Here is a 137,500-nt window from a genome sequence, read left to right on the forward strand (position 1 = left end):
TAGTGTTATATTACTGACCAGATAGTATAGTGTTATATTACTGACCAGATAGTATAGTGTTATAATACTGACCAGATAGTATAGTGTTATATTACTGACCAGATAGTATAGTGTTATATTACTGACCAGATAGTATAGTGTTATAATACTGACCAGATAGTATTGTGTTATAATACTGACCAGATAGTATAGTGTTATAATACTGACCAGATAGTATAGTGTTACTGACCAGATAGTATAGTGTTACTGACCAGATAGTATAGTGTTATAATACTGACCAGATAGTATAGTGTTACTGACCAGATAGTGTAGTGTTATATTACTGACCAGATAGTATAGTGTTATATTACTGACCAGATAGTATAGTGTTACTGACCAGATAGTATAGTGTTACTGACCAGATAGTATAGTGTTATAATACTGACCAGATAGTATAGTGTTACTGACCAGATAGTATAGTGTTATATTACTGACCAGATAGTATAGTGTTACTGACCAGATAGTATAGTGTTATAATACTGACCAGATAGTATAGTGTTATATTACTGACCAGATAGTATAGTGTTATAATACTGACCAGATAGTATAGTGTTATAATACTGACCAGATAGTATAGTGTTATAATACTGACCAGATAGTATAGTGTTATATTACTGACCAGATAGTATAGTGTTATATTATAATACTGACCAGATAGTATAGTGTTATATTACTGACCAGATAGTATAGTGTTACTGACCAGATAGTATAGTGTTAGATAGTTACTGACCAGATAGTATAGTGTTATATTACTGACCAGATAGTATAGTGTTATATTACTGACCAGATAGTATAGTGTTACTGACCAGATAGTATAGTGTTATATTACTGACCAGATAGTATAGTGTTATATTACTGACCAGATAGTATAGTGTTACTGACCAGATAGTATAGTGTTATATTACTGACCAGATAGTATAGTGTTACTGACCAGATAGTATAGTGTTATAATACTGACCAGATAGTATAGTGTTATAATACTGACCAGATAGTATAGTGTTATAATACTGACCAGATAGTATAGTGTTATATTACTGACCAGATAGTATAGTGTTATAATACTGACCAGATAGTATAGTGTTATATTACTGACCAGATAGTATAGTGTTATAATACTGACCAGATAGTATAGTGTTATAATACTGACCAGATAGTATAGTGTTACTGACCAGATAGTATAGTGTTATAATACTGACCAGATAGTATAGTGTTATATTACTGACCAGATAGTACCCAGATAGTATAGTGTTACTGACCAGATAGTATAGTGTTATATTACTGACCAGATAGTATAGTGTTTATATTACTGACCAGATAGTATAGTGTTATATTACTGACCAGATAGTATACTGACCAGATAGTATAGTGTTATATTACTGACCAGATAGTATAGTGTTATATTACTGACCAGATAGTATAGTGTTATAATACTGACCAGATAGTATAGTGTTATATTACTGACCAGATAGTATAGTGTTACTGACCAGATAGTATAGTGTTATATTACTGACCAGATAGTATAGTGTTACTGACCAGATAGTATAGTGTTATATTATAGTGTTATATTACTGACCAGATAGTATAGTGTTACTGACCAGATAGTATAGTGTTATATTACTGACCAGATAGTATAGTGTTACTGACCAGATAGTATAGTGTTATATTACTGACCAGATAGTATAGTGTTATAATACTGACCAGATAGTATAGTGTTATAATACTGACCAGATAGTATAGTGTTATAATACTGACCAGATAGTATAGTGTTATAATACTGACCAGATAGTATAGTGTTATATTACTGACCAGATAGTATAGTGTTATAATACTGACCAGATAGTATAGTGTTACTGACCAGATAGTATAGTGTTATAATACTGACCAGATAGTATAGTGTTATAATACTGACCAGATAGTATAGTGTTATATTACTGACCAGATAGTATAGTGTTATAATACTGACCAGATAGTATAGTGTTACTGACCAGATAGTATAGTGTTATATTACTGAGATAGTATAGTGTTATATTACCAGATAGTATAGTGTTACTGACCAGATAGTATAGTGTTACTGACCAGATACTGACCAGATAGTATAGTGTTATAATACTGACCAGATAGTATAGTGTTACTGACCAGATAGTATAGTGTTACTGACCAGATAGTATAGTGTTACTGACCAGATAGTATAGTGTTATAATACTGACCAGATAGTATAGTGTTATATTACTGACCAGATAGTATAGTGTTATATTACTGACCAGATAGTATAGTGTTATAATACTGACCAGATAGTATAGTGTTATATTACTGACCAGATAGTATAGTGTTATAATACTGACCAGATAGTATAGTGTTACTGACCAGATAGTATACTGACCAGATAGTATAGTGTTATATTACTGACCAGATAGTATAGTGTTATAATACTGACCAGATAGTATAGTGTTATATTACTGACCAGATAGTATAGACCAGATAGTATAGTGTTATATTACTGACCAGATAGTATAGTGTTATATTACTGACCAGATAGTATAGTGTTATATTACTGACCAGATAGTATAGTGTTATATTACTGACCAGATAGTATAGTGTTATATTACTGACCCAGATAGTATAGTGTTATATTACTGACCAGATAGTATAGTGTTATATTACTGACCAGATAGTATAGTGTTATATTACTGACCAGATAGTATAGTGTTATATTACTGACCAGATAGTATAGTGTTATATTACTGACCAGATAGTATAGTGTTATATTACTGACCAGATAGTATAGTGTTATATTACTGACCAGATAGTATAGTGTTATATTACTGACCAGATAGTATAGTGTTACTGACCATATAGTATAGTGTTATATTACTGACCAGATAGTATAGTGTTATAATACTGACCAGATAGTATAGTGTTACTGACCAGATAGTATAGTGTTATAATACTGACCAGATAGTATAGTGTTACTGACCAGATAGTATAGTGTTATATTACTGACCAGATAGTATAGTGTTATAATACTGACCAGATAGTATAGTGTTATATTACTGACCAGATAGTATAGTGTTATAATACTGACCAGATAGTATAGTGTTATATTACTGACCAGATAGTATAGTGTTATATTACTGACCAGATAGTATAGTGTTACTGACCAGATAGTATAGTGTTATATTACTGACCAGATAGTATAGTGTTATATTACTGACCAGATAGTATAGTGTTATATTACTGACCAGATAGTATAGTGTTACTGTTATAGTGTTACTGACCAGATAGTATAGTGTTATATTACTGACCAGATAGTATAGTGTTACTGACCAGATAGTATAGTGTTATATTACTGACCAGATAGTATAGTGTTACTGACCAGATAGTATAGTGTTATATTACTGACCAGATAGTATAGTGTTACTGACCAGATAGTATAGTGTTATATTACTGACCAGATAGTATAGTGTTATATTACTGACCAGATAGTATAGTGTTACTGACCAGATAGGATAGTGTTATATTACTGACCAGATAGTATAGTGTTATATTACTGACCAGATAGTATAGTGTTACTGACCAGATAGTATAGTGTTATAATACTGACCAGATAGTATAGTGTTACTGACCAGATAGTATAGTGTTATATTACTGACCAGATAGTATAGTGTTATAATACTGACCAGATAGTATAGTGTTATAATACTGACCAGATAGTATAGTGTTATAATACTGACCAGATAGTATAGTGTTATAATACTGACCAGATAGTATAGTGTTATAATACTGACCAGATAGTATGACCAGTGTTATAATACTGACCAGATAGTATAGTGTTATATTACTGACCAGATAGTATAGTGTTATATTACTGACCAGATAGTATAGTGTTACTGACCAGATTACTGACCAGATAGTATAGTGTTATAATACTGACCAGATAGTATAGTGTTACTGACCAGATAGTATAGTGTTATATTACTGACCAGATAGTATAGTGTTATATTACTGACCAGATAGTATAGTGTTATATTACTGACCAGATAGTATAGTGTTATATTACTGACCAGATAGTATAGTGTTATATTACTGACCAGATAGTATAGTGTTATATTACTGACCAGATAGTATAGTGTTATATTACTGACCAGATAGTATAGTGTTACTGACCAGATAGTATAGTGTTATATTACTGACCAGATAGTATAGTGTTATAATACTGACCAGATAGTATAGTGTTAGTGTTATAATACTGACCAGATAGTATAGTGTTACTGACCAGATAGTATAGTGTTATATTACTGACCAGATAGTATAGTGTTATAATACTGACCAGATAGTATAGTGTTATATTACTGACCAGATAGTATAGTGTTATAATACTGACCAGATAGTATAGTGTTATATTACTGACCAGATAGTATAGTGTTATATTACTGACCAGATAGTATAGTGTTACTGACCAGATAGTATAGTGTTATATTACTGACCAGATAGTATAGTGTTATATTACTGACCAGATAGTATAGTGTTATATTACTGACCAGATAGTATAGTGTTACTGACCAGATAGTATAGTGTTACTGACCAGATAGTATAGTGTTATATTACTGACCAGATAGTATAGTGTTACTGACCAGATAGTATAGTGTTACTGACCAGATAGTATAGTGTTATATTACTGACCAGATAGTATAGTGTTATATTACTGACCAGATAGTATAGTGTTACTGACCAGATAGTATAGTGTTATATTACTGACCAGATAGTATAGTGTTATATTACTGACCAGATAGTATAGTGTTACTGACCAGATAGGATAGTGTTATATTACTGACCAGATAGTATAGTGTTATATTACTGACCAGATAGTATAGTGTTACTGACCAGATAGTATAGTGTTATAATACTGACCAGATAGTATAGTGTTACTGACCAGATAGTATAGTGTTATATTACTGACCAGATAGTATAGTGTTATAATACTGACCAGATAGTATAGTGTTATAATACTGACCAGATAGTATAGTGTTATAATACTGACCAGATAGTATAGTGTTACTGACCAGATAGTATAGTGTTATAATACTGACCAGATAGTATAGTGTTATATTACTGACCAGATAGTATAGTGTTATATTACTGACCAGATAGTATAGTGTTATATTACTGACCAGATAGTATAGTGTTATAATACTGACCAGATAGTATAGTGTTACTGACCAGATAGTATAGTGTTATAATACTGACCAGATAGTATAGTGTTATAATACTGACCAGATAGTATAGTGTTACTGACCAGATAGTATAGTGTTATATTACTGACCAGATAGTATAGTGTTATAATACTGACCAGATAGTATAGTGTTACTGACCAGATAGTATAGTGTTACTGACCAGATAGTATAGTGTTATATTACTGACCAGATAGTATAGTGTTATATTACTGACCAGATAGTATAGTGTTATATTACTGACCAGATAGTATAGTGTTATATTACTGACCAGATAGTATAGTGTTATATTACTGACCAGATAGTATAGTGTTATAATACTGACCAGATAGTATAGTGTTATATTACTGACCAGATAGTATAGTGTTATAATACTGACCAGATAGTATAGTGTTATATTACTGACCAGATAGTATAGTGTTATATTACTGTAGTTATATATACTGACCAGATAGTATAGTGTTATAATACTGACCAGATATTACTGACCAGATAGTATAGTGTTATAATACTGACCAGATAGTATAGTGTTATATTACTGACCAGATAGTATAGTGTTATAATACTGACCAGATAGTATAGTGTTATAATACTGACCAGATAGTATAGTGTTATACCAGATAGTGTTACTGACCAGATAGTATAGTGTTATAATACTGACCAGATAGTATAGTGTTATAATACTGACCAGATAGTATAGTGTTATATTACTGACCAGATAGTATAGTGTTATAATACTGACCAGATAGTATAGTGTTATATTACTGACCAGATAGTATAGTGTTACTGACCAGATAGTATAGTGTTACTGACCAGATAGTATAGTGTTATATTACTGACCAGATAGTATAGTGTTATATTACTGACCAGATAGTATAGTGTTATAATACTGACCAGATAGTATAGTGTTACTGACCAGATAGTATAGTGTTATAATACTGACCAGATAGTATAGTGTTATATTACTGACCAGATAGTATAGTGTTATATTACTGACCAGATATAGTATAGTGTTATATATTACTGACCAGATAGTATAGTGTTACTGACCAGATAGTATAGTGTTATATTACTGACCAGATAGTATAGTGTTATAATACTGACCAGATAGTATAGTGTTATATTACTGACCAGATAGTATAGTGTTATATTACTGACCAGATAGTATAGTGTTATAATACTGACCAGATAGTATAGTGTTATACTGACCAGATAGTATAGTGTTACTGACCAGATAGTATAGTGTTATAATACTGACCAGATAGTATAGTGTTACTGACCAGATAGTATAGTGTTATATTACTGACCAGATAGTATAGTGTTATAATACTGACCAGATAGTATAGTGTTATAATACTGACCAGATAGTATAGTGTTATAATACTGACCAGATAGTATAGTGTTATATTACTGACCAGATAGTATAGTGTTACTGACCAGATAGTATAGTGTTATATTACTGACCAGATAGTATAGTGTTACTGACCAGATAGTATAGTGTTACTGACCAGATAGTATAGTGTTATATTACTGACCAGATAGTATAGTGTTATATTACTGACCAGATAGTATAGTGTTATAATACTGACCAGATAGTATAGTGTTACTGACCAGATAGTATAGTGTTACTGACCAGATAGTATAGTGTTATATTACTGACCAGATAGTATAGTGTTATATTACTGACCAGATATTATAGTGTTATATTACTGACCAGATAGTATAGTGTTACTGACCAGATAGTATAGTGTTATATTACTGACCAGATAGTATAGTGTTATAATACTGACCAGATAGTATAGTGTTATAATACTGACCAGATAGTATAGTGTTATATTACTGACCAGATAGTATAGTGTTATAATACTGACCAGATAGTATAGTGTTATAATACTGACCAGATAGTATAGTGTTACTGACCAGATAGTATAGTGTTACTGACCAGATAGTATAGTGTTATATTACTGACCAGATAGTATAGTGTTATATTACTGACCAGATAGTATAGTGTTATAATACTGACCAGATAGTATAGTGTTATATTACTGACCAGATAGTATAGTGTTATAATACTGACCAGATAGTATAGTGTTATAATACTGACCAGATAGTATAGTGTTACTGACCAGATAGTATAGTGTATCGTTGCCAAGCACACAGACATAGGCTGTATTAAATATCCTACCTGCAGCTGAAAATTTAAATTTAAATTAAGAGCGATGTGCGGCGTGTTAATTAAGCTACTGTACCGCTGCTGTGCGTAAATGCGCATTGCTCTTAATTAAAAGACGCACTTCCAAACTTTCCATACGCATTTTTTCATAACACAGCAGAAAAACTCACCATTTCAGTGGGAACAGTGTTTATCCCTCGGATAAAAATTAGGAGCTGAGCAGTGTCTTTTATGTCGTTACTTTCATCCAGTGCTAGTGAATATAACTTAAAGGACTCCGCCTTTTTGTTCAACTCGCTGACTATATCTTCGTCAATCAGTTCCACGCAGCGAGTCACTGTCCTGCGTGCTAAACTGATTTTTTCAAACTTGGCTTTGCTCTCCGGACACAAGAGACCTGCTGTCTCTACCATGCACTCAAACTCGCCATTCGGAGAAAGGTTTGCTAGCCTTTGCTAATTTGAATGCCAGCAAATAACTTTAATAACCTTGGTACTTGACTCTTGAATTGCAGTTTGTCGGTGAAAAAAGTTCTGTTGACTCTGTAAATTAGCTGCCAACCTCTGAGCAGTAGCCGCCCGTTCTTGTGTTGACTGCTTGCTAGCATAGTTTGCATGCTTCGTGGCAAAGTGACGGCTGATATTGTACTCTTTGAAAACCGCAACAGCTTCTTGGCATATCAGACATACAGCCGTTGATCGGACTTCAGTGAAGAAGTATTTTGTTGTCCACTCCTTATTAAACACTCGGCATTCGCTGTCCACTTTCCTTCTCTTTGGTCCGCTCATTTTCACAGAAGGGCTTAATGGTGACGTGAAACGAAGTGAAAATTAAAGTGAAATAAAGAGAAATACGCGCCACTCCAACAACGGTCAATGTGTTTTGAGTGCGCCATCTATTGGGGAAACGTGGGCATTGCAGGGAAAGGGGAAAAAAGGAGGTTTTTACTATAATTTGGACAAGTTCGGCGGGCCGGATTAAAAAGCCTAACGGGCCGTAGTTTGCCCATGTCTGGTCTAGCCTATGTTCAGTTTCAGAAGGAGAACTTTGATAGCTTTCTACTACTTGAATTGATTTGATTAAAAACAATATGTTTCTTGCCCATGATGTCTTTCTCAGAGTTATTAACCTCACAATAAGCCAGATTCAAGTAACTTATATTGTGGTGCTGAAACAGAGTAGCGGCATGTGCTCTGTAGAGGGTCTATCACCTGCATGTGCTCTGTAGAGGGTCTATCACCTGCATATGCTCTGTAGAGGGTCTATCACCTGCATGTGCTCTGTAGAGGGTCTATCACCTGCATGTGCTCTGTAGAGGGTCTATCACCTGCATGTGCTCTGTAGAGGGTCTATCACCTGCATGTGCTCTGTAGAGGGTCTATCACCTGCATGTGCTCTGTAGAGGGTCTATCACCTGCATGTGCTCTGTAGAGGGTCTATCACCTGCATGTGCTCTGTAGAGGGTCTATCACTTGCATGTGCTCTGTAGAGGGTCTATCAGCAACGCAGATAGACTAGAAAAGGCCAGTATCGGCCTGACTTATCGGCTCGGCCGTTCGTTAGTACATGGTGCAAATGTAGTATAGTGCAGTTATATATTTTGCAAGTCAATGATACATGTAACTGCCAAAATAAAGGAAACGCCAACACCAAGTATGTTTAATGCACTTTGGCATAGATTCTACAAGTGTTCTGGAACTCTGGTGTAGATTCTACAAGTGTTCTGGAACTCTGGCGTAGATTCTACAAGTGTTCTGGAACTCTGGCGTAGATTCTACAAGTGTTCTGGAACTCTGGCGTAGATTCTACAAGTGTTCTGGAACTCTGACGTAGATTCTACAAGTGTTCTGGAACTCTGGCGTAGATTCCACAAGTGTTCTGGAACTCTGGCGTCGCATTCCTCCTATATTCTTCCATGAGAAATGACATCATTTGGTGTTTTGTTGATGGTGGAAAACACAGTCTCAGGCGCCGCTCCAGAATCTCCCATAAGCGTTCAATTGGGTTGATATCTGGAGTCTGAGACGGCTCATCAAACCATTCAGTGACCACTGGTGCCCTGTGGATGGGGGACATTGTCATTCTATGAGGGCATAGCCATGGTAGCTGAAATAATGGCCTGCACAGCATTTTTATACATGACCCTAAGCATGATGGGATGTTAATTGCTTAATGAACTCACCTGTGTGGAAGCATCTGCTTTTAATACTCTGTGTATCCCTCATTTGTGTTTCCTTTTTTCGGGGATAGTTACCTGTATATGATCCTTTCTTTGATAAGCCACTTTTCATAACTACTAGGGTAGAGGACGCTGTGTGTCAGGGTAGAGGACGCTCTGTGTCAGGGTAGAGGACGCTGTGTGTCAGGGTAGAGGACGCTGTGTGTCAGGGTAGAGGACGCTGTGTGTCAGGGTAGAGGACGCTGTGTGTCAGGGTAGAGGACGCTGTGTGTCAGGGTAGAGGACGCTGTGTGTCAGGGTAGAGGACGTTGCGTGTCAGGGTAGAGGTAGAGGACGCTGCGTGTCAGGGTAGAGGTAGAGGACGCTGCGTGTCAGGGTAGAGGTAGAGGACGCTGCGTGTCAGGGTAGAGGTAGAGGACGCTGCGTGTCAGGGTAGAGGACGCTGCGTGTCAGGGTAGAGGACGCTGTGTGTCAGGGTAGAGGTAGAGGACGTTGTGTGTCAGGGTAGAGGTAGAGGACGCTGCGTGTCAGGGTAGAGGTAGAGGACGTGTGTCAGGGTAGAGGTAGAGGACGCTGCGTGTCAGGGTAGAGGTAGAGGACGCTGCGTGTCAGGGTAGAGGTAGAGGACGCTGCGTGTCAGGGTAGAGGTAGAGGACGCTGCGTGTCAGGGTAGAGGTAGAGGACGCTGCGTGTCAGGGTAGAGGTAGAGGACGCTGCGTGTCAGGGTAGAGGTAGAGGACGCTGCGTGTCAGGGTAGAGGACGCTGCGTGTCAGGGTAGAGGACGCTGCGTGTCAGGGTAGAGGACGCTGCGTGTCAGGGTAGAGGACGCTGTGTGTCAGGGTAGAGGACGCTGTGTGTCAGGGTAGAGGACGCTGTGTGTCAGGGTAGAGGACGCTGTGTGTCAGGGTAGAGGACGCTGTGTGTCAGGGTAGAGGACGCTGTGTGTCAGGGTAGAGGACGCTGTGTGTCAGGGTAGAGGACGCTGTGTGTCAGGGTAGAGGACGCTGCGTGTCAGGGTAGAGGTAGAGGACGCTGCGTGTCAGGGTAGAGGTAGAGGACGCTGCGTGTCAGGGTAGAGGTAGAGGACGCTGCGTGTCAGGGTAGAGGTAGAGGACGCTGCGTGTCAGGGTAGAGGTAGAGGACGCTGCGTGTCAGGGTAGAGGTAGAGGACGCTGCGTGTCAGGGTAGAGGTAGAGGACGCTGCGTGTCAGGGTAGAGGACGCTGTGTGTCAGGGTAGAGGTAGAGGACGTTGCGTGTCAGGGTAGAGGTAGAGGACGCTGCGTGTCAGGGTAGAGGTAGAGGACGTTGCGTGTCAGGGTAGAGGTAGAGGACGCTGCGTGTCAGGGTAGAGGTAGAGGACGCTGCGTGTCAGGGTAGAGGTAGAGGACGCTGCGTGTCAGGGTAGAGGTAGAGGACGCTGCGTGTCAGGGTAGAGGTAGAGGACGCTGCGTGTCAGGGTAGAGGTAGAGGACGCTGCGTGTCAGGGTGTCAGGGGTAGAGGTAGAGGACGCTGCGTGTCAGGGTAGAGGACGCTGTGTGTCAGGGTAGAGGTAGAGGACGTTGCGTGTCAGGGTAGAGGTAGAGGAGACGCTGCGTGTCAGGGTAGAGGTAGAGGACGTTGGGTGTCAGGGTAGAGGTAGAGGACGCTGTGTGTCAGGGTGTGTGTCAGGTAGAGGACGCTGTGTGTCAGGGTAGAGGACGCTGTGTGTCAGGGTAGGGGACGCTGTGTGTCAGGGTAGAGGACGCTGTGTGTCAGGGTAGAGGACGCTGTGTGTCAGGGTAGAGGACGCTGTGTGTCAGGGTAGAGGACGCTGTGTGTCAGGGTAGAGGACGCTGTGTGTCAGGGTAGAGGACAGGGTAGAGGACTGTGTGTCAGGGTAGAGGACGCTGTGTGTCAGGGTAGAGGACGCTGTGTGTCAGGGTAGAGGACTCTGTGTGTCAGGGTAGAGGACTCTGTGTGTCAGGGTAGAGGACGCTGTGTGTCAGGGTAGAGGACGCTGTGTGTCAGGGTAGAGGACGCTGTGTGTCAGGGTAGAGGACGCTGTGTGTCAGGGTAGAGGACGCTGTGTGTCAGGGTAGAGGACGCTGTGTGTCAGGGTAGAGGACGCTGTGTGTCAGGGTAGGGTAGAGGACTCTGTGTGTCAGGGTAGAGGACTCTGTGTGTCAGGGTAGAGGACTCTGTGTGTCAGGGTAGAGGACTCTGTGTGTCAGGGTAGAGGACTCTGTGTGTCAGGGTAGAGGACTCTGTGTGTCAGGGTAGAGGACTCTGTGTGTCAGGGTAGAGGTAGAGGACGCTGTGTGTCAGGGTAGAGGACGCTGTGTGTCAGGGTAGAGGACGCTGTGTGTCAGGGTAGAGGACGCTGTGTGTCAGGGTAGAGGTGTGTGTCAGGGTAGGGACGCTGTGTGTCAGGGTGTGAGGTAGAGGACGCTGTGTGTCAGGGTAGAGGACGCTGTGTGTCAGGGTAGAGGACGCTGTGTGTCAGGGTAGAGGACGCTGTGTGTCAGGGTAGAGGACGCTGTGTGTCAGGGTAGAGGACGCTGTGTGTCAGTGTAGAGGACGCTGTGTGTCAGTGTAGAGGACGCTGTGTGTCAGTGTAGAGGACGCTGCGTGTCAGTGTAGAGGACGCTGCGTGTCAGTGTAGAGGACTATGCGTGTCAGTGTAGAAGACGCTGCGTGTCAGGGTAGAGGTAGAGGACGCTGCGTGTCAGGGTAGAGGACGTTGCGTGTCAGGGTAGAGGTAGAGGACGCTGCGTGTCAGGGTAGAGGTAGAGGACGCTGCGTGTCAGGGTAGAGGACGCTGCGTGTCAGGGTAGAGGTAGAGGACGCTGCGTGTCAGGGTAGAGGTAGAGGACGCTGTGTGTCAGGGTAGAGGTAGAGGACGCTGCGTGTCAGGGTAGAGGACGCTGCGTGTCAGGGTAGAGGTAGAGGACGCTGTGTGTCAGGGTAGAGGACGCTGTGTGTCAGGGTAGAGGACTCTATGTGTGTCAGGGTAGAGGACGCTGTGTGTCAGGGTAGAGGACGCTGTGTGTCAGTGTAGAGGACGCTGCGTGTCAGGGTAGAGGACGCTGCGTGTCAGGGTAGAGGACGCTGCGTGTCAGGGTAGAGGACGCTGCGTGTCAGGGTAGAGGACGCTGCGTGTCAGGGTAGAGGACGCTGCGTGTCAGGGTAGAGGACGCTGCGTGTCAGGGTAGAGGACGCTGCGTGTCAGGGTAGAGGACGCTGCGTGTCAGGGTAGAGGACGCTGCGTGTCAGGGTAGAGGTAGAGGACGCTGCGTGTCAGGGTAGAGGACGCTGCGTGTCAGGGTAGAGGTAGAGGACGCTGCGTGTCAGGGTAGAGGTAGAGGACGCTGTGTGTCAGGGTAGAGGACGCTGTGTGTCAGGGTAGAGGACGCTGCGTGTCAGGGTAGAGGACGCTGTGTGTCAGTGTAGAGGACGCTGCGTGTCAGGGTAGAGGACGCTGCGTGTCAGGGTAGAGGACGCTGCGTGTCAGGGTAGAGGACGCTGCGTGTCAGGGTAGAGGACGCTGCGTGTCAGGGTAGAGGACGCTGCGTGTCAGGGTAGAGGACGCTGCGTGTCAGGGTAGAGGACGCTGCGTGTCAGGGTAGAGGACGCTGCGTGTCAGGGTAGAGGACGCTGCGTGTCAGGGTAGAGGACGCTGCGTGTCAGGGTAGAGGACGCTGCGTGTCAGGGTAGAGGACGCTGTGTGTCAGGGTAGAGGACGCTGTGTGTCAGGGTAGAGGACGCTGTGTGTCAGGGTAGAGGTAGAGGACGCTGTGTGTCAGGGTAGAGGACGCTGTGTGTCAGGGTAGAGGACGCTGTGTGTCAGGGTAGAGGACGCTGTGTGTCAGGGTAGAGGACGCTGTGTGTCAGGGTAGAGGTAGAGGACGCTGTGTGTCAGGGTAGAGGACGCTGTGTGTCAGGGTAGAGGTAGAGGACGCTGTGTGTCAGGGTAGAGGTAGAGGACGCTGTGTGTCAGGGTAGAGGACGCTGTGTGTCAGGGTAGAGGACGCTGTGTGTCAGGGTAGAGGACGCTGTGTGTCAGGGTAGAGGACGCTGTGTGTCAGGGTAGAGGACGCTGTGTGTCAGGGTAGAGGACGCTGTGTGTCAGGGTAGAGGACGCTGTGTGTCAGGGTAGAGGTAGAGGACGCTGTGTGTCAGGGTAGAGGTAGAGGACGCTGTGTGTCAGGGTAGAGGTAGAGGACGCTGTGTGTCAGGGTAGAGGACGCTGTGTGTCAGGGTAGAGGTAGAGGACGCTGTGTGTCAGGGTAGAGGTAGAGGACGCTGTGTGTCAGGGTAGAGGACGCTGCGTGTCAGGGTAGAGGACGCTGTGTGTCAGGGTAGAGGTAGAGGACGCTGTGTGTCAGGGTAGAGGTAGAGGACGCTGTGTGTCAGGGTAGAGGTAGAGGACGCTGTGTGTCAGGGTAGAGGACGCTGTGTGTCAGGGTAGAGGACGCTGTGTGTCAGGGTAGAGGTAGAGGACGCTGTGTGTCAGGGTAGAGGTAGAGGACGCTGTGTGTCAGGGTAGAGGACGCTGTGTGTCAGGGTAGAGGACGCTGTGTGTCAGGGTAGAGGACGCTGTGTGTCAGGGTAGAGGACGCTGTGTGTCAGGGTAGAGGTAGAGGACGCTGTGTGTCAGGGTAGAGGTAGAGGACGCTGTGTGTCAGGGTAGAGGACGCTGTGTGTCAGGGTAGAGGTAGAGGACGCTGTGTGTCAGGGTAGAGGTAGAGGACGCTGTGTGTCAGGGTAGAGGACGCTGCGTGTCAGGGTAGAGGACGCTGTGTGTCAGGGTAGAGGTAGAGGACGCTGTGTGTCAGGGTAGAGGTAGAGGACGCTGTGTGTCAGGGTAGAGGTAGAGGACGCTGTGTGTCAGGGTAGAGGTAGAGGACGCTGTGTGTCAGGGTAGAGGATGCTGTGTGTCAGGGTAGAGGACGCTGTGTGTCAGGGTAGAGGTAGAGGACGCTGTGTGTCAGGGTAGAGGTAGAGGACGCTGTGTGTCAGGGTAGAGGTAGAGGACGCTGTGTGTCAGGGTAGAGGACGCTGTGTGTCAGGGTAGAGGACGCTGTGTGTCAGGGTAGAGGTAGAGGTAGAGGACGCTGTGTGTCAGGGTAGAGGTAGAGGACGCTGTGTGTCAGGGTAGAGGTAGAGGACGCTGTGTGTCAGGGTAGAGGACGCTGTGTGTCAGGGTAGAGGTAGAGGACGCTGTGTGTCAGGGTAGAGGTAGAGGACGCTGTGTGTCAGGGTAGAGGTAGAGGACGCTGCGTGTCAGGGTAGAGGTAGAGGACGCTGTGTGTCAGGGTAGAGGTAGAGGACGCTGTGTGTCAGGGTAGAGGTAGAGGACGCTGTGTGTCAGGGTAGAGGTAGAGGACGCTGTGTGTCAGGGTAGAGGTAGAGGACGCTGTGTGTCAGGGTAGAGGACGCTGTGTGTCAGGGTAGAGGACGCTGTGTGTCAGGGTAGAGGTAGAGGACGCTGTGTGTCAAGGTAGAGGTAGAGGACGCTGTGTGTCAGGGTAGAGGTAGAGGACGCTGTGTGTCAGGGTAGAGGTAGAGGACGCTGCGTGTCAGGGTAGAGGTAGAGGACGCTGTGTGTCAGGGTAGAGGTAGAGGACGCTGTGTGTCAGGGTAGAGGTAGAGGACGCTGTGTGTCAGGGTAGAGGTAGAGGACGCTGTGTGTCAGGGTAGAGGTAGAGGACGCTGTGTGTCAGGGTAGAGGACGCTGTGTGTCAGGGTAGAGGTAGAGGACGCTGTGTGTCAGGGTAGAGGTAGAGGACGCTGTGTGTCAGGGTAGAGGACGCTGTGTGTCAGGGTAGAGGACGCTGTGTGTCAGGGTAGAGGTAGAGGACGCTGTGTGTCAGGGTAGAGGTAGAGGACGCTGCGTGTCAGGGTAGAGGTAGAGGACGCTGCGTGTCAGGGTAGAGGTAGAGGACGCTGCGTGTCAGGGTAGAGGTAGAGGACGCTGTGTGTCAGGGTAGAGGTAGAGGACGCTGTGTGTCAGGGTAGAGGTAGAGGACGCTGTGTGTCAGGGTAGAGGTAGAGGACGCTGTGTGTCAGGGTAGAGGACGCTGTGTGTCAGGGTAGAGGTAGAGGACGCTGCGTGTCAGGGTAGAGGTAGAGGACGCTGTGTGTCAGGGTAGAGGACGCTGTGTGTCAGGGTAGGGTTTTGGTTTTTGCCCCTCTAACACTACACAGCTGATTCAAAAAATCAACTCATCGTTAAGCTTTGATCATTTGAATCAGCTGTGTAGTGTTAAACCAAAATGGGCAAAACCCAAAATGTGCACCCGTTGTGGTCCCAAGGACTGCCAATGTAAACCACAATCAAATCCGTTTTGAAATGATGCATTTAGTCAGATTTCAATGAAACATGGATAGGAGTATTACACTACTGTCCACAAGGGGGCAGTGTACTGAAGCAGAAACAAGTTTATGCACCCCCACTGTCTGTCAATGTGTTGTTGGATACAACTGTCCCTCAGGGAAGAGGTACAGGATACATCTCAATGGCCTTTACCAGTCCAGAGCCTGCTGGTTCTCTGTTCTACCTGATCATTAATATCACCCACCTGGTGTCCCAGGTCTAAATCAGTCCCTGATTAGAGGGGAATCACCCATCTGGTGTCCCAGGTCTAAATCAGTCCCTGATTAGAGGGGAATCACCCACCTGGTGTCCCAGGTCTAAACCAGACCCTGATTAGAGGGGAATCACCCACCTGGTGTCCCAGGTCTAAACCAGACCCTGATTAGAGGGGAATCACCCACCTGTTGTCCCAGGTCTAAACCAGTCCCTGATTAGAGGAGAATCACCCACCTGGTGTCCCAGGTCTAGACCCTGATTAGAGGGGAATCACCCACCTGGTGTCCCAGGTCTAACTCAGTCCCTGATTAGAGGGGAATCACCCACCTGGTGTCCCAGGTCTAGACCCTGATTAGAGGGGAATCACCCACCTGGTGTCCCAGGTCTAGACCCTGATTAGAGGGAACAATGACAAAATGCAGTGGAACTGGCTGGGAGGTCCAGAGTTGAGTCTGAGTGGCCTGGGGGAATCGTCTCCTATTCTTTACCTTCTAAATGATCTATGGAAATATTGGCTTTTCCTTTACACGTTTGCTTTGTTTACAAATTTACCAGTTTAACTTAACATGTTTTAGTTTGTGCCTGGTAAGTAAAATGTCTTATGCAACTCAATGAGATACTGCTGTTCGTCCATGTGATGACTGATGTGATGCGTTTTCTTCTACTGTAGCACAGAGATACTCCTGAAAACAACCCAGACACTCCCTTTGAGTTCACAGTGGAGAACCTGAAGGTGAGTCGACGAGAACACGACCACCAGAGAAATACCTGCACGTCAGACTCAACTTTGAAAACCATCACTTTTATCACATCTTTATAAATCGTTTTGAACAGGAAGCTTTTATTTTAAAAAAAAGGTCACATTCTCTGTTCTTGTGGACATCATATAGCCTCAGAGGGCCACAAACAGGCCGCCACCATCCCTGTGTTGGACCTGGCTCAGAGACAGCATGGATGGCTCCCCAGCTCAGCCATGAACAAGGGCATTCATCAATCGATCAATCAATATCCTGAAGCATCGGTCTGTTTTTAGAATAGAGTATGTTCATTTTGTTGTTGTTGTTGCTGTTTGACAACGATTTGTAGAACAATAGAATTCGACAGAACCTGTGTAGACTTGGGGCGTGTTCAGTACTCCATCCATTATTAGATTAACGCTCCTCCTGTCCACGAGCCTTCATTTTTCAGAATTGTTTCCCTCGCTCTCTCTCTCTCTCTCTCTTCTCCCAGGTGGCCGAGGTGCTTGAGGTCCCTCCGATGAGGATCTATGAGGTAGCGACGTTCAACACCATGTTCCTGAGGCAGCCGGTGGGCAAGTACCACATCCAGATCTGCACTACAACTCCCTGCATGCTTTGCGACTCCGACAGCATCCTGGAGGCCCTCCAGAACAAACTGGGTAAGAGATCGACTGTCCCGTTTGGTGCACAGACGGACCTAGAATGAAGGGGATTCAAGTGGAGATGGAAAACAGATGTCTGATGAACAACATCGAAGTAGATGTTCTGCAAATATAAACATCAGGGAAAAACATTTTATAGAAACGCAACAATTTCAAAGATTTTTACGGAGTTACAGTTCATATGAGGAAATCAGTCAATTGAAATAAATTCATTAGGCCCTAATCTATGGATTTCACATGACTGGGAATACAGATATGCTTTTGTCGGGCACCTTAAATTAAAAAGTAAGGGGCGTGGATCAGAAAACCAGCCAGTATCTGGTGAGACAAACCATTTGCCTCATGCAGCACGACACATTTCCTTCGCGTAGAGTTGATCAGACTGTTGACTGTGGCATGTTGGGCCTCAGGATCTCGTCATTCAAAAGTGCATTCAAACTGCCATCGATACAATGCAATTGTGTTTGTTGTCCGTAACTTATGCCTGCCCCATACCATAACCGCACCACCAACATGGGGCACTCTGTTCACAACGTTGAAGTCAGCAAACCGATCGCTCACACAACGCCATACACGTGGTCTGTGAATGTGAGGCCGGTTGGACATACTGCCAAATTCTCTAAAACGACGGCTTCTAGTAGAGAAATGAACATTCAATTCTCTGGCAACAGTTCTGGTCGACAGTCCTGCAGTCAGCACGCCAATTGCACGCTTCCTCAAAACTTGAGACATCTGTGGCATTGTGTTGTGTAACAAAACTTTGCCCCCAGCACAAGGTGCACCTGTGTAATAATCATGTTGTTTCATCAGTTTCTTGATATGCCACACCTGTCAGGTGGATGGATTATCTTGACAAAAGGAGAAATGCTCACTAACAGGGATGTAAACAAATTTGTTTCACAACATTTTAGAGAAAATAAGTCTCGAATCTTTTATTTCAGCACATGAAACATAGGACCAACACTTGACCTGTTGTGTTTATATTGTTGTTCTGTGTAGATGTGTTCACAGAAGCTTTAAGCTGTGGAGGAAAACCATTACTATGTTATATATATTGGAATCATTGTTCTATTATTTAACCATGATAGGTAGACATAGCTTTCATTGTTCTATTATTTAACCATGATAGGTAGACACTGCTTTCATTGTTCTATTTCCATGATAGGTAGACACAGCTTTCATTGTTCTATTTCCATGATAGGTAGACACTGCTTTCATTGTTCTATTTCCATGATAGGTAGACACAGCTTTCATTGTTCTATTTCCATGATAGGTAGACACAGCTTTCATTGTTCTATTATTTAATCATGATAGGTAGACACAGCTTTCATTGTTCTATTATTTAATCATGATAGGTAGACACAGCTTTCATTGTTCTATTATTTAATCATGATAGGTAGACACAGCTTTCATTGTTCTATTTCCATGATAGGTAGACACAGCTTTCATTGTTCTATTTCCATGATAGGTAGACACAGTTTTCATTGTTCTATTTCCATGATAGGTAGACAGTTTTCATTGTTCTATTTCCATGATAGGTAGACACAGTTTTCATTGTTCTATTATTTAATCATGATAGGTAGACACAGCTTTCATTGTTCTATTTCCATGATAGGTAGACACAGCTTTCATTGTTCTATTTCCATGATAGGTAGACACAGCTTTCATTGTTCTATTATTTAATCATGATAGGTAGACACTGCTTTCATTGTTCTATGAATTAATCATGATAGGTAGACACAGCTTTCATTGTTCTATGAATTAATCATGATAGGTAGACACAGCTTTCATTGTTCTATTTCCATGATAGGTAGACACAGTTTTCATTGTTCTATTTCCATGATAGGTAGACAGTTTTCATTGTTCTATTTCCATGATAGGTAGACACAGTTTTCATTGTTCTATTTCCATGATAGGTAGACACTGCTTTCATTGTTCTATTTCCATGATAGGTAGACACAGTTTTCATTGTTCTATTTCCATGATAGGTAGACACAGCTTTCATTGTTCTATTATTTAATCATGATAGGTAGACACTGCTTTCATTGTTCTATTAATTAACCATGATAGGTAGACACTGCTTTCATTGTTCTATTATTTAATCATGATAGGTAGACACAGCTTTCATTGTTCTATTTCCATGATAGGTAGACACAGCTTTCATTGTTCTATTTCCATGATAGGTAGACACAGCTTTCATTGTTCTATTATTTAATCATGATAGGTAGACACAGCTTTCATTGTTCTATTATTTAATCATGATAGGTAGACACAGCTTTCATTGTTCTATTTCCATGATAGGTAGACACAGCTTTCATTGTTCTATTTCCATGATAGGTAGACACAGCTTTCATTGTTCTATTTCCATGATAGGTAGACACAGCTTTCATTGTTCTATGAATTAATCATGATAGGTAGACACAGTTTTCATTGTTCTATTTCCATGATAGGTAGACACAGCTTTCATTGTTCTATTTCCATGATAGGTAGACACAGCTTTCATTGTTCTATTTCCATGATAGGTAGACACAGCTTTCATTGTTCTATTATTTAATCATGATAGGTAGACACTGCTTTCATTGTTCTATTTCCATGATAGGTAGACACAGCTTTCATTGTTCTATTTCCATGATAGGTAGACACAGCTTTCATTGTTCTATTTCCATGATAGGTAGACACTGCTTTCATTGTTCTATTATTTAATCATGATAGGTAGACACTGCTTTCATTGTTCTATTATTTAATCATGATAGGTAGACACAGCTTTCATTGTTCTATTATTTAACCATGATAGGTAGACACAGCTTTCATTGTTCTTTTTCCATGATAGGTAGACACAGCTTTCATTGTTCTTTTTCCATGATAGGTAGACACTGCTTTCATTGTTCTTTTTCCATGATAGGTAGACACAGCTTTCATTGTTATATTATTTAACCATGATAGGTAGACACAGCTTTCATTGTTCTATTATTTAATCATGATAGGTAGACACAGCTTTCATTGTTCTATTATTTAACCATGATAGGTAGACACAGCTTTCATTGTTCTATTATTTAACCATGATAGGTAGACACAGCTTTCATTGTTCTATTATTTAACCATGATAGGTAGACACTGCTTTCATTGTTCTATTATTTAACCATGATAGGTAGACACTGCTTTCATTGTTCTATTTCCATGATAGGTAGACACTGCTTTCATTGTTCTATTATTTAACCATGATAGGTAGACACAGCTTTCATTGTTCTATTTCCATGATAGGTAGACACAGCTTTCATTGTTCTATTAATTAACCATGATAGGTAGACACTGCTTTCATTGTTCTATTAATTAACCATGATAGGTAAACACTGCTTTCATTGTTCTATTTCCATGATAGGTAGACACAGCTTTCATTGTTCTTTTTCCATGATAGGTAGACACAGTTTTCATTGTTCTATTTCCATGATAGGTAGACACAGCTTTCATTGTTCTATTTCCATGATAGGTAGACACAGCTTTCATTGTTCTATTTCCATGATAGGTAGACATATTATTAGGCAATATTTGAAGTTTGTTCTGGTCTCTTTAATATAGCCTGGGAGTCAGTCCGTTTCTGATCTCTTTAATATAGCCTGGGTGCCTGTCTGTTTCTGGTCTCTTTAATATAGCCTGGGTGCCTGTCCGTTTCTGGTCTGTTGCCAGCTCCTTATGGAATGGATTAGGTAACAATACCAACCGATCTGAGACCCGGCTATCAAGATCCCAGTTCACCAATTCTTCCATCAGATCAGTGTAATTTTTACTATGTTAAAGGCCCAGTGTAATCAAAAACATGATTGTTTTGTGTTTTTCTATATATTTATCTCCACACAGAGTTTGGAATAATACTGTGAAAATGATGATAATGCCCCATTTAGTGTCAGACCTGTTTGAAAAGACCACCTGCCATTTCAACCTGTTTTAGTGGGATGGAGTTTTTGGCCTACATGGTGACATCACCAGGCAGTAAATGAGTTAATAGACCAATAAGAAAGAGTTCCAAACCTCTCTGCCAATAACAGCAAATTTTCACTTTTCCCCCTCCCCACTCAGACCACTCCCAAACTGTCTTAGCTAAATTCTTGCTTAAGAAATGTATTTTTGCTAAGAAACTATTTATTTATTTTCTATATTTTTTAAAAACATTTTCAATGAAAACAATCAGTGATGATAACAGTTACCCAGAAAACATTTTGATATTGAGATTTTTAAAAAATGGCTACATTTGACCTTTTAAAAAAATATATGTTTTTTCCCCTCAGGCATCAAGGTAGGAGGAATGACGTCAGACAAGATGTTCTCTCTAATAGAGGTGGAGTGTCTGTGTTAACGCTCCCATGGTCCAGATCAACGACAACTACAACGTGAGTTATTCTCTGCTTCACACAAAAAAACACACAACGATATACACGGAGTGGACAAAACATTAGGAACACTTTCCTAATATCGAGTTGCACCCTGTTTTGCCCTCAGAACAGTCTAAATTAGTAAGGGCATGGGACACTACAAGGTGTGAAGCGCTGGCCCATGTTGACTCCAATGCTTTCCACAGTTGTGTTAATTTGACTGGATGTCTTTTTGGGTGGTGAACCATTCTTGATACACACGGGAAACTGTTGTGTAGGAAAACCCAGCAGCGTTTCTGTTGTTGACACCCTCAAACTGGTGCTCCTGGCACCTACTACCATAGCCTGTTCAAAGTAGAGGTCGACTGATTAATTAGGGCCGATTTCAAGTTTTCATAACAATCAGAAATAGGTATTTTTTGGGCGCCGATTTGCAGATTAAAAATAAAATAATAATAATATATATATATATATTTTTTTAGACCTTTATTTAACTAGGCAAGTCAGATAAACTTATCTTATAAAAAACAATCAATCACCAGCGACTCCTGTGGCGGGCCGGGCGCAGTGCGCGCTAACCAAGGTTGCCAGGTGCACGGTGTTTCCTCCGACACATTGGTGCGGCTGGCTTCCGGGTTGGGATGCGCGCTGTGTTAAGAAGCAGTGCGGCTTGGTTGGGTTGTGTATTGGAGGACGCATGACTTTCAACCTTCGTCTCTCCCGAGCCCGTACGGGAGTTGTAGCGATGAGACAAGATAGTAGCTACTAAAAACAAACTATTGGACACCACGAAATTGGGGAGAAAACGGGGTAAAAAAAAAAATAATTAAAATAAATAAAAATAAAATAAAGTTATGAAAATCACCATTTCACTAATGTTTTTATTCATTTATTTATTTCTTATATTGTTGTCGTCCCCCCCGAAAATATCTCCTATCTGTTGTGACCGAATTGATATGTCCTCTCCTTCAGTTTAGTAGCCTTATCGAACGTTATGCCTGTAACTGCGTTGTAATAGGCTACATGAGGAGTCGGCAACCTTTTCTCATGCCAATTTGTCTGACCACTTCCACGGTTATGATATTCACATTTTTTTGTGAAACAGTTTCACTTCATTTATAATAATGTCTTCATATCTCAATCAAAATGATATGACAAATCTAAATGAAAAAATGATAATCCTAAAAAAAAGTTATTTCTATTGCGAATGCCAATATGTAAAAAAAAAAAAATCTACATAAAGCCAACAAATAAAAACATTGCAGACTGCCAGTAGAAAATATCCTGATAAAAAAAAAAAAAAAATCAATATCCTAGAAATCACATTTGCTACATGGCCTGTCTGCAATGAATTTGAAACATTGTGTCAACTAACTTGGGTCAGCTTGCCAAGTGAACTTGCAACAATGTATAAAATATTCAGGGCCGCTCAGTTTCCACAGCTGTAGGCTATTTGCGTACAGGATAAGAAGCAGTGCTTGACCTTGGCAGGAGCTCACCGGAGCGGAGTACCGGCGCCTCACATTTTCTACTGCTTGAGCTCCTGTTCCTCTTTATAGAATATTATCTAAAACAGTATTGTGGAGTTCCTGGTTCCTCTTTATAGAATATTATCTAAAACAGTATTGTGGAGTTCCTGGTTCCTCTTTATAGAATATTATCTAAAACAGTATTGTGGAGTTCCTGGTTCCTCTTTATAGAATATTATCTAAAACAGTATTGTGGAGTTCCTGGTTCCTCTTTATAGAATATTATCTAAAACAGTATTGTGGAGTTCCTGGTTCCTCTTTATAGAATATTATCTAAAACAGTATTGTGGAGTTCCTGTTCCTCTTTATAGAATATTATCTAAAACAGTATTGTGGAGTTCCTGTTCCTCTTTATAGAATATTATCTAAAACAGTATTGTGGAGTTCCTGGTTCCTCTTTATAGAATATTATCTAAAACAGTATTGCGGAGTTCCTGTTCCTCTTTATAGAATATTATCTAAAACAGTATTGTGGAGTTCCTGGTTCCTCTTTATAGAATATTATCTAAAACAGTATTGTGGAGTTCCTGGTTCCTCTTTATAGAATATTATCTAAAACAGTATTGCGGAGTTCCTGTTCCTCTTTATAGAATATTATCTAAAACAGTATTGTGGAGTTCCTGTTCCTCTTTATAGAATATTATCTAAAACAGTATTGTGGAGTTCCTGGTTCCTCTTTATAGAATATTATCTAAAACAGTATTGTGGAGTTCCTGGTTCCTCTTTATAGAATATTATCTAAAACAGTATTGTGGAGTTCCTGGTTCCTCTTTATAGAATATTATCTAAAACAGTATTGCGGAGTTCCTGGTTCCTCTTTATAGAATATTATCTAAAACAGTATTGTGGAGTTCCTGGTTCCTCTTTATAGAATATTATCTAAAACAGTATTGTGGCGTTCCTGTTCCTCTTTATAGAATATTATCTAAAACAGTATTGTGGAGTTCCTGGTTCCTCTTTATAGAATATGATCTAAAACAGTATTGTGGAGTTCCTGTTCCTCTTTATAGAATATTATCTAAAACAGTATTGTGGAGTTCCTGGTTCCTCTTTATAGAATATTATCTAAAACAGTATTGTGGAGTTCCTGTTCCTCTTTATAGAATATTATCTAAAACAGTATTGTGGAGTTCCTGGTTCCTCTTTATAGAATATTATCTAAAACAGTATTGTGGAGTTCCTGTTCCTCTTTATAGAATATTATCTAAAACAGTATTGTGGAGTTCCTGGTTCCTCTTTATAGAATATTATCTAAAACAGTATTGTGGAGTTCCTGTTCCTCTTTATAGAATATTATCTAAAACAGTATTGTGGAACTCCTAAATATAATACAGTACCAGCATTCAAAATGAAACCGGAACCTATTTCCAGTTGTTTTTGGGGTATCTTTACATTTACTTCACCATTCCTAAAGAAAATATTGTACTTTTTTAACTCTCATACATTTTCCCTGACGAGCCAAATGACTCGTTACATTTTGAATGCTTAGCAGGACAGGGAAATTGACCCACGTATCAAGAGAACATCCCTACTTCCTCTGGTCTGGCGGACTTCACTAAACAGAGAACATCCCTACTTCCTCTGGTCTGGCGGACTCACTAAACAGAACATCCCTGGCCATTCCTACTTCCTCTGGTCTGGCGGACTCACTAAACAGAACATCCCTGGCCATTCCTACTTCCTCTGGTCTGGCGGACTTCACTAAACAGAGAACATCCCTACTTCCTCTGGTCTGGCGGACTCACTAAACAGAACATCCCTGGCCATTCCTACTTCCTCTGGTCTGGCGGACTCATTAAACAGAACATCCCTGGCCATTCCTACTTCCTCTGGTCTGGCGGACTCATTAAACAGAACATCCCTGGCCATTCCTACTTCCTCTGGTCTGGCGGACTCATTAAACAGAACATCCCTGGCCATTCCTACTTCCTCTGGTCTGGCGGACTCACTAAACACAAATGCATATTTTGTAAATAACGTTGGGGTGTGCCCCTGGCTATCTGTACATTTTAAAAACAAGAAAATTATGCCGCCTTGTTTGCTTAATATAAGGAATAAGAAATTATTTATACTTTAATTTATACTTTTGATACTTAAGTATATTTTAGCAATTACATTTACTTTTTGATACTTAAGTATATTTAAAACCAAATACTTTGACTTTACTCAAGTACTATTTTACTGGGTGACTTGAGTAACTTTCTATTAGGGTATCTATACATTTACAATTGGGTACTTCTTCCACCACTGCAAATTTCAGTCCAAGTCGAGCACTGATAAGAAGTAATCAGGTAGGACTATTTGTATGGATCAGAGCACTGATAAGAAGTAATCAGGTAGGACTATTTGTATGGTGTTTCCACTGGATCAGAGCACTGATAAGAAGTAATCAGGTAGGACTATTTGTATGGTGTTTCCATTGGATCAGAGCACTGATAAGAAGTAATCAGGTAGGACTATTTGTATGGTGTTTCCACTGGATCAGAGCACTGATAAGAAGTAATCAGGTAGGACTATTTGCATGGTGTTTCCACTGGATCAGAGCACTGATAAGAAGTAATCAGGTAGGACTATTTGTATGGTGTTTCCACTGGATCAGAGCATGACATTGTTCCCTTTCACGCTGAGTGGTTATCGAAAGGGAGAGAGCTGGAAAGATCTTTCAAATACATTGAGGAACTATTGACATTCTCAATGGATGGAAAAACCGACTTTGTTCACTATCTGTTTGAGGTGAAGAAAACATTACTTTGAGAAGCTCCACAGCTCATTGGTGGTGGGGCGTTAACCAATCAGAAACACTATCAGATCCCCAAATGGGCACATTATTATGCCTCTGTTTTCACGCAGGCCAGGTAGCCTGTAGGTCTACTTCTATGTGTAATCAGGCCAGGTAGTCTATAGGTCTACTTCCATGTGTAATCAGGTAGTCTATAGGTCTACTTCTATGTGTAATCAGGCCAGGTAGTCTATAGGTCTACTTCTATGTGTAATCAGGCCAGGTAGTCTATAGGTCTACTTCTATGTGTAATCAGGCCAGGTAGTCTATAGGTCTACTTCTATGTGTCATCAGGTAGCCTGTAGGTCTACTTCTATGTGTCATCAGGTAGTCTATAGGTCTACTTCTATGTGTAATCAGGCCAGGTAGTCTATAGGTCTACTTCCATGTGTAATCAGGTAGTCTATAGGTCTACTTCTATGTGTAATCAGGTAGTCTATAGGTCTACTTCTATGTGTCATCAGGTAGTCTATAGGTCTACTTCTATGTGTCATCAGGTAGTCTATAGGTCTACTTCTATGTGTCATCAGGTAGTCTATAGGTCTACTTCTATGTGTCATCAGGTAGTCTATAGGTCTACTTCTATGTGTAATCAGGTAGTCTATAGGTCTACTTCTATGTGTTATCAGGCCAGGTAGTCTATAGGTCTACTTCTATGTGTTATCAGGCCAGGTAGTCTATAGGTCTACTTCTATGTGTCATCAGGTAGTCTATAGGTCTACTTCTACGTGTAATCAGGTAGTCTATAGGTCTACTTCTGTGTGTAATCAGGTAGTCTATAGGTCTACTTCTATGTGTAATCAGGCCAGGTAGTCTATAGGTCTACTTCTATGTGTCATCAGGTCAGGTAGTCTATAGGTCTACTTCTATGTGTCATCAGGTAGTCTATAGACCTACTTCTATGTGTCATCAGGTAGTCTATAGACCTACTTCTATGTGTCATCAGGTAGTCTATAGGTCTACTTCTATGTGTCATCAGGTAGTCTATAGGTCTACTTCTATGTGTCATCAGGTAGTCTATAGGTCTACTTCTATGTGTCATCAGGTAGTCTATAGGTCTACTTCTATGTGTCATCAGGTAGTCTATAGGTCTACTTCTATGTGTAATCAGGGCCAGGTAGTCTATAGGTCTACTTCTACGTGTAATCAGGTAGTCTATAGGTCTACTTCTATGTGTCATCAGGTAGTCTATAGACCTACTTCTATGTGTACTCAGGTAGTCTATAGGTCTACTTCTACGTGTCATCAGGTAGTCTATAGGTCTACTTCTATGTGTCATCAGGTTGTCTATAGGTCTACTTCTACGTGTAATCAGGTAGTCTATAGGTCTACTTCTACGTGTGCTCGTTCTTACTCAACATTCACAGGAGAGCTCCAAACAGAAGACAATAAATAAATTGACAGAATTGACGTGTTTCTCACAAGTGTATCATAAGTTGTGCGCTGTGCAAACAATGTGTCCACTCCGACCAGGAAGACTGGAACAAGAATATAGAAAGCATGAAGAGAAATGACTGTAACCAAAGTAACAAACACTGTAGATTATGAATTAATGGTAGACGTAGTACTGGGGACACATGTCATGGGGGGGGCATTGATAGACACTTAAACAATAAAACACAAACAATTCACACAATGAAGTTGTGAAACAATGCTATGTCTTCCAATGGTGCGACTGCTGGTCGGCATCCAAAGATGAATAAACGCTTGGAGGTAAAGAATGACAGCAGTGGTGTCGTCTACGGCGATACGGATATATCACTTATTATTGATATCTACTTAGCTCATTGATGTGAATCACACCGCTGCTCTGTCTTTTAGCTTTTTGCGCCGTACGGATTGTGCTCGTTGTGGACGGCTGTTCACAAATCTAAAATGTGTATTTGAACCCAATAATGATTTTGAATTCAAGAAGTTTAACCTGCCGATCAATCATTGTTTTTGAAACCCGGTCGACGGCCAGTGAAAAATGTGCCCTTGCAACAACTGAATAGTGTGGATTCCAGCCTATAGAATAACAGCTGTATAGTGCAGATCCCACCCTATAGAATAACAGCTGCATAGTGAGGATCCCAGCCTATAGAATAACAGCTGTATAGTGCAGATCCCAGCCTATAGAATAACAGCTGTATAGTGCAGATCCCAGCCTATAGAATAACAGCTGCATAGTGTGGATCCCAGCCTATAGAATAACAGCTGCATAGTGTGGATCCCAGCCTATAGAATAACAGCTGCATAGTGAGGATCCCAGCCTATAGAATAACAGCTGCATAGTGTGGATCCCAGCCTATAGAATAACAGCTGTATAGTGTGGATCCCAGCCTATAGAATAACAGCTGTATAGTGAGGATCCCAGCCTATAGAATAACAGCTGCATAGTGTGGATCCCAGCCTATAGAATAACAGCTGTATAGTGTGGATCCCAGCCTATAGAATAACAGCTGTATAGTGAGGATCCCAGCCTATAGAATAACAGCTGCATAGTGTGGATCCCAGCCTATAGAATAACAGCTGTATAGTGTGGATCCCAGCCTATAGAATAACAGCTGCATAGTGAGGATCCCAGCCTATAGAATAACAGCTGTATAGTGTGGATCCCAGCCTATAGAATAACAGCTGTATAGTGAGGATCCCAGCTTATAGAATAACGGCTGTGTAGTGCAGATCCCAGCCTATAGAATAACAGCTGCATAGTGAGGATCCCAGCTTATAGAATAACGGCTGTGTAGTGCAGATCCCAGCCTATAGAATAACAGCTGTATAGTGAGGATCCCAGCCTATAGAATAACAGTGTGGATCCCAGCCTATAGAACAACAGCTGCATAGTGAGGATCCCAGCTTATAGAATAACGGCTGTGTAGTGCAGATCCCAGCCTATAGAATAAAAGTGGGGCTTTTATTGATCCGTCTAATTCACAATAAGATAAATACATCCATAGGCCTAATAGACATGTGCTCAAACTGGAAACACATTTGATAGACTTAAAGGAGCAATCTGTAGTTGCTACATAGATATAGATATCTACATAAATATATCGATTCTTGAAGAATGTAACTTATAAATGCCTCATGAGTTCAGTTCAATCAGAACCCAAAATAGAAGCTTGTTCTCCTCCAATGTTTGTAAACATTGTATATGTAAACAAACACAGGTTATAGCTATAATGTTGATGGATGGTCAGTCCTGTATAGCCTCATAACATGGTTATAACTATAATGTTGGTATCATGGATGGTCAGTCCTGTATAGCCTCATAACATGGTTATAACTATGTTGATATCATGGATGGTCAGTCCTGTATAGCCTCATAACATGGTTATAACTATAATGTTGATGGATGGTCAGTCCTGTATAGTCTCATAACATGGTTATAACTATAATGTTGATATCATGGATGGTCAGTCCTGTATAGCCTCGTAACATGGTTATAACTATAATGTTGGTATCATGGATGGTCAGGCTGATATCATGGATGGTCAGGCCTTGTGTCCATTTCTCCGTCTATTAATCTGAGACTGGTTACATTTCTCCAGGCCCTTCCCTCAGCTTTTTACCAAAACAGCTGCATATGATCAAGATATCAAAGTGTCACCAACTAAAAGGTAAACAATACATTCCTGTCGTAAATGCAGAATATGGTATTGATTTATCCCATGGAAATAGTCCTTTTCAGTGGTGCTCAAAGCAGGCCATTCCACGAGCTCAGCGTTCATTTTCAACTGGAATCAAAAAAAATTTTTTTTTTTTTTTTTTAACCTTTATTTAACCAGGCAAGTCAGTTAAAGAACAAATTCTTATTTTCAATGACGGCCTAGGAACAGTGGGTTAACTGCCTGTTCAGGGGCAGAATGACAGATTTGTACCTTGTCAGCTCGGGGATTCGAACTTGCAACCTTTCGATTACTAGTCCAACGCTCTAACCACTAGGCTACCCTGCCGCCCCAAATGAGCCCAATCAGTCCTCCATGACAACACAATCAGTCCTCCATGACAACACAATCATAAACAACAATCAGTCCTCCATGACAACACAATCAGTCCTCCATGACAACACAATCATAAACAACAATCAGTCCTCCATGACAACACAATCAAACAACAATCAGTCCTCCATGACAACACAATCATAAACAACAATCAGTCCTCCATGACAACACAATCATAAACAACAATCAGTCCTCCATGACAACACAATCATAAACAACAATCAGTCCTCCATGACAACACAATCATAAACCATAATCAGTCCTCCATGACAACACAATCAAACAACAATCAGTCCTCCATGACAACACAATCATAAACAACAATCAGTCCTCCATGACAACACAATCATAAACAACAATCAGTCCTCCATGACAACACAATCATAAACAACAATCAGTCCTCCATGACAACACAATCATAAACAACAAATAGTCCTCCATGACAACACAATCATAAACCACAATCAGTCCTCCATGACAACACAATCATAAACCACAATCAGTCCTCCATGACAACACAATCATAAACCACAATCAGTCCTCCATCCATGACAACACAATCATAAACCACAATCAGTCCTCCATGACAACACAATCATAAACCACAATCAGTCCTCCATGACAACACAATCATAAACCACAATCAGTCCTCCATGACAACACAATCATAAACAACAATCAGTCCTCCATGACAACACAATCATAAACCACAATCAGTCCTCCATGACAACACAATCATAAACAACAATCTGTCCTCCATGACAACACAATCATAAACAACAATCAGTCCTCCATGACAACACAATCATAAACAACAATCAGTCCTCCATGACAACACAATCATAAACAACAAATAGTCCTCCATGACAACACAATCATAAACCACAATCAGTCCTCCATGACAACACAATCATAAACCACAATCAGTCCTCCATGACAACACAATCATAAACCACAATCAGTCCTCCATGACAACACAATCATAAACCACAATCAGTCCTCCATGACAACACAATCATAAACCACAATCAGTCCTCCATGACAACACAATCATAAACAACAATCAGTCCTCCATGACAACACAATCATAAACCACAATCAGTCCTCCATGACAACACAATCATAAACCACAATCAGTCCTCCATGACAACACAATCATAAACAACAATCTGTCCTCCATGACAACACAATCATAAACAACAATCAGTCCTCCATGACAACACAATCATAAACAACAATCAGTCCTCCATGACAACACAATCATAAACAACAGAGCAGAATAATAAGTCCTTAGTTTTGGGGTCATGCTCAGGTAAAACTATATAGATAATCTATACTTCCATATTTCCAGGTCCTGTTCTTGAAGATCAAGGGGTATAACATTTATTGTAATGACTGGAAATCTGATAGACTTTGGATTTTTAATTGTAAAGATATAATTTAAATGTATTATTATGTTGTAGAAAGCGATGAGTTAGAAGAAGCCTACATAACCAACCCATAATGTAAAATTTAACATCCATATATATGGCCAGTTATCTCAACTTCAGCATTGACTTATTCTGCAATAGATGGCATTCAATTGGTAACATACATTTAGGCCTTCTTCTAATGCCTCTTCAGGGGAAAGTAATCTAAAAGTAACTGAATGTAATCAGACTACGTTACTGAGTTTTGGCGGTAATCAAAAAAAAGTTACGTTACTGATTTACAACTGGACAGGGTAACTAGTAACTATCGGATCACATTTAGAGAGTATTGACTTATTCACCTACAGCATTCACCTACTCACCTACAGCATTCACCTACTCACCTACAGCATTCACCTACTCACCTACAGCATTCACCTACTCAGCCCATAGAGAACACACAGCGAGTAGCAGCAGTATAGAAACCAAAGGGGTGTCAGTAGTGTCGGTGGTGTCAGCGGTTCCGGTGGTGTCGGTGGTTCCGGTGGTGTCAGGTAGTGTTAGCAGTGTCAGTGGTGTCAGGTGGTGTTAGCGGTGTCGGTGGTGTCGGTGGTGTCAGCAGTTCCGGTGGTGTCTGTGGTGTCAGCGGTGTCAGCTGTGTCAGGTGGTGTCGGTGGTGTCAGTAGTGTCGGTGGTGTCAGTAGTGTCGGTGGTGTCAGGTGGTGTCAGTGGTGTCAGCGGTGTCAGGTGGTGTCGGTGGTGTCAGCGGTGTCAGTAGTGTCGGTGGTGTCAGTGCAATCCAAGAGGCCATTTCATTCATTGTTCTGCTAAGTGCTGGACGAAAACAAACTCGACCAGTCGACTAAATGGGTTCAGCCCTAAAGTTAACGTTCCTGTATCGTAACAGAGCCCATGTGTGTGTATAGGTGTGTATAGGTGTGTGTGTGTATAGGTGTGTATGTATAGGTGTGTATGTGTAGGTGTGTATGTATGGGTGTGTATGTGTGGGTGTGTATGTATAGGTGTGTGTGTGTGTATGTATAGATGTGTGTGTGTGTATGTATAGATGTGTGTGTGTGTATGTATAGATGTGTGTGTGTGTATGTATAGATGTGTGTGTGTGTATGTATAGATGTGTGTGTGTGTATGTATAGATGTGTGTGTGTGTATGTATAGATGTGTGTGTATGTATAGATGTGTGTGTATGTATAGATGTGTGTGTATGTATAGGTGTGTGTGTATGTATAGGTGTGTGTATGTATAGGTGTGTGTGTATGTATAGGTGTGTGTATGTATAGGTGTGTGTATGTATAGGTGTGTGTATGTATAGGTGTGTGTATGTATAGGTGTGTGTATGTATAGGTGTGTGTATGTATAGGTGTGTATGTATAGGTGTGTATGTATAGGTGTGTATGTATGTATAGGTGTGTGTGTATGTATTGGTGTGTGTGTATGTATAGGTGTGTGTGTATGTATAGATGTGTGTATGTATAGGTGTGTGTGTATGTATAGATGTGTGTATGTATAGGTGTGTGTGTATGTATAGATGTGTGTATGTATAGGTGTGTGTATGTATAGATGTGTGTATGTATAGATGTGTATATAGATGCGTATTGAATGGCGTAGTGTCCAGAGCATGGAGGCGCTACCAGGAGACAGGCCAGTACATAAGGAGACGTGGAGGAGGCCGTAGGAGGGCATTAACCCAGCAGCAGGACCGCTACCTCCGCCTTTGTGCAAGGAGGAGCACTGCCAGTGTGTGTATAGGTGTGTATGTATAGGTGTGTATGTGTGGGTGTGTATGTATGTATAGGTGTGTAGGTGTGTATAGATGTGTGTGTGTATGTATAGATGTGTGTGTGTGTGTGTGTATAGATGTGTGTGTGTGTGTGTATAGATGTGTGTGTGTGTGTGTGTGTATAGATGTGTGTGTGTGTATGTATAGATGTGTGTGTGTGTATAGATGTGTGTGTGTGTATGTATAGGTGTGTGTGTATGTATAGGTGTGTGTATGTATAGGTGTGTGTATGTATAGGTGTGTGTATGTATAGGTGTGTGTGTATGTATAGGTGTGTGTATGTATAGGTGTGTGTGTATGTATAGGTGTGTGTGTATGTATAGGTGTGTGTGTATGTATAGATGTGTGTGTATGTATAGATGTGTGTATGTATAGATGTGTGTATGTATAGATGTGTGTATGTATAGATGTGTGTATGTATAGATGTGTATATAGATGCGTATTGAATGGTTCATGAAAGGAGAGATGCACGTCCCTATAAAATGTTAGACAATCACTAATTAAAACATTCTAGGCTTTGGAGCTCAGGCTGCAATATAATGATGTGGTTTATCAGTGAATTAAATGACTAATGATACACTTGACCAGGGTTTGATTATTTCATCTAGAATGAAATATACTGTGTATAGACTCACATTCTATATATATTATATATATATATTTTTTTATCTTCCAGGAACGGGCGTTTCTCCTGCGAGCCAGCAGGAGGACTGACGAGTCTGTCTGAGCCTCCCCCTGGACCTGGTTTCGGTGTCAGAGCTGATCTATAGAGACCTACAGTGTATTTCAACAACTCCCTAGCCCAGGGGTGTCAAACATACGGCCCGCGGGCCGGAACCGGCCCCCAAGGAGGTTCGATCAGGCCCGCAGGATAATTTGAAAGTGGAAAAAATGCATAAAAGACATGGAATTAATATTTTTAATTTGCTGCAATTCATGGATTATCCGCTAAGGGGCGCACTCTTTCCATCAGAGTAGAAGACAAGCCGCATCACTGAGACAGACTGAAAACAGCAGACGGTATCAATGCGCCATCTGCTGCTTGTTACGACGTTGTTAATACCTTGGTCTCTACCTCTCCGCTACACCCTCATTAGCCAAAATGTCGTTATCCAAACGGAGAAAAGTAGATAAGGAGTGTAGAATTTTCAAAGAAAAATGGACCACGTCCTATTTATTTACAGAGATGCACGGAAAACCTTCGTGCTTGGTGTGTTTGCAACAAGTTTCGGTATTGAAGGAATATAATATTCGACGCCACTACGAGACTCATCACAGCGAAAAATATGACGGCTTGCAAGGACAACTGAGAAGAGATAAGATTAACGAATTGCTGGCGGGTCTGAGGAAACAGCAGTCAACTTTCATCCAGAGCCGAGAAGTCAGTGAAGCAGCGGTAAAAGCCAGCTACCTAATTGCTAGCGAAATAGCATTAGCATCGAAGCCGTATTCCGACGGTGACTTTGTTAAACGATGCATGATGAAGGCGGCTGAACTTGTATGTCCCGAGAAGCGACAAGCTTTTGCCAATATTAGCCTGACGAGGAATACTATAGCAGAGAGGATTTCGGAACTATCGGCAGATTTAGACAGTCAATTGAAACAGAGAGTCAAGTCATTTATTGCATTTTCCGTGGCAATTGACGAGAGCACTGACATCACAGACGTGGCCCAACTGGCCATATTTATTCGAGGAGTTGATGAGACATTGACTGTTACTGAAGAGTTTCTTGAGTTGGTGCCAATGATGGACACCACAACAGCCGAGGACATTTTCGGCTCTGTCGTTGCTGCATTGGACAGAGTTGGAGTGGACTGGTTCCGCTGTCAGCCTGGCTACAGACGGTGCGCCATCCATGGTCGGAAAGAAAGCAGGTGTCGCGACAAAGTTCAAAGACAAAGTACAAGCCCTTAATGGAGGAGATCGTTTCTGGACATTTCACTGTATTTTGCACCAGGAGGCATTGTGTTGCAAGTCGCTGAAAATGGACCACGTCATGGAGGTGGTTGTTCGCACTGTAAATTTCATCCGGTCCAGAGGTCTGAACCATCGTCAGTTTGACAAACTTCTCAGCGACAGCAACATTACCCACAGCCTGCCATACCACACTGAAGTGAGATGGTTAAGCCGAGGCGCTGTGCTGAGGCATTTCTTTGATCTACGAGAGGAAATCGGACAGTTCATGGAGAAAAAAGGAAAACCGGTGTTGGAATTACAATCTCAGGAATGGCTACGGGACCTTGCATTCTTGGTTGATATTACTGAACACTTGAACAATCTGAACAAAATGTTGCAAGGCCGCAAAAAGTTGTCACACAGTTTTCTGACAACATACATGCATTTAAGTTGAAGCTGACTTTGTGGGAGATGCAACTGGCAAATGGCAACCCTGCTCATTTCCCCTGTCTGAGAGATGTGTGTGTGACCAGACCTGATGCGGACATGAAACGGTACAAAGACAAAATTGCAGGACTACTGCGGGAGTTTGAGAAACGTTTTCAGGTATTTGGTGAACTTGAGACAGAATTTTCAGTTTTTCGCTCACCTTTCACAGTTAAAGCTTCTGATCTGCCGGTCGAAATTCAGCTAGAGATAATTGATTTGCAGTGTGATGCAGATTTGAAGGGCAAATTTGCCTCTGTAGGTCTGGACAGATTTTATCAGTATCTACTACCAGGGTACCCCAAATTAACAGCCCTGGCTGCTAAAATTTTGTGCATGTTTGGGACAACCTACCTTTGTGAACAAATTTTCTCAGTGATGAATATCAATAAAACAAAAATGCGTTCAAGGCTCACAAACAAGCACTTAAATGACATTCTGAAAGTGACAGCTAGTCAGGACATGACACCTGGTGTTGATGCACTTGTACAGGCCAAAAGATGCCAAGTTTCAGGAACAAATACAAGTCCAGACTAGACTAACACCTTTAAAATGCTGCCTTAGATACTGTTTGCATTGAAAGAATACAGCTCTGTGAAGATGAATCCTTACTGTGGTGATTTAAAAAATGTGCACTTTAATGTTAGTCAGCAGCTTCAAAACAAAAGTTGTGTGATGGAATTCTACTGTTCATACAACTCCATACATTTTCAATTTCGTGGAGCAGTGTAGCAGAGTATGGTATAATTTTAATGGTCCGGCCCACTTGACATCTCCCTAGGCCGTATGTGGCCCACGATGCGAAATGAGTTTGACACCCCTGCCCTAGCCCCTATATAGTGCACTACCGAAGCCCATAGGGCGCCAGTTCAAAGTAGTGTATTTAAAAAAATATATATATATATAATATAAAAATATAATATATATATATATATATATATAAAAATATAATATATAAAAATATAATATATATAAAAATATAATATATATAAAAAATATAATATATATATAAAAAATATAATATAAATATAAAAATATAATATAAAAATATAATATATATATAAAAATATAATATAAAAATATAATATATATATAAAAATATAATATAAAAATATAATATATATATATAAAAATATAATATAAAAATATAATATATATATATATATATCATATAAAAATATAATATATATATATCATATAAAAATATAATATATATATATCATATAAAAATATCATATAAAAATATATATATCATATAATATATATATATCATATAAAAATATAATATATATATATACTGTATAAGAACCGTCCTGTTCAGGGGAAATAATGTAATATTGTAAATAAAATGTCAATGTGCTCATGGGGCCGTGCTTTTACACCTGCATTGTTTGCTGTTTGGGGTTTTAGGCTGGGTTTCTGTACAGCACTTTGAGATATCAGCTGATGTACGAAGGGCTATATAAATAAATTTGATTTGATTTGATTTGATGGGGCGTCAGACTGTCTCTCTGTGTGTCAATTTAGATAAGACACTAATTATCTGTCTCAAAGAGAAATCTAGGTCGACACCGATTTGATACAGTATTTCTATTAGAAAACGTTTCCTACACCACACTGTCAACGACAAGCAGATCAAGAAACTATGAATCATTTAAAAGTCAGAAAAGAAAACTGCCGGAAAGAATAGGCACTCAAGTTGCCACAAGCCTCGCACAGAAATGTATTCTTATTGAGAGCATCAATTGATGGGGTAAAATGCGTACAGTACCAGTCAAAAAAAGTGGACACACCTAGTCATTCCAGGGTTTTAATTTATTTTAATATTTTCTACATTGTAGAATAGAAGAAACCATGAAATAACACAAGGAATCAAAAGTATTACATCAAAATATTTTTGAGATTTTTCAAAGTAGCCACCTTATGGCTTAATGACAACTTTGCACACTCTTGGCATTCTCTCAACCAGCTTCACGAGGTAGTCACCTGGAATGCATTTCAATTAACAGGTGTGCCTTGTTTGAGCCAATCAGTTATGCTGTGACAAGGTAGGGGTGGTATACAGAAAGATATCCCTATTTGGTAAGACCAAAGCTGTGTTTGAATACTCATACTAACTTCCCTAACGCTTCTATTTGTGAAGTGAATTGAGTATATAGTATACTTATTGGTCATAGTTTAGTATGCCAAAAGCTCCGGGATGACGTACCAAATTCACCAAAATACTAAGTATACGTGCAGTGGACACTATTTCCGTGCATATAGGACCCATAATGCAATTATTCAGAAAATGGGCGTGGCTTCGCGTTTTTAGATTAGATAAAAAATTGTGGAAAATATGCAGCCAAAGTCAGACAAATTCATTGCTCATAAACATATGTTAAGAAAATTGAAATATGTAATAAAGTAATGCTTTTCAAATACGTTACATGTTATGTTGGCTGACAATTTGTTAGCTATGCTATCCTTATGAACCGCATTAGCATTACAGCAGTATGTTAGCTATGCTATCCTTATGAACCGCATTAGCATTACAGCAGTATGTTAGCTACTATATCCTTATGAACCGCATTAGCATTACAGCAGTATGTTAGCTACGCTATCCTTATGAACCGCATTAGCATTACAGCAGTATGTTAGCTACTCTATCCTTATGAACCGCATTAGCATTACAGCAGTATGTTAGCTACTATATCCTTATGAACCGCATTAGCATTACAGCAGTATGTTAGCTACTATATCCTTATGAACCGCATTAGCATTACAGCAGTATGTTAGCTACTATATCCTTATGAACCGCATTAGCATTACAGCAGTATGTTAGCTATGCTATCCTTATGAGCCGCATTAGCATTACAGCAGTATGTTAGCTATGCTATCCTTATGAACCGCATTAGCATTACAGCAGTATGTTAGCTACTATATCCTTATGAACCGCATTAGCATTACAGCAGTATGTTAGCTATGCTATCCTTATGAACCGCATTAGCATTACAGCAGTATGTTAGCTACTATATCCTTATGAACCGCATTAGCATTACAGCAGTATGTTAGCTATGCTATCCTTATGACAGAATAACTGATGAATTTACGAACATACCTACCAATACCTGTTGAATATGTCTGGTGTGTGCAAAAAAAAAAAAAAAAAAAAGCTTAATTAAATTGTTGCTAAGCAGCACATTTAGTCACCAACGCTCTGGATAACACAAACAACCTAACCAGCTCTGCTAGGGGGGAGTAAAATGGTCAGAGTGAGGTGTTCTCTCATGATGTGTCTGGAAGTAGCTAGCCAGTTAACATTAGCCAGTTAGCTTTGGTGCTTGACTGCCGGTTGAACCCTCGGATCAACCGTAGCTCCTCCGCCAGAGCGTCCGGTGTGCGCTCTGAACGCTCCGAGAGTCTGAATTTACGAACAAACCCGAAATCGTAAAATGTTTAGCTAGTAATTTGTTAAAATAACAAGCGGTTGCATAGCGAAAGCATCAACTTTCCGGTAGACAGGCGTAGCTCAACTGAAAGGATACCATTCGTTTCCAGTATACTAAAATGAACTAATAGTATGTAGTATGTACTCATTAAATATGTAGTATACACTATGTTAGAATGGGTATTCGAACACAGCTCAAGTCTACATTATGGCAAGAAGAGCTCAAATAAGCAAAGAGATACGACAATCCATAAGACATGAAGGTCAGTCAATCTGGAAAATTTCAATAACTTTTTATAGGTTTCTTCAAGTGCAGTCGCAAAAAACGTCAAGCGCTATGAAAGGAAGACCCAGAGTTACCTCTGCTGCAGAGGATAAGTTCATTAGACATACCTGGCTCTCATGAGGACCACCACAGGAAAGGAAGACCCAGAGTTACTTCTGCTGCAGAGGATAAGTTCATTAGAGATACCAGCCTCGCAGTTCAAATTATTTGTCATAATTTGGCCGTCTGTTTATATCCTAAAATATATTTCCTCATATTAGTGCATCGCAGTTGCTAGCTGTGCCACAAGAGTTCCTAGTTCGAGTCCAGGCTCTGTCGCAGCCGACCGCGACCGGGAGACCCATGGGGCGGCACACAATTGGCCCAGCGTCGTCCAGGTTAGGGGAGGGTTTTGGCCCGCAGGGATGTCCTTGTCCCATCATGCTCTAGCGGGCCAGGTGCATGCACGCTGACACATTCGCCAGGTGTACGGTGTTTCCTCTGACACAGTGGAGTGGCTGGCTTCCAGATTAAGCAGCAATCCGGCTTGTATGGCTCTCGACCTTTGCCTCTCCCGATTCCGTATAGGAGTTGCAGCGATGAGACAAGACTGTAACTACCAATTGGATACCACGAAATTGGGGAGAAAAAGGTCAAAGTAAAAAAAAAAAATACAAATCTGAATTCAAGGCACACTTAAGCAGCATGGCTACCGCAGCGATAGCCCATCTGGTTTGCTCTTAGTGGGACTATCGTTTGTTTTTCAACAAGAAAATGACCCAACACACCTCCAGGCTGTGTAAAGGCTATTTGACAAGGAGAGTGATGGAGTGCTGCATCAGATGACCTGGCCTCCACAATCACCCAGCCTCAACCCAATTGAGATGGTTTGGGTTGAATTGGACTGCAGAGAGAAGGAAATGCAGCCAACAAGTGCTCAGCATATGTGGGAACTCATTCAAGACTGTTGGAAAAGCATTCCAGGTGAAGTTGGTTGAGAGAATGCCAAGAGTGCGCAAAGCTATCATTTTGGCAAAGGGTTGCTCCTTTGAAGAACATCCAATTTAAAATATATTTTGAAATGTTAAACACAGTTTTTGGTTAGTACATGATTCCTTGTGTGTTATTTCATCGTTTTGATGTCGTCACTATTATTCTACAATGTAGAAAAGAGTAAAAAAAAAGAAGAAAACCCCTTGAATGAGTAGATGTGTCCAAACTTTTGACTGGTTCTGTGTGTAAACAAATACTCCTGCAATGGAACTGCAGAAACTGCGAATGATCCTTTGCTTCTGAAGCATAGATAGATATGATGCAATGACCTCCGGTTCAATAACATCGCAACCCCCCACAAAAGTCAGTCCTCCTTTTCCTGTAGTCCACAATCATCTCCTTAGTCTTGGCTACGCTGAGAGATAGGTTGTTATTCTGGCACCACCCGGCCAGGTCTCTGACCTCCTCCCTATAGGCTGTCTCGTCGTTGTCTGTGATCAGGCCTACCACTGTTGTGTCGTCTGCAAACTTAATGATGGTGTTACGAGTCGTGCCTGGCCATGCAGTCGTGGGTGGCAGGTGTCTTCACTGACATTTTCAACATGTCCCTGATTGAGTCTGTAATACCAACATGGCAAAATAAATACACAAAGGCAACCTGCCTATATGACTACAGACCCGTAGCCATGAAGTGCTAATTATGTCAGATCTCAACAACAATGTTAACGTTGTATTTCCTGTTCACGAATTTCATGCTAATGCTGGGTATTTTAGCCAGCGCCCAATTGACTCCCAGTCACTCCTTGAAGGAGTCCTCTCTTTGTCCTAGAATCACCCAGAATGCACTGCGCTACCCATTACGACAAAATGGGCAACGTACACAATGGGTGTTAATATGATTCCAATGGAGTTTCCCCATCTCCTCAAAAGTATATCTGACAGACTCTGGCTGGACTGAGGACGACGCAAAGTTTGGAAAATGTGCCTCGCAAATGGAGCCTTAAACCGCAAGCCGTTACGATTCCACGCCGTTGTGGACGTCCGAAATGCATGACATCCGTAGTTTATTTAACAAGTCAGTTAAGAACAAATTCTTATTTTCAATGACAGACTAGGAACAGTGGGTTAACTGCCTGTTCAGGGGCAGAACGACAGATTTGTACCTTGTCAGCTCGGGGTTTGAACTCGCAACCTTCCCGGTTACTAGTCCAACGCTCTAACCACTAGGCTACCCTGCCGCCCCATAGTAACGGTGGGACTCGTGCAATGTGAACGAGGCTTTACCCCTACGCACTCTGTTACGTTATTTTTTATTTTACTAGGCAAGTCAGTTAAGAACACATTCTTATTTACAATGACGGCCTGTTTAACTGTCTGTTCAGGGGCAGAACGACAGATTTGTACCTTGTCTGCTCGGGGATTTGAACTTGCAACCTTCCGGTTACTAGTCCAACGTAACCTTACGGTTACTAGGCTACCCTCCCGCCCCGTTATGTCGGATGTCATGCATTTGGGATAGCTAGCAACTTGTAAACAGTTACAGTGCCTTGCGAAAGTATTCGGCCCCCTTGAACTTTGCGACCTTTTGCCACATTTTAGGCTTCAAACATAAAGATATAAAACTGAATTTTTTTGTGAAGAATCAACAACAAGTGGGACACAATCATGAAGTGGAACGACATTTATTGGATATTTTTTTTTATTTATATTTTATCTTGATTACACACAGGTGGATTGTATTTATCATCATTAGTCATTTAGGTCAACATTGGATCATTCAGAGATCCTCACTGAACTTCTGGAGAGAGTTTGCTGCACTGAAAGTAAAGGGGCTGAATAATTTTGCACGCCCAATTTTTCAGTTTTTGATTTGTTAAAAAAGTTTGAAATATCCAATAAATGTCGTTCCACTTCATGATTGTGTCCCACTTGTTGTTGATTCTTCACAAAAAAATAGTTTTATATCTTTATGTTTGAAGCCTGAAATGTGGCAAAAGGTCGCAAAGTTCAAGGGGGCCGAATACTTTCGCAAGGCACTGTACCCATTCCGATAAGGGAGTACTATTGTACTAGTAATGTTAAATAATAAATTGACAACTAAGCCAATTGTATTATGACTTGCCTCCTCCCGTTTAAGTTTATCGTGATGGTAATGACGTTTGTTTTTATTAGGTTATTAGGTTGAGGTCGCTAGCTACAGTGGTATCTTCAACCTAGCCTCGCGTTTAGCTAGCTACAGTGGTATCTTCAACCTAGCCTTGCGTTTAGCTAGCTACAGTGGTATCTTCAACCTAGCCTCGGGTTTAGCTAGCTACAGTGGTATCTTCAACCTAGCCTCGCATTTAGCTAGCTACAGTGGTATCTTCAACCTAGCCTCGCGTTTAGCTAGCTGAGTTGAGGGAGAAAAAAAAAGGTAACTAAAACAAAACATGTTTTATCACTTGATACAATATATTTATCCTGTCTTAAATGAAAAGGTCATATTTTGCACTTTGGGGTTTCCTGAACGTGGGCATTCCTGCATCTGCAGGAACACCTCTTTATGCTTCTATTGGTCCATTTTAAAGCTAGGAGGAGGAGGAGGCACTTCAGTACAATAGGTGGCGGTAAGGCACCATTGGATGCCAACCGCAGATAAACCCATAGAAGAAGAGGCAGACTGTCCTTCGCCCTCACCCGTCGGGCACTTTTTCCCCGCGCAGTTCTGTTAATGATGGCAGTTGTTCTGTAAACATTTAGGACACTGGGTGCTAGCTAGTTAGAAAGATAGGACTCCGGTACACTGTGCAAGCAGGAGGTGGGGATAGTTAGGTAGCTAGCACACCGGTAGACAGTGTCCTTCGCCCTTGTCTGTCGGGCACTGTTTTCCCGCAGTTCTGTTAATGACTCTGGTACATAATAGCAAGCAAAATAGGTAACTAACTAGAGATAGCTAGGACACCGGTGTCCTTTGCCCCCGGCCTGTCTTTTCCCGCAGTTCTGTTACGACACTGTGTGCTAGCTGGTTAGCTAGCTAACTAGGACACAGCAGGCAGGATAGGTAGCTAGCTAGGACTCTGGGAGACAGTGTACCTTGCCCTTGCCTGCCAGGCACTGTTAGCTAGCAAGGAGGTCTCCGGTACACAGCAGGCGGGAGGCTGGGTCGACACCGGTAGAAAGTTCTGTTTAGTAGCGCAGCAATACTCTGTGAAGATGACATAAGACATCACTGTGGTACCGTGAGTCTTCAGGCTAGACTCATGTGGCATTTTGGCAAGTAAAAAAAAAAAAAAATTAAAACGACTTTCTGAGTCGTCTGTTGTCATAGAGATAGATAGAAGACTCATGATGGGTATAACCACTTATAGCATGGACATTGCAATTGAGGCCTTCCACAATTTTAAATGTGTCAAATGGATGGGGATACCTATGAGTTGAGAATTATCAGCCAATGAAGAACAGAAAGAAAATGAAGATTGCTTTCAATGCAACAGAGTCACGGACGCTATAATGACACGCATAACAAAGATGAGTCCTATATCTATCTCTATGGCCTGTATATACACGCGTATCTACCCTCTCATTGGCTAGAATGGTCCCACCTGATCTCGCCCCCTCCCCCTCCTCCTCATGCCTTCCATCTTTGAGGACATGTATTTCTATTGTTCGAGCGGGCACTCGAATCTCTTGTCAATATAATAGACAATCTTTCATAATGTTCTCCCAATCGCGCATGCGCTTTAATACCCATATAATGCAAATATCACTGCGCCACAACAATTCGATATAGACAGAGCGGCAGGAATGATGCAACACATCGACGGAACTAGAATACAGTGTCTATGCATTCATATAAATGACAATTGAATGCACATAGTCAGATTTTACCTTTCTGTTATGTCTTCATTCGACATGTTCGAAAAACATTCCCTAAAAGCCGCAGAGCGGAGCGGAAAGGATGACGCGCCCAGCGTCACCCACCTCTCCCTCTCCGATGCACCCCAAAAGTTGACTTGCAAAATACTCACCATTCGGTATCTATACACGCAATAAAAACACGACTTTAAAATGTACATACTAACCTAACGAAGATGTATTATATTTTGTATTATAATATCGAAGCCATTTCTATCAGTTCCGGGAAATGTTTAAAATGTGGTAAATAGCTTGACATACCCATTATCCAGCAGACTTAGACCCTTAAAAAAAAGAAGAAGATTGTCAGGACTCACGTGATCAATATGACTGTTCTCGGCCAATGGGAGCGACGTTTGCATGATTTGCTGGGGGGAGTTTCTTCTTGAAGACGAAGGACGGCTGGGGATGTTTTCAAACCCAGCAATAAACTGGACGTCACACATAGCCCGTAGTCTAGCTACTGTTCATGTTCAATATTTTGGGAAATTACTGTTTTACAAGCTACGTAGTTTTATCTTCACGATCTGAATGAACAGGCAGAACCTGATGGGTATTGAAAAGGTAAGCAGAAAGTTAAATGTTCATATTTCTTTAGATTTTGATTGCTCATGATCATAGTAAAACCCCAGCTAGCAAGCTAATCAACTTTGACGTCAGCTATGGCCACAACTTTTATTGTTATTTTTGGACTTGTATGTCACCACCTTTTTTTTTCAATGGACGCGTTTAAGTAACAGGTGTTTTACTTATGTGTCAAAGTTGCTTTTATGCTAATAATATGAATAATTATAGCTGTGTGTTGCTGTGTGTCGAAGGGAAAAGCTGGGTGACAACTGGTGGCTAACTAGTTAGCTTCAGCTAGCCTGTAAGGTATTCGCCTCAGCGGGCTTTTGTCTACACGGGATGTTTTTTTGGTTTTTGTTCTCCATGTAACTTACACATTGAACGATAAAAAAAAATATATATATATATATATCTTTAAAGTATTTTTTCCCCCCCTGCAACAGACCATGGTTACACAGTAAATTGACCGAGACTTTCGCCAGCAAATTCGACACATTTTATGTAACGTAGTCTACGTAGTCTCCAGAAGGAATAGCTAACGTCAACTTAGCTACTGTAGCCCTCATTACAGGCGTTCCAGCGCCGAACGTAGCGTAAGTATGCCATTCTCTAAACACTATCCACGTTAACCCGGGCTAACTAGCTAGCAAGCTAACTGTATTCGCGTCCATTTATGTCCATATACGTTGAAAACGTCCGAATATTTGCCACGTTGGATCTGTAAAACAAAATGCACATAATAACAACTATAATTATTTGCTATTTGTAAATCTGACAACAGTACAGCCAAGGTACAGCAGCGAGTCAAGCATGTTTTTTAGGGGGGGGTGTGTGTGTTGGTTGAACCGCTTGTCTGTCTGTCTGGTGTGACCGTCCTTCGCTCTGGAAACCTTTTGTCTAAAGGACGTATCACTCAGATCCTATACAAAAACCAAGCCACCAGTGCTAGCTGAATAATACTTCACGTCTCTCGTTCATGACAATGACAGAATAAATACATTGTCTTATAGCCACAATGGGTGCAGAATGAACTGTCTCCATGAAGTATGATGAAATATCAAATCAAGGGTGATGTCATTTCTACCCTCCCCATGCTGTTGCAGTATTTTGTATAGCCTAATATCAGAGCAATACAGGTTGGAATTGATATCCAGCTATTGTCTTCAGTGAGGCAGCAATGATAGGCAGGGTAGCCTAGTGGTTAGAGCGTTGGACTAGTAGCCGAAAGGTTGCAAGTTCAAATCCCCGAGCTGACAAGGTACAAATCTGTCGTTCTGCCCCCTGAACAGGCAGTTAACCCACTGTTCCTAGGCCGTCATTGAAAATAAGAATTTGTTCTTAACTGACTTGCCTAGTAAAATAAATAAAAATATTTAAAAAAATGATAATGACACTGAATCTGTGAATTTAGTTGCAAGTAAGGGCTCCGCTTATCTAAATATTTATCCCCTTTTTCCTACTACAAAATATAGCTGTACGCCTTCCACCCTAAATAATCAAAATCATAGTAATGTGTGTGCAATAAAGAAGTTGATTACAGAATGCATAGTGACTAACCCTAGGGTTTTGTCTTAAACACTTACCATGTTGAAAACAAACCCTCCCCCCAAAATACTAGTCCTATATACTTTAAAAATGGGCCTTTGATTGCCACCCTGAATTGTTATTTAGCTCGGTGACAGAATTCTGGTTTGAATGTCTGTTTTTAACTTTATCACTACACTAAAAATTGTATTTTGTTGTCACATCATGTTCCTCATTTGTGTTACTGTAGTACCAAGTACTTAAAACTCACTATCACTGAGTACATTTTCACGAGTACATTGTACATATTGGACTTATGTCAGTTTATGCAGTAGTTATGTGAACACCGTACTCTGCTTATCTTAATTGGCGTACGGTCATAATCGGAAGTAAGCATATGCCGTTTAAAAACACCTGGTTTTCTGAGTAATCTTTCAAATTATTAGGACATGTAAATACCTTAATCGGCGTTCCAGCGGTGCGTTTGATTCGCCCATACACCAGCCAGCGGTGCGTTTGATTCGCCCATACACCAGCCAGCGGTGCGTTTGATTCGCCCATACATACACCAGCCAAGCACGCTTCCCTCTTTGCGAGTGAGTTGAACAGCTGAATATATGCTTTTTTTAGAAGTAGTTTTCACGTGCACTTTATATGTCCAAACTCAGAATCAAATATGCTTCCCAAAAATAGCATGTTTGATGTGCTAGAATGTTTGTTTTGATTGGTGACTTCCTGCATTTATCGGTGCCGTCAAGGTTGCCTGATTTCAGACGTGTCCATGAAAACGGGATTATTAGGGAAATCGGTCTTCTTCCAAAGCATGTCAAAGTTTTAATCAAACTTATAAAAAAATGTAATCTTTATTTAACTAGGCAAGTCGGTTAAGAACACATTCTTAGTTACAATGACAGCCTTGGAACAGTGGGTTGTTCAGGAGCAGAATGACAGATTTTGACCTTCTCAGCTCGGTATTTCGATCTAACAACCTTTCGGTTACTGGCCAAAAGCTCTAACCACTAGGCTTCCTGCCACTCCTAATCTCACTTTCCACAATAATCACATTGTATGCATGACACTGACAAAAAAAAAACACCCACATTTAGGCCTAGTATGATATCAGTATCGCAATATCCCCCCTCCCCCAATGATAACACGAAGCAGATTTCACTCTGTTCCTGAATGTAAAATAAAAAATGAATCCATGCGACTCTGGATGACGTCACAATGACATTTGTTTCCAACATCCGGGTTTTCCTTAAGAAGTTAAATCCCCCCCCCTTTTTTGTGTTTTTGTTTCCCTGTCACGATACAAACAAATAGTGCGACACTGGTATCGTCCCGACCCTAATTCACATACACGCGCATACCGACACAATACGCCCGCTCTCTCGTATGCGGTTGCTACTCTCTTCTCTTATTGATTATCTATCCTGATGCCTAGTCACTTTACCCTGCCGTTATGTACATTTTTTTAGTAGGGATGTGCATCTTTCCCCTTTTCTAGGCGATACGTATCAAGATACAGGAATGATACGTTTTTAGTTTGAAATGTTTCGGGTTTGAATAGAGGAACGGCTCGATAGCATAATAATAATAATAATAATAACATAACATTTGTTGCGTGAACACATTCATTATCCATTCTAAATTTAAAGTCTGCTTCCGATGAAGCTTAGTGGCTTCTCTGATCTGGATCTGTCTGAGCTTCTCTGATCTGTCTGAGCTTCTCTGATCTGTCTGAGCTTCTCTGATCTGTCTGAGCTTCTCTGATCTGTCTGAGCTTCTCTGATCTGTCTCTGTCTGAGCCTCTCTGGTCTGGATCTGTCTGAGCCTCTCTGGTCTGGATCTGTCTGAGCCTCTCTGGTCTGGATCTGTCTGAGCCTCTCTGGTCTGGATCTGTCTGAGCCTCTCTGGTCTGGATCTGTCTGAGCCTCTCTGGTCTGGATCTGTCTGAGCCTCTCTGGTCTGGATCTGTCTGAGCCTCTCTGGTCTGGATCTGTCTGAGCCTCTCTGGTCTGGATCTGTCTGAGCCTCTCTGGTCTGGATCTGTCTGAGCCTCTCTGGTCTGGATCTGTCTGAGCCTCTCTGGTCTGGATCTGTCTGAGCCTCTCTGGTCTGGATCTGTCTGAGCCTCTCTGGTCTGGATCTGTCTGGCCTCTGGATCTGTCTGAGCCTCTCTGGTCTGGATCTGTCTGAGCCTCTCTGGTCTGGATCTGTCTGAGCCTCTCTGGTCTGGATCTGTCTGAGCCTCTCTGATCTGTCTGAGCCTCTCTGATCTGTCTGAGCTTCTCTGATCTGTCTGAGCTTCTCTGATCTGTCTGAGCTTCTCTGATCTGTCTGAGCTTCTCTGATCTGTCTGAGCTTCTCTGATCTGTCTGAGCTTCTCTGATCTGGATCTGTCTGAGCTTCTCTGATCTGGATCTGTCTGAGCTTCTCTGATCTGGATCTGTCTGAGCTTCTCTGATGAGCTTCTCTGATCTGTCTCTGTCTGAGCCTCTCTGGTCTGGATCTGTCTGAGCCTCTCTGGTCTGGATCTGTCTGAGCCTCTCTGGTCTGGATCTGTCTGAGCCTCTCTGGTCTGGATCTGTCTGAGCCTCTCTGGTCTGGATCTGTCTGAGCCTCTCTGGTCTGGATCTGTCTGAGCCTCTCTGGTCTGGATCTGTCTGAGCCTCTCTGGTCTGGATCTGTCTGAGCCTCTCTGGTCTGGATCTGTCTGAGCCTCTCTGGTCTGGATCTGTCTGAGCCTCTCTGATCTGTCTGAGCTTCTCTGATCTGTCTGAGCTTCTCTGATCTGTCTGAGCTTCTCTGATCTGGATCTGTCTGAGCTTCTCTGATCTGGATCTGTCTGAGCTTCTCTGATCTGGATCTGTCTGAGCTTCTCTGATCTGGATCTGTCTGAGCTTCTCTGATGAGCTTCTCTGATCTGGATCTGTCGGAGCTTCTCTCTGTGTGTTTGTTTGTAAATTATGTCTATGTAGGCACCTGAGCTGACTTTTCTCTGTGTGTGTGTGTGTTTGTAAATGATGTCTATGTTGGCACCTGAGCTGAGTCAGAAGGGAAACTAGGCATCTACCACCCACTATCAGATAAGGGGGAGGGTGGCAGTGTTTGCTTTTTCTCCCCTCACTTTTTATCGGAAATCACCATCACCCACTAATTCATTTGTTGTTAAGCATGCACAATTACTTGTTGATTTAATGACTGTTAACACAGTGCATTCGGAAAGTATTCAGACCCCTAGACTTTTTCCACATTTTATGTTACAGCCTTATTCTAGAAATTGATGAAATTGTTTTCCCCCTCAATCTACACACTATACCCCATAATGACAAAAGCAAAGACATTTTTTTTTAAACACATCGTTGTGGTCTTGTTGGAAGGTGAATCTTTACCCCAGTCTGATGTCCTAAGTGCTCTGGAGCAGGTTTTCATCAAGTATCTCTCTCTGTATTTTGCTCAGTTCATTTTCCCCTCGATTCTGACTCGTCTCCCAGTCCCTGCCGCTGAAAAACATCCCCACAGCATGATGCTGCCACCGCCATGCTTCGCTGTAGGGATTCATTCAGGCCAAAGAGTTCAATCTTGGTTTCATCAGACCAGAGAATCTTGTTTCTCATGGTCTGAGAGTCCTTTAGGTGCCTTTTGGCAAACTCCAAGCGGGCTATCATGTGCCTTTTATTTTTTGGTACCATTCCCAGATCTGTGCCTCGACACAATCCTGTCTCGGAGCTCTACGGACAACTCCTTCGACCTCATGGCTTGGTTATTTTCTCTGACATGCACCGTCAACTGTGGGACCTTATATATGACAGGTGTGTGCCTTTCCAAATCATGTCCTATCAATTGAATTTACCACAGGTGGACTCCAATCAAGTTGTAGAAACATCTCAAGGATGATCAATGGAAACAGGATGCACCTGAGCTCAATTTCGAAAATAATGTATTTCTGTATTTTTTGACTAATTATAGTGTGTTGTGTGTAGATTGAGGATATTTTTTTTCTTCATCCATTTTAGGATAAGGATGTAACGTAACAAAATGTGGAAAAAGTCAAGTGGTCATGAATACTTTCCGAACACACTGTATACTCATTTTTTTTACCGGGGACCTTCAGATGAGGCTTGTGGGCAAAACAACCTACATATACAGTACCAGTCAAATGTTTGGGTACCTACTCATCCAAGGGTTTCTACATTGTAGAATAGTATTGATCAACTTATGAAATCATGTCGTAACCAAAATAAAGGAAAAGCAGCCAACAAGTGCTCAGCATATGTGGGAACTCCTTCAAGACTGTTGGATAAGCATTTCTCATGAAGCTGGTTGAGAGAATGCCGAGACTGCCTTGATGACAGCTTTGAACAAAGGGGTGGCTACTTTTGAAGAATCTCAAGTAGAAAATATATATTTTTTGTTGTGGTGTCTCATGGTCTGGCAAAACACCACTCTAGCTCTGCCACATCACACTGCACATGCAGAACGGCGATATTTGCAGGTGTGGTAAATTGAGACTCAGTCCGTGCAAAAAAAAAAAAAACCCAACTAAAAATAGATTATCTAAACTTACATCGGTTTCAGTAACAACCAGTGAGCAATGGCAATTACTTGCCATTCATCTTGGACTCTCACAATGAGTATAATAATGCCCTGTTATGCCTTATTTGGATTAATTTCTTAGTCATTTAGTATTAAATCCTCTATCAGTAAAACTGACTTAAAAAAAAAAAAAATTCAAATTAAAGGGGAATTTCTAAAATGTTCTACTTCATATTTATCTCAGCACCCCCCTCCAATGACTTCCTCAACCAATTAGTAGACTCATGAATAGTTAAAACCACACGATGCACACTGATGACGTAATCGAAAACACAGAAATGTGTTTACATGTTGGGGGTGAGTTCACAAATATATTATGTAGGATGTTATGATTCAAGAGTGGGGCACCTATCTAAAGGCACTGCATCTCAGTGCTAGAGGCATCACTACAGACAACCTGGTTCAATTCCAGGCTGTAGCGCAACCGACCTGCGATTGGGAGTCCCAAAGGGTGGTGTACTATTGGCTCAGCGTCTTCCGGGTTTTGTCGTGGGGTAGGCAGTCATTGTAAATAAGAGTTTGTTTATAGCACCAGCTCACAGATTACTGCACCTGTACATAGCCCATCTATAATTTAGCCCAAACAACTACCTCTTCCCCTACTTTTATTTATTTATTTATTTAGCTCCTTTGCACCCCATTATTTCTATTTCTACTTCGCACATTCTTCCACTGCGAATCTACCATTCCAGTGTTTTACTTGCTATATTGTATTTACTTTGCCACCATGGCCTTTTTTTTTTGCCTTTACCTCCCTTATCTCACCTCATTTGCTCACATTGTATGTAGACTTTTATTTTTCTACTGTATTATTGACTGTATGTCAAACACTATTAACTTGGTCTAGCCCAGTGCTCATGTTAGCATACTTGCAACAATGTATTGAATATTCTGAGGCCTCCGTGTTTCCTGTACCAGTGAGCTCTGGACAGACACAGCTGTAGACTATTTGCGCAAGGGATAAGTAATCAGACCTGTTTTTATGATGTTTCCACCAGAGCAGAGCATCACCCCCCCTTCGTGCGGAGTGGTCATCGAAAGGGAGAGGGCTGGAAAGATTTTTCCAATTGACAATAGTTCCTCAACATAGCCTTTCTCAATATATGCGGAAACATATTTTTGTTCACTTGCTGTTTTGAGGTGAAGGAAGTTAATACTTTTGAGAAGTTACTACTTTTTTTTTAAATGGTGAGTTAAGACCATCAGAAATGGTATCATATCCCCAGAGGGACACATTTATAGGCCTACATTTGCAGGCAGGACTAGACTAGGTCTACTTCTATGCGTAATCAGGTTTTGTCTGCTTGTGGGCCCACCAGGGTCCACTGTAACCCAGGTGCCCATGTCCAAGACATCAACTCCCTCCTGCCCTCAGTATTAGACAACTACTCTAATATTGTCACCATTGGCAACCACATTGGATTTAACGACATTGGTTTTCGAAAATCTGAGGAACCAAAGGACTTCAACATTCTCTTGGACACCCTTGTTTGCACATGGAAGAGAACACTATAGTCTAACAAAACCGCTCCCAGAATCTTAATATCAATTTATTTCAGCCAATCATCAGTCCTTTGTGTCAGTGCCGAGCATGTTGAGTGCCCTTCCCTATAATCAATCATGCTGAGAATCGAATTAGTTTTCTATAAAATAACTGATCAAACACAATTTTTTTCTGAAAGTTTGCTATGCACTTGCAACAGGCTGATTGGTTGGCTGTTTGAACCATTAAAGGGTGCTCTGCTATTCTTCGGTAGTGGAATGACCTTTGTCTCCCTCCATGTCTGAGGGCACACACTGTTTTTCGAGGCTTAAATTGAATATGTGGCAAACAGGAGTCACAATGTATTCCGCTACCAACCTCCGCAATTTACCATCCAGGTTGTTGGTTTCAGGTAGTTTTCACCTCTTCCACACCCACTTTGTGGAACTCGACTACAGTGCTCGTCTTTCGTTATTTGGTCCGTTATGCAGGAATATGAAGGCTCAGTATTTGTTGTTTGTATGTCATGCCTAAGATTTTTTTATCGTTGATAAGTTTGCTAAAGTGGTTGGCAATATGAAAGGGTTTTGTTATGAACAAGCCATCTGCCTCAATGACGACAGTTGGAGCGTAGTTAGGTTTTTTTTGCCTGGAATTTCATGTGAAGTACTCCAGAGCGTTTTACAATCATTCTTTTATATAATTTACCTTTGTTCCATAGTATAGTTTCTTCTTATTTTTGTTTAGTTACATGATTTCTCAATTTACTGTATGTTTGCCAGTCCTCTATCAGACCTATTTGCTATTCCCTATGCATCATCCCTCTCAGCCATACAGTTTCAACTAATCATCTACTTGTCCTCCTCCCAGAGCGCTAAGAACCTTGGCGTGATCCTGGACAACACCCTGTTTCTCAACTAACATCAAGGCGGTGGCCCGTTCTTGTAGGTTCATGCTCTACAACATCCGCAGAGTACACCCTGCCTCACACAGGAAGCAGCGCAGGTCCTAATCCAGGCACTTGTCATCTCCCGTCTGGATTACTGCAACTCGCTGTTGGCTGGGCTCCCTGCCTGTGCCATTAAACCCCTACAACTCATCCAGAACGCCGCAGCCCGTCTGGTGTTCAACCTAGTTCTCTCACGTCACCCCGCTCCTCCGCTCTCTCCACTGGCTTCCAGTTGAAGCTCGCATCCGCTAAAGACCATGGTGCTTGCCTACGGAGCTGTGAGGGGAACGGCACCTCAGTACCTCCAGGCTCTGATCAGGCCCTACACCCAAACAAGGGCACTGCGTTCATCCACCTCTGGCCTGCTCGCCTCCCTACCACTGAGGAAGTACAGTTCCTGCGCAGCCCAGTCAAAACTGTTCTGCTCTGGCCCCCAATGGTGGAACAAACTCCCTCACGACGCCAGGACAGCGGAGTCAATCACCACCTTCCGGAGACACCTGAAACCCCACCTCTTTCAGGAATACCTAGGATAGGATAAAGTAATCCTTCTCACACCCCCCTTAAAATATTTAGATGCACTATTGTAAAGTGGCTGTTCCACTGGATGTCTTAAGGTGAACGCACCAATTTGTAAGTCGCTCTGGATAAGAGCGTCTGCTAAATGACTTAAATGTAAATGTAAATGTTTGTGTTCTTACTCAAAAGATTTGGATCCGACGCGCTCCAAACAAAATAATGAATAATTTGTCAATAACTAATAGGTTGTGCGCTCTGCAAACGTTAAGACGGTAATATGACTATATTGAAATGGATTTAACAGAACTTACTGTAGCCAAACAAACACTGTAAATTCCGATAATTTCGAATCAACAGTAAATGTACTACTGTTGATACAGGTTTGCCATTCAGACTGAATCAGACTGCTGTCTCGTGAGCCATACATTTTTATAGTTTTTATATACACTGCTCAAAAAAATAAAGGGAACACTTAAACAACACAATGTAACTCCCAAGTCAATCACACTTCTGTGAAATCAAACTGTCCACTTAGGAAGCAACACTGATTGACAATACATTTCACATGCTGTTGTGCAAATGGAATAGACAACAGGTGGAAATTACAGGCAATTAGCAAGACACCCCAATAAAGGAGTGGTTCTGCAGGTGGTGACCACAGACCACTTCTCAGTTCCTATGCTTCCTGGCTGATGTTTTGGTCACTTTCCATCTAGTGGTAGCATGAGACGGAGTCTACAACCCACACAAGTGGCTCAGGTAGTGCAGCTTATCCAGGATGGCACATCAATGCGAGCTGTGGCAAGAAGGTTTGCTGTGTCTGTCAGCGTAGTGTCCAGAGCATGGAGGCGCTACCAGGAGACAGGCCAGTACATAAGGAGACGTGGAGGAGGCCGTAGGAGGGCATTAACCCAGCAGCAGGACCGCTACCTCCGCCTTTGTGCGAGGAGGAGCAGGAGGAGCACTGCCAGAGCCCTGCAAAATGACCTCCAGCAGGCCACAGATGTGCATGTGTCTGCTCAAAAGGTCAGAAACATACTCCGAGGGCCCGACGTCCACAGAAAACACCAAGATTGGCAAATTCGCCACTGGCGCCCTGTGCTCTTCACAGATGAAAGCAGGTTCACACTGAGCATATGTGACAGATGTGACAGTCTGGAGATGCCCGTGGAGAACGTTCTGCTGCCTGCAACGTCCTCCAGCATGACCGGTTTGGCGGTGGGTCAGTCATGGTGTGGGGTGGCATTTCTTTGGGGGGCCGCACAGCCCTCCATGTGCTCGCCAGAGTTAGCCTGACTGCCATTAGGTACCGAGATGAGATCCTCAGACCCCTTGTGAGACCAAATGCTGGTGCGGTTGGCCCTGGGTTCCTCCTAATGCAAGACAATGCTATACCTCATGTGTCAGCAGTTCCTGCAAGAGGAAGGCATTGATGCTATGGACTGGCCCGCCCGTTCCCCAGACCTGAATCCAATTGAGCACATCTGGGACATCATGTCTCGCTCCATCCACCAACGCCACGTTGCATCACAGACTGTCCAGGAGTTGGCGGATGCTTTAGTCCAGGTCTGGGAGGAGATCCCTCAGGAGACCATCCGCCACCTCATCAGGAGCATGCCCAGGCATGGTAGGGAGGTCATACAGGCACGTGGAGAACACACACACTACTGAGCCTAATTTTGACTTGTTTTAAGGACATTACATCAAAGTTGGATCAGCCTGTAGTGTGGTTTTCCACTTTAATTTAGAGTGTGACTCCAAATCCAGACCCTCCATGGGTTGATAAATTTGATTTCCATTGATAATGTTTGTGTGATTTTGTTGTCAGCACATTCAACTATGTAAAGAAAAAAGTATTTAATAAGAATATTTCATTCATTCAGATCTAGGATGTTATTTTAGTGTTCCCTTTATTTTTTTGTTACTGCTCGATTTAAAACAAATCTTTGCCAGCCAAGGAATCTACCAGTTGACTAAATGGGGTCAGCCCTAATAGGCAGACATCCATTGGTAGTTTGATGTAAACATTGAGGTAAACAAGATGGTGGCCTACTCAGGGTCCCCCCCCCCCTTTTATCTGTTTACATACAGAGGCATCTTTGGTAGTTAGGTTTTTCCATATACTGAGATCAAACTAAGGTAAATACTTGTTTGAACTAACCTACCTAATGTAAACACTACATTGTTTTTGTCAATGGACCACTAGAGTGGTAGGGTCCAGTCCACTACCGCAAGTCTAGCACCACTAGAGTGGTAGGGTCCAGTCCACTACCGCAAGTCTAGCACCACTAGAGTGGTAGGGTCCAGTCCACTACCGCAAGTCTAGCACCACTAGAGTGGTAGGGTCCAGTCCATTACTCCAAGTCTAGCACCACTAGAGTGGTAGGGTCCAGTCCATTACTCCAAGTCTAGCACCACTAGAGTGGTAGGTCTAGTTGTTTGTTACCATGTCTTAGGCCTACCTAAAGGTTTCTGGCAAGGAACAGCAGCATGTCCACCTTTTCTGCCCCAGAGTAGCAAACTCCGCAGGACGATAAACTAGTAAATGTTGACTGAGATTTGTAGTTTGGCCATCCTTTGCCTTAGTAATCTGTTTCCATATTCTCCAAGTGACTTTGGTCAGGTCTACTAGCTCACCCTGATCATTTAGCGTGAAGCTGAAGAACTGCCAAATGGGTGACGACGTGCTTTTCTTTCCCACCGAGTCCACTATTGTTTTATTCATATTTAACTAAGGCGGGCTCTGCCGTAGTTACCGAGGCGGGCTCTGCCGTAGTTACCGAGGCGGGCTCTGCCGTAGTTACCGAGGCGGGCTCTGCCGTAGTTACCGAGGCCGGCATTGTTTTATTATGATTTAGATGTCTAGATGCGTTTTATAGCAGAGATCAAGTTTATAAATTGTCTGGCTGGGCTGATGAGACAGTGGATTGCACAGTCAGATGGAACAGAGTAAATAGGCATTTTAACATCATGGATTTAGCTGGTGGTAACTTGTGGAATAGACACCGGCTGGAATGCGGTTTTAACCAATCAGCATTCGGGATTAGACCCACCCGTTGTGTAACTGTTTCTAAAAGCTATGCTAATATAACTATTTTAGTATTTTTATGGAGGAGAAGTATAGCCCTACCAATTGGAAAATCATTCTGCAACTCGATTTAAAAATAACTAGGCAATGTGTCCTTTTTGTACTGCGTTCTTCCTGCCAATTGTCCCCTCCCTGCGCAATTCGTCTGAGGTCTTTCCTTCCCGTGGGAGAGACGTTAGGGTTAGTCTCAGCTTCCCATTTGAACTGTTTTCAGCTATTTTCACTGTCTCTGCTACTGTATTTAAAACCCTTATTACGCCCACATCCTACATTCATGACCCCCCCCCCCCTGTGCGAGTAAATTTCAATTGGGTCGCATTGCTGTGAGCTGCATATTCTACACGGTCATATAACATCATAAAATCCAATTGTTGGCAAAACCCAGCTGTCACGTTGGCACGGTTGACGAGAGGAGGTTCTCCACTTTCTGTGGGTATATTTGATATGGCTTTGAGATTCTTGGCACACAAAATGATTATGCACATTGGCCATTCCGATTGCAGACGCCTCATTGGACAGCGGGCTTACATTTACTGTTTTTAGTAAATGGCTACTAGCAGTGGGTAGTATATTTACAGTTGGTGATCTAGCTGTGTTTTGAGTTTCCACTTACTCGGGTATATATTAGCCCCAAATAAATTAGCCTAATGATATTAGTGCATATAAAGATTAGAGGTCGACCGATTGATTTTTCAACGCCGATACCGATTTGTTGGAGACCAAAAAAATCTGATACCGATCAATCTGCCTTTTTTAAAAATATTCTTTATATATATATTTTTTTTTTTTATATATATTTTTTTAATTGTATAATTTTTTAAAATGTATTTTTAAAATGTATTTGAATTTGAATTTATTTGTAATGTCAATTACAACAATACTGAATGAACACTTATTTTAACTTAATATAATACATCAATAAAATCAATTTAGCCTCAAATAAACAATGACACATGTTCAATTTGGTTTAAATAATGCAAAAAAAAGTGTTGGAGAAGAAAGTAAAAGTGCAATATGTGCCATGTAAAACGTTTTAGTTCCCTGCTCAGAACATGAGAACATATGAAAGCTGGTGGTTCCTTTTAACAGGAGTCTTCAATATTCCCAGGTAATTCGTTTTAGGTTGTAGTTATTATAGGTCAATTTCTCTCTATACGTTTTGTATTTCATATACCTTTGACTATTGGATGTTCTTATAGGCACTTTAGTATTGCCAGGGTAACAGTATAGCTTCCGTCCCTCTCCTCGCCCCTACCTGGGCTCGAACCAGGAACACATCGACAACAGCCACCCTCGAAGCAGCGTTACCCATCGCTCCACAAATGCCGCGGCCCTTGCAGAGCAAGAGGAAGAACCACTCCAAGTCTCAGAGCGAGTGACGTTTGAAACGCTATTAGTGTGCACCCCGTTAACTAGCTAGCCATTTCACATCGGTTACACCAGCCTAATCTCGGTAGTTGATAGGCTTAAGTCATAAACAGCTCAATGCTTGAAGCACAGCGATGAGCTTCTGGCAAAACGCACAAAAGTGCTGTTTGAATGCATGCTTACAAGCCTGCTGCTGCCTACCATCGCTCAGTCAGACTGCTCTATCAAATCATAGACTTGATTATATCAAATAACACACAGAAATACGAGCCTTAGGTCATTAATATGGTCGAATCCGGAAACTATCATCTCGAAAACAAGACGTTTATTCTTTCAGTGAAATACGGAACCGTTCCATATTTTATCTAACGGGTGGCATCCATAAGTCTAAATATTCCTGTTATATTGCACAACCTTCAATGTTATGTCATAATTACGTAACATTCTGGCAAATTAGGTGGCCCAAACTGTTGCATTGACTCTGCGTGCAATGAACGCAAGAGAATTGACACAATTTCACCTGGTTAATATTGCCTGCTAACCTGGATTTCTTTTAGCTAAATATGCAGGTTTAAAAATATACTTCTCTGTATTGATTTTAAGAAAGGCATTGATGTTTATGGTTCGGTACGGTCGTGCAACGATTGCGATTTTTTTATTTTTTTTATTATTTTTTTCCCGCAAATGCGCTTTTGTTAAATCATCCCCCGTTTGGTGAAGTTAGCTGTCTTTGTTAGGAAGAAATAGTCTTCAGAGTTTGCAACGAGCCAGGTTAGCAGGCAATATTAACTAAATATCCAGGTTTAAAAATATATACTTGTGTATTGATTTTAAGAAAGGCTTTAATGTTTATGGTTAGATACACGTTGGAGCAAGGACAGTCCTTTTTCGCATCGCTTATATGCAACGCAGGACACGCTAGATAATATCTAGTAATATCATCAACCATGTGTAGTTAACTAGTGATTATGATTGATTTTTTAAATTTTTATAAGATAAGTTTAATGCTAGCTAGCAACTTACCTTGGCATACTGCATTCGCGTAACAGGCAGTCTCCTCTTGGAGTGCAATGTAATCAGGTGATTAGTGAACTGTAAGGTTGCAGATTGAATCCCTGAGCTGACCAGGTGAAAATCTGTCGTTCTGCCCCTGAACAAGGCAGTTAACCCACTGTTCCTAGGCCGTCATTGAAAATAAGAATTTGTTCTTAACTGACTTGCCTAGTTAAATAAAGACAAAAACATATTTTTTTAAATCGGCCAAATCGATGTCCCAAAAATACCAAATTCCGATTGTTATGAAAACTTGAAATCGGCCCTAATTAATCTCCATTCCGATTAATCTGTAAAGATACAGGCAAATGCATCTCTTTGTTGGGAAACAATATATATATATATATATATTTTTTTTAAACGATACCAATTCTGGAACTCTATTTTAACAGTAAAATGTAACATCATAATGCAAGACTGGATTAGTTTGCACATATAATTTTTTAAAATTTATTTTCAATTGCATGAAAAGATAACTTATTTCCTGAGTACCATCTCTGTTGTCATTACACTTTAAAAATAAACCGCTGTGAATGACTAAGATTTTAAAATATATTTATATTCCTTGATTCCACTGAAAGAAAGAATTCTTGCGATTTTAAAATCACTGACTGAATGAATAAATGTTAAGTCTAGATCCCACTCCCCAATGTCCCATAGCCTTGGCTTGTATTTAGTGTAGGTATGTACAGGACACTCAGTACCTACTTGTACACAGATATGTATATTGATTGAGGAACGTGTGATTCTTCGTAGCCAAACTGTATATGTAAGGCCTAACTGGTCGGCTTCGTAAGGCCTAACTGGTCGGCTTCGTACCACAGCCCTCTCGCTTTCGGGAAACCAATGTCTTCACCATTTTCGTTTTAGATCAAGTGGGAATTCTCATTTTGGGCCGAGGGTGACGTTGGTTTTTACCTCACCATGAAAGCGTGACTCTAAAGGATCTCCGTTACAGATACAGTTGTGGCTATGAAGAATCACGTGTTCCTCAATCTACATCATGTATTTCTATCTGAACCGTCAAGGTTACATCGTGTATTTCTCACTACGCAAGGCCCTAGTTTAATTTTTCTATGAACCTTCAGAAGAATCATCTGTTCTACATTATCTATTTCTATGAACCTTCAGAAGAATCATCTGTTCTACATGATATATTTCTATGAACCTTCAGAAGAATCATCTGTTCTACATGATATATTTCTATGTGAAACTCTCGGGCCAACTGACTGTTTGTTTCAGACCACGTTTGTGTCATTTGGGCTCGATGTAGTATAGTCATGCTGTTTGTCTCACTGTGACGATGGAACACACCAAGCAGTCATTTCCTGTGATATGTACTTGTGTTGTTACTACAAGGCACGCAGGACAAGAATCTCCAGTAACTTTACTCATACTGACTCACAGACAAACCTATATGTTCCTCTTTAAAAAAAAAAGTTTTGAACACCATGCATTGTCTCCTTAGGGGGAAGCCCCCCCCTCAATTTTTAAAAATCAGATTTCTGTTTTTACTGTTTCTCCTACACAGTCAGTTAGCCTAATGCATAGTTTATACTTTTTGACGGCCATATTCTAAGCCTTTTATGAGATTATTATGCACATTTGTCCAACAACAACATTAACAGTTAGTATGAACTATGACGCTGAATAGCAGACGGTTTTGTATAGCCTGTTTCACACACTACTCAGAGCACCGAACTAGTCCACTGACACCGATGTCTTACTGCAAGCAATGCAGGTGTAGAAGCACAGTGGCTAGGAAAAACTCCCTAGAAAGGCCAAAACCTAGGAAGAAACCTAGAGAGGAACCAGGCTCCGAGGGGTGGCTAGGATAAACTCCCTAGAAAGGCCGGAACCTAGGAAGAAACCTAGTGAGGAACCAGGCTCCGAGGGGGGGCTAGGATAAACTCCCTAGAAAGGCAGGAACCTAGAGAGGAACCAGGCTATGGGGGGGGCTAGGATAAACTCCTAGAGAGGAACCTACCAGGCTATGAGGGGGCTAGGATAAACTCCCTAGAAAGGCAGGAACCCCTAGAGGAACCAGGCTATGGGGGGCTAGGATAAACTCCTAGAAAGGCAGGAACCTAGAGGAACCAGGCTAGGCTGAGGGGGGCTAGGATAAACTCCCTAGAAAGGCAGGAACCTAGGAGGAAACCTAGAGAGGAACCAGGCTCCGAGGGGGGCTAGGATAAACTCCCTAGAAAGGCAGGAACCTAGGAAGAAACCTAGAGGAACCAGGCTATGGGGGGGCTAGGATAAACTCCTAGAAAGGCAGGAACCTAGGAAGAAACCTAGAGAGGAACCAGGCTATGAGGGGCTAGGATAAACTCTCTAGAAAGGCAGAAACCTAGAGAGGAACCAGGCTATGAGGGGGCTAGGATAAACTCCTAGAAAGGAAGAAACCTAGAGAGGAACCAGGTTATGAGGGGGGCTAGGATAAACTCCCTAGAAAGGAAGAAACCTAGAGAGGAACCAGGCTATGAGGAGGGGGCTAGGATAAACTCCTCCCTAGAAAGTAAGAAACCTAGAGAGGAACCAGGCTATGAGGGGGGCTAGGATAAACTCCCTAGAAAGGCAGGAACCTAGAGAGGAACCAGGCTATGAGGGGGGGCTAGGATAAACTCCCTAGAAAGGCAGGAACCTAGGAAGAAACCTAGAGAGGAACCAGGCTATGAGGGAGGGCTAGGATAAACTCCCTAGAAAGGCAGGAACCTAGAGAGGAACCAGGCTATGAGGGGGGCTAGGATAAACTCCTAGAAAGGAAGAAACCTAGAGAGGAACCAGGCTATGAGGGGGCTAGGATAAACTCCCTAGAAAGGCAGAAACCTAGAGAGGAACCAGGCTATGAGGGGGCTAGGATAAACTCCCTAGAAAGGCAGGAACCTAGAGGAACCAGGCTATGGGGGGGGCTAGGATAAACTCCCTAGAAAGGCAGGAACCTAGGAAGAAACCTAGAGAGGAACCAGGCTATGAGGGGGGCTAGGATAAACTCCCTAGAAAGGCAGGAACCTAGAGAGGAACCAGGCTATGAGGGGGCTAGGATAAACTCTCTAGAAAGGCAGAAACCTAGAGAGGAACCAGGCTATGAGGGGGGCTAGGATAAACTCCTAGAAAGGAAGAAACCTAGAGAGGAACCAGGCTATGAGGGGGCTAGGATAAACTCCCTAGAAAGGAAGGAAAACCTAGAGAGGAACCAGGTTATGAGGGGGCTAGGATAAACTCCCTAGAAAGGAAGAAACCTAGAGAGGAACCAGGCTATGAGGGGGGGCTAGGATAAACTCCCTAGAAAGGCAGGAACCTAGAGAGGAACCAGGCTATGAGGGGGGCTAGGATAAACTCCTGGAAAGGCAGGAACCTAGAGAGGAACCAGGCTATGAGGGGGGTTTACACGGCACCAAACCATTGATTCCTATTCAAAAACCTAAACTTGCCTTTTTTTCTTCTTCTGCCCCCTAATTATCAACCTAAACTTGCCTTTTTTTCTTCTTGTTGGGACTGGAGAAATCTCCTTTCCTTGTCTTTTACTTTCCTTGTGAGGCCTTCAGGTCCAACCACGCAGACATATCACTCAGAGAGAGAGAGAGAAGAATTTATTTGGCTCAATGCAGCAGGGTGTGAATGAGGCTGTGAAACTGAAAGTGTTATGATATGAAGTGTCGGTACTATCTGCCCTGCAGTTGGCTTTAGCTCCCCCATCTCACTAACTGTGAGGCTTCAATGTGTGGTTCAGAGAGAGACGTGGTGGTGGGAGGGGGGAGGTTTACAGATTACACAGCAACACGTTAGTCAAGCCAACAGCAGAATATGTTAGTCTTGGTTTTGTTTAACACTCTATCTCTCATGGCTCTCTCCCTTCATCCTTGTTACTCTTTCTCTCTCTCTGTTGCTCTTTCTCTCTGGGTCTGTTGCTCTTTCTCTCTGGGTCTGTTTCTCTTTCTCTCTGGGTCTGTTGCTCTTTCTCTCTGGGTCTGTTGCTCTTTCTCTCTGGGTCTGTTTCTCTTTCTCTCTCTGTCGCTCTTTCTCTCTCTGTTGCTCTCTCTCTCTCTGTTGCTCTCTCTCTCTCTGTTGCTCTCTCTCTCTCTGTTGCTCTTTCTCTCTCTGTTGCTCTTTCTCTCTCTGTTGCTCTTTCTCTCTCTGTTGCTCTTTCTCTCTCTGTTGCTCTTTCTCTCTCTGTTGCTCTTTCTCTCTCTGTTGCTCTTTCTCTCTCTGTTGCTCTTTCTCTCTCTGTTGCTCTTTCTCTCTGTCGCTCTTTCTCTCTCTCTCTGTCGCTCTTTCTCTCTCTCTCTGTCGCTCTTTCTCTCTCTCTCTGTCGCTCTTTCTCTCTCTCTCTGTCGCTCTTTCTCTCTCTCTCTGTCTCTCTCTCTCTTCTCTCTCTCTCTCTGTCGCTCTTCTCTCTCTCTCTGTCGCTCTTTCTCTCTCTCTCTCTCTCTCGCTCTTTCTCTCTCTCTCTGTTGCTCTTTCTCTCTCTCTCTGTCGCTCTTTCTCTCTCTCTGTCGCTCTTTCTCTCTCTCTGTCGCTCTTTCTCTCTCTCTCTGTCGCTCTTTCTCTCTCTCTCTGTCGCTCTTTCTCACTCTCTCTGTCGCTCTTTCTCACTCTCTCTGTCGCTCTTTCTCTCTCTCTCTGTTGCTCTCTCTCTCTCTGTTGCTCTCTCTCTCTCTGTTGCTCTCTCTCTCTGTTGCTCTCTCTCTCTGTTGCTCTCTCTCTCTGTTGCTCTCTCTCTCTGTTGCTCTCTCTCTCTCTGTTGCTCTCCCTCTCTCTGTTGCTCTCCCTCTCTCTGTTGCTCTCCCTCTCTCTCTCTGTTGCTCTCCTCTCTCTCTCTCTCTCTCTCTCTCTCTTGCTCTCCTCTCTCTCTCTCTGTTGCTCTCCCTCTCTCTCTCTGTTGCTCTCTCTCTCTCTCTCTCTGTTGCTCTCCCTCTCTCTCTCTGTTGCTCTCCCTCTCTCTCTGTTCTGTTGCTCTCCTCTCTCTCTCTGTTGCTCTCCTCTCTCTCTCTCTGCTCTCTCCCTCTCTCTCTGTTGCTCTCTCTCCTCTCTCTCTGTTGCTCTCTCCCTCTCTCTCTGTTGCTCTCTCCTCTCTCTCTCTGTTGCTCTCCCTCTCTCTCTCTGTTGCTCTCTCTCTGTTGCTCTCTCTCCCTCTCTCTGTTGCTCTCTCTCTCTCTCTCTCTCTCTCTCTGTTGCTCTCTCTCTCTCTCTGTTGCTCTCTCTCTCTCTCTGTTGCTCTCTCTCTCTCTCTCTCTCTCTGTTGCTCTCTCTCTCTCTCTCTGTTGCTCTCTCTCTCTCTCTCTGTTGCTCTCTCTCTCTCTCTCTCTCTCTCTCTGTTGCTCTCTCTCTGTTGCTCTCTCTCTCTCTCTCTGTTGCTCTCTCTGTTGCTCTCTCTCTCTCTCTCTCTCTCTCTCTGTTGCTCTCTCTCTCTCTCTCTCTCTCTCTCTCTCTGTTGCTCTCTCTGTTGCTCTCTCTCTCTCTCTCTCTCTCTCTGTTGCTCTCTCTCTCTCTCTCTCTCTGTTGCTCTCTCTCTCTCTCTGTTGCTTGCTCTCTCTCTCTCTCTCTCTGTTGCTCTCTTTCTCTCTCTCTGTTGCTCTCTTTCTCTCTGTTTCTCTCTCTCTCTCTCTGTTGCTCTCTCTCTCTGTTGCTCTCTGTTGCTCTCTCTCTCTCTCTCTCTCTCTCTCTGTTGCTCTCTCTCTCGCTCTCTCTCTCTGTTGCTCTCTGTTGCTCTCTCTCTCTCTGTTGCTCTCTGTTGCTCTCTCTCTCGCTCTCTGTTGCTCTCTCTCTCTCTCTCTCTCTCTGTTGCTCTCTCTCTCTCTCTCTCTCTCTCTCTGTTGCTCTCTCTCTCTCTCTGTTGCTCTCTCTCTCTCTCTGTTGCTCGCTCTCTCTGTTGCTCGCTCTCTCTGTTGCTCGCTCTCTCTGTTGCTCTCTCTCTCTGTTGCTCTCTCTCTCTCTCTCTCTCTCTCTCTGTTGCTCTCTCTCTCTCTCTGTTGCGCTCTCTCTCTCTCTCTGTTGCGCTCTCTCTCTCTCTCTGTTGCGCTCTCTCTCTCTCTCTGTTGCTCTCTCTCTCTCTCTGTTGCTCTCTCTCTCTCTCTCTGTTGCGCTCTCTCTCTCTCTCTCTGTTGCGCTCTCTCTCTCTCTCTGTTGCGCTCTCTCTCTCTCTCTCTCTCTGTTGCGCTCTCTCTCTCTCTCTCTGTTGCGCTCTCTCTCTCTCTCTCTGTTGCGCTCTCTCTCTCTCTCTCTCTGTTGCTCTCTCTCTCTCTCTCTGTTGCTCTCTCTCTCTCTCTCTGTTGCTCTCTCTCGCTCTCTCTCTCGCTCTGTCGCTCTCTCTCTCTCTCTGTCGCTCGCTCTCTCTCTCTGTTGCGCTCGCTCTAGTAGACCTTACAGTGAAATGCTGAATACAACAGGTGTAGTAGACCTTACAGTGAAATGCTGAATACAACAGGTGTAGTAGACCTTACAGTGAAATGCTGAATACAACAGGTGTAGTAGACCTTACAGTGAAATGCTGAATACAACAGGTGTAGTAGACCTTACAGTGAAATGCTGAATACAACCGGTGTAGTAGACCTTACAGTGAAATGCTGAATACAACAGGTGTAGTAGACCTTACAGTGAAATGCTGAATACAACAGGTGTAGTAGACCTTACAGTGAAATGCTGAATACAACAGGTGTAGTAGACCTTACAGTGAAATGCTGAATACAACAGGTGTAGTAGACCTTACAGTGAAATGCTGAATACAACAGGTGTAGTAGACCTTACAGTGAAATGCTGAATACAACAGGTGTAGTAGACCTTACAGTGAAATGCTGAATACAACAGGTGTAGTAGACCTTACAGTGAAATGCTGAATACAACAGGTGTAGTAGACATTACAGTGAAATGCTGAATACAACAGGTGTAGTAGACCTCACAGTGAAATGCTGAATACAACAGGTGTAGTAGACCTTACAGTGAAATGCTGAATACAACAGGTGTAGTAGACCTTACAGTGAAATGCTGAATACAACAGGTGTAGTAGACCTTACAGTGAAATGCTGAATACAACAGGTGTAGTAGACCTCACAGTGAAATGCTGAATACAACAGGTGTAGTAGACCTTACAGTGAAATGCTGAATACAACAGGTGTAGTAGACCTTACAGTGAAATGCTGAATACAACAGGTGTAGTAGACCTCACAGTGAAATGCTGAATACAACAGGTGTAGTAGACCTTACAGTGAAATGCTGAATACAACAGGTGTAGTAGACCTTACAGTGAAATGCTGAATACAACAAGTGTAGTAGACCTTACAGTGAAATGCTGAATACAACAAGTGTAGTAGACCTCACAGTGAAATGCTGAATACAACAGGTGTAGTAGACCTCGCAGTGAAATGCTGAATACAACAGGTGTAGTAGACCTCGCAGTGAAATGCTGAATACAACAGGTGTAGTAGACCTTGCAGTGAAATACTGAATACAACAGGTGTAGTAGACCTTACAGTGAAATGCTTACTTACAAGCCCTTAACCAACAGTGCAGTTCAATAAGAGTTCAAATAATATTTTCAGAAAAAGTAACACAATAATGAGTTGATGTGCAGGGGGTACTGGTACCGAGTTGATGTGCAGGGGGTACTGGTACCGAGTTGATGTGTAGGGGGTACTGGTACCGATGTTGATGTGATGTGGGGGGGTACTGGTACCGAGTTGATGTGCAGGGGGGGGGGTACTGGTACCGAGTTGATGTGCAGGGGGGGTACCGAGTTGATGTGCGGGGGGTACTGGTACCGAGTTGATGTGCAGGGGGGTACCGAGTTGATGTGCAGGGGGGTACTGGGTACTGTACCGAGTTGATGTGTAGGGGGGGTACTGGTACCGAGTTGATGTGCAGGGGGGTACTGGTACCGAGTTGATGTGCAGGGGGGGTACTGGTACCGAGTTGATGTGTAGGGGGTACTGGTACCGAGTTGATGTGCAGGGGGGGGTACTGGTACCGAGTTGATGTGCAGGGGGGTACTGGTACCGAGTTGATGTGCAGGGGGGGGTACTGGTACCGAGTTGATGTGCAGGGGGGGGGGGTACTGGTACCGAGTTGATGTGCAGTGGGGGGGTACCGAGTACTGGTACCGAGTTGATGTGCAGGGGGATACTGGTACCGAGTTGATGTGCAGTGGGGGGAGGGGTACTGGTACCGAGTTGATGTGCAGTGGGGGGGGTACTGGTACCGAGTTGATGTGCAGTGGGGGGTACTGGTACCGAGTTGATGTGCAGGGGGGTACTGGTACCGAGTTGATGTGCAGGGGGGGGTACTGGTACCGAGTTGATGTGCAGGGGGTACTGGTACCGAGTTGATGTGTAGGGGGGTACTGGTACCGAGTTGATGTGCAGGGGGTACTGGTACCGAGTTGATGTGCAGGGGGATACTGGTACCGAGTTGATGTGCAGTGGGGGGCAGGGGGGGTACTGGTACCGAGTTGATGTGCAGTGGGGGGTACTGGTACCGAGTTGATGTGCAGTGGGGGGGGGGGGGGAGTACTGGTACCGAGTTGATGTGCAGTGGGGGGGGTACTGGTACCGAGTTGATGTGCAGGGGGGTACTGGTACCGAGTTGATGATGTGATGTGCAGGGGGGGGTACTGGTACCGAGTTGATGTGCAGGGGGGGTACTGGTACCGAGTTGATGCGCAGGGGGGTACTGGTACCGAGTTGATGTGCAGGGGGGGGTACTGGTACCGAGTTGATGCGCAGGGGGGGGGGTATACTGGTACCGAGTTGGAGTCTCTGGCAACTGCCGGCATACACACTGCCGTACACACTGCCATACATACTGCCATACACACTGCCATACTATGACTGGGGTGGCTGGAGTCTCTGGCAATTTTTTGGGCCTTCCTCTGACACAACATTATGTAGGTCCCGGATGGCAGGAAGCTTGGCCCCAGTAATGTACTGGGCCGTTTGCACTACCCTCTGGAGCGCCTTACGGTCAGATGCCGAGCAGTTGCCATACCAGGTGGTGATGCAACAGGTCAGGATGCTCTCGATGGTGCAGCTGTAGAACCTTTTGAGGATCTGAGGACCCATCTTTTCAGTCTCCTGAGGGGGAAAAGGTGTTGTGCCCTCAAAACGACTGATTGGACCATGATAGTTTGTTGGTGATGTGGACACCAAGGAACTTGAAGCTCTCAACCTGCTCCACTACAGCCCCGTCGATATTAGTGGGGGCCTGTTCGGCCCGCCTTTTCCTGTAGTCCACGATCAGCTCCTTTGTCTTGATCACGTTGAGGGAGAGGTTGTGGTTCTGGCACCACACTGCCAGGTCTCTGACTTCCTCCCTATAGGCTGTCTCATCGTTGTCGGTGATCAGGCCTACAACTGTTGTCAGCAAACTTAATTATGTTGTTGGAGTCGTCCCTGGCCATGCAGTCGTGGGTGAACAGGGAGTACAGGAGAGGACTGAGCACGCACCCCTGAGGGGCCCCAGTGTTGAGGATCAGCGTGGCAGATGTGTTGTTGCCTACACTTGCCACCTGGGGGTGGCCTGTCAGGAAGTCCAGGATCCAGTTGCAGAAGGATGTGTTTACTCCCAGGGTACTTAGTAATGAGCTTTATGGGAACTAAGCTATAGTCAATGAACAGCATTCTCACACAGGTGTTCCTTTTGTCCAGGTGGGAAAGAGCAGTGTGAAGTGCGATTGCGTTGGTCTGTGGATCTGTTGGGGCGGTATGCGTATTGGAGTGGGTGTAGGGTTTCTGGCATGATGGTGTTAATGTGAGCCATGACCAGCCTTTCAAAGCATTTCATTGCTACAGATGTGAGTGCTGCGGGTCGGTAGTTGTTTAGGCAGGTTACCTTAGTGTTCTTGGGCACAGGCACTATGGCACTATGGTGGTCTGTTTGTAACATGTAGGTATTAGACTCGGTCAGGGAGAGGTTGAAAATGTCATTGAACACACTTGCCAGTTGGTCAGCACATGCTTGGAGTACACATCCTGGTAATCCGTCTGGCCCTGTGGCTTTTGTGAATGTTGACCTGTTTTTAAAGGTCTTGTTGACATCGGCTACGGAGAACAGGTTGCTAGATCTAACCCCCGAGTTGACAAGGTAAAAATCTGTCGTTCTGCCCCTAACGAGGCAGTTAACCCACTGTTCCAGGGCCGTTATTGTAACTAAGAATTTGTTCTTAACTGACTTGCCTAGTTACATAAAGATTAAATAAACATCCGAGCGTCAGTGCCGGTGTCGTAGGATTCAATCTTAGTCCTGTATTCACACTTTGCCTGTTTGATGGTTCATCTGAGGGCATAGCGATATTTCTTGTAAGCGTTCAGATTAATGCCTTTAATCCATGGCTTCTGGTTGGGAAATGTACGTACGGTCACTGTGGGGGACGACGTCATTGATGCACTTATTGATGAAGCCAGTGACTGAGGTGGTGTCCTCCTCAATGCCATCGGAAGAATCCTGGGAACATATTCCAGTCTGTGCTAGCAAAACAGTCCTGTAGTGTAGCATCCGCACCATCTGGCCACTTCCGGTATGAGCGAGTCACTGGTACTTCCTGCTTTAATTTTAGCTTGTTAGTTGGAATCGGGAGGATAGAATTATGGTCAGATTTTCTAAATGGAGGGCGGGGGAGAACTTTGTACACATCTCTGTGTGTGGAGTAAAGGTGGTCTAGAGTTTTTCTTCCTCTGGTTGCACATGTGACATGCTGGTAGAAATGAGGTAAAACGGATTTAAGTTTACCTGCATTAGTCGTCGGCCACTAGGAGCGGCGCTTTTGGAAGAGCATTTTCTTGTTTGCTTATGGCCTTTTACAGCTCAATGAGTGCGATCTTAGTGCCAACATCAGTTTGTGGTGAAAAATAATATAGATAGTGTGGTCAAGCTTATCATAAGGTATTCTACCTCAGGCGAGCAATTCCTCGAGACTTCTTTAATATTAGGCATTGCGCCCCAGCTGTTATTGACAAATAGACACACACCACCGCCCCTCGTCTTACCAGACGTAGCTGTTATTGACAAATAGACACACACCACCGCCCCTCGTCTTACCAGATGTAGCTGTTATTGACAAATAGACCAACACCCCCTCCCTCGTCTTACCAGACGTAGCTGTTATTGACAAATAGAAACACACCCCCTCCCTCGTCTTACCAGACGTAGCTGTTATTGACAAATAGACCAACACCCCCTCCCTCGTCTTGCCAGACGTAGCTGTTATTGACAAATAGACACACACCCCCTCCCTCATCTTACCAGACGTAGCTGCTTTGTCCTGCCGATGCACGGAGAAGCCAGCCAGCTCCTATATTGTCCGTGTCGTCGTTCAGCCACGTCTCGGTGAAACATAAGATATTACAGTTTTTTTTAATGTCCCGTTGGTAGGATAGTCTTAATCGAAGATCGTCCAGTTTGTTTTCCAATGATGGCACGTTGGCCAATAAAACAGAGGGAAGTGGTGGTGACTGCACGTTGGCTAATAAAACAGAGGGAAGTGGTGGTGACTGCACGTTGGCCAATAAAACAGAGGGAAGTGGTGGTGACTGCACGTTGGCCAATAAAACAGAGGGAAGTGGTGGTGACTGCACGTTGGCCAATAAAACAGAGGGAAGTGGTGGTGACTGCACGTTGGGCAATAAAACAGAGGGAAGTGGTGGTGACTGCACGTTGGCCAATAAAACAGAGGGAAGTGGTGGTGACTGCACGTTGGCCAATAAAACAGAGGGAAGTGGTGGTGACTGCACGTTGGGCAATAAAACAGAGGGAAGTGGTGGTGACTGCACGTTGGCCAATAAAACAGAGGGAAGTGGTGGTGACTGCACGTTGGCCAATAAAACAGAGGGAAGTGGTGGTGACGGCACGTTGGCCAATAAAACAGAGGGAAGTGGTGGTGACTGCACGTTGGCCAATAAAACAGAGGGAAGTGGTGGTGACTGCACGTTGGCTAATAAAACAGAGGGAAGTGGTGGTGACTGCACGTTGGCCAATAAAACAGAGGGAAGTGGTGGTGACGGCACGTTGGCCAATAAAACAGAGGGAAGTGGTGGTGACTGCACGTTGGCCAATAAAACAGAGGGAAGCTAATAATAGTTATACGGAGAGAAGTGGTGGCGTACCAAGCTCCCAGAACGGGACCGCAGAGTGGTGTAGCGTGTAGAAATGGTCTGTCCTCGGTTGCAACACTCACTACCGAGTTCCAAACTGCCTCTGGAAGCAACTTCAGCACAACAAGTACTGTTCTCCAGGAGCTTCATTAAACGGGTTTCCGTGGTCGAGCAGCCGCACACGAGCCTAAGATCACCATGCGCAATGGCAAGTGTCAGGCTCGCTGCCATTGGACTCTGGGTTTGTCAGGCTCGCTGCCATTGGACTCTGGGTTTGTCAGGCTCGCTGCCATTGGACTCTGGGTTTGTCAGGCTCGCTGCCATTGGACTCTGGGTTTGTCAGGCTCGCTGCCATTGGACTCTGGAGCAGTGGACACTGGTTCTCTGGCAGTCCGATGGACAAATCTGGGTTTGGCAGGTGCCAGGAGAACGCTACCTGCCCCAATGCATAGTGCTAACTGTAAAGTATGTATAATGGTCTGGGGAGGTTTTTCATGGTTTGGGCTCCTTAGTTCCAGTGAAGGGAAATCTTAACGCTACAGCATAACAATGACATTTCTAAATGATTCTGTGATTCCAACTTTGTGGTAACAGTCTGGGGAAGGCCCTTTCCTGTTTCAGCATGACAATGCCCATGTGCACGAAGTGAGGTCCATACAGTAAATGGTTTGTCGATATCTGTGTGGAAGAACTTGACTGGCGTGCACAGAGCCCTGACCTCAACCCCATCGAACACCTTCTGGATGAATTGGGGCGGCAGGGTAGCCTAGTGGTTAGAGCGTTGGACTAGTAACCGGAAGGTTGCAAGTTCAAACCCCCGAGCTGACAAGGTACAAATCGTTCTGCCCCTGAACAGGCAGTTAACCCACTGTTCCTAGGCCGTCATTGAAAATAAGAATTTGTTCTTAACTGACTTGCCTTGTAAAATAAAGGTAAAAAAAAAAAGAAAAAATGGACCGCCGACTGCGAGCCAGGCCTAACTCATTCTGATTGGCTGGGCCTGGCTCCCCAAGTGGTTGGGCCCTCCCAGTTCAGTTGGATTAAAGGCAAAGCCCCCTTTACTACAGCCTATATTGATGACCATAGTACACAATTATCTCTCTTTGCTTTTTTGATTTAATGAACTTTGTCACATGGTGCTGTATTATGTAGTTGTGGTGATCAGGGCCAGATCTACATATGGCATCTGATCCCTGCCTGGCATCGCCCCCTCTGCCTGTCTGATCCCTTTCTGGCATCGCCCCCTCTGCCTGTCTGATCCCTGCCTGGCATCGCCCCCTCTGCCCGTCTGATCCCTGCCTGGCATCGCCCCCTCTGCCCGTCTGATCCCTGCCTGGCATCGCCCCCTCTGCCCGTCTGATCCCTGCCTGGCATCGCCCCCTCTGCCTGTCTGATCCCTGCCTGGCATCGCCCCCTCTGCCCGTCTGATCCCTGCCTGGCATCGCCCCCTCGGCCCGTCTGATCCCTGCCTGGCATCGCCCCATCGGCCCGTCTGATCCCTGCCTGGCATCGCCCCATCGGCCCGTCTGATCCCTGCCTGGCATCGCCCCATCGCCCGTCTGATCCCTGCCTGGCATCGCCCCCATCGGCCCGTCTGATCCCTGCCTGGCATCGCCCCCTCGCCCGTCTGATCCCTGCCTGGCATCGCCCCATCTGCCCGTCTGATCCCTGCCTGGCATCGCCCCCTCTGCCCGTCTGATCCCTGCCTGGCATCGCCCCATCTGCCCGTCTGATCCCTGCCTGGCATCGCCCCATCGTCTGTTTTGATCCCTGCCTTGATGTCCCAAATGACAACTTGTTCTATATCCAGTGCACTACTTTTGACCAGAGCCCTATTCCCTATATAGTGCACTACTTTAGACCAGAGCCCTATTCCCAATATAGTGCACTACTTTAGACCAGAGCCCTATTCCCAATATAGTGCACTACTATAGACCAGAGCCCTATTCCCTATATAGTGCACTACATTAGACCAGAGCCCTATTCCCTATATAGTGCACTACATTAGACCAGAGCCCTATTCCCTATATAGTGCACTACTTTTGACCAGAGCCCTATTCCCTATATAGTGCACTACTTTAGACCAGAGCCCTATTCCCAATATAGTGCACTACTATAGACCAGAGCCCTATTCCCTATATAGTGTACTACATTAGACCAGAGCCCTATTCCCTATATAGTGCACTACATTAGACCAGAGCCCTATTCCCTATATAGTGCACTACTTTTGACCAGAGCCCTATTCCCTATATAGTGCACTACTATAGACCAGGGCCCTATTCCCTATATAGTGCACTACATTAGACCAGAGCCCTATTCCCTATATAGTGTACTACTATAGACCAGAGCCCTATTCCCTATATAGTGTACTACTATAGACCAGGGCCCTATTCCCTATATAGTGCACTACTTTAGACCAGGGCCCATAGAGCTCTGTAAAGGGATTAGGGTGCCATTTGGGACGTACCTTCTCTCTTCCCCGGTGCTGCCTCTACATGTGTGGATTAGTGGCCACATGTTAAAGTATAGTGTGTGTGTGTGCTTTTCTTTCTCTTCCTCTCTCTCTGTGTGTGTAGCGGGGAGCTGGGGAAGTGTGTGTGTGTGTGTAGCTGGGGCAGTGTGTGTGTGTGTAGCGGGGAGCTGGGGCAGTGTGTGTGTGTGTGTGTGTGTGTGTGTGTGTGTGTGTGTGTGTGTGTGTGTGTAGCGGGGAGCTGGGGAAGTGTGTGGGGAGCTGGGGAAGTAAGTGTGTGTAGCTGGGGAGCTGGGGAAGTGTGTGTGTGTAGCGGGGAGCTGGGGAAGTGTGTGTGTGTGTGTGTAGCGGGGAGCTGGGGCAGTGTGTGTGTGTGTGTGTAGCTGGGGTAGTGTGTGTGTAGCTGGGGCAGTGTGTGTGTGTGTAGGGGGAGCGGGGAGCTGGGGCAGTGTGTGTGTGTAGCGGGGAGCTGGGGCAGTGTGTGTGTGTAGCGGGGAGCTGGGGCAGTGTGTGTGTTGCGGGGAGCTGGGGCAGTGTGTGAGTCCGTGTGAGGCTGCAGCATTCATTGTTATCCCTCCTTCCTTTCCCACTCCAACCTCCACCTCTTCTCTTCTCCCTCTTCTCTACCCTCTCAGTAATCAGGCTTTTGCTCTTGCCTCCATCCTACCACTCTACAGGGGTCTGACGGGGAGTGTTTGTGACATTTTACTCTGACAGCCAGCGCAGGATAAAAGTGCCTGCATGCCCTTTCAGCAGCATACAGACTTTTACCCACGTGGCATTGCTGTTTAGTCTTAATGCAGTGTCTCATTCAGCGTATTAGTGTCACTCTGCTGTGTGGAGGATTAGGACTGAAGATCTTTGGGCCAAACGATCTAAATGTCGCATTCTGTTAATCATAATTCTTGTGGATTTTGGTCCTCCCTTTTCGGGTGATTTTTGTTTCGACTGTTTAGAAAATGATCTTGCCTGAAACCTGAAGATTTTAGTCCCTAGGTATTGGCTTTACCTCAACTGGGCTAGCCGTTTTTAGCATGCAGGAGACCCGGGGTCAAATCCTAGTCTGTCACAAGGACCCATGAGCATCAACATGGGAAGTTCATAGGAGTATATGTCTAATGAAAAGCTGAGTCTATTATTATTATTTTGAATTTAAGGCATATTTTTTAACTGTTTTTCATCCATAAAATTATGAAATAGCAAAGGATTTGATTTCTGTTCTAATATATAGGAAAGGGGTCTTTGGAAAAACATCTACCTGAGTGTTAAATCAGTTATCAAATTGCTAATGGAATTTCCAAATAATCTCTACTGGAATTACTGCAGTTGAATTGGCTACAGGGGGAAATCGTAGTGGTCACAAAACAACCAGTCTCGACAGTGAAGAGGCGACTCAGGGATGCCCGGCCTTCTAGGCAGAGTTGCAAAAGAAAAAGCCATCTCTCAGACTGGCTAATAAAAATAAAAGATTAAAGATGGGCAACAGAACACAACCACTGGACAGAGGAATTCTGCCTAGAAGGCCATTATCCCGGAGTCGCCTCTTCACTGTTGACGTTGAGACGGGTTTTGTGGGTACTATTTAATGAAGCTTCCAGTTGAGGACTTGTGAGGCATCTAAGTGGCTAGGTGTCAGCTGTGCATGTGGTTTACTAACCTGCTAGCTAAGTGGCTAGGTGTCAGCTATGCATGTGGTTTGCTAACCTGCTAGCTAAGTGGCTAGGTGTCAGCTATGCATGTGGTTTGCTAACCTGCTAGCTAAGTGGCTAGGTGTCAGCTATGCATGTGGTTTGCTAACCTGCTAGCTAAGTGGCTAGGTGTCGGCTATGCATGTGGTTTGCTAACCTGCTAGCCAAGTGGCTAGGTGTCAGCTATGCATGTGGTTTGCTAACCTGCTAGGTTGTGGTTTGCTAACCTGCTAGGTTGTGGTTTGCTAACCTGCTAGGTTGTGGTTTGCTAACCTGCTAGGTTGTGGTTTGCTAACCTGCCCAAAGCTAACGTGTTAAGCAGTCACCTAGCTTCATCTGGCTAGTGAGGCTCGACCTGACCAGTGTTGCGAAGCTAGCCACAATAAGGATTAGGCACAATAGTGGAATTTGGGGGTTTGATAAATGATAATCACCTCCCCAGTCAGCCTATTGTGTGTATTGACAATCATAATGCACTGTACAGCTTTACCTAAGGATTGGGGATCAATGAAATGGGGTAACAGTCTACTCAATACCCAATATATTTTTTTCCCAATGTCCTCCTCAGAGTTATCAGACTCCAAAACATCCACGCAGTATTGTTTTTCCTCAGGAATAGTGTTCAATACCCGTAGGTTGACAATAAATGTGGCTCAATTGTTTCAGAGTCCCACAATAAGAGCTATGACGCTAATGCTCTCTGGGTGTCACTGAGTAGACTGATACCCCATGTCATTGATCAACAATCCATAGGTAAGGCTGTACAGTGAAATAAGGATGCCCCCAATGCAATTCTAAAGTATAATACATCCAGTGTGATTTCAACAGATTTGTCAAATTAACTAATTATTGTCTTTTGTTGATTTTATATAACATTCCAACCTCTTTTACCAGCATCATAGCATCCATGTACATTTTTATAGATGAGAATTTAGCATATTCTTGGGTGTTCCACGGGAAGAACATGTGCGTCTGAAAATCATAACTGGCACGCGGGTAGAAATGGTAAGAATGGAGAAGGTTTCCGATCCCCTGGTGAAGCCGGTTGGAATCTGTGAAGGCGAGCAGCGGCCAGGAAGTAGTTTATCTCTTCTGGTTAGGCTATATTGATCTCTTGCTCCCTCTTGTGTCATTTGTGTGTCAGAATTATTTAATCACAGTGTTCTTAAAGCATCAGACCAGCACAGTAGCATATTTATTTATATATATAGTTTAATTTATTAACACAGAGGGTGTCTATATAGGGGAAAAAACAATCGATTCGTCAAAAGAACAGACTGCTCTCGGGTGACCAAGATTTTTTTTGTTCTCTGGGACAGCCCTAGTCTACCTCCATTTCCTGGTGCTCATCCACATCCACTTGGTACTGGTACCCCGTGTGTATATACATTTACATTTAAGTCATTGCTGTTGTTGGGAAGGGACCGTTAGTAAGTCTAGACATGTTTACGATATGACAAACTTGAATTCATATATTTTTCAATCATTTTTTAATTGTAAAGTAATGTCTTTCTACTCAATATCACAACTGATTTTTACCGATCTGGGAGGTGAAGTTGAATTGAATAATTTAGATGTGTATTTTGGATCCGAATGTACCAGAGGCCCGCCACAACTAGAGCTCGTTCCAGAATCTCCTTGGCTGGCTACTTTTTCTATTTGCCTCGCTACTCTGTACGTACAGAAAACACTAGCATTATTGACATCTTTACCGTTGTTGTTGTTGTAGGTCCATGATGAGTGTGCTGGGCCGTAGCTAGTCACGCGGTGGGAGGGAGGGCGCCCAGGATGACGTCCGCACCACCAGCACAATGCACCATGGCCAAACCTGGGACAGACCGAGATGGAGCCATGGTTGGGAAGAAGGTATGCTATACAGTTCCTTTTAGAACTATTCACACCACTCAACTTTTCCCACATTTTGTTGTGTTACAGCCTGAATTTAAAATCAATTCAATTAAGAGAGAAAATTCACTGACCTACCTACACACAATGCCCCATAATGTCAAAGTGGAATTATGTCTCTAAATTTTTGACAAATTAATTAAAAATGAATAGCTGAAATGTCTTGAGTCTATTAGTATTCAAAACCCTTTGTTATGGCAAGCCTAAATAAATTCAGGAGTAAAAATGTTCTTAACAATAATAATGTTTAACATGATGTTTGAATGACCTACCTAATGTCTGTACTCCACACATACAATTATCTGTAAAGTCCCTCAGTCGAACAGTGCATTTCAAACACTGAATCAACCACAAAGACCAGGGAGGTTTTCCAATGTCTCGCAAAGTGCACAGATTGGTGGATGGGTAAAACATTTTAAAAAGCAGATATTTGAATATCCCTTTGAGCATGGTGAAGTTATTAATTACACCTTGGATGGTGGATCAATACACCCAGTCACTACAAAGATACAGACACAGGCATCCTTCCTAACTCAGTTGCTGGAGAGGAAGGAAACACTGCTCATGGATTTCACCATGAGGCCAAAGGTGACTTTAAAATAGTTCGAGTTTAATGGCTGTGTTAGGAAAAAATTGAGGATGGAATTACTAACCTAATTGACAGGGTTAAAACTTCTTTGTGATACGGTGGGACGGTAGTGTGGCAGATGGCAGAGCGCCAAATTCAAATGAAATATAAATACTATAAATATTTCATGAAATCACAAGTGTAATACATCAAAATAAAGCATAACTTCTTGTTAATCCAGCCAAGGTGTCATATTTCAAAAAGGCTTTACGGCGAAAGCAAACCATGCGATTATCTGAGGACAGCACACAAATTCATAACAAATCATTTTCAACCAGGGAGTTGAGACACGAAAGTCAGAAATAGCGATATAATAAATGTCTTACCTTTGAAGATCTTCTGTTGGCACTCCAAAAGGTCTGTTACATTACAAATGGTCCTTTTGTTTGATAATGTCCTTCTTTATAGCCATAACTCAGTTTAGCTGGCGCGCTTCAGTCAATAATCCACCCAGTGTCCCTCTATCAAAATGCATACAAAATTAATCTCAAACGTTACCAATAACCTTATCCAAACAAGTCAATCAACGTTTATTATCAATCCTTAGCTACCCTAATACGCAAATAAACGATCAAATTTAAGACTGAGAATCGTTATTGTCTTTACCAGAGATGAACAAAAAGAACGCGCCATCTCGGCCATGCGCATGGAAACACTACAGCCAAAATGAGAGCCCTTAGAAAAACGACTTCTTCATTTTTCCTGAAACTCTCTCTAAAGACTGACATCTAGTGGAAGCCCTAGGAACTGCAATCAGGCACGATTTCGCCCTATTATAAAAGTACCAGCCATTGAAATCAGTGGTAGGATGAAAAACCTTTTTGGGAGGGATGGTTTGTCCTCGGGGTTTCGCCTGCCATTTCAGTTCTGTTATACTTACACACATTATTTTAACAGTTTTAGAAACTTTAATGTTTTTTTTATATCCAAATCTATCAATTATATGCATATCCTATCATCTGGGCCTGAGTAGCAGGCAGTTTACTTTGGCTACGCTTTTCATCCGGACGTCAAAATACCACCCCCTATCCCAAAGAAGTTAAGAAGGAAGCCTGCACAGGATAAAAGTATTGTCCTGCTGAAAGGTGAATTAATCTGACTGACCCAGATTTTCCTCTAGGATTTTGCCTGTGCTTAGCTCCATTCTGTTTTTTTTTTTTATCCTGAAAAACTCCCCAGTCCTTAACAATTTCTAGCATACCCATAACATGATGCAGCCACCACTGTGCTTGAAAATATGGAGAGTGGTACTGTGTTATGTTCAGGGAAACCCAATACAGCACTTTGTATTCAGGACACATTTTTTTTTCAGTATAACTTTTTTTCTTCTTCTTCTTCTTCTTCTTCTTCTTCTTCTTCTTACTGAGGAGTTTGTCATTATAAAAAAAAATAAACAGAAATGAGCAAAATCCTAAAGGAAAACCTGGGTCAATCTGAGATAATGAATTCACCTTTCAGTAGGACAATAACTTAAAACAAGGTCAAATCCTACACTGGAGTTACATACCAAGAAGACTGAATGTTCCTGAGTGGCCAAGTTTAGTTTTGACTGAAATCTACTTGAAAATCTATGGCAAGACCTGAAAAATGTTTTTGTTTTAGCTCAACAACCAATTTTGACAGAGATTGAAATAAGTTTAAAAGAACAATGGGCAAATGTTGCACAATCCAGGTGTGGAAAACTATTCGAGACTTGCCCAGAAAGATTCACAACTGTAATTGCTGCCAAAGGTGACTCTAACATGTTTACTCAGGGCTGAACATGTACCCCCCCCTCTAGGCACTTCTCCTTTTCTGAATGGGTGTAGGTTCTGAATAGGACACATGTAAAATAATTTAAAGTTCACATTACAATGAAAATATAATAAGTCAAAACATTTTTATTGGCTTAATTTGGACTTAACTCTTTTAATTCTTTCTTTTTCCTTTTTTCTCCAGAACAAAGATAAGATTCCCCCGTTCACAAAGACTCTGAAGTTGGACCGGAGTAAGTTGTTGGGGGTTAAGGAAGGAAAACCACCCAAGTCTTCCATGAAACGCAAACTGTCCTTCACCATGAGCCCCCCTCGCAACGAGGAGAGACACTCCGACACAGGTAACGACCCACGAGCTACTCACCTGGCTGCTAAGCAACTGTGTGTGAGAAGACAATGGGGTATCTTTATTATTTTCCATAAATATCCTCTTGTCTTCATGAATAGTGTATATATAATTAAGCATTAAGGCCAGAGGGGTGTGGTATATGGTCAATATACCACGGCTAGGGGCTGTTCTTATGCATGACGCAACGCGGCTACAGCTCTTAGTCGTGGTATATTGGCCATATACCACATTCCCACACAGGTTATCCTATATACAGGTAGTATATACAGGTTATCCTATATACAGGTTATCCTATATACAGGTTATCCTATATACAGGTAGTATATACAGGTTATCCTATGTACAGGTTATCCTATATACAGGTAGTATATACAGGTTATCCTATATACAGGTTATCCTATATACAGGTTATCCTATATACAGGTAGTATATACAGGTTATCCTATATACAGGTTATCCTATATACAGGTAGTATATACAGGTTATCCTATATACAGGTAGTATATACAGGTTATCCTATATACAGGTTATCCTATATACAGGTAGTATATACAGGTTATCCTATATACAGGTTATCCTATATACAGGTAGTATATACAGGTTATCCTATATACAGGTTATCCTGTGTACAGGTAGTATATACAGGTTATCCTATATACAGGTAGTATATGCATGTTATCCTATATACAGGTAGTATATACAGGTTATCCTATATACAGGTAGTATATGCAGGTTATCCTATATACATGTTATCCTATATACAGGTTATCATATATACAGGTAGTATATACAGGTTATCCTATATACAGGTTATCCTATATACAGGTTATCCTATATACAGGTTATCCTATATACAGGTAGTATATACAGGTTATCCTATATACAGGTTATCCTATATACAGGTTATCCTATATACAGGTAGTATATACAGGTTATCCTATATACAGGTAGTATATACAGGTTATCCTATATACAGGTAGTATATACAGGTTATCCTATATACAGGTAGTATATACAGGTTATCCTATATACAGGTAGTATATACAGGTTATCCTATATACAGGTAGTATATACAGGTTATCCTATATACAGGTAGTATATACAGGTTATCCTATATACAGGTAGTATATACAGGTTATCCTATATACAGGTAGTATATACAGGTTATCCTATATACAGGTAGTATATACAGGTTATCCTATATACAGGTTATCCTATATACAGGTAGTATATACAGGTTATCCTATGTACAGGTTATCCTATATACAGGTTATCCTATATACAGGTAGTATATACAGGTTATCCTATATACAGGTTATCCTATATACAGGTTATCCTATATACAGGTAGTATATACAGGTTATCCTATATACAGGTAGTATATGCAGGTTATCCTATATACAGGTTATCCTATATACAGGTAGTATATACAGGTTATCCTATATACAGGTTATCCTATATACAGGTTATCCTATATACAGGTAGTATATACAGGTTATCCTATATGCAGGTAGTATGTACAGGTTATCCTATATACAGGTAGTATATACAGGTTATCCTATATACAGGTAGTATATACAGGTTATCCTATATACAGGTAGTATATACAGGTTATCCTGTGTACAGGTAGTATATACAGGTTATCCTATATACAGGTTATCCTGTGTACAGGTAGTATATACAGGTTATCCTGTGTACAGGTAGTATATACAGGTTATCCTATGTACAGGTTATCCTATATACAGGTAGTATATACAGGTAGTATATACAGGTAGTATATACAGGTTATCCTATATACAGGTAGTATATACAGGTTATCCTATATACAGGTAGTATATACAGGTTATCCTATATACAGGTTATCCTATATACAGGTTATCCTATATACAGGTTATCCTATATACAGGTAGTATATACAGGTTATCCTATATACAGGTTATCCTATATACAGGTAGTATATACAGGTTATCCTGTGTACAGGTAGTATATACAGGTTATCCTGTGTACAGGTAGTATATACAGGTTATCCTATATACAGGTTATCCTGTGTACAGGTAGTATATACAGGTTATCCTGTGTACAGGTAGTATATACAGGTTATCCTATATACAGGTAGTATATACAGGTTATCCTATATACAGGTAGTATATACAGGTTATCCTATATACAGGTAGTATATACAGGTTATCCTATATACAGGTAGTATATACAGGTTATCCTATATACAGGTTATCCTATATACAGGTAGTATATACAGGTTATCCTATATACAGGTTATCCTATATACAGGTAGTATATACAGGTTATCCTATATACAGGTAGTATATACAGGTTATCCTATATACAGGTAGTATATACAGGTTATCCTATATACAGGTTATCCTATATACAGGTAGTATATACAGGTTATCCTATATACAGGTAGTATATACAGGTTATCCTATATACAGGTAGTATATACAGGTTATCCTATATACAGGTAGTATATACAGGTAGTATATACAGGTTATCCTATATACAGGTAGTATAAACAGGTTATCCTATATACAGGTAGTATATACAGGTATATATACAGGTTATCCTATATACAGGTTATCCCTATATACAGGTTATCCTATATACAGGTAGTATATACAGGTTATCCTATATACAGGTTATCCTATATACAGGTTATCCTATATACAGGTAGTATATACAGGTTATCCTATATACAGGTAGTATATACAGGTTATCCTATATACAGGTAGTATACAGGTTATCCTATATACAGGTTATATACAGGTTATCCTATATACAGGTAGTATATACAGGTTATCCTATATACAGGTTATCCTATATACAGGTTATCCTATGTACAGGTTATCCTATATACAGGTAGTATATACAGGTTATCCTATATACAGGTTATCCTATATACAGGTAGTATATACAGGTTATCCTATGTACAGGTTATCCTATATACAGGTAGTATATACAGGTTATCCTATATACAGGTAGTATATACAGGTTATCCTATATACAGGTAGTATATACAGGTTATCCTATATACAGGTAGTATATACAGGTTATCCTATGTAGTATATACAGGTTATCCTATATACAGGTTATCCTATATACAGGTTATCCTGTATACAGGTAGTATATACAGGTTATCCTATATACAGGTTATCCTATATACAGGTAGTATATACAGGTTATCCTATATACAGGTTATCCTATATACAGGTTATCCTATATACAGGTAGTATATACAGGTTATCCTATTATCCTATACAGGTAGTATATACAGGTTATCCTATATACAGGTATCCTATTTACAGGTTATCCTATATACAGGTAGTATATACAGGTTATCCTATATACAGGTTATCCTATGTACAGGTAGTATATACAGGTTATCCTATATACAGGTTATCCTATATACAGGTTAGTATATATATACAGGTTATCCTATATACAGGTAGTATATACAGGTTATCCTATATACAGGTTATCCTATATACAGGTTATCCTATATGCAGGTTATCCTATATACAGGTTATCCTATATACAGGTTATCCTATATGCAGGTTATCCTATATGCAGGTTATCCTATGTACAGGTTATCCTATGTACAGGTAGTATATACAGGTTATCCTATATACAGGTAGTATATACAGGTTATCCTATATACAGGTTATCCTATATACAGGTTATCCTATATACAGGTAGTATATACAGGTTATCCTATATACAGGTTATCCTATGTACAGGTAGTATATACAGGTTATCCTATATACAGGTTATCCTATATACAGGTTATCCTATGTACAGGTAGTATATACAGGTAGTATATACAGGTTATACTATGTAAGTCGCTCTGGATAAGAGCGTCTGCTAAATGACTTAAATGTAAATGTTAAATGTACAGGTAGTTTATACAGGTTATACTACACTGCATTTGGGAAAGTATTCAGACCCCTTGACTTTTCCACATTTTGTTACGTTACATCCTTATTCTAAAATGAATTAAATACTTTTGTTCACTCGTCAATCTAAACACAATACCCCTTAATGACATCACAATACCCCTTAATGACACCACAATACCCCTTAATGACATCACAATACCCCTTAATGACATCACAATAGCCCTTAATGACATCACAATAGCCCTTAGTGACAAACATATCACATTTGCATAAGTATTCAGACTCTTTACTCAGTACTTTGTTGAAGCACCTTTGGCAGCGATTACAGCCTTGGGTCTTCTTGGGTATGACGCTACAAGGTTGGTACACCTGTATTTGGGGAGTTTCTCACCGTGCTCCTCTGCAGATCCTCTCAAGCTCTGTCTTGTTGGAGAGATGTTAAATTTGGCGCCATTTTGAAAAAATCTGCTGAACTTCCAAGGCAGTGAACACTGTTGGTATGCAGTGGCCAAGTAGACTACCCTGGCTATTTGATCATAATGTTGACCTACCAGAGTGGCCTACCATTTTAAAAACAATGGAGAACATGCATCCCATAATATGTTAACATGGAAATGGCTGTTCTATCATTAATATACAATGTGCGGGTGTTCAATATAGGCCTACATTCCGTGAGACTTTTGAAGAAGAAAAAACACGCCGGGCTTCACATTAACCTGTTTATCCACTTGTCCTTCAGACAAGGAGGTGGCTGAATGTGTTTGATGCAGGAAACCACTTTCTAAAATACAGTGTTGTTCCTATTATTACAGGGAATCAGACCAATTATGCTACTTTCTGTCTATTGGCTACTTTGCTTATTCAAATTATGCTACTTTCTGTCTATTGGCTACTTTGCTTATTCAAATTATGCTACTTTCTGTCTATTGGCTACTTGGCTTATTCAAATTATGCTTTCTGTCTATTGGCTACTTGGCTTATTCAAATTATGCTACTTTTTGCCTATTGGCTACTTGGCTTATTCAAATTATGCTTCTTTCTGTCTTGGCTACTTGGCTTATTCAAATTATGCTACTTTCTGTCTTGGCTACTTGGCTTATTCAAATTATGCTACTTTCTGTCTTGGCTACTTGGCTTATTCAAATTATGCTACTTTCTGTCTTGGCTACTTGGCTTATTCAAATTATGCTACTTTCTGTCTTGGCTACTTGGCTTATTCAAATTATGCTACTTTCTGTCTATTGGCTACTTGGCTTATTCAAATTATGCTACTTTCTGTCTTGGCTACTTGGCTTATTCAAATTATGCTACTTTCTGTCTTGGCTACTTGGCTTATTCAAATTATGCTACTTTCTGTCTATTGGCTACTTGGCTTATTCAAATTATGCTACTTTCTGTCTTGGCTACTTGGCTTATTCAAATTATGCTACTTTCTGTCTTGGCTACTTGGCTTATTCAAATTATGCTACTTTCTGTCTTGGCTACTTGGCTTATTCAAATTATGCTTCTTTCTGTCTATTGGCTACTTGGCTTATTCAAATTATGCTACTTTCTGTCTTGGCTACTTGGCTTATTCAAATTATGCTACTTTCTGTCTTGGCTACTTGGCTTATTCAAATTATGCTACTTTCTGTCTATTGGCTACTTGGCTTATTCAAATTATGCTTCTTTCTGTCTTGGCTACTTGGCTTATTCAAATTATGCTACTTTCTGTCTTGGCTACTTGGCTTATTCAAATTATGCTACTTTCTGTCTATTGGCTACTTGGCTTATTCAAATTATGCTACTTTCTGTCTTGGCTACTTGGCTTATTCAAATTATGCTACTTTCTGTCTATTGGCTACTTGGCTTATTCAAATTATGCTTCTTTCTGTCTATTGGCTACTTGGCTTATTCAAATTATGCTTCTTTCTGTCTATTGGCTACTTGGCTTATTCAAATTATGCTTCTTTCTGTCTTGGCTACTTGGCTTATTCAAATTATTCTACTTTCTGCCTATTGGCTACTTGGCTTATTCAAATTATGCTACTTTCTGTCTTGGCTACTTGGCTTATTCAAATTATGCTACTTTCTGTCTATTGGCTACTTGGCTTATTCAAATTATGCTACTTTCTGTCTATTGGCTACTTGGCTTATTCAAATTATGCTACTTTCTGTCTATTGGCTACTTGGCTTATTCAAATTATGCTACTTTCTGTCTTGGCTACTTGGCTTATTCAAATTATGCTACTTTCTGTCTATTGGCTACTTGGCTTATTCAAATTATGCTACTTTCTGTCTATTGGCTACTTGGCTTATTCAAATTATGCTACTTTCTGTCTATTGGCTACTTGGCTTATTCAAATTATGCTACTTTCTGTCTATTGGCTACTTGGCTTATTCAAATTATGCTACTTTCTGTCTATTGGCTACTTGGCTTATTCAAATTATGCTACTTTCTGTCTATTGGCTACTTGGCTTATTCAAATTATGCTTCTTTCTGTCTATTGGCTACTTGGCTTATTCAAATTATGCTACTTTCTGTCTATTGGCTACTTGGCTTATTCAAATTATGCTTCTTTCTGTCTATTGGCTACTTGGCTTATTACAACACCGCCCCTTTTTAAGACAAACAAATAAATACTCTACCTGACTGTCTTTTCAAAGGTGTTGAGACATGCACATGTTTTTTTTTTTTTTAGGAAACAATTATTCTCGCTGACTACAAATGAATAAATATTCTGGAGTATCCTAACTAGCAAAGGATATGAACAAGATGTGCACGCTTGACTACGTGCATCTCTTGCTTTGATCTCAAAACAAGCTACATTTTTAAAGTCTCCCATTTTGCCATTTCAAGTGCATAGGCTATAGTCAACGGTACACATGTCAGAGCCCTGTACGTCTGTGAGCCAAAACGCAGCGAGACCATGTTTAAAAAAATAAATAAATAAAAATCACAATCAAGTCTACATGAAAATGGCAAAAAAAAAAGCAACACAATTTGAAGTTTTTTTTTTATTATTTTTTTTTACGGTCAAGTCAAAGTCCAGACCTAATTCCAATTGAGATGCCGTGGCAGGACTTGAAACGAGCAATTGATGCTTTAAAACCCACACATGTCGCTGAGTTCAAGCAGTTCTGCATGGAAGAGTGGGCCAAAATTCCTCCACAACGACTTAAGAGACTGATCAACAACTACAGGAAGTGGTTGGTTGGAGTCACTGCAGCTAAAGGTGGACTGATCAACTACAGGAAGTGGTTGGTTGGAGTCACTGCAGCTAAAGGTGGACTGATCAACTACAGGAAGTGGTTGGTTGGAGTCACTGCAGCTAAAGGTGGACTGATCAACTACAGGAAGTGGTTGGTTGGAGTCACTGCAGCTAAAGGTGGACTGATCAACTACCGGAAGTGGTTGGTTGGAGTCACTGCAGCTAAAGGTGGACTGATCAACTACAGGAAGTGGTTGGTTGGAGTCCTTGCAGCTAAAGGTGGACTGATCAACTACAGGAAGTGGTTGGTTGGAGTCCTTGCAGCTAAAGGTGGACTGATAAACTACAGGAAGTGGTTGGTTGGAGTCCTTGCAGCTAAAGGTGGACTGATCAACTACAGGAAGTGGTTGGTTGGAGTCCTTGCAGCTAAAGGTGGACTGATCAAATACAGGAAGTGGTTGGTTGGAGTCCTTGCAGCTAAAGGTGGCACAACCAGTTACTGAGTGTAAAGGGGACAATAACGTTTTCCACACCGGGGGAATTGGGTGTTTCATAACTTTGTTTATGAAATAAGTATGGTCATTGTTGTGTTATTTGTTCACTCAGGTTCCCTTTATCGAATATTAAGTTTTGGTTGAAAATCTGATAACATTCTGTATCAAAAAGATGCAAAAGTAGAGACCTAGAAAAGGGGCAAATACCTTTTCACGGGGCTGAAGGAGAATGTCTTTTTTTTTGTTTTTTTTTTTTTGTTGAGTTTGGACATTTTACAAGCGAATTTGAACGAGAGACATTGTGCAAATGAACACGCTTTTTTTTGACTGATGTTTGTCTGAAGGAAGAACCGTAATGGAGAGGGGAGGGGGAATGCAAGGAAATCAAAATTGTTGCAGCTATACAAATAACTCATCCAATGGGCTTTTAACTTCTCAAACCTGGCAGAAAGCAAACACCAGTATGACCCCTCACCCCTGCATCACCTTCATTAATTCAGCCACTTTAGGGAGAAGAACTGTGTGATGCTTGCCTTGGTTTATTTTTTTGTTGTGGTCAGCAAATGCACATGTACATGCGGACTAGTGAATGAAAATAGACTTTGTCTTCAAGACGTGTCACTTGCCTGTTCTGGCCAGCCACCTTCTACCAAATAGTTTATTTACGTAGTCCAGAGTGCATAAGAGACGAGAGGTGAGTACCACGCCATTAGGACCCTGCGGCCGTTAGTGCTGAGTACCAGGCCATTAGGACCCAGAGGTTGTTAGTGCCGAGTACCAGGTCATTAGGACCCGAAGGTCGTTAGTGCCGAGTACCAGGTCATTAGGACCCGGCGGCCGTTAGTGCTGAGTACCAGGTCATTAGGACCCAGAGGTCGTTAGTGCCGAGTACCAGGTCATTAGGACCCGAAGGTCGTTAGTGCTGAGTACCAGGCCATTAGGACCCGGCGGCCGTTAGTGCTGAGTACCAGGTCATTAGGACCCGAAGGTCGTTAGTGCTGAGTACCAGGCCATTAGGACCCGGCGGCCGTTAGTGCTGAGTACCAGGTCATTAGGACCCAGAGGTCGTTAGTGCCGAGTACCAGGTCATTAGGACCCAGCGGTCGTTAGTGCTCAATTAGTTAGTGCATAATTAGTCTAACTTATTGTAGACTATTATTATGTTGGATGGACTGGTTACCAACTCCATGCTATGCTTTAAACGTTCTATCTGTCTGGGAGAGAACATATTGGTCTTGGCGATGCTGTTGATTTCTCTGACAGGGCAGGCGCACAGAGTTGGCCTACAATTTATAGTGAAATTCATTTTTAAATAGCCTAGTAATGGGGCATTTAAAAATAAAAAAAAATAAAATATATATTTTCCTTATTAATAGCTACATTACCTTTTTTTTTTAGCTACAGAATCTCTCAGCGCACGTTTCTATATCCTTCTCCTGTCCTTCGTTAACTTCTCGAGCGCGCAGAGAAAGAGGCCGTCCACAGTTTAATGAAATATATGTTTTGTTGTGAAAACGTTGTTACTATCCATGTTCCCGAACAGATTTCACTTGGTTTCCCAATAGCAGCACTGTGTAGCTGCAGGAACAGGGTTGGAGAGCCAATAGCAGCACTGTGTAGCTGCAGGAACAGGGTTGGAGAGCCAATAGCAGCACTGTGTAGCTGCAGGAACAGGGTTGGAGAGCCAATAGGAGCACTGTGTAGCTACAGGAACAGGGTTGGAGAGCCAATCGCGGCACTGTGTAGCTGCAGGAACAGGGTTGGAGAGCCAATAGGAGCACTGTGTAGGAACAGGGTTGGAGAGCCAATAGCGGCACTGTGTAGCTGCAGGAACAGGGTTGGAGAGCCAATAGCAGCACTGTGTAGCTACAGGAACAGAGTTGGAGGGCCAATAGCGGCACTGTGTAGCTACAGGAACAGGGTTGGAGAGCCAATAGCGGCACTGTGTAGCTACAGGAACAGGGTTGGAGAGCCAATAGCGGCACTGTGTAGCTACAGGAACAGGGTTGGAGAGCCAATAGCAGCACTGTGTAGCTGCAGGAACAGGGTTGGAGAGCCAATAGCAGCACTGTGTAGCTGCAGGAACAGGGTTGGAGAGCCAATAGCGGCCCTGTGTAGCTACAGGAACAGGGTTGGAGAGCCAATAGCGGCCCTGTGTAGCTACAGGAACAGGGTTGGAGAGCCAATAGCGGCACTGTGTAGCTACAGGAACAGGGTTGGAGAGCCAATAGCGGCACTGTGTAGCTACAGGAACAGGGTTGGAGAGCCAATAGCGACACTGTGTAGCTACAGGAACAGGGTTGGAGGGCCAATAGCAGCACTGTGTAGCTACAGGAACAGGGTTGGAGAGCCAATAGCGGCACTGTGTAGCTACAGGAACAGGGTTGGAGAGCCAATAGCGGCACTGTGTAGCTACAGGAACAGGGTTGGAGGGCCAATAGCAGCACTGTGTAGCTACAGGAACAGGGTTGGAGAGCCAATAGCGGCACTGTGTAGCTACAGGAACAGGGTTGGAGAGCCAATAGCAGCACTGTGTAGCTACAGGAACAGGGTTGGAGAGCCAAGAGCAGCACTGTGTAGCTACAGGAACAGGGTTGGAGAGCCAATAGCGGCACTGTGTAGCTACAGGAACAGGGTTGGAGAGCCAATAGCATACAGAGTTTGGGTGGAATATCACGTGTAGGTCTGCAAGAGGCTCCTCGGCGGAGGGGAGAGTTTTGATGGATATATATATATTTATTATTATTATTATATATTTATTATTATTATTATTATATTTATTATTATTATTATATATATTTATTATTATTTATATATATAATTATTATTTATATATATTTATTATTATTATTTATATATATTTATTATTATTATTATATATATTTATTATTATTATTATATATATTTATTATTATTTATATATTTATTATTATTTATATATTTATTATTATTTATATATTTATTATTATTTATATATTTATTATTATTATTTATATATTTATTTATTTATATATTTATTATTATTTATATATTTATTATTATTTATATATTTATTATTATTTATATATTTATTATTATTAATATATTTATTATTATTATATATTTATTATTATTATTATATATATTTATTATTATTATTATATATATTTATTATTATTATTATATATATTTATTATTATTTATATATTTATTATTATTTATATATTTATTATTATTTATATATTTATTATTATTTATATATTTATTATTATTATATATATTTATATATATTTATATATATTTGTTATTATTATTATTATTATTATTATTATTATTATTATAATAATAAAACCGGAGTCGTCTACCTGGCTGATATGATCACTTGATACGTTTTTATTAAATTTTTCTCTACTTTCTCAAATCAATAGCCTATAGTCGCGTCATGTAGCCCATATGGGGCGGCAGCGTAGCCTAGTGGTTAAAGCGTTGGACTACTAACCAAAAGGTTGCAAGTTCGAGTCCCCGAGCTGACAAGGTACAAAATCTGTCGTTCCTGTTCCTAAGTCCGTCATTGTAAATAAGAATTTGTTCTTAACTGACTTGCCTAGTTAAATAAAGGTAAAACAATCCAATTAGATTTCTATGGTTTGTATCATTCACAACTAAAGTTGCCAGGACCTGTTTCAGGTGATCACTACGCTCAACATCACTCGCTCCAGAATGATATCTTTTCTTTTAATTTAGCGAAATTGTAAAATCATATCAAATAAATGCTTGGGTCTTAAATGCTTATATCTATAGCTAGATAGCATACGGTATCTAGCCAGATAACATACAGTATCTAGTCTGATAACATACAGTATCTAGTCTGATAACATACAGTATCTAGTCTGATAACATACAGTATCTAGTCTGATAACATACAGTATCTAGCCAGATAACATACAGTATCTAGTCTGATAGCATACAGTATCTATCTGATAGCAGTATCTAGTATCTAGTCTGATAACATATCAGCCAGATAGCATACAGTATCTAGTCTGATAACATACAGTATCTAGTCTGATAGCATACAGTATCTAGTCTGATAACATGCAGTATCTAGTCTGATAACATGCAGTATCTAGTCTGATAACATGCAGTATCTAGTCTGATAACATACAGTATCTAGTCTGATAACATACAGTATCTAGTCTGATAGCATACAGTATCTAGTCTGATAATATACAGTATCTAGTCTGATAGCATACAGTATCTAGTCTGATAACATACAGTATCTAGTCTGATAATATACAGTATCTAGTCTGATAACATACAGTATCTAGTCTGATAGCATACAGTATCTAGTCTGATAATATACAGTATCTAGTCTGATAGCATACAGTATCTAGTCTGATAGCATACAGTATCTAGTCTGATAGCATACAGTAGACGACTCATATTCTGTTCTTCTGAAAAACATTTTCTTCGTGTCGTGTTTCTTTAGACCTGACTAAATAAATGGATTTATTGTGATGGTGTGTACTTTATAAAACATATGTTTATGATCCAAAGGCGCATATCAGCGTGGACAATAAGCGTCTGCCAACATGGCCGCTGCAGCCCTTCATCACTGATCGTTTTGTGTGAAGGAGCGTTTTTGCGAGAAAGTTTGGCGTGCCTTAATGCTGTGCTTTCTGCATGCTTTCCTCTCCTCTACTTTCCCTCCCTCTTCCTCTACTCTACTCTCTACTCTACTCTCCCTCTCCTCTACTCTCTACTCTCCCTCTCCTCTACTCTACTCTCTACTCTACTCTCTCCTCTACTCTCTCCACTCTACTCTACTCTCTACTCTCCCTCTCCTCTACTCTCTCTACTCTACTCTCTCCTCTACTCTCTCCTCTACTCTCTACTCTCTACTCTCCCTCTCCTCTACTCTCTCTACTCTACTCTCTCCTCTACTCTCCCTCTCCTCTACTCTACTCTCCCCTCCTCTACTCTACTCTACTCTCTCCTCTCTCTCTACTCTCCCTCTCCTCTACTCTCTACTCTACTCTCTCCTCTACTCTCTCTACTCTACTCTCTCCTCTACTCTCCCTCTACTCTACTCTCCCCCTCTACTCTACTCTACTCTCCCCCTCCTCTACTCTACTCTCTCCTCTCTCTACTCTACTCTCTCTACTCTACTCTCTCTACTCTCTCCTCTACTCTCCCTCTACTCTACTCTCCCCCTCCTCTACTCTACTCTCCCCTACTCTACTCTACTCTACTCTCCCTCCCTCCTCTACTCTCCCCCTCCTCTACTCTCCCTCCCTCCTCTCCTCTACTCTCCCCCTCTCCCTCCCTCCTCTCCACCCTACTCCCTCTACTCTCCCTCCCTCCTCTCCTCTACTCCCCCTCCTTCCTCCTTCATCCCTCCTGTGTCTCTGCTCTGCCCAGTAGATGAGTCAGTCCCAGACCAGTCCACTGAGTCCTGGGGAGAGTCTGAGGGGAGGTTAGTGACTCCCTGCAGGATGTACTCAGCAGGTAACTGTACTGCAGCTTCGGCCCGGGTCCTCTAGACATGTGTATGTAGGTGTCTTGTCTCGACGTAGTGACTTCAGCAGCTTGTAGGCCACACTATCTGCTGTGCTACACTGTAAACACATGTGGTGTGTGTCTTGTCCGGGATCACATCAAGTTGTATCATGCCAGGTCTAACCCACGCTGCTGTGCTACACTGTAAACACACATGAGCATGTGACCTGTCCTCCCTGCCTGCTCTCTCTGGCTTCCTCCTCCCTGCCTGCTCTCTCTGGCTTCCTCCTCCCTGCCTGCTCTCTCTGGCTTCCTCCTCCCTGTCTGCCTGCTCTCTCTGGCTTCCTCCTCCCTGTCTGCCTGCTCTCTCTGGCTTCCTCCTCCCTGTCTGCCTGCTCTCTCTGGCTTCCTCCTCCCTGTCTGCCTGCTCTCTCTGGCTTCCTCCTCCCTGTCTGCCTGCTCTCTCTGGCTTCCTCCTCCCTGTCTGCCTGCTCTCTCTGGCTTCCTCCATCTCCTCCCTGTCTCTCTGGCTTCCTCCTCCCAGTCTGTCTGCTCTCTCTGGCTTCCTCCTCCCTCCCTGTCTGCTCTCTCTGGCTTTCTCCTCCCTGTCTGCCTGCTCTCTCTGGCTTTCTCCTCCCTGTCTGCCTGCTCTCTCTGGCTTTCTCCTCCCTGTCTGTCTGCTCTCTCTGGCTTCCTCCTCCCTGTCTGTCTGCTCTCTCTGGCTTCCTCCTCCCTGTCTGCCTGCTCTCTCTGGCTTTCTCCTCCCTGTCTGCCTGCTCTCTCTGGCTTCCTCCTCCCTGTCTGTCTGCTCTCTCTGGCTTCCTCCTCCCTGTCTGTCTGCTCTCTCTGGCTTCCTCCTCCCTGTCTGCCTGCTCTCTCTGGCTTTCTCCTCCCTGTCTGCCTGCTCTCTCTGGCTTCCTCCCCCCTGTCTGTCTGCTCTCTCTGGCTTCCTCCATCTCCTCCCTGTCTGTCTGCTCTCCCTGTCTGTCTGCTCTCTCTGGCTTGCCTAGCTAGCTCACGTCATACAGGTCTGTATGTTGTTGACTTGATCCTATTATTAGTGATATGGTACCAACTTTGCCGACTACAAAGAATGTTTTTCTTTGTCCCCCCCCCTCTCTACTTGCTAACAGTTTGTTGTTTTTTTGCGCGTGATGGTGAGATGGTGTGAATGATGAGGTTGTGGGGGGAGAGAACCACTGGGTCACCTTTTGTTGATGATCTTGGCCGTGTCCTATATGGCACCCTGTCCCCCTATATAGTGCGCTACATTTGGGGCGGCAGCGTAGCCTAGTGGTTAGAGCGTTGGACTAGTAACCGGAAGGTTGCGAGTTCAAACCCCCGAGCTGACAAGGTACAAATCTGTCGTTCTGCCCCTGAACAGGCAGTTAACCCACTGTTCCCAGGCCGTCATTGAAAATAAGAATATGTTCTTAACTGACTTGCCTAGTTAAATAAAGGTACAATTTAAAAAAAAAAAATTGGCCGGGCTCCATAGTGCTCAGGTGCATTATATAGAGAATAGGGTGCAATTTGGGATTCACACCTTGTTGGTTTGGAGAGATGTGTATTTGTCTCTAAGTCTAACCCTGTCCTAACTCTGTAGATAAAGATGGCCCGGATAAGAAGAAAGTCAAGAAGGAGTCTGGGGGGAGTAAGAAGGCCCCGGTTAATCTCCTGTTTGGCTACCCGCTGTCAGAACGCAAGCAGATGGCCCTCCTGATGCAGATGACCGCCAGGGACAACAGCCCAGGTTAGTCACAACACATTCATGCCCCGTCTCCTCCTTCACTCTTTCTCTTTCCCACTCTCTTTCTCTTTCCCACTCTCTTTCTCTTTCCCACTCTCTTTCTCTTTCCCTCTCTCTCTCTCTCTCCTACTCTCTCTCTCTCTCTCCTACTCTCTCTCTCCTACTCTCTCTCTCTCTCCTACTCTCTCTCTCCTTCTCTCTCTCTCTCTCTCTCTCTCTCTCCTACTCTCTCTCTCCTGTATCCTCGTATCAACCTATAGGGATGTGGTAAGGACTATAGTTATAAGGATGAGTCGTAATGCTAAACAACAGCCTTAAAGATAATGGACCTCCCCAGTGTCAGTTTATGGTTGAGTGTTAGATCATCTCTAGTCTTTTGACTCTTTCTCTCTCACCTCCCCTCCAGACTCGACTCCTAGCCACCCGTCCCAGGCCCCCACGGTGCAGAAGAAGCTCCCCAGCAGCACGGCCTCCAGAGCGAGGGACAAGGTGAACAAGAGGAACGAGCGTGGCGAGACGCCGCTACACATGGCCGCCATACGAGGGGATGCCAAGCAGGTCAAGGAGCTCATCGGCCTCGGAGCTGACGTCAACATTAAAGACTTCGCAGGTAAAAGAACACCTGGCCTTGATACACCTGGCCTTGATACACCTGGCCTTGATACACCTGGCCTTGATACACCTGGTCTTGATACACCTGGCCTTGATACACCTGGCCTTGATACACCTGGTCTTGATACACCTGGCCTTGATACACCTGGCCTTGATACAACGATAAGGGTCTTTTATAGTGCAGAGATTTGCAAAAGTGTTGAGGATTCAGTTCATACTCAATGTTACGTTGCCCAGTAGTACTTTGTTTTAAATGTGTCCTGTAGAAACAATGAATCAAGTATTTCATAGGTTAGTACTGTGTAGTTTGGGGCGGCAGGGTAGCCTAGTGATTAGAGTGTAGGGGCGGCAGGGTAGCCCAGTGGTTAGAGTGTAGGGACGGCAGGGTAGCCCAGTGGTTAGAGTGTAGGGGTGGCAGGGTAGCCCAGTGGTTAGAGTGTAGAGGAGGCAGGTAGCCTAGTGGTTAGAGTGTAGGGGCGGCAGGGTAGCCTAGTGGTTAGAGTGGAGGGGAGGCAGGGTAGCCTAGTGGTTAGAGTGTAGGGACGGCAGGGTAGCCTAGTGGTTAGAGTGTAGGGACGGCAGGGTAGCCTAGTGGTTAGAGTGTAGGGACGGCAGGGTAGCCTAGTGGTTAGAGTGTAGGGGCGGCAGGGTAGCCCAGTGGTTAGAGTGTAGGGGCGGCAGGGTAGCCCAGTGGTTAGAGTGTAGGGGCGGCAGGGCCCAGTGGTTAGAGTGTAGGGGCGGCAGGTAGCCCAGTGTGGTTAGAGTGGTTAGGGGGGGGCGGCAGGGTAGCCCAGTGGTTAGAGTGTAGGGACGGCAGGGTAGCCTAGTGGTTAGAGTGTAGGCGCGGCAGGTAGCCTAGCGGTTAGAGTGTGGGGGCGGCAGGGTAGCCTAGTGGTTAGAGTGTGGGGGCGGCAGGGTAGCCTAGTGGTTAGAGTGTAGGCGCGGCAGGTAGCCTAGCGGTTAGAGTGTAGGGGCGGCAGGGTAGCCTAGAGGTTAGAGTGTAGGGACGGCAGGTAGCCTAGTGGTTAGAGCGTTGGACTAGTAACTGAAAGGTTCCTGGATCGAATCCCTGAGCTGACAAGGTAAAAATCTGTCGTTCTGCCCCTTGAGCAAGGCAATCACTGTTCCCTGATTGGCCATCATTGTAAATAAGAATGAGTTCTTAACTGACTTACCTAGTGAAATAAAAAAAAATAGTATGATAATTATGTTATTACCATTTTTTTTTTTTAAATGCATCCTCTGTCAGGCTGGACGCCCCTTCACGAGGCGTGTAACCTTGGTTACTACGACGTGGCCAAGGTTCTGATTGCAGCCGGAGCAGAAGTCAACACTCAGGGTCTGGATGACGACACTCCACTCCACGATGCCTCCAGCAGTGGACACACAGACGTAAGGTTTACTTCCCTCCCTCCTCTCGTCCGCTCTATAACCAGGATTACTTCCCTCCCTCCTCTCGTCCGCTCTATAACCAGGTTTACTTCCCTCCCTCCTCTCGCTCGCTCTATAACCAGGATTACTTCCCTCCCTCCTCTCGTCCGCTCTATAACCAGGATTACTTCCCTCCCTCCTCTCGTCCGCTCTATAACCAGGTTTACTTCCCTCCCTCCTCTCACTCTATAACCAGGATTACTTCCCTCCCTCCTCTCACTCTATAACCAGGATTACTTCCCTCCCTCCTCTCGCTCGCTCTATAACCAGGATTACTTCCCTCCCTCCTCTCGTCCGCTCTATAACCAGGTTTACTTCCCTCCCTCCTCTCGCTCGCTCTATAACCAGGATTACGTTGACTGACTCGTTCCGCTCGCTCTATAACCAGGATTACGTTGACTGACTCGTTCCGCTCGCTCTATAACCAGGATTACTTCCCTCCCTCCTCTCGTCCGCTCTATAACCAGGATTACGTTGACTGACTCGTTCCGCTCGCTCTATAACCAGGATTACGTTGACTGACTCGTTCCGCTCGCTCTATAACCAGGATTACGTTGACCGACTCGTTCCGCTCGCTCTATAACCAGGATTACGTTGACCGACTCGTTCGCTCGCTCTATAACCAGGATTACGTTGACCGACTCGTTCCGCTCGCTCTATAACCAGGATTACGTTGACCGACTCGTTCCGCTCGCTCTATAACCAGGATTACGTTGACCGACTCGTTCCGCTCGCTCTATAACCAGGATTACGTTGACCGACTCGTTCCGCTCGCTCTATAACCAGGATTACGTTGACCGACTCGTTCCGCTCGCTCTATAACCAGGATTACGTTGACCGACTCGTTCCGCCGCTCTATAACCAGGATTACGTTGACCGACTCGTTCCGCTCGCTCTATAACCAGGATTACGTTGACCGACTCGTTACGCTCGCTCTATAACCAGGATTACGTTGACCGACTCGTTCCGCTCGCTCTATAACCAGGATTACGTTGACCGACTCGTTCCGCTCGCTCTATAACCAGGATTACGTTGACCGACTCGTTCCGCTCGCTCTATAACCAGGATTACGTTGACTGACTCATTCCGTCAACTAACCATCGAGTAATGATGATACAACTTGGTCTAAAGAAAACACGTCATTTTTCTACACTTCAAATCAAAATCACATTTATTTATATAGTCCTTTGTACATCAGCTGATATCTCCAAAGTGCTGTACAGAAACCCAGCCTAAACCCCCAAACAGCAAGCAATGCAGGTGTGTATATTTCTTGTCCTAAACCCATTTTCACAATTATCTGTTCATCCAGGACCATAACGGGTTTCATTAACCACCTGTCCGATTCTTTTCCGTCTAGATTGTGAAGCTGCTGCTGACACACGGAGGAAATGCGTTCCAGGCCAACAAGCGAGGGGAGCGGCCTGTAGACGTAGCTGATTCTCAGGCGCTGGAGCTCCTCCTAAAGGGAGAGGTGCCCCTCTCAGACCCAGAGGATAGCCCCTCAGGTAGGGTGTCCTGTAGAGGATAGCTCCTCCTAAAGGGAGAGGTGCCCCTCTCAGACCCAGAGGATAGCCCCTCAGGTAGGGTGTCCTGTAGAGGATAGCCCCTCAGGTAGGGTGTCCTGTAGAGGATAGCCGCCCCCGGTAGGGTGTCCTGTAGAGGATAGCCCCCGGTAGGGTGTCCTGTAGAGGATAGCCCCCCGGTAGGGTGTCCTGTAGAGGATAGCCGCCCCCCGGTAGGGTGTCCTGTAGAGGATAGCCGCCCCCGGTAGGGTGTCCTGTAGAGGATAGCCCCCCCGGTAGGGTGTCCTGTAGAGGATAGCCCCCCCGGTAGGGTGTCCTGTAGAGGATAGCCCCCCGGTAGGGTGTCCTGTAGAGGATAGCCCCCCCGGTAGGGTGTCCTGTAGAGGATAGCCCCCCCGGTAGGGTGTCCTGTAGAGGATAGCCCCCCCCCTGGTAGGGTGTCCTGTAGAGGATAGCCGCCCCCCCGGTAGGGTGTCCTGTAGAGGATAGCCCCCCCCGATAGGGTGTCCTGTAGAGGATAGCCTCCCCCGGTAGGGTGTCCTGTAGAGGATAGCCCCTCAGGTAGGGTGTCCTGTAGAGGATAGCTCCCCCCCGGTAGGGTGTCCTGTAGAGTTGTATCTTTGCCATTAGGTGGTGTTTTTATCGTATTTAAAAAAAAGTTTATTCTATTTTGTGATTTCAAAAATAAAGGTGTGTGTGTGTTATAGATCTCTCATTATATTTGCTTGCATATGGTAATTTTACCTTTTTTAATTAAACTTAATTTAAAAACAAGGTTGTAATTATTGTGTTCCTCAACACTATACAAACACTGGCAATCAAACAACAAGATTTGAATTCCTCCATTTTCCTTATGTTCTCTCTACAGAGTCAGAAGGCCCTCCGTCGGTGAATCCCTCCAGCGTGGACGTTGATGACGACCACCTGGATGACTCGGACGTGGAAAAGGATTCTGAAGGAAAGCAGAGCACCGTGAAGGCCTCATCCTCCATGTCCGGCTTGGATGAGTATGAGTTCAAAGACGAAGAGGACTTGAGTAAAGCCCTGAACGATCGACACATCCTCCGGAGAGAGCTGAGGGAGAAGGAAAGGAATCATTTGGTGAAGCAGAGCAATAAAGGGGGCGGGAGCGGCTCAGTCCAGTCCTCGAAGTCTAAGAAGACGTCGTCCCGTGTTCGCTACTGCAGCTCGGATAGTTCCAGTGATGAGATGGAGATGCCAACAGAGAGAAGGAGCTCTCCGACCTGCTCCAACGGCTCCGATGGACACAAGGCGTCAGACGCCAGCAGGACTAAGAAAGAGAACCTCTGCAGCCTCACGACTTCCGAACAGAAAGACAAAAGCAGCAAAGTCAAGAAAAAGAACAAGAACCAGAGCAAGAACAAAGAGAACCAGGAGGACGGGAAGGAGAACAGCAAAGCTCTGGTGTTTTCCGTAGCCACCGTGTCTGTGTCGGAGACACACATGGACAAGAACAGCCGAGGACTCTGTGGGGACGAGGACTTGTTCAAAATCTCCTTCAGTCCCAAGGACGACTCGTCCGTCCACCTTTTCCACCTGTCCGCCACCGTCAAGTCCCCTAAGCTCAACCACGGCCTGGCCGACAAGCAGCCGTCCTCCAACCCGCTCAAACAGGAGAACGCCAAGATGACGTGCGTCTCGATTGCCGAAGGCCCCTGTCCGCCGGATGGTGTCAAGTACAACCACTACAACCCAGAGTCGGAGTTCTGCACAGAGAGCTCCAGTAGTAAAGGCTGCAAGCACAAGGAGAAGAGCAAGCACCACCAGAAGGACGTCGCCGTGGACTGTAGCGTCGGGGGCGGCGGCTCCAGTTCGCATAATAAAGAACGCAGCGTGGTCCACAGCTCTGACGGTGGTGCCTTACGGAAGACGGACAAAGATGGCAAAGTGGTCAAAAAACATAAACTAAAACACAAGGAGAAGAACAACCACTGCAGGGAGTATGAGGCGGACAGGGAGAGGAACCGCCACCGGCAGAAGGAGGGCGGCAGGAAGGACGGCCAAAAGAACCAGGAGTTCGACAGGGAGTTCTGGAAAGAGAACTTCTTCAATGACGACGAACCTCCGCCTCCAGGGAAAACTGAGACCGAGAGGGAGGACGGCTCTCCTGTGACGGAAGAGAGGGGGACGAAAGAAATATACCCCTCTAGCATCGGCAAGGAGACGAGGCTGAGAGAGGTGCAAGAGAAGGATAAAGACAAGGTGGTGAAGAAGGAAGGGAAGGAAACCTCTGCTGTCTGTAAAGAGAAAGGAGGAAAAGATGGGAAGTCCAGTGAGCATGAGGAGAGGACAGAGTGCCTCAGCTCCACCTCTGGACTGACTACCTCTCTTCCGGAGGAGACGCAGCATAACACTACAAGCGTGAAAGATGAACCGGAGGATAAACCGGTACCGGAGACCATGTCTACGGCTGATCTAGCCCGACTGGATGCCTCTGAGAAAGACCAGCGGGACAAATCTGACAGGAGGCCTTCTGTAAAAGAACGGGAGACTGATAAAAAGAATCCCGATAAGGAGAAGAAGGTTAAGATGGAGCACCTGGAGAAATCAGAGAATTCGCAAAATTCCATGGATCGCTGGAGGGAGAAGGAGAGGATGGCGTCTGGCTCATCTCATTTGTCCCCTGGTGACAAGAACCACAAAGAGAGCGAAAAGCTCAGAGCCTTGTCCACGACAAAAAAACATGAAGAGAGCAAGGACAAGAAGAGCAAAGAGAAGCCCGATAAGAAGAGCGAGAGGGAGAGGCAGGAGAGAGAGTACAGAGACAAAGATAGGATAGGCTGGGATAACAAAGGAAAACCACCTTCAGAGAAATGCACTGATCAAAGTAAATTGGATCGTGCAAAGGAGAAAGACAAAGACTGCGATAAGAAGAAAAGGGAAAAATCTAAAGACTGCTCTTCATCTTCCTCTAACCTGAAGCTCCCCTTGGAGGAGAAGAAAGGCTATGTGTCTGAAAGTGGCAAGACCACACCAGCAAAACCGCTAAAGGAGGAGGTCCTGAAAACGCCAGAGAAAGACCGAGACCGAAGAGACAGAGAATCCAGAGACTTTGACCGGCACAGAGATCGAGACAAAGATCGTCACAAGAGCGACAAGGACCGTTCCAAGGAGGGCAGCAAGGCCTGTAAGACCAAATCCAACGAGACTGAGACTGACCGAGACAACAGGTCCAAAGCTAAAGCCTCACCTGCCACCCGGGAAGAGAAGCGACCCAAAGAGAAACGTCTGGTCAACGAGGACCTGAGGCAGACCAGCTTCGAACGAATGCTGAGTCTGAAGGACCAGGAGATTGAACAGTGGCACCGGAAGCATCTAGAAAAGATCAAACAGAAGGAGCGGGAGAGGATGAAACAACGACCCTCCTCTGCGACAACAGACCCAGGGAAGCTCAAAAGCAAAGCCAAGACGATGTCCTTGTCATCTGGAGAACAGTGTTCGAGCAAAGAACTGCTTCGTTCCAAGAGCTCCGAAGGCTCTGGCGACGCTCATGGCCGGGACCGAGACAAACCTATAAAGGAGAGCACCAGCTCCAGGACCATGTCCCTAGACGGGAAGACACTCTCCTCCCTCAGTGGGAAGTTGATGGCTGGTATTGAGAACAGCTTGAGCAGGTCCCCCAGGCCGGAGAGCGAGCGGTCGGATCTCATGTCCAGATCCGTGTCCATGTTCTCCATGGCCAGTTCTGAGGACTCCTGTCAGGCAACCATGTTGATGCCGAGACCCGTAGAGTACGACTCGGATATGACCCTGGATGCCTCCCAGGACTCTCAGCCGCTTTTCCAACTGTCTTCCCTCCTCTCACAGTCTAGATCACCTGCCGTTCACGACAAAGACCACAACGGTCTTCCAGACTCAGCTCAAGGTAACAGGACTCCGCTGCAGAGCCGACACACTTCCCCTTACCTTATAGCTATTCTGGACGAGGAAGCAAACTCTGCGACGGCGGGTAAACATTTTGAAACTCTGTCAAAGGCCAGCGTGGTGCCTGCTGCTCAACCAAATGAAGAGCCTTCAGGTTTTCAGCTTCCTTCAGAAACCTGTGCAGATCTGGAGGAGAGCCAGAGTCAAAGGGGTCCTACTCAGATGCTTCCAAATCTCCCTAATGCAAGAACATATGCAGATCTCAACACTGAGAGTGAAGGTAGCACCGCTCCAAGAACCGATGCAGATTTCAACACCGCTTCAGGTGTCCGTCTTCCACCTCAAGTGTCCAACACCAGAGATCCTCTTGTAAAGGACTCCTCAACACTTCAACAGGCTAGTGTCCAACAGCTAGCTACGCCAGAACGGAGAGGGTTTTCTTCCACCTCTGATCCTCTCCTAATACGGGACGTCCAGTGTATCCCCGTTGAGACCTTCACTGCAGCGCCCGAATGTAGCACGAAGTACTTGACGCCACTGGTGACATTATCTTCTCTATCCTGTCAACTGCTGTTCTCCAGCACCGAAACAAACTCCTCTCTCTCTGCTAGCCAGTCACGGGAAACCCTTCCAAACACCAGTACGGTGACCTCACAGCAGACGAAGACTGAGGTTGGTGGAGATTTGGCTCTTGATCCTAAAGATACAACTCCAGTTGAGGGTGCAGCCAGCAGCTCTGAAAACAGAGCAGCTGTAGAGAGCCTTGACAGTGTGTTAGGAGCGTCTCGACCAGGAGCGATGGACAACCCAGTAGCATCCACCAGCAGTGTTAGTACAGAGGAATCTATGCAGAGTAGAACCAATGAATCTCAAGAGGACATGGACACTGACGCAAGCTTTCAGGATTGTAAGCAATCCAGATTCTCCAGTGACGTTGTCGACTCCAGCGATCCTCAACCGGGGAAAAACGATCATGCTAGCCAGCATACACTATCTACTGTGTCGCGATGGCCGTGCCTTGAACACAAATCGGAAGAAACTTCTGATACACCTGACAACACATTGGAGAAGAGCAGAGGTCCTGAGGTCATGTCAACAGGAAGGACTAGTTGTCGGTCTTCGTCAGAGGGCAGTAATATGGTCACCGTCCCTGAGGTGAAATTAGAGCCATGCCCAGAGCCAATGGAAGTGGCTTCTACCTCTGAGGAGAGATCAGAAGGACAGACACTGTCCGGTGCTTCTGGACAGTTTAGCAACTTCCAGCAAGGCTCGCAGACAGACCAGAGTGGTAGTAGTGGTAGTTACAGCTGCAGTGGGTTCTCTGCAAGCTCTTCCCCCCAGTCTGGGGACAGAGACTCTGACTCCTCCGGGGCTAAGGCCAAGGTCCGCTCCCTAACCATGGAAGAGGACCAGGACGTCCAGCAGACACACCCCAGGAAGAGGAAAATGCCAAGGATGTCTACCTCAAACCACGCCGGAGGCAGCACACAACAGGTGGGTTCCTCTGGAGGATAATGGAGGGGGAGAGGTTGGAGGAATAGAGGGATGGGTGTGTGGCTGAGAGAGAATGGGGTTTAGGAGGGAGACTGGGAGGAAGAAGGGCGAGAATGGAGCGGTAGATTTAGTAAAGGGTTGACATTTGGGACAAAATATCTTCTTAGATAAGAAACTTTACTGTTCCCATCTTTCTATGCCTCCTGTACCTTACCGTATGCCTCCCCTACTCTACCTTACCGTATGCCTCCCCTACTCTACCTTACCGTATGCCTCCCCTACTCTACCTTACCGTATGCCTCCCCTACTCTACCTTACCGTATGCCTCCCCTACTCTACCTTACCGTATGCCTCCCCTACCTTACCGTATGCCTCCCCTACCTTACCGTATGCCTCCTGTACCTTACCGTATGCCTCCTGTACCTTACCTTACCGTATGCCTCCCCTCCTCTACCTTACCGTATGCCTCCTCTACCTTACCGTATGCCTCCCCTACCTTACCGTATGCCTCCCCTACCTTACCGTATGCCTCCCCTACCTTACCGTATGCCTCCCTTACCTTACCGTATGCCGCCCCTACCTTACCGTATGCCTCCCCTCCTCTACCTTACCGTATGCCTCCCTTACCTTACCGTATGCCGCCCCTACCTTACCGTATGCCTCCCCTACTCTACCTTACCGTATGCCTCCCTTACCTTACCGTATGCCTACCTTACCGTATGCCTCCCCTACCTTACCGTATGGCTCCTCTACCTTACCGTATGCCTCCTGTACCTTACCGTATGCCTCCCTTACCGTATGCCTCCCCTCCCTTACCGTATGCCTCCCCTACCTTACCGTATGCCTACCTTACCGTATGCCTCCTCTACCTTACCGTATGCCTCCTCTACCTTACCGTATGCCTCCTCTACCTTACCGTATGCCTCCTCTACCTTACCGTATGCCTCCTCTACCTTACCGTAGCGTATGCCTCCTCTACCTTACCTTACCGTATGCCTCCCCTACCTTACCGTATGCCTCCCCTACCTTACCGTATGCCTCCCCTACCTTACCGTATGCCTCCCCTCCTCTACCTTACCGTATGCCTCCCTTACCTTACCGTATGCCGCCCCTACCTTACCGTATGCCTCCCCTACTCTACCTTACCGTATGCCTACCTTACCGTATGCCTCCCCTACCTTACCGTATGGCTCCTCTACCTTACCGTATGCCTCCTGTACCTTACCGTATGCCTCCCTTACCGTATGCCTCCCGTCCCTTACCGTATGCCTCCCCTACCTTACCGTATGCCTACCTTACCGTATGCCTCCTCTACCTTACCGTATGCCTCCTCTACCTTACCGTATGCCTCCTCTACCTTACCGTATGCCTCCTCTACCTTACCGTATGCCTCTTCTACCTTACCGTATGCCTCCTCTACCTTACCGTAGCGTATGCCTCCTCTACCTTACCTTACCGTATGCCTCCCCTACCTTACCGTATGCCTCCCCTACCTTACCGTATGCCTCCTCTACCTTACCGTATGCCTCCTCTACCTTACCGTATGCCTCCTCTACCTTAGCGTATGCCTCCCGTACCTTATCGTATGCCTCCCCTACCTTACCGTATGCCTCCCCTCCTCTACCTTACCGTATGCCTCCCCTACTCTACCTTACCGTATGCCTCCCGTACCTTACCGTATGCCTCCCCTACCGTATGCCTCCCCTACCCTACCTTACCGTATGCCTCCCCTACCCTACCTTACCGTATACCTCCCCTACCTTACCGTATGCCTCCCCTACCTTAGCGTATGCCTACCTTATCTTACTGTATGTCTCTTCTCGTCTTTGCTCAGGGGATGGAGAAGCCTCAGCCGTCTCTGGCGGCCATCGTTGACTCTCTGAAGCTGGAGGAGATTCAGCCGTACCAGACGGAGAGGGCCAACCCTTACTACGAGTTCCTGCACATCCGCAAGAAGATCGAGGATAACCGCAAAGTGCTGCTGAGCGTCACCCCCCAGCCGCCGCAGTATTACGACGAATACGTGACGTTTACAGGATCGTACCTGCTAGACGGGAACCCCTTCGGTAAACTCTGTATTCCGACTGTGAGTCTGGAGTTTGATCATTAAAGGGTTCGGTACTCCTTGACTGAAAATCTCTATTGACGCTTAAGAGAGCATCTCCACTCCTGTGTTTTATTATTTTATCTCCTCTGTCCTCTCTTGGATCTGATCTGTCCTCTCTTGGATCTGATCTGTCCTCTCTTGGATCTGATCTGTCCTCTCTTGGATCTCCTCTGTCCTCTCTTGGATCTCCTCTCTTGGATCTCCTCTGTCCTCTCTTGGACCTCCTCTGTCCTCTCTTGGACCTCCTCTGTCCTCTCTTGGACCTCCTCTGTCCTCTCTTGGACCTCCTCTGTCCTCTCTTGGATCTCCTCTCTTGGATCTGATCTGTCCTCTCTTGGATCTCCTCTGTCTTCTCTTGGATCTCCTCTGTCTTCTCTTGGATCTCCTCTGTCTTCTCTTGGACCTCCTCTGTCCTCTCTTGGACCTCCTCTGTCCTCTCTTGGACCTCCTCTGTCCTCTCTTGGACCTCCTCTGTCCTCTCTTGGACCTCCTCTGTCCTCTCTTGGACCTCCTCTGTCCTCTCTTGGACCTCCTCTGTCCTCTCTTGGACCTCCTCTGTCCTCTCTTGGACCTCCTCTGTCCTCTCTTGGACCTGCTCTGTCCTCTCTTGGACCTCCTCTGTCCTCTCTTGGACCTCCTCTGTCCTCTCTTGGATCTCCTCTCTTGGATCTGATCTGTCCTCTCTTGGATCTGATCTGTCCTCTCTTGGATCTCCTCTGTCCTCTCTTGGACCTCCTCTCTTGGACCTCCTCTGTCCTCTCTTGGACCTGCTCTGTCCTCTCTTGGACCTGCTCTGTCCTCTCTTGGACCTGCTCTGTCCTCTCTTGGACCTCCTCTGTCCTCTCTTGGACCTCCTCTGTCCTCTCTTGGATCTGATCTGTCCTCTCTTGGATCTGATCTGTCCTCTCTTGGATCTGATCTGTCCTCTCTTGGATCTCCTCTGTCCTCTCTTGGACCTCCTCTCTTGGACCTCCTCTGTCCTCTCTTGGATCTGCTCTGTCCTCTCTTGGACCTCCTCTGTCCTCTCTTGGATCTGCTCTGTCCTCTCTTGGATCTGCTCTGTCCTCTCTTGGACCTCCTCTGTCCTCTCTTGGACCTCCTCTGTCCTCTCTTGGACCTCCTCTGTCCTCTCTTGGACCTCCTCTGTCCTCTCTTGGACCTCCTCTGTCCTCTCTTGGACCTGCTCTGTCCTCTCTTGGACCTGCTCTGTCCTCTCTTGGACCTCCTCTGTCCTCTCTTGGACCTCCTCTCTTGGATCTGATCTGTCCTCTCTTGGATCTGATCTGTCCTCTCTTGGATCTCCTCTGTCCTCTCTTGGACCTCCTCTCTTGGACCTCCTCTGTCCTCTCTTGGACCTGCTCTGTCCTCTCTTGGACCTGCTCTGTCCTCTCTTGGACCTGCTCTGTCCTCTCTTGGACCTGCTCTGTCCTCTCTTGGACCTCCTCTGTCCTCTCTTGGATCTGATCTGTCCTCTCTTGGATCTGATCTGTCCTCTCTTGGATCTGATCTGTCCTCTCTTGGATCTCCTCTGTCCTCTCTTGGACCTCCTCTCTTGGACCTCCTCTGTCCTCTCTTGGATCTGCTCTGTCCTCTCTTGGACCTCCTCTGTCCTCTCTTGGACCTCCTCTGTCCTCTCTTGGATCTGCTCTGTCCTCTCTTGGATCTGCTCTGTCCTCTCTTGGACCTCCTCTGTCCTCTCTTGGACCTCCTCTGTCCTCTCTTGGACCTCCTCTGTCCTCTCTTGGATCTGCTCTGTCCTCTCTTGGATCTGCTCTGTCCTCTCTTGGACCTGCTCTGTCCTCTCTTGGACCTCCTCTGTCCTCTCTTGGACCTCCTCTGTCCTCTCTTGGATCTGCTCTCTTTTCCCATTGAATGTTTCTTTATCGCTAATGTCCTCCACTCAAGACACTCCTGCATTTAAAGGGTCTTAATTAAACAATCTTCAAATGTTTCATGATGTTGAACTTTTCGTAATGTTTCTATTAATTTGTCTCTTTAACAGATAACTCCCCCTCCGTCTCTCCCGGACCAACTGAAGGAGATGTTTAAGCAACAGGAAGTTGTTCGTATGAAGCTACGCTTGCAGCACAGCATCGAACGGGTATGTGGATGTGAATTTAAACTCCGTCCTATTTAATTTTCCTTTTTATAGCTCGATCGTACTTATTTAGGAACTGTTATTTACGTGGAAATACTGGTTGACGTTACAAATACAAGTAGGAGACGCTTTCGTTTTCTTCTGTCTCAACTATTAATCTCAACTCTACCCTTTTCCTCCACTCCTTATTGTAGTCTAACTCCACCCTTTTCCTCCACTCCTTATTCTAGTCTAACTCCACCCTTTTCCTCCACTCCTTATTGTAGTCTAACTTCACCCTTTTCCTCCACTCCTTATTGTAGTCTAACTCCACCCTTTTCCTCCACTCCTTATTCTAGTCTAACTCCACCCTTTTCCTCCACTCCTTATTCTAGTCTAACTCCACCCTTTTCCTCCACTCCTTATTCTAGTCTAACTCCACCCTTTTCCTCCACTCCTTATTCTAGTCTAACTCCACCCTTTTCCTCCACTCCTTATCCTAGTCTAACTCCACCCTTTTCCTCCACTCCTTATCCTAGTCTAACTCCACCCTTTTCCTCCACTCCTTATTCTAGTCTAACTCCACCCTTTTCCTCCACTCCTTATCCTAGTCTAACTCCACCCTTTTCCTCCACTCCTTATTCTAGTCTAACTCCACCCTTTTCCTCCACTCCTTATCCTAGTCTAACTCCACCCTTTTCCTCCACTGCTTATTCTAGTCTAACTCCACCCTTTTCCTCCACTCCTTATTCTAGTCTAACTCCACCCTTTTCCTCCACTCCTTATTCTAGTCTAACTCCACCCTTTCCTCCACTCCTTATTCTAGTCTAACTCCACCCTTTCCTCCACTCCTTATTCTAGTCGAACTCAACTCCACCCTTTTCCTCCACTCCTTATTCTAGTCTAACTCCACTCCACCCTTTTACTCCACTCCTTATTCTAGTCTAACTCCACCCTTTTCCTCCACTCCTTATTCTAGTCTAACTCCACCCTTTCCTCCACTCCTTATTCTAGTCTAACTCAACTCTTCTCTTCTTCTCTCTTCCAGGAAAAGTTAATTGTTTCCAACGAACAGGAAGTGTTACGAGTTCACTACCGGGCTGCCAGAACACTAGCCAATCAGACGCTCCCGTTTAGTGCGTGCACCGTGCTATTGGACGCAGAGGTGTACAACATGCCGCAGGATGCCCAGGCAAGTGGCATGATGTCACGTACTGTAGAATCGGTAAGTTTGTATCAATCAGTCACATTTATTTATAATGTATAATCAGTAAATTGGTATCGACCAATCAATAGATCACATTTATTTAAAATGTGGAATCAGTAAATTGGTATCGACCAATCAATAGATCACATTTATTTAAAATGTGGAATCAGTAAGTTGGAATCGACCAATCAATAGATCACATTTATTTAAAAATCAGTGGAATCAATAGATCACATTTATTTAAAATGTGGAATCAGTAAGTTGGAATCGACCAATCAATAGATCACATTTATTTAAAATGTGGAATCAGTAAATTGGTATCGACCAATCAATAGATCACATTTATTTAAAGTTGGCATCAATCAACTGATCGAATGTATCAATCCCTTTGGTAACAGCAGTTGTATTTTAATATTTTTTTGTCATGACGCAAACACTCAGTGATTTCCAGTTAACACAGTAACTAACGCTGCCCGTTCTGACCCGTAATGGTTTAACAGAACCGTAACTAACGCTGCCAGTTCTGACCCGTAATGGTTTAACAGAACCGTAACTAACGCTGCCAGTTCTGACCCATAATGGTTTAACAGAACCGTAACGCTGCCCGTTCTGACCCGTAATGGTTTAACAGAACCGTAACTAACGCTGCCCGTTCTGACCCGTAATGGTTTAACAGAACCGTAACTAACGCTGCCAGTTCTGACCCATAATGGTTTAACAGAACCGTAACTAACGCTGCCAGTTCTGATCCATAATGGTTCAACAGAACCGTAACTAACGCTGCCAGTTCTGATCCATAATGGTTCAACAGAACCGTAACGCTGCCAGTTCTGACCCATAATGGTTTAACAGAACCGTAACGCTGCCAGTTCTGACCCATAATGGTTTAACAGAACCGTAACTAACGCTGCCAGTTCTGACCCACAGAACTGCCAGTTCTGACCCATAATGGTTTAACAGAACCGTAACTAACGCTGCCAGTTCTGACCCATAATGGTTTAACAGAACCGTAACTAACGCTGCCAGTTCTGATCCATAATGGTTTAACAGAACCGTAACTAACGCTGCCCGTTCTGACCCATAATGGTTTAACAGAACCGTAACGCTGCCAGTTCTGACCCATAATGGTTCAACAGAACCGTAACTAACGCTGCCAGTTCTGACCCATAATGGTTTAACAGAACCGTAACTAACGCTGCCAGTTCTGATCCATAATGGTTCAACAGAACCGTAACTAACGCTGCCAGTTCTGATCCATAATGGTTCAACAGAACCGTAACTAACGCTGCCAGTTTTCGGTAACGTTGTATTATCGATGTTGTGTTTCTAGGGAGACCAAGATGGCAAGACGTCTGTGAGGGATCGTTTCAACGCCCGCCAGTTTATGTCCTGGTTGCAAGACGTGGACGACAAGTTCGATAAACTCAAGGTACGCTTGATCTCTGTCAACGTGGCCCTTCTTGCAGCAGTAAAACTCAATCTACGGTGATATGTTTTTGTTCATCCATTCGGTCTGATGCAGTAAGTGGCTACATATCGGGTTTTGGAGAGAGCTTGGACTCTCTCTCTATTTGTATTCATTTGGCAAAACAAGCATCTCAATAATGTCAAAATGGTCTGAATCGGGTTTTAGGGTGAAGTTCATGTCTCATACCTTTCTCCTTCTCTCCGTAACTCTTCTCCTTTCCTCCTCCATCTTATTAATACCCCTCCCAGACGTGTCTTCTGATGAGGCAGCAGCACGAGGCAGCAGCTCTTAATGCTGTCCAGCGTCTCCATTGGCAGCTGAAACTCCAGGAGCTGGATCCAGTCGTGTACAAGTCCACCTCCATCTTCGAGATACCCGAGTTCTACATCCCCCTGGTAGAGGTCAACGACGACTTTGACCTCACGCCCATATGACCCGTGACCTTTAGGCTACACGACCCACGGTAAGGGTCAGGCAGAGGACTGATGAGGACGGATCATCTAGTGGCCATCTACCTCGAACAGGAATGAAGTGATGGAGGGGGGCACATGTTAGAAGGAATGAAGTAGAGAGAAGAAAGGTCAAGCACTGAAGTTGACGGAACTTGGGGGTGTGGTAGATCACCGCTCTTGGGGGTGCGTGGTTAGAGAGCACCGCTCTTGGGGGTGCGTGGTTAGAGAGCACCGCTCTTGGGGGTGCGTGGTTAGAGAGCACCGCTCTTGGGGGTGCGTGGTTAGAGGGCACCGCTCTTGGGGGTGCGTGGTTAGAGGGCACCGCTCTTGGGGGTGCGTGGTTAGAGAGCACCGCTCTTGGGGGTGCGTGGTTAGAGAGCACCGCTCTTGGGGGTGCGTGGTTAGAGAGCACCGCTCTTGGGGGTGCGTGGTTAGAGAGCACCGCTCTTGGGGGTGCGTGGTTAGAGAGCACCGCTCTTGGGGGTGCGTGGTTAGAGGGCACCGCTCTTGGGGGTGCGTGGTTAGAGGGCACCGCTCTTGGGGGTGCGTGGTTAGAGGGCACCGCTCTTGGGGGTGCGTGGTTAGAGGGCACCGCTCTTGGGGGTGCGTGGTTAGAGGGCACCGCTCTTGGGGGTGCGTGGTTAGAGGGCACCGCTCTTGGGGGTGCGTGGTTAGAGGGCAGCACCGCTCTTGGGGGTGCGTGGTTAGAGGGCACCGCTCTTGGGGGTGCGTGGTTAGAGGGCACCGCTCTTGGGGGTGCGTGGTTAGAGGGCACCGCTCTTGGGGGTGCGTGGTTAGAGGGCACCGCTCTTGGGGGTGCGTGGTTAGAGGGCACCGCTCTTGGGGGTGCGTGGTTAGAGGGCACCGCTCTTGGGGGTGCGTGGTTAGAGGGCACCGCTCTTGGGGGTGCGTGGTTGGAGAGCACCGCTCTTGGGGGTGCGTGGTTAGAGAGCACCGCTCTTGGGGGTGCGTGGTTAGCGGGCACCGCCCTGTGTAGACTACCATCTCTGTGCCCGCTGCACCTTCCTCACCAGGCAGGGTTACGAAAAAAAAAGAATTAAATTCTACTTTTGTTTTCAAGTGCGTTTTGTTCAATACATAATGTACAGACTTGTGCTCTTAATTATTATTTTTTAACTTATTTTCTACGTAAAGATTGCATTTGTAAATAACCCATGTAATTATGGTTTTGAACTTGTACAGGGAAAAAATAAGTAATAGATATTTTAATCGTAAAAGGTTATGTTGTTTTGTCTGGACCAAAGTTGGTTTTTTATATTGAGTCGGTGTCAAGTTCCTTGTTGTTTTTATTGTTAAAGTCGATGTTATAACTCTCGAAGCATGTTTTGGATCGGATTTGGTTCCGTTTGGTTCTGTTGTTTCTTCCGTCTCCATTTCCCCTCTGGACTGGAGTTGGATCCAGGCACCACAACGAGGTGTTCATTCTAATGGAGTTGGATCCAGGCACCACAACGAGGTGTTCATTCTAATGGAGTTGGATCCAGGCACCACAACGAGGTGTTCATTCTAATGGGTTGGATCCAGGCACCACAACGGGGTGTTCATTCTAATGGAGTTGGATCCAGGCACCACAACGGGGTGTTCATTCTAATGGAGTTGGATCCAGGCACCACAACGAGGTGTTCATTCTAATGGAGTTGGATCCAGGCACCACAACGAGGTGTTCATTCTAATGGAGTTGGATCCAGGCACCACAACGAGGTGTTCATTCTAATGGAGTTGGATCCAGGCACCACAACGAGGTGTTCATTCTAATGGAGTTGGATCCAGGCACCAGGCAGGGTTACGAAAAAAAAGTTCATTCTAATGGAGTTGGATCCAGGCACCACAACGAGGTGTTCATTCTAATGGAGTTGGATCCAGGCACCACATTGTTCATTCTAATGGAGTTGGATCCAGGCACCAACCCAGGTGTTCATTCTAATGGAGTTGGATCCAGGCACCACAACGAGGTGTTCATTCTAATGGAGTTGGATCCAGGCACCAAAGGTGTTCATTCTAATGGAGTTGGATCCAGGCACCACAACGAGGTGTTCATTCTAATGGAGTTGGATCCAGGCACCACAACGAGGTGTTCATTCTAATGGAGTTGGATCCAGGCACCACAACGAGGTGTTCATTCTAATGGAGTTGGATCCAGGCACCACAACGAGGTGTTCATTCTAATGGAGTTGGATCCAGGCACCACAACGAGGTGTTCATTCTAATGGAGTTGGATCCAGGCACCACAACGAGGTGTTCATTCTAATGGAGTTGGATCCAGGCACCACAACGAGGTGTTCATTCTAATGGAGTTGGATCCAGGCACCACAACGAGGTGTTCATTCTAATGGAGTTGGATCCAGGCACCACAACGAGGTGTTCATTCTAATGGAGTTGGATCCAGGCACCACAACGAGGTGTTCATTCTAATGGAGTTGGATCCAGGCACCACAACGAGGTGTTCATTCTAATGGAGTTGGATCCAGGCACCACAACGAGGTGTTCATTCTAATGGAGTTGGATCCAGGCACCACAACGAGGTGTTCATTCTAATGGAGTTGGATCCAGGCACCACAACGAGGTGTTCATTCTAATGGAGTTGGATCCAGGCACCACAACGAGGTGTTCATTCTAATGGAGTTGGATCCAGGCACCACAACGAGGTGTTCATTCTAATGGAGTTGGATCCAGGCACCACAACGAGGTGTTCATTCTAATGGAGTTGGATCCAGGCACCACAACGAGGTGTTCATTCTAATGGAGTTGGATCCAGGCACCACAACGAGGTGTTCATTCTAATGGAGTTGGATCCAGGCACCACAACGAGGTGTTCATTCTAATGGAGTTGGATCCAGGCACCACAACGAGGTGTTCATTCTAATGGAGTTGGATCCAGGCACCACAACGAGGTGTTCATTCTAATGGAGTTGGATCCAGGCACCACAACGAGGTGTTCATTCTAATGGAGTTGTGATTTTTGGATGCTGCTGTTGTCGTTGCAGGCTGGTAGCAGTTACTCCCCAGAAGAAGCTGTACCGTTGAAAGTTCAGTTAAACCTTCAAAAAAAAGTCATTCGTCGTCATTCGCTCCCCTTCGTTTGCAACAAAAGAGTGCATCTGAAATGGCACCCTATTCCCTATATAGTACACTACTTTTCATCAGGAATCTATACTGGCTCTAGTGAGAAGTAGTGCACTATATAGGGAATAGGGTGCCATTTGGGATACCGGAACACTCCGTGTACAGCCTCTCTATCCCGTGTGTGTGTGTGTGGTCTGGTGGTTGTGTCATTAAAAAATACAATGTTTGTTGTGGCTTCTATTAGGAGAAGAAAATGCCCATCCTTTTCCAGTTTTAATGTGAGAATTTAATGCAACAAAACCTATTTTTTCAAAAGTCATTTTGAACAGAAGTTCTAAAAAGAATATGTCTATTTTAATATTTACTTGTTACATGACATGTACATATTTGTAATATATATATATATATATATATATATAATTGAATAAATTTTATTGGTTGTGAATTCAAATCTTGTCTTGTTTCATCAACTTTTTTTGTGTGTCTATTAGCAAACCGCTATTGTGTTTTTATATGCCTGACGACTATTGCTGAATTTGATTATTTATTAACTGTCAATCACTCCAATAAACGCATATGGGTGTGGCGTTGGCCGCAGAGATGTGGTCACTTGTGAGGCTAGGGTTTCACGTGTACATGGGGGGGGATTAGGATTTTGTAAAGTGATTGTTTTTCTTTGGTAGAATCTGTAGGTGGCATAACCGTGTCCTTTCAGTAGGTGGCGACATACACATCCCAGTAATGATGTCCCTAAATCAATGCTGTTAAATTGTTCAACCAGACGTTTAAGCTCCTGAATGGATCTGTCACTTACTGAGTTGTGTTGATTTGGCTAACTAACAGCTCCCTCTACAATAGCAAAATAAGATGTGTATATTACCTTGTGTGGGGAAGCACATCAGCGTCTCTGTGGGGGATGCCTATACACTGCTACTTGAGGGCTTCCGAGTTGCCCTTTCACCCCTAACGTGTACAGAATGACCCCTGTTCGCGGGTTCTCTTGAAGAGCCAACAGACCCCGCCACACTGATTTTATCTCACCTGACTACCCGCCTGTCCAACCAATTGGAGAGCGAGGGCTTCAGTGCCCAAAAGACTGTTCTAGTATGGGCAGCGCCATTTTTGAAGTAGGTACCAGGGTGGGACTTCCTGTGGGTTAAGGAAGGATCACATAATTCCATCCAGGTAATCAGGAGGGATCAGCCAATGAATTATACTTGTGAGTAAAAACATTCCTTAACTGCAGGTGGCAGTAAATCACCATCCTGGTCTTTATACCTGTTCAGACAACACCCTCCAGGGGGCAGTAAATCACCATCCTGGTCTTTATACCTGTTCAGACAACAGCCTCCAGGGGGCAGTAAATCACCATCCTGGTCTTTATACCTGTTCAGACAACACCCTCCAGGGGGTAGCACCCTGACAGTTTGTTTCCCGACTCGTAGAAGGAGATGGACTAGAAAATGGAGATCAATGGTGCTGCCGCGCTCTCACCTACACCATAATACTGCCGCGCTCTCACCTACACCATAATATTGCAGTGCTCTCACCTACACCATAATACTGCCGCGCTGTCACCTACACCATAATACTGCCGCGCTCTCACCTACACCATAATACTGCCGCGCTCTCACCTACACCATAATACTGCCGCGCTGTCACCTACACCATAATATTGCCGTGCTCTCACCTACACCATAATACTGCCGCGCTGTCACCTACACCATAATACTGCCGCGCTCTCACCTACACCATAATACTGCCGCGCTCTCACCTACACCATAATACTGCCGTGCTGTCACCTACACCATAATACTGCCGCGCTCCCACCTACACCATAATACTGCCCCGCTGTCACCTACACCATAATACTGCCGCGCTCTCACCTACACCATAATACTGCCGCGCTCTCACCTACACCATAATACTGCCGCGCTCCCACCTACACCATAATACTGCCGCGCTGTCACCTACACCATAATACTGCCGCGCTCTCACCTACACCACCTACACCATACTGCCGCGCTCTCACCTCACCATAATACTGCCGCGCTACACCATAATACTGCCGCGCTCTCACCTACACCATAATACTGCCGCGCTCCCACCTACACCATAATACTGCAGCGCTCCACCTACACCATAATACTGCCGCGCTCTCACCTACACCATAATGCTGCCACTCTCACCTACACCATAATGCTGCCGTGCTGTCACCTACGCCCATAATACTGCCGCTCCTGCCGCGCCCACCTCACCTACACCATAATACTGCCGCGCTCTCACCTACACCATAATGCTGCCGCGCTCTCACCTACACCATAATACTGCCGCGCTCTCACCTACACCATAATATTGCCGTGCTCTCACCTACACCATAATACTGCCGCGTTGTCACCTACACCATAATACTGCCGCGCTCTCACCTACACCATAATGCTGCCGCGCTCCCACCTACACCATAATGCTGCCGCGCTCTCACCTACACCATAATACTGCTGTGCTGTCACCTACACCATAATACTGCCGCGCTCTCACCTACACCATAATACTGCCGCGCTCTCACCTACACCATAATGCTGCCGCGCTCCCACCTACACCATAATGCTGCCGCGCTCTCACCTACACCATAATACTGCTGTGCTGTCACCTACACCATAATACTGCTGTGCTGTCACCTACACCATAATACTGCTGTGCTGTCACCTACACCATAATACTGCCGCTCTCTCACCTACACCATAATGGGACAGATAGAATATCTATTGAAGTCGTTGATTCGGGTCAGTTTTAACAAATCGTTGGTCACCGCCTTTAAAAAAAACAATTATAATAATAATAATACAAATCATTTATGGGATAAATAATGTTTTGTCTGACTTGCGCCTCGATGTCGACTGAATGATCTTTTAAAAATAACAATGTGCTCAACAGGTCATGAAGTTTTAATGGTTGAGTGTATGATTTAACTTTGTGGGTGTGGTATGAAGGTTGAAGATGTGTTTTTATTTCGACATTCTAAAGACCAGTGTTTTAGATGCATGCCAAACTGTTAAGGCCTACATAAAGCTGTCCTAACAACAGAGCTTTCTATTCAGCACCATGGAGGGAATCCTTACCACCGCTACACCTGGTTATCAGCAGAGCGTTGTCTGGCAGCCAAACAGTTCATTCACCATGGAGTGAATCCTTACCACAGCTACACCTGGCTATCACTGGAGCCTTGTCTGGCAGCCAAACAGTTCGTTCACTTTAAAAAAAAACATAGCTCATATGGCTGACTTGCTTAAACAAATGTGGTTTCTAGTGACAATTAAGATGTACAAACTATGGCGTAAGGGGACGACAAGTGGATAAGAGGCAATCCGTCATTTAGATTAAGACATTAATGAGCGAGCTAGGACGGACGTTGTCAGTATAACTATTTGTTCAGCACTTTTGAAATGTAAAGTTACAGAATTCAGAACATGGTGCGTTCTAAGTGTATTCCCTGTACACCAAGTCAGAACTGTAGGACAAATAAAGGGGGCATATAAACAGACAATGAAAGCTCTTAGAATATTCAATGATATAATTTCTCTAAAACAGGCTAAAGGCTAAATGTGCACCACAAAGTTACAGTGAGGGAATAAAGTATTTGATCCCCTGCTGATTTTGTACGTTTGCCCACTGACAAAGAAATGATCAGTCTATAATTTGAATGGTAGGTTTATTTGAAGTGAGAGACAGAATAACAACAACAAAATCCAGAAAAACGCATGTCAAAAATGTTATAAATTGATTTGCATTTTAATGAGGGAAATAAGTATTTGACCCCCTCTGCAAAACATGACTTGGTGGCAAAACCCTTGTTGGCAATCAGAGGTCAGACATTTTTTCCCCTCACTGTAGCACACTAGACTAAGTTATGAGGGAGGAAAGGGACCAAATTATTAGGGTAAGGCACATGGGCTACTAACAGCTTACTACACAACGTACACTTACAGTGGGGCAAAAAGTATTTAGTCAGTCACCAATTGTGCAAGTTCTCCCACTTAAAAAGATGAGAGAGGCCTGTAATTTTCATCATAGGTACACTTCAACTATGACAGACAAAATTAGAAGAAATCAAATCCAGAAAATCACATTGAAGGATTTTTAATGAATTTATTTGCAAATTAGGGTGGAAAACCTGCGTTTTGAAGCTGCCTAACAGCTCGCGTAAACTAGCAGGTGATAAATTGCCACGTGCCGTTTTGGCGTTCTGGCAGCATATAGCAGCACGTTCGATGGTGCATCAAGAATTCAGCAAGTTTACGTGAAGGTCTGGTTATCAAATGGGTAAATGGGTCCGTTCTCCATTTCATGAATATGTATTCACAGGAAAATAGTAAACCACTCTGGTGACAAACTAACTTTGCTGCCCTGTTTCCAATCGTCCACATGGCTGGGAGAACAACCTATTCAAGTAAGTAAATACACTTTTTAAAATGCTTTTAAAAACGATGTATGATTAGCTTACTAGCTAATGAGCTGCTAAATGAGCTAGCTATCTAGCCAACTTGAAATACTGTATAGATAGCTAGCTAAGTGAATACAATTTTTTTTACCAGATACCTTACTTCATATTAGCTAGCTATCTTGATGTATTTATCACTGTAAAAAAAGCGAATTCAAAATACTTGGCTGCTGCCAACACACTGACACTGACTCAACTCCAGCCACTTTAATAATGGGAATTGATGGGAAATGATGTAAAATTATATCACTAGCCACTTTAAACAATGCTACCTAATATAATGTTACATACCCTACATTATTCATCTCATATGCATACGTATATACTGTACTCTACATCATCGACTGCATCCTTATGTAATACATGTATCACTGGCCACTTTAACTATGCCACTTTGTTTACATACTCATCTCATATGTATATACTGTATCTTGCCTATGCTGCTCTGTACCATCACTCATTCATATATCTTTATGTACATATTCTTTATCCCCTTACACTGTGTATAAGACAGTAGTTTTGGAATTGTTAGTTAGATTACTTGTTGGTTATTACTGCATTATCGGAACTAGAAGCACAAGCATTTCGCTACACTCGCATTAACATCTGCTAACCATGTGTATGTGACAAATCAATTTGATTTGATTTGAAGCCGAAGGACACCATCCCAACCGTGAAGCACGGGGGTGGCAGCATCATGTTGTGGGGGTGCCTTGCTGCAGGAGGGACTGGTGCACTTCACAAAATAGATGACCTCATCAGGGAGGGAAATTATGTGGATATATTGAAGCAACATCTCAAGACATCAGTCAGGAAGTTAAAGCTTGGTCACAAATCAGTCTTCCAAATGGACAATGACCCCAAGCATACAAATCAAATTTATTTTATATAGCCCTTCGTACATCAGCTGATATCTCAAAGTGCTGTACAGAAACCCAGCCTAAAACCCCAAACAGCAAGCAATGCAGGTGTAGAAGCACTGTGGCTAGGAAAAACTCCCTAGAAAGGCCAAAACCTAGGAAGAAACTTAGCCTGGTTCCTCTCTATGTGGGGTGGCCAGTCCTCTTCTGGCTGTGCCGGGTGGAGATTATAACAGAACATGGCCAAGATGTTCAAATGTTCATAAATGACCAGCGCGGTCAAATAATAATCACAGTAGTTGTCGAATAATAATAAGGCAGAACAGTTTGACTTACTTCCAAAGTTGTGGCAAAATGGTTTAAGGACAACAAAGTCAAGGTATTGGAGTGGTCATCACAAAGCCCTGAACTGAAAAAGCATGTGTGAGTAAGGAGGCCTACAAACCTGACTCAGTTACACCAGCTCTGTCATGAGGAATGGGCCAAAATTCTCACAAATTATTGTAGGAAGCTTGTGGAAGGCTACCCGAAACGTTTGACCCAAGTTAAACAATTATAAGGCAATGCTACCAAATACTAATTGAGTGTATGTAAACTTCTGACCCACTGGGAATGTGATGAAAGAAATAAAAGCTGAAATAAATAATTCTCTCTCCTATTATTCTGACATTTCACATTCTTAAAATAAAGTGGTGATCCTAACTGACCTAAGACAAAGAATTGTTACTAGGATTAAATGTCAGGAATTGTGAAAAACTGAGTTTAAATGTATTTGGCTGAGGTGTATGTAAACTTCCGACTTCAACTGTCCCTGGAGATTCCTTCAAAACGATTGCCTACAGTTGCCGTGGCACTGAAAGATTGGGTGACCAGGGCCATCTGGGACTGCCTCCTGGCGTGTGAAGGCTACCTGTGTCCTGTATAACTTCCTGAGGATGGACAAGAGGGGATCTGCAGCTCGTCGCTGTATGTTTCAAGGATGGGGTTCAACAACGCAGCTAGCTGGTCTGTCATAATATAATAGCGACAGTAGATCTACCTGGTCTGTCATAATATAATAGAGACAGTAACAACAACGCAGGGAGATCTTCTTCAAAGAGGTTCATAGAGCTGTTCCCTTGCAACACTGTAGACTACAGTCATGACCAAAAGTTTTGAAAAGAACACATACATTTTCACAAAGTCTGCTGCCTCAGTTTGTATGATGGCAATTTGCATATATTCCAGAATGTTATGAAGAGTGATCAGATGAATTGCAAAGTCCCTCTTTGCCATGCAAATGAACTGAATCCCCCAAAAACATTTCTACTGCATTTCATCCCTGCCACAAAAGGACCAGGTGACATCATGTCAGTGATTCTCTCGTTAACACAGGTGAGTGTTGGCGTGGACAAGGCTGGAGATCACTCTGTCATGCTGATTGAGTTTGAATAACAGATTGGAAGCTTTAAAAGGAGGGTGGTGCTTGGAATCATTGTTCTTCCTCTGTCAACCATGGTTACCTGCAAGGAAACACGTGCCGTCATTGCTTTGCACACAAAGGTCTTCACGGGATATTGCTCTCAGTAAGATTGCACATAAATCAACCATTTTTTGGTTCATCAAGAACTTCAAGGAGAGCGGTTCAATTGTTGTGAAGAAGGCTTCTATTTAAGTCACCCATATTTCAAACATTTAGAACAATTACACATTATAACCCACACCTACAAACTCGTGTATCAATCTGATTGTTGGATTGTGTTGTGCAGTAAGCAGGCTCAGGTGTATAACTGTGGCTCCTTCCACCTTCAAAGAATAGGCAAGAGGGCCGACCATGGAGAATAGTGAGACACTTCCTTATTCATATTTAAATAACTATATTGTTTGTCCTCACGTCTGCATGTTTTTTCAGCATAAATTACACACTTCGTATGGACACCAGGGGAGGCCACACGCACAGATTCCTGTTGAACATTGTGTCTCTACCTTGTTTTCTCAATAACAGTCTCTCCTTCACTTCATCCCTGTCTCCCCCTTCTCCCTAAATCCTCTAGGTTATATCAGCTGTGTTGGTGAACCCCTCCTGCATATGAACTGGCTGATACAGGGGGAACAGCATGATCAGAGGTGAGGCGTCATTTTGTCGGGTCAACAGGAAGTATTATTAAAGAGATGTAGTTGTCCCAGAGTTAATGATCCCAGGTCAGTTTATATTATACAGGAAGTATTATTAAAGAGATGCTTTACATTGAAATACAGACAGATGCAGTAGTCCCAGAGTTAATGATCCCAGGTCAGTTTATATTATACAGGAAGTATTATTAAAGAGATGTAGTAGTCCCAGAGTTAATGATCCCAGGTCAGTTTATATTATACAGGAAGTATTATTAAAGAGATGTAGTAGTCCCAGAGTTAATGATCCCAGGTCAGTTTATATTAAACAGGAAGTATTATTAAAGAGATGTAGTTGTCCCAGAGTTAATGATCCCAGGTCAGTTTATATTATACAGGAAGTATTATTAAAGAGATGCAGTAGTCCCAGAGTTAATGATCCCAGGTCAGTTTATATTATACAGGAAGTATTATTAAAGAGATGCAGTAGTCCCAGAGTTAATGATCCAAGGACATGTTTGTATGCGGCTTTATTAACTCAATTCTTTATTGTTATTATTTTTACATTGTTTGCAAACATATGTTACATTTATTAATGACTCAATAACATGCAAAACAGGCCAATATATATATATATATGGCAATGCATCATTCGGGGCAAGTGGGGCATATATATTTAGCTAAACAGGAGCCCCACTTACCCTGAATGATGCGTCGCCAGATTAAAGACAACCGATCCTGTAGAGGTTAAAGACCAACTTTTATAAACAATGGTAACACTGCCATGTAGATCAGAGACTTTGCTATCGGTTAACCCACATTAGTGTCTGACTTTCGGCTGTTGCAGATTCACCCATCCCCGACTTCAACCCTCGACTTTCGTCTACAGTCAGTTGCTCTGGCCTTACACGGAACCCAATACCGGCTGCGCGCGTGCGCCATCGTGCGCAAATGTATTTTGTCCCCTTACACCAACCACGATCACGACACGCATGTTAAAATATCAAAACAAACTCTGAACCAATGTCATTAATTTGGGGACAGGTCGAAAAGCATTAAACATGCATGGCAATTTAGCTAGTTTTTTTTTTTTTACCTTTATTTTACTAGGCAAGTCAGTTAAGAACAAATTCTTATTTTCAATGACGGCCTAGGAACAGTGGGTTAACTGCCTGTTCAGGGGCAGAACGACAGATTTGTACCTTGTCAGCTTGGGGATTCGAACTTGCAACCTTTCGGTTACTAGTCCAACGCTCTAACCACTAGGCTACTCTGCCGCCCCAGTTAGCTTGCACCTGCTAGCTAACGTTAATTTGTCCGACTTAGCTAGCTTGCACCTGCTAGCTAACGTTAATTTGTTCGACTTAGCTTGCTTGCACCTGCTAGCTAACGTTAATTTGTCCGACTTAGCTAGCTTGCACCTGCTAGCTAACGTTAAGTTGTCCGACTTAGCTAGCTTGCACCTGCTAGCTAACGTTAATTTGTTCGACTTAGCTAGCTTGCTGGGATCCTGGGATATAAACATTGAGTTGTTATTTTACCTGAAATGCACAAGGTCCTCTCCTCAGACAATTAATCCACACATAAAATGGCCAACCAAATCGTTTCTAGTCTCTCCTCCTTCCAGGCTTTTTCATCTTTGAATGTATATGGTGATCCATCTAAACTTTCATTGTATTACCACAACAACCTGCACAACAGTTGCTCTTCCAATCACCCATGTTGTTATAACCAATGAGGAGATGGCACCGTGGGTACCTGCTTCTATAAACCAATGAGGTGATGGGAGAGGCAGGACTTTCAGCACGATCTGCGTCAGAAATAGGACTGATTTCTATTTTAGCCCTTGGCAACGCAGAAGCTCGTTGGCGCGAGCGAGCAGTGTGGGTGCAATAATTGAATAACATGGATTTCTAAATGTATTTTGCGACGCTTGCGCACGCGACGTGTCCGGTCTGGTCAGCATGTTACCACTCAAACGCGTCCTATGTGTCCAACTAACTAACGTACCAAGTTGCTGGACTACTCTGGATGTGAAAATGAACGGTGTGTCTTTAAGGCGTCCTACTGCCCTGTAGATGTGTGTTGCTGTGGCAGAGAAACTGACGCCCGGGACCCTGTAGTCCACGTTATTATTCCATCCTGAACCGGCGAGGAAACTGGCGGCGTTGCGTTCATAGGAGATACAGCAGTCAATCAAAAACAAACGTCCCCAAACTATTGCAACTCTTTCGCGGTGAGTGTTAAACAATCTCATCTTGACTCATGTGGCGTTACTTGATGAATCGGTGTTGTGCGTACGAGGAAACGGTTTAGGTGTTCTAGGTAGGCGTTTTAGCCCTTTAGGAAAGCGACGTGTAAAACGACTAGTAGAAGGTATGCTAGGCTACTTACTGTAAGTGCAGTGTCATTAACGAAATGACTATAACTTGTGGTTTTGACAATGGTCTTCTCCTCTTTCCATTGTGAAAAATGAAAGGGCAAGGTAAATACTACTCTAATAATCTCTCACTTGGGGCACATAGATCTTCTACTAACTGCCCGGGCTGCTTCAGTGTATTTGTAGTAATAGAAACACACACAAAAACAACAACATATCACAGCTGAGACATTTTTATTCATTACATCAAATGGAAGCCTACATTATTGTCTACATGTTGTAACCAAACAGGATTTCATAACAATACTGTTTATTGATTTGATAGAACTTTCTTTTTTTTTTATCTTGACGTAATTGCCTATAAAGGTTGTCATTTTTGGTGTCTTGTCATAGAGAATGTAAATCCTCTGCATTATTCACAGCAGAAGCTGACAGTTCTGTGTGTATACCTTACTAATGACAGTGGTGGGGGAAAGTACCCAGGTGTCATACTTGAGTAAAAGTAAAGATACCGTTAATAGAAAATGACTCAAGTAAAAGTGAAAGTCACCCAGTAAAATACTACTTGAGTAAAAGTCAAAGTATTTGGTTTTAAATATACTTAAGAATCAAAAGTAAAAGTATAAATAATTTCAAATTTCTTATATTAATTAAGCAATCCAGACGGCATGATTTACTTGTTTTATTTTATTAACGGAAAGCGACAGGCACACTCCAACACTCAGATATAATTTACAAACAAAGCATTTGTGTTTAGTGAGTCCTCTAGATCAGAGGCTAGAAGGGATGACCAGGGATGTTCTCTGTTTAGTGAGTCCTCTAGATCAGAGGCTAGAAGGGATGACCAGGGATGTTCTCTGTTTAGTGAGTCCTCCAGATCAGAGGCAGTAGGGATGACCAGGGATGTTCTCTGTTTAGTGAGTCCTCTAGATCAGAGGCTAGAAGGGATGACCAGGGATGTTCTCTGTTTAGTGAGTCCTCTAGATCAGAGGCTAGAAGGGATGACCAGGGATGTTCTCTGTTTAGTGAGTCCTCTAGATCAGAGGCAGTAGGGATGACCAGGGATGTTCTCTGTTTAGTGAGTCCTCTAGATCAGAGGCTAGAAGGGATGACCAGGGATGTTCTCTGTTTAGTGAGTCCTCTAGATCAGAGGCTAGAAGGGATGACCAGGGATGTTCTCTGTTTAGTGAGTCCTCCAGATCAGAGGCAGTAGGGATGACCAGGGATGTTCTCTGTTTAGTGAGTCCTCTAGATCAGAGGCTAGAATGGATGACCAGGGATGTTCTCTGTTTAGTGAGTCCTCTAGATCAGAGGCTAGAAGGGATGACCAGGGATGTTCTCTGTTTAGTGAGTCCTCTAGATCAGAGGCTAGAAGGGATGACCAGGGATGTTCTCTGTTTAGTGAGTCCTCTAGATCAGAGGCTAGAAGGGATGACCAGGGATGTTCTCTGTTTAGTGAGTCCTCTAGATCAGAGGCTAGAAGGGATGACCAGGGATGTTCTCTGTTTAGTGAGTCCTCCAGATCAGAGGCAGTAGGGATGACCAGGGATGTTCTCTGTTTAGTGAGTCCTCCAGATCAGAGGCAGTAGGGATGACCAGGGATGTTCTCTGTTTAGTGAGTCCTCTAGATCAGAGGCTAGAAGGGATGACCAGGGATGTTCTCTGTTTAGTGAGTCCTCTAGATCAGAGGCTAGAAGGGATGACCAGGGATGTTCTCTGTTTAGTGAGTCCTCCAGATCAGAGGCAGTAGGGATGACCAGGGATGTTCTCTGTTTAGTGAGTCCTCCAGATCAGAGGCTAGAAGGGATGACCAGGGATGTTCTCTGTTTAGTGAGTCCTCCAGATCAGAGGCAGTAGGGATGACCAGGGATGTTCTCTTGATGTGTATCGATTGGACCATTTTCTTGTCAACATGTAATGAGTACATTTGGGTGTCAGGGAAAATGTATGGAGTAAAAAGTACATTATTTTCTTTAGGAATGTAGTGCACTATTGTAAAGTGGCAGTTCCACTGGATGTCATAAGGTGAACGCACCAATTTGTAAGTCGCTCTGGATAAGAGCGTCTGCTAAATGACTTAAATGTAAATGTAGTGAAGTATCTATCAGATTTGTATCCCCCCACACACACACCTCCCACTAACACTATTCTGTCTTGTGTGTTGAGTCAGGTGGACAGACGCACGTTGCGTTGCTGTGTGTTGAGCCGACCATCAGGATGAGGCCTGGTCAGCTGTGTGTTCTGGTCCCAACTTCCACTACCCTCCTCTTCCTCCTGGTCCTATCAGGATCTTCTCAGACCAGCGCCTGTAACAAGGCCCTCTGCGCCTCCGACGTCAGCAAGTGCCTCATACAGGTGACTGTGTGTGTGTGTGTGTGTGTGTATGCCATATCTTGGTGATGTGTAGAAGAGGGTAATGTGAACACTTGCGATGTCATCAATACAGCCAACTTTTTTTTTGTTGAACAGACTCAAAACCAAACACTATCTTTGCATTGTGACTGTGTGTGTGTGACTGTGTATTTTTATCCTATTATTGGATTTTCACTTTTCCCTCCACTAGTTTGTTCATCTGGTTATCCAGTTGCATTATGTGCCTTTACAACATACAGCGGGAAGGAAAAAGGATAAATGACTCCCCCTGGTGGCCAGACCCGGTGTTGGAAAGCCAGGAGCTGCCACCAAGCTCTAGTGTTCTACCGGGGTTGAAAGACCCTGAGTAAACAGTGGGAAGAAAAAGGATAAAGGACTTCCCCTGGTGGCCAGACCCGGTGTTGGAAAGCCAGGAGCTGCCACCAAGCTCTAGTGTTCTACCGGGGTTGAAAGACCCTGAGTAAACAGTGGGAAGAAAAAGGATAAAGGACTCCCCCTGGTGGCCAGACCCGGTGTTGGAAAGCCAGGAGCTGCCACCAAGCTCTAGTGTTCTACCGGGGTTGAAAGACCCTGAGTAAAACCGTGGGAAGGAAAAGGATAAAGGACTCCCCCTGGTGGCCAGACCCGGTGTTGGAAAGCCAGGAGCTGCCACCAAGCTCTATTGTTCTACCGGGGTTGAAAGACCCTGAGTAAACAGTGGGAAGGAAAAGGTATGTGAACCTTTTAGATTTACCTGGATTTCTACATAAATTGGTCATAACATTTGATCTGATCTTCATCTAAGTCACAACAATAGACAAACACAGTCTGCTTAAACTAATAACACAAACAATTATACGTTTTCATGTCTTTATTGAACACACCGTGTAAACATTCACAGTGCAGGGTGGGAAAAGTCAGTGAACCTTTTGGATTTAATAACTGGTTGACCCTCCTTTGGCAGCAATAACCTCAACCAAATGTTTTCTGTAGTTGTGGATCAGACCTGCACAACGGTCAGGAGGAATTTTGGACCATTCCTCTTTACAAAACTGTTTCAGTTTCAGCAATATTCTTGGTATGTCTGGTGTGAACCGCTCCCTTGAGGTCGTGCCACAGCATCTCAATCGGGTTGAGGTCAGGACTGACTGGGCCACTCTGGTTGAGGTCAGGACTGACTGGGCCACTCTGGTTGAGGTCAGGACTGACTGGGCCACTCTGGTTGAGGTCAGGACTGACTAGGCCTCTCCAGAAGGCGTATTTTCTTCTGTTGAAGCCATTCTGTTGATTTACTTCTGTGTTTGGGGTCGTTGTCCTGTTGCGTCATCCAACTTCTGTTGAGCTTCAATTGGCGGACAGATACATTCTCCTGCAAAATGTCTTGATGAACTTGGGAATTCATTTTTCCATTGACGATAGCAAGCTGTCCAGACCCTGAGGCAGCAAAGCAGCCCCAAACCCATGATGCTCCCTCCACCAGACTTTACAGTTGGGATGAGGTTTTGATGTTGGTGTGCTGTGCCTTTTTTTTCTCCACACATAGTGTTGTATGTTCCTTCCAAACAACACAACTAGTTTCATCTGTCCACAGAATATTTTTCCAGTAGCGCTGCGGAACATCCAGGTGCTCCTTTGCAAACTTCAGACGTGCAGCAATGTTTTTTTTGGACAGCAGTGGCTTCTTCCGTGGTGTCCTCCCATAAACACCATTCTTGTTTCATGTTCTACATTTTGTAGACTTGTCAACAGAGATGTTATCATGTTCCAGAGATTTCTGTAAGTCTTAAGCTGACACACTAGGATTCTTCTGAACCTCATTGAGAATTCTGCGCTGTGATCTTGCAGTCATCTTTGCAGGAAGGCCACTCCTAGGGAGAGTAGCAACCGTGCTGAAATTTCTCCATTTATAGACAATTTGCCTTACCGTGGACTGACTTTGAGATACTTTTGTAACCCTTTCCAGCTTTATGTAGGGCAACAACTCTTAATCTTATGTCTTCTGAGATCTCTTTTCTTCGAGGCATGGTTCACATCAGGCAACGCTTCTTGTGAATAGCAAACTCAAATTGTGATTTAATTTTTAAATTTTTTAAAAATGGGGCAGGGCAGCGCTAACCAAAATTTCCAATCTCGTCTCATTGATTGGACTCCAGGTTATTTAACTCCTGACTCCAATTAGCTTTTGGAAAAGTAATTAGCCTAGGGGGTTCACATACTTTTTGAATGTTTAAATTATGTGTTCAATATAGATAAGAAAAATACAATAATTTGTGTGTTATTAGTTTAAGTAGACTGTGTTTGTATATCGTTGTGACTTAGATGAAGATCAGATCACATGTTATGTCATATTTATGCAGAAATCCAGGTAATTCCTGAGGGTTCACACACCTTTTCCTTGCCACTGTAATTCTATACATTATTCTGTACCATTAAAAACAACAGCTATTTACTCTTAGAAAATAAGATGCTATCTATAATCTAAAAGGGTTCTTCGACTTTCCCCATAGGAGAACTATTTTAAAGAACCCTTTTTGGTTCCAGGTAGAACCCTTTTTGGTTCCAGGTAGAACCCTTTTTTGGTTCCAGGTAGAACCCTTTTTTGGTTCCAGGTAGAACCATTTCCGGTTCCAGGTAGAACCCTTTCCACAGAGGGTTCTACATTTACAATATAGCTGGGTTCTACAGGTACAATCTGTAGCTGCGGGTCTTTGAACTACTACAGGCAGAAACACACTCAGACACACTGAACTGTACTACACTGTTCACACTGCATTTGTTTTCTGTGTTAACTTTTACCATATAAACTTCTTGTTGAACAGCCTTTTCTCTTTTTCAGTTACCATTAAATATTGTCTTAGGATATATCAGAATGTTTAACATCTGATGCTACAGAGCCTATGCAGCTTATAATCATTTCTAGGGGAGTTTTTCCTAGCCACCGTTCTTCTACACCTGCATCTCTAGGTTTCTTCCTAGGTTCCTGCCTTTCTAGGGGAGTTTTTCCGAGCCACTGTGCTTCTACACCTGCATCTCTAGGTTTCTTCCTAGGTTCCTGCCTTTCTAGGGGAGTTTTTCCTAGAGGAGGAGGGGTTTTAGGCTGGGTTTCTGTACAGCACTTTGAGATATCAGCTGATGTACGAAGGGCTATATAAATACATTTGATTTGATATAAATATGTAATGTGAATCCAGAAAGACAGACAACCTTCGACGGTCGATAGAAAATGGTGGTTTTGTGCAGAGCCACTCTGGCTGTGTTTTACAGCCCAAACTGATCTGATTTGTCAAAAGCGAACTAACTAACTTGCTTAGTCAAGCCTAGCTAACATTACGTTACCTCTTCTTCTTCTTCTTCTTCTTCTTCTTCTTCTTCTTCTTCTTCTTCTCGTCCAGTTGTGGTGTTTAGGTCTGGAAATGATTGATTTCTAGGATGGAGAAGCTGTCTGAAGTAAAGTATGAGGATTCCAGTAGGATATTTATGTAGCACACAGGAGGGACATTTGTTTTCTCTGTTGAGATTATTAGGTGTGCTTGCTGAAGGCAAAGCACAACTCTCGATATCTTACATAGTCATATTAATATTTGATTTCTGTAGCCCCGCTCTAGAGCTTAAACGATTTTTAAGCTATTAAACGCCAAAAACCAACTTCCAAATGTCCAGACTGCCCCAACTCGGATTGTTTTGTTTTGATGTTTTAACTATATTTTTTTTGAATTATAACAATATTTAAATGAGCCCCCAATGCATTTCACTGGCAAAAAAAAAAAGTGACCATCTACTTGAATTATTTTAGACCTCTCTAGCTCCTCCTACACCATTTTAAACCAATGTTGAGATGTTCAGACTGGCCCGACTTTGATTGTCAAATATATATATTTATTTATACTATTATTTTATTTGATATTTTGTGTTTGTTTTTATTTGGATATTTGATACTATGTATAATATTAGAATTATAACCATTTAAAGAAGAAGCAGAAGTTAACATGGGTTTAAAACCATAGAAATAATAATAGTTTCTATCCTAGTTGCTATATATATATATATATATATATATATATTGATAAATTAAACTACAACCTTCAGGGGGGATCCTAACTTTAAATTCTCTCTCTCTCTCAAAAAAAAAAAACGTTTTTAAAACAATGACATTAGCATAAAATAAATCATCAACACTAACTCTCAGTGAAGAGGCGACTGTGTGTATATAGCCTGAACTTGTGAATCATCAACACTAACTCTCAGTGAAGAGCCTGAACGAATCATCTAACTCTCAGTGTGTATATAGCCTGAACTTGTGAATCATCAACACTAACTCTCAGTGAAGAGGCGACTGTGTGTATATAGCCTGAACTTGTGAATCATCAACACTAACTCTCAGTGAAGAGGCGACTGTGTGTATATAGCCTGAACTTGTGAATCATCAACACTAACTCTCAGTGAAGAGGCGACTGTGTGTATATAGCCTGAACTTGTGAATCATCAACACTAACTCTCAGTGAAGAGGCGACTGTGTGTATATAGCCTGAACTTGTGAATCATCAACACTAACTCTCAGTGAAGAGGCGACTGTGTGTATATAGCCTGAACTTGTGAATCATCAACACTAACTCTCAGTGAAGAGGCGACTGTGTGTATATAGCCTGAACTTGTGAATCATCAACACTAACTCTCAGTGAAGAGGCGACTGTGTGTATATAGCCTGAACTTGTGAATCATCAACACTAACTCTCAGTGAAGAGGCGACTGTGTGTATATAGCCTGAACTTGTGAATCATCAACACTAACTCTCAGTGAAGAGGCGACTGTGTGTATAGCCTGAACTTGTGAATCATCAACACTAACTCTCAGTGAAGAGGCGACTGTGTGTATATAGCCTGAACTTGTGAATCATCAACACTAACTCTCAGTGAAGAGGCGACTGTGTGTATATAGCCTGAACTTGTGAATCATCAACACTAACTCTCAGTGAAGAGGCGACTGTGTGTATATAGCCTGAACTTGTGAATCATCAACACTAACTCTCAGTGAAGAGGCGACTGTGTGTATATAGCCTGAACTTGTGAATCATCAACACTAACTCTCAGTGAAGAGGCGACTGTGTGTATATAGCCTGAACTTGTGAATCATCAACACTAACTCTCAGTGAAGAGGCGACTGTGTGTATATAGCCTGAACTTGTGAATCATCAACACTAACTCTCAGTGAAGAGGCGACTGTGTGTATATAGCCTGAACTTGTGAATCATCAACACTAACTCTCAGTGAAGAGGCGACTGTGTGTATATAGCCTGAACTTGTGAATCATCAACACTAACTCTCAGTGAAGAGGCGACTGTGTGTATATAGCCTGAACTTGTGAATCATCACTACACTAACTCTCATCAACACTAACTCTCAGTGAAGAGGCGACTGTGTGTATATAGCCTGAACTTGTGAATCATCAACACTAACTCTCAGTGAAGAGGCGACTGTGTGTATATAGCCTGAACTTGTGAATCATCAACACTAACTCTCAGTGAAGAGGCGACTGTGTGTATATAGCCTGAACTTGTGAATCATCAACACTAACTCTCAGTGAAGAGCGACTGTGTGTATATAGCCTGAACTTGTGAATCATCAACACTAACTCTCAGTGAAGAGGCGACTGTGTGTATATAGCCTGAACTTGTGAATCATCAACACTAACTCTCAGTGAAGAGGCGACTGTGTGTATATAGCCTGAACTTGTGAATCATCAACACTAACTCTCAGTGAAGAGGCGACTGTGTGTATATAGCCTGAACTTGTGAATCATCAACACTAACTCTCAGTGAAGAGGCGACTGTGTGTATATAGCCTGAACTTGTGAATCATCAACACTAACTCTCAGTGAAGAGGAATCATCAACACTAACTCTCAGAAGAGGCTGTGTGTATATAGCCTGAACTTGTGAATCATCAACACTAACTCTCAGTGAAGAGGCGACTGTGTGTATATAGCCTGAACTTGTGAATCATCAACACTAACTCTCAGTGAAGAGGCGACTGTGTGTATATAGCCTGAACTTGTGAATCATCAACACTAACTCTCAGTGAAGAGGCGACTGTGTGTATATAGCCTGAACTTGTGAATCATCAACAACTCTAACTCAGTGAAGAGGCGACTGTGTGTATATAGCCTGAACTTGTGAATCATCAACACTAACTCTCAGTGAAGAGGCGACTGTGTGTATATAGCCTGAACTTGTGAATCATCAACACTAACTCTCAGTGAAGAGGCGACTGTGTGTATATAGCCTGAACTTGTGAATCATCAACACTAACTCTCAGTGAAGAGGCGACTGTGTGTATATAGCCTGAACTTGTGAATCATCAACACTAACTCTCAGTGAAGAACTTGGAATCGTGACTGTGTGTATATAGCCTGAACTTGTGAATCATCAACACTAACTCTCAGTGAAGAGGCGACTGTGTGTATATAGCCTGAACTTGTGAATCATCAACACTAACTCTCAGTGAAGAGGCGACTGTGTGTATATAGCCTGAACTTGTGAATCATCAACACTAACTCTCAGTGAAGAGGCGACTGTGTGTATATAGCCTGAACTTGTGAATCATCAACACTAACTCTCAGTGAAGAGGCGACTGTGTGTATATATAGCCTGAACTTGTGAATCATCAACACTAACTCTCAGTGAAGAGGCGACTGTGTGTATATAGCCTGAACTTGTGAATCATCAACACTAACTCTCAGTGAAGAGGCGACTGTGTGTATATAGCCTGAACTTGTGAATCATCAACACTAACTCTCAGTGAAGAGGCGACTGTGTGTATATAGCCTGAACTTGTGAATCATCAACACTAACTCTCAGTGAAGAGGCGACTGTGTGTATATAGCCTGAACTTGTGAATCATCAACACTAACTCTCAGTGAAGAGGCTGTGTGTATATAGCCTGAACTTGTGAATCATCAACACTAACTCTCAGTGAAGAGGCGACTGTGTGTATATAGCCTGAACTTGTGAATCATCAACACTAACTCTCAGTGAAGAGGCGACTGTGTGTATATAGCCTGAACTTGTGAATCATCAACACTAACTCTCAGTGAAGAGGCGACTGTGTGTATATAGCCTGAACTTGTGAATCATCAACACTAACTCTCAGTGAAGAGGCGACTGTGTGTATATAGCCTGAACTTGTGAATCATCAACACTAACTCTCAGTGAAGAGGCGACTGTGTGTATATAGCCTGAACTTGTGAATCATCAACACTAACTCTCAGTGAAGAGGCGACTGTGTGTATATAGCCTGAACTTGTGAATCATCAACACTAACTCTCAGTGAAGAGGCGACTGTGTGTATATAGCCTGAACTTGTGAATCATCAACACTAACTCTCAGTGAAGAGGCGACTGTGTGTATATAGCCTGAACTTGTGAATCATCAACACTAACTCTCAGTGAAGAGGCGACTGTGTGTATATAGCCTGAACTTGTGAATCATCAACACTAACTCTCAGTGAAGAGGCGACTGTGTGTATATAGCCTAACTCTCAGAACTTGTGAATCATCAATCATCAAACTAACTCAGTGAAGAGGCGACTGTGTGTATATATAGCCTGAACTTGTGAATCATCAACACTAACTCTCAGTGAAGAGGCGACTGTGTGTATATATAGCCTGAACTTGTGAATCATCAACACTAACTCTCAGTGAAGAGGCGACTGTGTGTATATATAGCCTGAACTTGTGAATCATCAACACTAACTCTCAGTGAAGAGGCGACTGTGTGTATATATAGCCTGAACTTGTGAATCATCAACACTAACTCTCAGTGAAGAGGCGACTGTGTGTATATATAGCCTGAACTTGTGAATCATCAACACTAACTCTCAGTGAAGAGGCGACTGTGTGTATATAGCCTGAACTTGTGAATCATCAATACTTCACTCTCAGTGAAGAGGCGACTGTGTGTATATAGCCTGAACTTGTGAATCATCAACACTAACTCTCAGTGAAGAGGCGACTGTGTGTATATAGCCTGAACTTGTGAATCATCAACACTAACTCTCAGTGAAGAGGCGACTGTGTGTATATAGCCTGAACTTGTGAATCATCAACACTAACTCTTTAACTGTTAAGTCCTAGAAACACAAAAAACAACTTTCACAAGTTCAGGCTATCCTAACTTTCAATTCTTAAACACTTTCATCAACGAACGCTGGAACCATAGAGCGATATTTATGTATATATATATATATATATACTGCTCAAAAAAATAAAGGGAACACTTAAACAACACAATGTAACTCCCAAGTCAATCACACTTCTGTGAAATCAAACTGTCCACTTAGGAAGCAACACTGATTGACAATAAATGTCCCATGCTGTTGTGCAAATGGAATAAACAACAGGTGGAAATTATAGGCAATTAGCAAGACACCCCAAATAAAGGAGTGGTTCTGCAGGTGGTGACCACAGACCACTTCTCAGTTCCTATGCTTCCTGGCTGATGTTTTGGTCACTTTTGAATGCTGGCGGTGCTTTCCCTCTAGTGGTAGCATGAGACGGAGTCTACAACCCACACAAGTGGCTCAGGTAGTGCAGCTCATCCAGGATGGCACATCAATGCGAGCTGTGGCAAGAAGGTTTGCTGTGTCTGTCAGCGTAGTGTCCAGAGCATGGAGGCGCTACCAGGAGACAGGCCAGTACATCAGGAGACGTGGAGGAGGCCGTAGGAGGGCAACAACCCAGCAGCAGGACCGCTACCTCCACCTTTGTGCAAGGAGGAGCAGGAGGAGCACTGCCAGAGCCCTGCAAAATGACCTCCAGCAGGCCACAAATGTGCATGTGTCTGCTCAGACGGTCAGAAACAGACTCCATGAGGGTGGTATGAGGGCCCGACATCCACAGGTGGGGGTTGTGCTGACAGCCCAACACCGTGCAGGACGTTTGGCATTTGCCAGAGAACACCAACATTGGCAAATTCGCCACTGGCGCCCTGTGCTCTTCACAGATGAAAGCAGGTTCACACTGAGCACATGTGACAGACGTGACAGTCTGGAGATGCCGTGGAGAACGTTCTGCTGCCTGCAACATCCTCCAGCATGACTGGTTTGGCAGTGGGTCAGTCATGGTGTAGGGTGGCATTTCTTTGGGGGGCCGCACAGCCCTCCATGTGCTCGCCAGAGGTAGCCTGACTGCCATTAGGTACCGAGATGAGATCCTCAGACCCCTTGTGAGACCATATGCTGGTTGTCCTCTAGGTTACGGACCCACTGGTTGTCCTCTAGGTTACAGAGAGCTGGTAGTCCCATCCACCACACTACCAGGTGGGTGGTATAGAGGAGTTGGACCCACTGGTTACCCTCTAGGTTACAGAGAGCTGGTAGTCCCATCCACCACACTACCAGGTGGGTGGTATAGAGGAGATGGACCCACTGGTTGCCCTTCTAGGTTACAGAGAGCTGGTAGTCCCATCCACCACACTACCAGGTGGGTGGTATAGAGGAGATGGACCCACTGGTTGCCCTCTAGGTTACAGAGAGCTGGTAGTCCCATCCACCACACTACCAGGTGGGTGGTATAGAGGAGATGGACCCACTGGTTGACCTCTAGGTTACAGAGAGCTGGTAGTCCCATCCACCACACTACCACGTGGGTGGTATAGAGGAGATGGACCCACTGGTTGACCTCTAGGTTACAGAGAGCTGGTAGTCCCATCCACCACACTACCAGGTGGGTGGTATAGAGGAGATGGACGCACTGGTTGACCTCTAGATTACAGAGAGCTGGTAGTCCCATCCACCACACTACCAGGTGGGTGGTATAGAGGAGACAGACCCACTGGTTGACCTCTAGGTTACAAAGAACTACAGAGAACAAGCTTGTATGCTGGTGCGGTTGGCCCTGGGTTCCTCCTAATGCAAGACAATACTAGACCTCATGTGGCTGGAGTGTGTCAGCAGTTCCTGCAAGAGGAAGGCATTGATGCCCTCCCTCCCGCCACCTCATCAGGAGCATGCCCAGGTGTTGTAGGGAGGTCATACAGGCACGCGGAGGCCACACACACTACTGAGCCTCATTTTGACTTGTTTTAAGGACATTACATCAAAGTTGGATCAGCCTGTAGTGTGGTTTTCCACTTTAATTTTGAGTGTGACTCCAAATCCAGACCTCCATGGGTTAAAAAATTTGATTTCCATTGATCATTTTTGTGATTTTTGTTGTCAGCACATTCAACTATGTAAAGAAAAAGTATTTAATAAGAATATTTCATTCATTCAGATCTAGGATGTGTTATTTTAGTGTTCCCTTTATTTTTTGGAGCAGTGTATATAACTCCAGTCTCAAGGTCAACAGTGAAGAGGCGACTCATTTTGTGGGCAGTGGGCACATAGCCTGTCTCTCTACCTCTCTCTCTCTACCTCTCTCTCTCTCTCTCTCTCTACCTCTCTCTCTCTCTCTCTCTCTACCTCTGTCTCTCTCTCTCTCTCTACCTCTGTCTCTCTCTCTCTCTCTACCTCTGTCTCTCTCTCTCTCTCTACCTCTGTGTCTCTCTCTCTCTCTCTACCTCTGTCTCTCTCTCTCTCTCTCTACCTCTGTCTCTCTCTCTCTCTCTCTACCTCTGTCTCTCTCTCTCTCTCTCTACCTCTGTCTCTCTCTCTACCTCTCTCTACCTCTGTCTCTGTCTGTCTGTCTCTCTCTCTCAATTCAATTCAATTC

At 43.7% G+C, this 137,500-nt stretch overlaps 2 protein-coding genes and 1 long non-coding RNA gene across 5 annotated transcripts in view; 2 read left to right on the forward strand and 1 right to left on the reverse strand.

The window, feature by feature from the left end:
• Window positions 1-17,014: 17,014 nt before the first annotated feature.
• On the reverse strand, window positions 17,015-44,754 carry LOC115121457 (uncharacterized). The gene is made up of 2 exons (XR_010463656.1): window positions 44,690-44,754; window positions 17,015-17,630 (listed from the first exon to the last, which is right to left on the reverse strand). It is a non-coding gene; the product is annotated as an uncharacterized LOC115121457 (long non-coding RNA).
• A 70-nt stretch (window positions 44,755-44,824) lies between these two features.
• On the forward strand, window positions 44,825-112,212 carry LOC115121458 (ankyrin repeat domain-containing protein 12-like). Of its 2 annotated transcripts, XM_065016934.1 has the most exons (14): window positions 44,825-44,992; window positions 77,546-77,682; window positions 80,288-80,444; window positions 93,449-93,532; window positions 95,130-95,276; window positions 95,680-95,883; window positions 97,135-97,277; window positions 98,677-98,824; window positions 99,711-104,221; window positions 106,056-106,307; window positions 108,331-108,429; window positions 109,454-109,630; window positions 110,943-111,041; window positions 111,329-112,212. In XM_065016934.1, exons 2-14 carry the CDS (start codon window positions 77,605-77,607, stop codon window positions 111,512-111,514), a joined length of 6,285 nt encoding a protein of 2,094 aa, XP_064873006.1. In that variant the 5' UTR covers window positions 44,825-44,992; window positions 77,546-77,604; the 3' UTR covers window positions 111,515-112,212. The 2 variants fall into 2 exon arrangements, with proteins under 2 accessions (XP_064873006.1, XP_064873007.1); XM_065016935.1 differs by lacking the exon at window positions 93,449-93,532.
• An 11,685-nt stretch (window positions 112,213-123,897) lies between these two features.
• The window catches only part of LOC115124441 (twisted gastrulation protein homolog 1-A-like), a 40,211-nt gene continuing 26,608 nt past the window's right edge, over window positions 123,898-137,500 (forward strand). The window contains exons 1-2 of one of the 2 annotated variants that reach the window (XM_065016937.1): window positions 123,898-124,301; window positions 126,616-126,800. In XM_065016937.1, the coding sequence (XP_064873009.1) occupies window positions 126,663-126,800 (138 nt within the window). In that variant the 5' untranslated portion in view covers window positions 123,898-124,301; window positions 126,616-126,662. Of the gene's footprint in view, window positions 124,302-124,349; window positions 124,551-126,615; window positions 126,801-137,500 lie in introns of those variants that run through there. The other variant, XM_065016936.1, reaches the window with a different exon arrangement.

Source organism: Oncorhynchus nerka, unplaced genomic scaffold, assembly GCF_034236695.1.
Source record: "Oncorhynchus nerka isolate Pitt River unplaced genomic scaffold, Oner_Uvic_2.0 unplaced_scaffold_288___fragment_1, whole genome shotgun sequence".
In the NCBI taxonomy this organism is placed as follows: domain Eukaryota; kingdom Metazoa; phylum Chordata; class Actinopteri; order Salmoniformes; family Salmonidae; genus Oncorhynchus; species Oncorhynchus nerka.

What these genes read in the sequence shown, in the direction of transcription:
- LOC115121458 (XM_065016934.1), top strand. Translation starts at nt 77,605, where the DNA reads ATGACGTCCGCACCACCAGCACAATGCACCATGGCCAAACCTGGGACA. An exon ending in GGAGAGACACTCCGACACAG is followed by an intron (nt 80,445 to 93,448) that starts GTAACGACCCAC and finishes TCTGCCCAGTAG; the next exon opens with ATGAGTCAGTCCCAGACCAG. An exon ending in CGCCAGGGACAACAGCCCAG is followed by an intron (nt 95,277 to 95,679) that starts GTTAGTCACAAC and finishes CCTCCCCTCCAG; the next exon opens with ACTCGACTCCTAGCCACCCG.